At 45.7% G+C, this 130024-nt stretch overlaps 2 protein-coding genes across 3 annotated transcripts; one reads left to right on the plus strand and one right to left on the minus strand.

Annotated features, from left to right (window-relative positions):
- The first annotated feature begins 750 nt into the window (after window positions 1–750).
- On the plus strand, window positions 751–69811 carry LOC132831462 (transportin-3-like). The gene is made up of 24 exons (XM_060849622.1): window positions 751–809; window positions 8113–8237; window positions 9642–9842; window positions 19811–19884; window positions 20943–21099; window positions 23174–23317; window positions 25959–26134; window positions 30011–30149; window positions 31800–31946; window positions 32802–32909; window positions 33193–33284; window positions 34865–35001; window positions 37498–37689; window positions 40150–40241; window positions 41717–41793; window positions 42804–42864; window positions 43787–43927; window positions 44747–44863; window positions 46038–46132; window positions 52084–52240; window positions 53401–53568; window positions 56216–56328; window positions 58164–58252; window positions 66727–69811. Exons 2-23 carry the CDS (start codon window positions 8121–8123, stop codon window positions 58222–58224), a joined length of 2766 nt encoding a protein of 921 aa, XP_060705605.1. The 5' UTR covers window positions 751–809; window positions 8113–8120; the 3' UTR covers window positions 58225–58252; window positions 66727–69811.
- On the minus strand, window positions 69557–84019 carry LOC132831463 (ras-related and estrogen-regulated growth inhibitor-like). 2 transcript variants are annotated; one of them, XM_060849623.1, is made up of 4 exons: window positions 83592–84019; window positions 77924–77980; window positions 73362–73435; window positions 69557–72488 (listed from the first exon to the last, which is right to left on the minus strand). In XM_060849623.1, the coding sequence occupies exons 1-4, from the start codon at window positions 83698–83700 to the stop codon at window positions 72009–72011; spliced, it is 720 nt and encodes a 239-aa protein (XP_060705606.1). In that variant the 5' UTR covers window positions 83701–84019; the 3' UTR covers window positions 69557–72008. The 2 variants fall into 2 exon arrangements, with proteins under 2 accessions (XP_060705606.1, XP_060705607.1); XM_060849624.1 differs by lacking the exon at window positions 83592–84019 and adding an exon at window positions 79629–79932.
- Between the last annotated feature and the right edge of the window lie 46005 nt (window positions 84020–130024).

Below are 130024 nucleotides of genomic sequence, written 5' to 3' on the forward strand. Positions count from 1 at the left end.
AACGTCGAATTTCCTGTTCCTTGGATGCTGCCTAACCTGCTGTGCTTTAACCAGCAACACATTTTCAGCTCTGATCTCCAGTATCTGCAGACCTCATTTTTTACCTTTCATATAGATGAACAAATTTGGAATGCATGCTGTTTAAAAATTGATGGGAAGCCTTGAATTCTCTTGTCAGCTCATCCCTCGTTGCAAGAGGACAGTTAAGAGTCCCCTACATTGTTACCCCCGATAAAGGATAGATGCCTTTCTTTCGTTTCAAATGTCTTCATCTTCCTTGACGGGTTTCACACCCACACCATTATATTCCCTTGAATGGGTTGGAACCCCGGGCCACTGCTGTAGGTTGCAACAATGGAAGCATTTTCCGGACGTACCGTCTGGGGGCGATCGTGAGCCCTGGTATGATTGACAGCGGATGCCACGCGTGCGCAGTGAGAGCCCACTGCTCCTTGGACAATGCACACGGTCAGCATTTACACTGCACCGGAGATACGTTCCTTTTGAGGTAAACTCCCATTTTGTTCAGTGCCAAGCAGAAACAAACGTTCACAACGCAGGAAGTCGACCTGAGCGAATCCTAGCGCGTTACCCAATCAGGAAGGAGGACGGCTCGCCAATCATGACTGTAGGGTGGGGCCTTCCCGTGATGGGCATCGCCGGGACCAATAAGGATGGAGAGCGCTGTGGGTCCAGCCAATGGTCGAGGAGGGGGCGGGCTCTGAGGGGACGGCAGCGCAGGCGGGGGCGCCCGCCCTCGTGAGGTCATCAGGCTGCGACACTCGGTATCGGCGGTGCCGTGGGAGGCGGTAAGGACCGGGAGCGGGGGTGGGGGTAGGGGGTAGGGGGAGGGTCGAGGCCTTCTGACAGATTGATGTTTATTTACACAACGCCCGCTCGCGCTTTCCGGTACCGGGTGGAGAGGGTGACCTCCCCCCGCCATTGCTCTCCGGAGCTCAGTGAGGGGCCCCATCCCCCCGTCAGACCCATGTGTCAGGCACGGGCTGCATCAGGTTCACCCCCACCCCCCACCCCACACACACACCCCCACCCCACCACACACACCCCCACCCCACACACACACCCCCACCCCACCACACACACCCCCACCCCACCACACACACCCCCACCCCACACACACACCCCCACCCCACCACACACACCCCCACCCCACACACACACCCCCACCCCACACACACACCCCCACCCCACCCCACACACACACCCCCCCCCACCCCACCACACACACCCACACCCCACCCCACCCCACCCCACACACACACCCCCACCCCACCCCACCACACACACCCCCACCCCACACACACACACCCACCCCACCACACACACCCCCACCCCACACACACACCCCCACCCCACACACACACCCCCACCCCACCCCACACACACACCCCTCACCACCCCACCACACACACCCACACCCCACCCCACCCCCCCCCACACCTACCCCCCCACCCCACCCACCCCCACCCACCCCCACCCACCCACTCACACACACACACCCACCCCACACACACACCCCCACCCCACCCCACACACACACCCCCACCCAACCCCACACACACCCCCACCCCACCCCACACACACCCCCACCCCACCCCACCCCACCCCACACACACACCCCCACCCCACCCCACCACACACACACACCCACACCCCACCCCACACACACACACCCCCCCACCCCACACACACACCCCCACCCCACCCCACCCCACACACCCACACCCCACCCCACCCCACCCCACACACACACCCACACCCCACCCCACACACACACACCCCCCACCCCACACACACACCCCCACCCCACCCCACCCCACACACACACCCACACCCCACCCCACACACACACCCCCCCACCCCACCCCACCCCACACACACACCCACACCCCCACCCCACACACACACCCCCACCCCACCACACACACCCCCACCCCACCACACACACCCACACCCCACCCCACCCCACCCCACACACACACCCACACCCTACACACACCCCCCCACCCCACACACACACCCCACCCCCCCCACCCCACACACACGCCCACACCACACACCTCCACACACACACCCCCCCACCCCACCACACACACCCCCCACCCCACCACACACACCTCCCCACCCCACCACACACACACCCCCACCCCACACACACACCCCCACCCCACCCCACCCCACACACACACCCACACCCCACCCCACACACACACCCCCCCACCCCACCACACACACCCCCACCCCACCACACACACCCACCCACCCCACCACACACACCCACACCCCACCCCACCCCACCCCACACACACACCCCCCCACCCCACCACACACACCCCCCACCCCACCACACACACCCACACCCCACCCCACACACACACACACACCCCCACCCCACACACACACCCCCACCCCACACACACACCCCCACCCCACCCCACCCACACACACACCCACACCCCACCCCACCCCACACACACACCCACACCCCACCCCACACACACACCCCCCCACCCCACCACACACACCCCCCACCCCACCACACACACCTCCCCACCCCACACACAGCCCCCCACCCCACCACACACACCCCCCCACCCCACACACACCCCCACCCCACCACACACACCCCCACCCCACCACACACCCCCACCACACACACCCCCACCCCACCACACACACCCCCACCCCCCACACACACACACACCCACCCCACACACACACCCTCCTCCACATCCCCCCCTTCTTCCACATTATCCTCTCACCCTCAACCCCTCCTGCCCATCACTGCACAGATCCCCTCACACTCACCCCCTCCCCCACCCACACGCCCCCTCCACATCCCCTCACCCCCCCATCCCCTCCTCCAAATCCCCCAATCCCTTACTCCTTCCACCCCCCCATTCCCATCCCCCTCCTCCCTCAACCCCTCCTGCACATCACTGCACAGATCCTCTGACACACCCCCTCCTGCTCCACCGTGACATCCCCACCCCCACTGACCCCCCCCACCGCAACATCCCCAGATTCCCGCCCCAAATCCACTCACGCGAACCCTATCCATTCATGTGCTTCCTCCCCATATCCACTTGGGGTCCCATCCCCTCATATCCACTCAGCCTCCACATCCGCATCCGCACCCGCACCCGCACCCCCCCCCAACATTCCACATCGACACCTCCCCCCCCCCCTATATTTCACATCCACACACCACCACCCTTTCTCTCCCCCCCCCCCCCCCCCCCCCCCAATTAATTCCCACCTCCGTTCCCACATCATTTGGGGGCAGATGATGCTGTGGTGGAAAAAAAGATGTACATCGTTAAGAGCACAAAGAGAGCAATGTTTTGGTTGCACAGAATCTTAACCGGGTGTTCTGCATCTTGTTTAGACAGTCACTTCAGGAATAGTCTGTTCACCTTATACTGATATCAGAGCCTAAAGGGTTTGAGTTTAAGGGCAGGAGTAGAAGAACTTGGAACAGCATAATCTAGCAATGGCAGATTGGATACCACCAAGATCCCAAATTCAGATAGTTCAGGGTAGCTGTTTGTCTGGGGTGACGTTGGAGAGTTGTACCGGTTTCATTCAGCTGATTCCTGCAATGAAAGAATTTGACATTTGAGGAATGTTTGAGTAGGTTGGGCCCATACTGATTTGTGCTTAGAAGAGTGAGGGATGTCTTATAGAAGGCCCATGACTTTCAGCTGCATGATCGACTAAGTGACTGATGCTCTCGGACTCTGGCATGATTGCAGTCCAGCACTGGTTCTCTGTATACAGTACTATCCCTGAGTTATCCCCCTCCTACAGTGGGATTCCTTTGCAAGTTGCAGGCTTCGATTCCACTTTCTTACAGAAGGGTCATTGCCCGGCTAAAGGTGAGAAACCACATGGAAGTGTTTTGTGGGGAGGAGACAGCTGAAGTCACAGCCTCTCTGTGTATATTTAACAAAATGACACTTGGCCGTTCGTTATAAGCTAACTTAGGTCATGAGGTCCATCGTTTATCAGAATGAGAAGTTTTAGTTCTGTAGATTGCAGTGTCAAGGCATGAATCACTATATCACGAATTTCGAATTCCTTAATGGTAGTCTTTAATATTGACACTGCTAATAATAGTGCTGAGTTATGAGAGTGTAATTCAGCAGAGATCTTGATAGTATCATAAACCACTGTGACTTGTTGATTGCACTTCAATGTTGATTTGCAGTCAGGCGCCTCATTGTATGTACATGTCAGTAATTGGTCAGTGGGGGCAGTCACTGATACAGGTGACCCTGAAAAAAAGCACTGCTCACAGAAACTGAGATGTGGACATGCCAGTGTTGGACGAGGGTGGACAAGGTCAGAAGTCATACAACACCAGATTATAGTGTTTCTCCATCTGATGAAGGAGCAGCACTCCAAAGCTTGCGATTTCAAATAAATCTGTTGGACATAAACCTGATATTAAGTGATTAGGCAAAAGTGAGGACTGCAGAGTTTAGATCAGAGTGGTGCTGGAAAAGCACAGTAGGTCAGGCAGCATCCGAGGAGCAGGAGAATCGACGTTTCAGGCAAGAGCCCTTCATCAGGAATAGAGGCAGTAAGCCTCCAGGGTGGAGAGATAAGTGGGAGGGGAGTGTGGGGGGGTGGTGGTGGGGTGCGTGCTGGGGAGAAGGTAGCAAAGAGTACAATAGGTGAATGGGGGTGGAGATGGGGGTGATAGGTCGGAGGGGAGGGTGGAGTGGATAGGTGGGAAGGGAGATTGGCAGGTAGGACAGGTCATGGGAATGGTGCTGAGCTGGAAGGTTGGAACTTAGGTAAGGTGGGGGGAGGGGAAATGAGGAAACTGGTGAAATCCACGTTGATGCCCTGGGGTTGAAGTGTTCTGAGGCGGAAGATGAGGTGTTCTTCCTCCAGGCGTCGGGTAGTAAGGGAGCGTAGGTGGACGTGGCCCAGGACCTGCATGTCCTTGGCAGAGTGGGAGGGGAAGTTGAAATGTTGGGCCACTGGGCGGTGTGGTTGATTGGTGCGGGTGTCCCAGAGATGTTCCCTAAAGCGCTCTGCTAGGAGGCGTCCAGTCTCCCCAATGTAGAGGAGACTGCATCGGGAGCAACGGATACAATAAATGACATTGTTAGATGTGCAGGTGAAACTTTGATGGATGTGGAAGGACTGGTTGGGGCCTTGGATGGAGGTGAGGGAGGAGGTGTGGGCGCAGGTTTTGCAATTCCTGCGGTGGCAGGGGAAGGTGCCAGGATGGGAGGGTGGGTTGTAGGGGTGTGGACCTGACCAGGTAGTCACGGAGGGAATGGTCTTTGCAGAAAGCGGAAAGGGGTGGGGAGGGAAATATATCCCTGGTGGTGGGGTCCATTTAGAAGTCGTGGAAATGTCAGCAGATGATTTGGTTAATGTGAAGGTTGGCAGGGTGGAAAGTGAGGACCAGGGCTGTTCTATCCTTGTTACGGTTGAAGGGGTGGGGTTTGAGGGCAGGGGTGCGGGATGTGGACGAGATGCGTTGGAGGGCATCTTCAACCACGTGGGAAGGGAAATTGCGGCCTCTAAAGAAGGAGGCCATCTGGTGTGTTCTGTGGTGGAACTGGTCCTCCTGGGAGCAGATACGGCGGAGGCGGAGGAATTGGGAATACGGGATGGCATTTTTGCAAGAGGTAGGGTGGGAAGAGGTGTAATCCAGGTAGCTGTGGGAGTCGGTGGGTTTGTAAAAAAATGTCAGTGTCAAGTCGGTCGTCATTAATGGAGATGGAGAGGTCCAGGAAGGGGAGGGAGGTGTCAGAGATGGTCCAGGTGAATTTGAGATTGGGGTGGAATGTGTTGGTGAAGTTGATGAACTGCTGAACCTCCTCGCGGGAGCACAAGGTGGCGCCAACGCAGTCATCAGTGTAGCGGAGGAAGAAGTGGGAAGTGGCGCTGGTGTAACTACGGAAGATGGGCTGTTCTATGTCGCCAACAAAGAGACAGGCATACCTGGGGCCCATACGGATGCCCATTGCTACCCCTTTGGTCTGGAGGAAGTGGGAGGATTCAAAGGAGAAATTGTTAAGGGTGAGGAACGGTTCAGCCAAACAAATGAGAGTGTCAATGGAAGAGTACTGTTGGGGATGTCAGGAGAGGAAAACACGGAGCGTTTGGAGGCCCAGGTCATGGCGGATGGGGGTGTAGAAGGATTTGATGTCCATTCCCCAGCCCCAACTCCCCCCATTTATCTCTCCACCATGGTGGGGGGGGGGGGGGTCCCTGCGTCTATTCCTGATGAAGGACTCTTGCCCGAAATGTCGATTTTCCTGCTCCTCAAATGCTGCCTGACCTGCTGTGCTTTTCCAGCACCACTCTGATCTAAACCCTGGTGTTAAGTGATGTCTGATGGTGAAACTAAAGACGCTTCTGCAGCATGTGTGCAGTTACTTTGCACACACTTGGTGTTTCATTGTACTTCTGCACATAAATGTGCAGGCACTTTAATTCTCACTGTTCCTCTATCTGTGCCGGGGTATTACTATAACCTTTGCACATTTCAGTGCTCACATCTGCATGTTACTATCCTCACAGCCAGGGTCTTATAACAATGCATGTTACTACGCACGTGACTGGCTTCTTGTAGAACCTGTCTAGATTTTCTTGCTCACATGAGTATATCCCTGCAGTCATATGTTCACCTGTCCCCTTGCTGTATCTATTTAAGCAGATATGTTCCACAACTTAAGTCCAGGTAAGTCAATACACATGAGGCTTTATGCTAACACATGCATTTGCTCATAACATTTGTTTTAAACCCAACAGATGTTTAGCCCACTAGTGTGTTTTCTATAGGAGTATTTCTTGAACCTGCAGCACTGATCTAAGTCCTGGAAATCCAGCTACATAGACAAGCAACTTGTTTCTATTCTGAAGCAGTCATACTGGACTCACAACATTAACTCTATTTCTGTCTCTGCAGATGCTGCCTGACTTGAGTTTCTGTTTTATTTAAATCCTGTTTGGATTGGATCACATTTTCTGATTTGTCCTGTTCGAACTTAATGTGCATGGAGGTGTGGCGAGTTTAGCTTTGAGAGTTAATTCCTGACACCAAGATCTGTTGAAATCACAAGCTTGACGTGTGGATTACTGGAAAAATAGGGTTGCATTTTATTTGCTGCCTGTCTGTTCCCTGTAATCCATAAATGCAACTACTTGAATACTCTCTAACTGCAGCTTTAGTCTGTCTATTTAAGGAAGGATGCATGTGCGTTGAAGGAAATAGAGCTAAAGTTGACCTGATTAGTCCCTGAGGTGAGAAATTTGCCCTACAATAAGTGTAATCTGAGACTATATTGTTGTGGTTCTGTTCGCCGAGCTGGGAGTTTTTGTTGCAAACGTTTCGTCCCCTTTCTAGGTGACATCTTCAGTGCTTGGGAGCCTCCTGTGAAGCGCTTCTGTGCTGATTCCTCCGGCATTTATACTGGTTTGAATCTGCCGCTTCCAGGGGACGAAACGTTTGCAACAAAAACTCCCAGCTTGGCGAACAGAACCACAACAACGAGCACCCGAGCTACAAATCTTCTCACAAGAGACTATATTCTGTAGAGTTTAGAAGAATGAGACACAATGTCATTGAAGAATAAAAGATTCTGAAGGGGCCTGATAGAGTGGATGCTGGGAAATCATTTCCTGGTTCGTGGAAATTAGCATGTGGAGTACAGACTTGGGATAAGGGAATGGTTATTTTGGACGAAGATGGGAGAAATTACTTCATGCAAAGATTAATGAACCTTTGAATTCCCTATCTCAGGCTGTGGAAGCTTTAAGACTGAGATATTGTGGATAGGAAGGTGGAGTTGAAGCCCAGAATCTGCTTTGACCTTATTGAATGGGGGGGAGAGCGCAGGCTCAACACACTGAAAAGCCTGCTCCTGCTCCTACCCCTAAGTTGCAATGAGCATGGATTGGTTTGCTTTGTTCCTGTGAGAAGGGTTAGTCACTTTAAGTCCTGCTAATGTAGGCTGGTTACTGATGAAGGATCAATTAAAAACCTGGAAGCAATGCCACCGAGTGTGCAAAGGTTTTGCATTGAGGGCTTGTGTAATAACCTGCCTGTTTGTTGGATTCTAGGTGGCAGGATGGAAGGGGAGGTCACTTTAGATTCGGTCTATCAAGCCGTCCAAGCTTTGTACCATCATCCAGAGCCACAGGGCAAAGAGAGGGCCTCAGCCTGGCTGGATGAATTCCAGAAATCGGTAAGTAAGTGCTTGGTTATTGATGTGTGGACCGGGCTTGTGTTTATTCATTTGCATATTGTCATTGGTCAGAATTGAGTTCCAATTCAGCACCAATCGCGATTGTCAACTAGCATCAATACAAGAAAGAGATCCTGAGAGGAACCTGGAACATATCTAACAAACGTCCAGGTTTTTGGATCATAGTGTCACTAGATTAACAGTGTACTCCCTACTTTCATGGTAGAGGGATGATACAACGATATTGGAGTTGCTAATTAATCACAGTCATCATAGAAATGTAGGATATAGGAGCAGGAGTAGGCCATTCAGCTCTTGGAGCTTGCTCTGTCATTCAGTATGATCATGGATAATTATCCACCTGAGTGCTCTGGTTCCACTTTCTCCCCATATTCCTTTAGTCCTAAGAACTATATCCACATTTTTGTTGAAAGGCTCAGTTTTAGCCTCAGTAGTTTCCTGTGGCAGGGAGTTCTGTAGGTTCACCACCCTCTGGGTGAAGAATTTTCTCCCCATCTTTGTCCTAAAAGGCCTACCCCTTATCTTATGATCCTTGTTTCTGTTCTCCCTGGTCATTGAGAACATCCTTCCTGCAGCTACCTGGTCTAAATCTAGAATTTCAAAAGTTTCTATGAAATTTCTCTGCGTCATTCTTCTAAATTCTAGTAATCTAGTCCTAACTGATCTAGTCCCTCTCTGTATGTCAGTCCCGCCATCTCAGGAATCAGTCTGGTCTACCTTCCCTCCATCCTTCTTCAGGTAAGGAGACCAAAACTGCAAACAATGCACCACTTCATACTGGAGCCCTGGACATTTGCAACAAAATGTCCCTACTTCTGTACTGGAATCCTCTCGCTATGAAGGCCGGTGAACCATTTGTTCTATCACTGCCTGCTGCACCTGCGTGCTTACTTTCAGCAACTGGTACTTGAGGGCACAAAGGTCTCATTGCATCTCCCCCTTTCCCAATTTATCCCTATTCAGATAATCTGTCTGTTTGTTTCTGCCACCAAACTGGTTAGCATCACATCCACCCCCATTGCACTGCATCGGTGCACTTACTGAACTGACCCAAGTCAAACTGAAGTTTCCCTGCATCCTCCTTACAGGATAGTGTCCCACACAGTTTTGCATCATCTGCAAGCTTGGAGATATGACATGTCGTTTCCTCATCAGTCTCCATCAATGAATATACAACAGACTCAGACAGGGTCAGGAGTATTTTGGAGCCAAATTCATCTTCTCCCTGTCACGTGTCACTATATGCACAGCAAGTAATCTTTCTGAAAGAAACCCATCTGAAATCAGTTTGAATAAATCAATACTAACAACTCCGTAGGGAGTCTGTACCTGCTGTCAAAATGTGTAAATATTAACCAACTTCTTGTTGTTCCTTTCGGCCAGATGTTTTCGTGGCAGATCTCTGACCAGCTGCTGCGGCTCCAGCGTGACATCGAGTCATGCTATTTTGCTGCCCAAACGATGAAGATGAAGATTCAGTACTCATTTTATGAGCTACCCCCGGAGATGCACTCCTCACTCCGCGACTCTCTGCTCACGCACCTGGAGTGCCTGAAGGACCTGTCCCAGGCCATCGTCACACAGGTACATCGGGGAGTTAGCTCAACACTTGCACTCACTCACCGAAGAATCTGATGGTGGCCTTTCAACCGCTGGGTCCCAGACTCCTGTCTAACGCATATACAGATGTACCCCCACCCCGGCCTCACCTTCGTCTCCTTCCACCATTTCCTGCTGAGTTGGCATTCCGTTAGCATCAGTAGGTATTGCTGCCATTCCTTGTGAAAGGGTCTTGATAGCATCTGTAAGTTGTGCACACTTGAGGCCCAATTCTGACCCCTACTGAGACCGATAGAATGTATGTAGGTTAGCTGCAGGAATGATCCCTTCCCCCCCCCCCACCCCCCAAGCCTACTGTGCCATTTATTAGGAATGTAGCCAATAATATTTGACCTCGTCAACTTTCCTACCTAACGCCCATAAACCACTGAGAAGGAACTGACATATTGTAATATAACTAGAAACCCAGGCTCATGTTCTGAGGACCACTAACCATGGTTGACTGTCATTTACATTAGATTCCCGACAGTGTGAAAACAGGTCATTTGGCCCAACAAGTCCACACCAACCCTCTGAAGAGTAACCCACCCAGACCTATTCCCCTACATTTACCCCTGAGTAATGGACCTAACACTATGGGCAACTTAGCATGACCAGTTCACCTGACTTGCACATCTTTGGACTAAGGGAGGAAACCGGAGCACCCAGAGGAAACCCACGCAGACACAGGGAGAGTGTGCAAACTCCACACAGACAGTGACCCGGGGTGGAAATCGAACCCATGTTCCTGGAGCTATGAGGCAGCAGTGCTAACCACTGAGTCACCGTACTGATTCACTAATGTTCTATAAGGAAAGAAATCTGCCATCCTTACTTTGTCTGGCCCATATGTGAATCCAAACCCACATCGTGGAAACAGACCCTTCGGTCCAACTCGTCCATGCCGACCAGATATCCCAACCTAATCTAACCCCACTTGCTAGCACCCGGCCCATATCCCCTAAACCCTTCATATTCATATGCCCTTCCAGATGCCATTTAAATGCTGTAATTGTAACAGCCTCCATCACTTCCTCTGGCAGCTCATTCCATACACACACCATCCTTAGGTTGTCCCTTAGGTCTCTTTTATATCTTTTCCTCTCACCCAAACCTATGCTCTGTAGTTTTGGACTCCCCTACCCCAGCGAAAAGACTTTGTCTATTTACCCTATCCATGCCCCTCATGATTTTATAAACCTCTGTATGATCACCCCTCAGCCTCCGACACTCCAGGGAAAACAGCCCCAGCCTGTTCAATCTCTCCCTATAGCTCAACTCCTCCAACCCTGGCAACATCCTTGTAAATCTTTTCTGAACCCTTTCGAGTTTCACAACATGCTTCCGATAGGAAGGAGACTAGAATTGCATGCAATATTCCAACAGTGGCCTAACCAATGTCCTGTCCAGCCACAACATGACCTCCCAACTCCTGTACTCAGTACTCTGACCAATAAAGGAAAGCATACCAAACGCCTTCTTCACTATCACTGCCCTCTGGGCAATAAGGGAAGCAGTAAATGCTAACCTAGCCAGCAATGCCTACAGTCCAATAATGAATTTTAAAAAAACCTTGCCTCCCCTTGCAATTATGATTTTCTATCTCACTGGGACAGAGAACTCCATAGACTAAGGACCCTCGGAGATATTAAAGTAAAACCTCCACACCATTCTTATGTTGCAGGAAGATCAAAGAAACTTATTCAGAAATGGATCTAATTGTACTGCAGCAGCTCCTTGATGGTGGACTGAGCTTGAAATTTTGCATTGTGTATTTGGTAGCCGAGCTATCATATCAGTGTCTGATATGTAGGTTTGTTCCACTAGCCAGGTTAACATCATACAGTGCTGAGTCGGTATATTGTGTAGTTGACAAAACGGCATTGAAATTGCAACGTGGAGACAGGTTGTGTCCACATTAGGAGCAGTCCCAATTCCATGGGTCCATTCTGTTCCCATATCTTTCTGTTTCAACTCCCCAATCTAATGTTAAATGGTGTAATTTCTCTGCTTCACTGCATTGTATAGCCTCACAAGTACTTTACCAGAAAGTTATCCCCTCGTGCTGTGACTTTAAAGTTGATGTATTGAATCTTGTTTCTGCCTTTTTATTTTGGACTCCTTACTGTAAAACTTTGAATTTCCAGCCACTGTGGCATCATCTTTGCAATAATTAATAATAGCCACAGTTTTCAAGTTGATGTTTGTGTTTCCTCATGTGAGGTGGGTTCCTGGTGAATTTGTGCAACACCCGATCTTTTGCCTCTTGAGGGACACTGGTAAAGTAGTAATGTCACTATGCTCAGTAATCCAGCAGTCTACTCTAATGCTCTGAGGACATGGGTTTAAATTCTACCCACCAGCCCCCATGACAGCTGATACAATTTAAATTCAGTTCATAATTCTGGAATATAAAATGGTTTTCAATAATGGTGATCATGAAACTATCATTGATTTTCAAAAGAACCCACCTGGTTCATTTGGAAACCCACTCAGTTCAAGGGCAGTTAGGAATAGGCAACAAATGCTGGCAATGTCAGCAGAATCTACGTCCTGTGAAAGAACAATACAGTAAAACAAGTTCTATACTTCAGAGCCCAAATCTGCTCGTACTCGAATTGATTTCTTGGAAAACTGTTTCTAAATTGGCTATTAAATCTCATTTTTTAATATTCTGTATCTCTTTTCATGAAACCAATTCAGTATTCTATTAGCACTTCTTAAAGATGGCAATTAATTGCTGATAAATCTGAACACGTGGCCATTCCTGCTGCCACCACCAGTCCTTCTACTCTTCCCAATTATCCAGCTATCTCTCCCTCCTGCCTCCCAAGCCCAAATTCAAAGTGTAATTAATTTTTGGAACACAAAAAGAGGCACAAGGCCTAAGATTTTATTTTGGACTTATCAGGAGGGACATGTGAGGAGCCAAACTTGGAGAAAGGGAAGAGTGAATTTATTTGTTTTTTTTCTCTTAAAGATGTTTTGTTTTTGCTTATTTTTCCCCAGCACCCATGATGTGTGTGTGCAGTTGTGAGACACAGTGAGAGATACAAAGTGCACAAATCTTTATTTAATTTCCACCACCAGGAAGAAAGGAAAACCCGGGTGGGCAATGACAAGCAATGCCCTTCACATCCAAGGGCAATGCTGTGTGATCAAACAGTGAAGGGGAGGGCAGGGACTAAATCAAAATAGAGTTGGAGGGGGAAATGATGCACTCCACTCCCTGCGGCGCCCACCTCTCCCTGAACAACTCCAGGGTGTTGGTGGACACCGCGTGCTCCTTCTCCAAGGACACCCGGGCTCTAACGTAACCGAAGAGTGAATTTATTTTTTTTTGTTTTTTTTTATACTCCTGTTTCTTTTTTATTATTACCCCCACACTACCGCCTAACTGCGGTAGTGCTTATTCTTCCCCAGCACCCATGGTGTGTGTGTGCAGGTGTGAGACACAGTGAGAGACACAAAGTTCATAAATCTTTATTTAATTTCCACCACCAGGAAGAAAGGAAATACCCGAGTGGCCAGTGACAAGAGTGCCCTTCACATCAAAGGGCAATGCTGTGTGATCAAAACAGTGAAGGGGAGGGCAGGGACTAAATCAAAATAGAGTTGGAGGGGGAAATGATGCACTCCACTCCCTGCGGCGCCCACCTCTCCCTGAACAACTCCAGGGTGTTGGTGGACACCGCGTGCTCCTTCTCCAAGGACACCTGGGCTCTAACGTAACCGAAGAGTGAATTTATACCAGGTGAGAATGGGATGCTGATTGGCTGGATCATGATTAGCATGGAGATGCAGTGTGAACTATTAACTGTTGATTTTAGTTAGCCAAAAAAAAACAGTTTGGTGAGGGAGGCCTACTCTGTTTGGTCAGACCGGTGCCATGGGGAATGCAGAAAGGATTGGCTGTCTCCATTATCTGTCCTTAATAAAAAAAAAAGGTGCAATGTATGGATATTCCTTACACCTACAAAGAGAAGCACCCTGTGTGTGAATATATATATCGATTCCAGTAAGTACAAATTAATCACATCAAAATTTAGTTTCCAGTGTAATTCTTTGCAAAATCAGGTTTATTCGGTAAATATTGTTCATTGTTGTGGTTCTGTTCGCCGAGCTGGGAATTTGTGTTGCAGACGTTTCGTCCCCTGTCTAGGTGACATCCTCAGTGCTTGGGAGCCTCCTATGAAGCACTTCTGTGTTGTTTCCTCCAGCATTTATAGTGGTTTGTCTCTGCCGCTTCCGGTTGTCAATTCCAGCTGTCCACTGCAGTGGTTGGTATATTGGGTCCAGGTCGATGTGTTTGCTGATAGAATCTGTGGATGAGTGCCATGCCTCTAGGAATTCCCTGGCTGTTCTCTGTTTGGCTTGTCCTATAATAGTAGTGTTGCCCCAGTCGAACTCATGTTGCTTGTCATCTGTGTGTGTGGCTACTAAGGATAACTGGTCATGTCGTTTCGTGGCTAGTTGGTGTTCATGGATACAGATCGTTAGCTGTCTTCCTGTTTGTCCTATGTAGTGTTTTGTGCAGTCCTTGCATGGGATTTTGTACACTACGTTGGTTTTGCTCATGCTGGGTATCGGGTCCTTTATCCTGGTGAGTTGTTATCTGAGAGTGGCTGTTGGTTTGTGTGCTGTTATGAGTCCTAGTGGTCGCAGCAGTCTGGCTGTCAGTTCAGAAATGCTCCTGATGTATGGGAGTGTGGCTAGTCCTTTGGGTTGCGGCATGTCCTCATTCCGTTGTCTTTCCCTTAGGCATCTGTTATTGAAATTGCGGGGGTATCCCGTTTTTGACGAATACATTGTAGAGGTGTTCTTCTTCCTCTTTTTGCAGTTCTGGTGTGCTGCAGGGTGTTATGGCCCTTTTGAACAGTGTCTTGATGCAACTTCTTTTGTGTGTGTTGGGGTGGTTGCTTTCATAGTTCAGGACTTGGTCTGTGTGTGTGGCTTTCCTGTATACCTTTATGGTGAATTCTCCGTTCGGTGTTCTCTGTACCATCACGTCTAGGAATGGGAGTTGGTTGACCTTTCCTTCCTGAAAATGTGTTGCTGGTTAAAGCACAGCAGGTTAGGCAGCATCCAAGGAACAGGAAATTCGACGTTTCGGGCATAAGCCCTTCATCAGGAATGAGGAGAGTGTGCCAGGCAGGCTAAGATAAAAGGTAGGGAGGAGGGACTTGGGGGAGGGGCGATGAAGATGTGATAGGTGGAAGGAGGTCAAGGTGAGGGTGATAGGCCTGAGTGGGGTGGGGGGCGGAGAGGTCAGGAAGAAGATTGCAGGTTAGGAGGGCGGTGCTGAGTTGAGGGAACTGACTGAGACAAGGTGGGGGGAGGGGAAATGAGGAAACTGGAGAAATCTGAGTTCATTCCTTGTGGTTGGACGGTTCCCAGGCGGAAGATGAGGCGCTCCTCCTCCAGCTGTCGTGTTGTTATGTTCTGCCGGTGGAGGAGTCCAAGGACCTGCATGTCCTCAGTGGAGTGGGAGGGAGAGTTAAAGTGTTGAGCCACGGGGTGGTTGGGTTGGTTGGTCCGGGCGTCCCAGAGGTGTTCTCTGAAGCGTTCTGCAAGTAAGCGGCCCGTCTCCCCAATATAGAGGAGGCCACATCGGGTGCAGCGGATGCAATAGATGATGTGTGTGGAGGTACAGGTGAACTTGTGGCGGATATGGAAGGATCCCTTGGGGCCTTGGAGGGAAGTGAGGGAGGAGGTGTGGGCGCAAGTTTTACATTTCCTGCGGTTGCAGGGGAAGGTGCCGGGAGTGGAGGTTGGGTTGGTGGGGGGTGTGGACCTGACGAGGGAGTCACGAAGGGAGTGGTCTTCTCACTCAGGCCTATCACCCTCAGGCCTATCACCCTCACCTTGACCTCCTTCCACCTATCACATCTTCATCGCCCCTCCCCCAAGTCCCTCCTCCCTACCTTTTATCTTAGCCTGCCTGGCACACTCTCCTCATTCCTGATGAAGGGCTTATGCCCGAAACGTCGAATTTCCTGTTCCTTGGATGCTGCCTTACCTGCTGTGCTTTAACCAGCAACACATTTTCAGCTGTGATCTCCAGCATCTGCAGACCTCATTTTTTGTCCTTTCCTTCCTCTCTAGTGAATCGGATTCCTGTGAGTGTGGCGTTGATGATCCGGTGTGTGTTCTCTACTTCTGTGTTTTCAATGATTACAAAGGTGTCATCCACATATCTGACCCAGAGTTTGGGTTGCATTTGTGGTAAGACTGTTTGTTCTAATCTTTGCATTACAGCTTCTGCTATGAGTCCAGAGATGGGTGAGCCCATGGGTGTGCCGTTGATTTGTTCATATATTTGGTTGTTGAATGTGAAGTGTGTTGTGAGGCACAGGTCCAGTAGTTTGAGTGTGCAGTCTTTGTTGATAGGTTCCCCGTCTTGTTGTCTGTTCTGTATGTCCAGCAGGTTGGCTATAGTTTCTCTGGCTAGGGTTTTGTCGATAGAGGTGAGCAGTGCGATTACATCGAATGAGACCATTAGAGGGGAAGGAAAGGACTTGAGTGGGATAAAAGAACACAAGGATTTACTAATGGGTTTAAATGAAGAGGTGTGGTGGAGATTTGTAGGGAGCATGTATTTACTAGTTGGACAGAATGACATGCTTCCTGGCTAATTTGATGTAATTCCTACTCTTGACTTCTTCCATTCCATTAGGTTTTAAACACAGTTTGCTACTCTTTCACCTATTTTTGTAATCAGCTTGTTCAAGATGTCATTACTCATCTCTGAAACAGGTGGGATTTAAATGCAGGCCCCTCAGTCCAGGGGCAGGGACCCTACCACTGAGCCCCAAGAGGAGCCTTTTGCTACTCTTTTGATCAATGCTTTTAATTTATTCGGTTTGACTTCTATTTGGCACCTGGTCAAAGGTTGCAGGATCTGAATTTTAAAGGAACTTGATCTGAATCCAAATTATTAAGGAACCTGGTTGAACATGAACATTGTTAAAGTGAAAGCAAGTTGTCAAAGTTTTTCATCTTGCAGTCACAAGGACGAAAGCAAGAATACCAAATTTCAAATGAACTCAGTGGTTTATATGTCAGAAGGAGAGTGCCGATTGGTTGGTAAGTCTCCTGATTGGCCGAGATGTTACTAAGGCAAAGGTGAGAAGGATTCCTAATCTCCCCAAGCTCCCAGTAATTCAAGAAAGATGCAGAGCTTGAACTTATTCTCTTCGTTTGCAGAGGGGCCTCTGCATATGAATGTATGCCACTTGTAGTGAGCATAGTTGACCCACATTGTTAGCTTAACTGATTCTCTTAAATTGTTAGCATCACCGTTAGCAAAGAAAGCTGTTAAGAATCTGATAAATAGCACTGAGCCTGACTGAGCCAGAAGCAGCTGAAAATGGAGGTAAGCATAGAGCGAGTTTGATAGAGGAAGATTGTGTTGATTGTTAATTGTAGAATGATTGAACATTGAATGATATTGAGGTGGTTAGCTTTAATTGAAGATTTGCTTTGGCTCCTATATTTGAAAGCTTTGGCTTTTTCTTGAAGTGCCCTTTAAAGTTTGATTTCTTAGTTATAGAGTCATAGAGATGTACAGCATGGAAGCAGACCTTTCGGTCCAACCCATCCATGCTGACCAGATATCCCAACCCAATCTAGTCCCACCTGCTAGCACCCAGCCCATATCCCTCCAAAGCCTTCCTATTCATATACCCATCCAGATGCCTCTTAAATGTTGCAATTGTACCAGACTCCACCACTTCCTCTGGCAGCTCATTCCATACACATACCACCCTCTGTGTGAAAAAGTTGCTCCTTAGATCTCTTGTATATCTTTCCTTTCTCACCTAAACCTATGCCCTCTAGATCTGGATTCCCCCACCCCAGGGAAAAGACTTTGTCTATTTATCCTCACGATTTTATAAATCTCTATAAGGTCACCCCACAGCCACTGACACTCCAGGGAATACAACCCCAGTTTTTTCGACCCCTCCCTATAGTTCAAATCCTGCAACCCTGGCAACATCCTTGTAAATCTTTTCTGAACCCTTTCAAATTTCACAACATCCCTCTGATAGGAAGGAGACGCAATATTCCAAAAGTGACCTAACCAATGTCCTGTACAGCCACAACATGACCTCCCAACTCCTTTACTCAATACTCTGACCAATAAAGGAAAGCACACCAAATGCCTTCTTAACTATCCTAGCTACCTGCAACTCCACTCTCAAGGAGTTATGAAAATACACTCCAAGGTCTGTTTGCTCAGCAGCACTCCCTGCGACCTTACCATTAAGTGTATACGTTCTGCTAAGATTTGCTTTCTCAAAATGTAGCACCTCGCATTAATCTAAATTAAACTCCATTTGCCACTCCTCAGCCCATTGATCCATCTGATAAAGATCCCATTGTAATCTGGGGTAACCTTCTTCGCTGTCTACTACACCTCCAATTTTGGTATCATCTGCGAACTTACTAACTATACCTCTTATATTCACATCCAAATCATTTATATAAATGACAAAAAAGTAGTGGACCCAGCACCGATCCTTGTGGCACTCCACCAGTCACAGGACTTTGGTCTGAAAAACAGCCCTCCACCATCACCCTCTGTCAGTGAGCCAGTTCTGTGTCCAAATGGCTAGTTCTCTCTGTATTCCATGAGATCTAACCTTGCTAATCAGCCTCCCAAGGGAAATCTTGTTGAACACCTTACTGAAGTCCATATAGATCACTCTACCGCTTTGCCCTCATCAATTCTCTTTGTTACTTCTTCAAAAAACTCAATCAAGTTTGTGAGACATTATTTCCCATGCACAAAGCCATGTGGACTACCCCTAATCAGTCCTTGCCTTTCCAAATACATGTACATCCTGTCCCTCAGGATTCCCTCCAACAACTTGCCCACCACTGAGGTCAGGTTCACTGGTCTATAGTTCCCTGGCTTGTCCTTACCACCCTTCTAAAACAGTGGCACCACGTTAGCCAACCTCCAGTCTTCTGGCACCTCGCCTGTGACTATCGATGATACAAATATCTCTGCAAGAGGCCCAGCAATCACTTCCCTAACTTCCCACAGAGTTCTTGGGTACACCTGATCAGGTCCTGGGGATTTATCCACTTTAATGCATTTCTAGGTATCCAGCACTTCCTCCTCTGTGATATGGACATTTTTCAAGATGTCGCCGTCTATTTCCCTACATTCTATATCTTCCATGCCTTCATTGCTTCAGTATATTTTTTGTTCACTGGATGCTCTATTAAATGTAGCAGTTTCAGTGTCAGTAGTGGTCATTCAGGTTTGGTGGGTGATGTTTATAAAGTTGACCCGTACCCCTGTAAATAAAAGGTCATTAAGTGTGTAATGATTGAGTTCCAGTTCTTGCATCACTGCCTGGGTTTCTGGATTAGAATAATTGGATTTTTGGGGGCTTTGCTGCTGTACTTTGATCGGTCAGTCGCTGTGATGTAAGGTGTTGGTCCCAGCGACAGTCAGAGATTCGTGGGCGGCACGGTGGTTGTGGGCGGCACGGTGGCACAGTGGTTAGCACTGCTGCCTCACAGAGCCTGAGACCCGGGTTCAATTCCCGACTCAGGCGAATGGCTGTGTGGAGTTTGCACGTTCTCCCCGTGTCTGCGTGGGTTTCCTCCGGGTGCTCCGGTTTCCTCCCACAGTCCAAAGAAGTGCAGGTGAGGTAAATTGACCATGCTAAATTGCCCGTAGTGTTAGGTAAGGGGTAAATGTAGGGGTTTGGGTGGGTTGCGCTTCGGCGGGTCGGTGTGGACTTGTTGGGCCGAAGGGCCTGTTTCCACACTGTAAGTCTAATCTAATCTAAAAAAACACCAAAATACAAAGTAAAATGCTAGTATCTCTGCCCTGTTTGTACAACAGAGTTTGCCGATGATTAAGCGCAAATATTCCATCCCTTGTGTTTTTTCCCTTCAGCAACAATAATGACTCACTGTTTTTTTGGACCCAGCTAGCTCTTGCTGTTGCAGACCTTGCCATACAGATGACATCATGGAAAAGCTGTGTCCAGACGCTAATTGAGAAGTGAGTTTTTTTTATACATTAAAGATGCGGGGCATTGGTGGACAAATGATTCATTTCTGGATCAGAGGCTTGGACTTGGAATCCACACTTCCATTCAATTAATTAAATAAATGTGGAATAAAATATATTATCAGTAATGATGATCGTGATTTGTATCTGGTTTACTAATATCCCTTAGGGAAGCAATCTGTCCTTTATTATTCAGTCTGGTCTCTGTGTGTTTCCAGACCTACAGCAATGCAGCTTGATAGCTTGATTGAATTCTGAAATCAGGAAGGTATTCCATTGTAACGAAGAATGTGACTCATTGCCATTTTCTCAACAGCATCCAGAATGGACGATAAATGCTGATCTTGCCAGCGATGCCCACGTTCAATAAATGAATAAATTAAAACGTTTTCCCTTGCCCGTCTTGGCCCATGTACCCCCACCACCCGGTATTTGTTCTCAACTGTGAAAAAGTGCTTGTCGAAAGTTGAAATCTTAGAATTTGCTGGGGTGGGCGACTGGGTTACTGCCTTGGGAATTCTCTCAGAAGCTAGTAAGCCTGTTGTGTATTCCCGGTGTTTTCTGTTTCTCCTCTTTATCCCGACATTATCGCAACATTAGTGAAGTGAAATTGTCCTCTGGAAAGCGTGTTGAGGTTTCCGCAGAATCTTTTTTTGACAAAGGAGGCTCGTGCCAGGCTGAGGGAACCATTTACTCCACTTGTTAACCAAATTTCCTCAGCCAGCTTTGGTAAGAATAAAAATGCCGGAAATACTCAGTAGGTGAGGCAGCGTCTGTGAAGCGAGAAACCATTTCAGGTTGAGATGACTTTTCGTCCACACATTCTGATCTGAACTTTTCAGATGAAAGATCAGTTGGAACAGAGTAACTCTGTTTCTCTTTTCACATACTGCCTGAGCTGCCGAGAATTTCTTTGACGTGTATTTGTTTATGTTTTAGTGCATCCACTATCCACCATATTTTGCTTTAGTAATTGAGTGCCCAAAACCGCTGTTTGCTTTGGGTGTTTAAAGAAGGTTTGATTAATCGCCACTCCGCATGACTCATAGATATGGCAATGACGAGTCTGCACTCCCGTTCCTGCTGGAGATTCTGACAGTGCTCCCAGAAGAAGTGCACAGCCGCTCACTACGAATTGGCACCAACCGAAGGACTGAGGTCATCGAGGACTTGGCCTACAATGCCAGCCTGGTGATTGGCTTATTGGTGAGCTGTTTTTGGTAACGAATTTCATCTGAATGTACTTGACCCTGTGCAAAATAAAATCATGGTATCTTCAGCACTGACTTGTTGCCCAACCTCCTTTGGTGTGCTGGCTTATGGACTGCAGTTCCACAGGCACTGCCATCTTGTCCAAGTAGCCACTCGAGCCAACGTTGTGAAATATCAACGGGCTCTTCAGACAGTCAATGTCACAATTCAGCTCTATCCTGTCCTTAGCAGATACCCACATGCCCGCATACCCTGGGGCGATCATTAGACAGTGATCGGGAACTGTGTTCTAGACCATTTCCCTGCAAGGCCAGCTCTAGTTGACCATTTTTAAGCATGTGGTGATGGTGGAATCTCTGTTCCTGTCATGTTGCTGCTAAATGATAGCTCTTAAACTGACCTTCAGTTATCTGAGGAGAATTGATTGAAGGCAGGCCAGCTTTTGGCAAAGTGTTGTATCCGGACTGACCTAAACCACAGAATTCATGACTGTGGTTCTGAAACAAAAACACACACATTGTCATTTATGAACAGGAAGTATTTTCTTCAGATTTAACTTCTCAATATTTGTATCTTGTACACTTTGTTTGGCATTTTGAAGATTAGTGGAGATCTCTCCATGATTTTCAGTGCCTGAGGAAGATTGGCAGACATTTCTCGGTGGTTTTTTTGGCAAATTGAATACACAATTGGCTTGATGGTAGGAAACAGAGGGTTAACAGTAGAAGGATGCTTGTCGGACTGAAAGCCTGTGACTAGTGGAGTGCCTCAGGGTTCAGTGCTGGGCCCATTGCTGTTATCTATATCAATGATTTGGATGAGAATGTACAAGGCATGATAAGTTGGTTTGCTGATGGCACTAAAATAGATGGTATCGTGGACAGTGAGGAAGGTTGTCAGAAATTGCAGCAGGACCTTGATCAGCTGGGGAAATGGACCACAAAATGGCAAATGGAGTTTAATATAGGTAAGTGTGAGGTCTTGCATTTTGGAAAGTCAAATCAAAGTAACTGTTTCATGGTGAATGGTAGGGCGTTAAGGAGCGTAGTGGAACAGAAGGGCCTTGGAGTTCAGGTGCATGGTTCTCTGAAAGTGAAATCACGGGTAGACAGGGCAGTGAAGAACGTTTTTGGCACACTGGCCTTCAGTCAGGGCAGTGAGTAAAGACGTTAGGAAGTTGTTGCAGTTGTACAGGGCATTGGTGAGGCCACACTTGGAGTATTGTGTTTTGGTCACCTTGTGAAAGGAAGTTTCTAAACGGGAAAGAGTGCAGAAGAAATTTACAAGGGTATTGCCAGGACTAAACGGTTTGAGTTATAAAGAGAGGTTGGACAAGCTAGGACTTTTTTCTTGAGAGCATAGGAGACTGAGGGAGGATTTTATAGAAGTGTGTAAGATCATGAGATGCATGGATAGGGTGAATTTTCCCCAGGGTTAGGGAATCAGGAACTAGAAGGCATCAATTTAAGGTTAGAGGGGAAAGAATAAAAGGGAACCTGGGGGACAACCTTTTTACACAGAGCGTGGTACACATATGGAATGAGCTGTCAGCAGAAATAAGGCAGGTATATTAATGTTTAAAAAGGCATTTGAACAAATATATGGAAAAGAAAGGATTAGAAGGGCCAAGTGCTGGGAAATAAGGTAAGCGTTGTTGAACATTTTGGTCAGCATGGACCAGTTTGAACCAAAGGATTTGTTTCCATGCTGTAGGACTTGATGACTCCATGTTTTTTGTTTCTGAGCTTTTCATCATCGTTGCAGCCCTCAAAACAATCACTTGGTTTACACTGTGTTGGGGACATTGTGATGCAGAGAGAATGCAGGTTTGTGGTAGAGGCTGTATGGACCAAAGGGTCTTTTCCTTTTCATGACTATGCATTTGTATACTGTTAGAGTTTGAGATTCAGACCAGACATTAATGGCCCCTTCTTAAGGGCCAAGGCTGCACCTATAGTCGCCCCCAAAATACCTATTGTCAGGACGTCCTTTAAGGCATTAAATATTGCGTGAGTTGTATTGAGGTTGTGTTTTATGAAGTTTCACTTCGTATCTGGGAATTTTTCAGACAGCCTACATGGAGCGCTGTAGTCACGATGAGAAGTTGGTGATTAAAGTCTTCCGATGCTTGATGAGCTGGATTAACCTGGGCATCCTGCACACTGATCACATCGCTAACAGCCAGTTATTGGTGGCACTCTTCCAAGTCCTTGTGAGTATGAACTCCGCAACTAATCAGCTTTTCAAAGTCAGTGCTTTAATTGAGATAATGTCAGTGTCTTTTGTTAAACATAGTTCTCTTCAGCCTTCTTTTGAAGTTTCTGTCTTAGGCTGAGTGGAGTGTCGTTCCACAGGCTGCGGCTGTGAGCAAGACTCTGACTAGTTTTCCTCTTGACTAAGTTTGGGGTGCCAGGATCAATGTTGCAGCTAATTTTCCCTTTATGGCCGTTTGATGGAGAATGCACAAAATGGAGGATTGAACCTAAGACCTTTCCATTCTATGAAGTATCTTTACCTACAAGGGCAGACCTGTTTCTTTGGTTTGTGCCATCTTTAGCAATTAGAAAGCACATTCCTTTGGCTTCATATCTTCCTCACCCTTGTTAGTGCTTGGTCTCTCTTGTAATTTTAATCCTACTTGATTGGAAGCTGAGGATTGTTTATGGCCGCATTGACAATATCTTTATTGATGTTACTGCGAGGGAGCTCAGCTGTCAGCAAGAATTATTAATTCCAGTGGCTCCTGTTTTAAGAATTGCCCTTTCTTCCACACCTGGAATCCTTTGTGCTGCATCTCATAATATGTGAACAAATTCTTCAAGTGTGAGGCTAAATTGATTATTGTCAGCAGGCTATTTGGCCAGGCAGTGAATGACAGTAGAGTCTGATGGTAATCTTACCCAGCACGTATTCATGTGACCAGAGGTGGAATAACTTGAGGCATTGATTTAAGTCTCACACCCAGTCCAAATTGGAACCAGTGTATTGTCTCCAGTCCAGGTGAGATCAGCCAAATGCACTCAAACTGAGAATTGAAGCTAGGACTTTCTGTTTTTAGTGGTACAATGTTGCAGCTGGCAGCTTAATCTGCTCACAATGCCAGCCTTTGTCTTTAGTATGATCTGTTTCTCTCTGTTGACGTTGTGCAGTAGTTTTGTTCTACCAACCCAGGAAACTTGTGCCTGCTGCTGTAATATCATCTTCACCCTTTGTCTGGCCTCTGCAGTGTTTAATCCCAATCCTGGTTAATTGCATTGATGTTCTGGTTTTGTTTACAATTCCTTGACTGTATTTGTATTGTCATTGCCTCCAATTGAGCTTTGCTTTGTCCTCTGTTATAGGAGTACTCCCAGGTGAGGATCCAAAAGGGAAGGTGTGGGATTAATTCTGCTTGGAGAGATGGTCTGTTGTAGAATGTTAAGTTTGCTGCTGAGATCTGGCAGAGGACAGGGGGTGGTGGTGAATGACGGTTGTGTGTTTTGCCATGTGGGTGAGGCATTGCCCTCTTATTGTTCTGATTTATGTCCCAGAGGCTAATAAAGCCTGGTGAGGGGGTGATGCAGTTACTGGATAAGCCAGCAAATCAAGGAAGTCCAAGTTGGTTCTCCATATCGTGACTGTTTGAAGATATAGCTGTGGATATACTCCAGTGGTTCAAAGTGATAAACAGTTCATCATAGCACTAACTTCAATTGGAATAAAAGACTTCAGCTCTGGTCACAGATTTGAGCTCAGGACTAACCACGCTTCAGAGTTACCCTGATCTCCAAGTTAGTGAGAAGAAAATCAGCCAGGATTCCTGCAATCGCACAATTCATTGAGAGGTGTGTGGATGTTGTAAATGCTAGGTCAGAGGTGTTCCCCCACGTGCTCACCTGAGCAGCATCTCTTGACTGAGTTGTAGGAGGCCTGTTGGCTGAAGGTACCTCAGCAAGAATCATTACCTTCATGAGGAGAGGTATGCACGGGGAGGAGAGGAGAAATAATTTAATTTTTGTTAGAATGGGTTATTTATGTCTTTGGAAGGGCTGAAAAGCTGCTGAGCTGACAGTGTCACAGGGTTATCAGTTGTAATTAACACTAGGTGCAGAGGTTTTTGATGATAGTTAACCTAGGCCAGAAAGCCTTCACACTCCTCCCAGCGAGTCTCTGCTATAGGTGATGTCATCCCATTGTCATGCACAGGCTTTGCTGAATTGTGATCAGGACCAGGAGCTTTGGCTGTCAAATCAGTTAACCGTGCAGGACAAGAGTTGAACCACAATCTCTCCTGCGTGATATGTCACCATCACGTCCTGTTAAAGTCTTTGCCCTCTAAACCATCGAGGATCTGTTGTATTGGGAACTTCCTTAATGCTGACCCAGTGACTCACTGGAACATAACCAGGAGCAAACCCTACACCCGATCCTGAGCACAAAATCCAGGCTGATGCACCAGTTCAGTATTGAGTGAATGCTGCTACTTTGTTGATGAGACATTGACTGCATGTTCTGCTGGCTCAGTGTGTTTTAAAGAAGCAGGAATGGCATTCAAAGCAAAATGGGCAATTCTGTCATTACCTTGATCAATATTCCTCTTAACCCATACCACCGATGTGTCATTCAACTCATTGATTTGTATGTGTGTTTGTGGAGGGGGGAGGTGGCGGGGGGGCGTTCTCATTCTCAGCAAATCAGTCGCCATGTTCATCAATTTAACAGTGAGTGCACGTCAGTGTAATTGTTTATGAAATGTTTTGGAATGCTTTTGCGATTGATCAGGCATGTGAGAAATGCAAATCTTTCTTGTGCATGTTTGAGTGGAATGTAACGATGTTCACGTTGTTGAAAGAGAAACTGTACCTGAATTTCAGAGGCACAACCAGACGTCCTCAAACCTGCACGAGGTGGCGAGTGACTGTGTGTGCGCAGCACTTTATGCAGTCGAGGGCTTGCAGGAGAGTCTACGGCTGGCACTACAGCTGCAGGAAGGGGTGACAGCACTGGAGGAAGCCTACCATACTGCAGTCGCCTGTGAGGACATGGACAAGTACGTTACAGTTAGGTTTCACACTTTGGAATAGGTTTGGAGTTATGCCAGAATGCTTTTGTGAGGATCACCTTGGGGATCTGTTGGTTAAGGCAGCAAATACAGTCTAGGTTGGTCCCCTGGCCCCTACAAGTGAGCTGGTCTCATCCAGGCCACATTTGAGCAGTGTATCATTCTGCCAAGGTGGAGGCAAGTGGCAACACTCTCAGCAGTCTATTTTAGAGAAAGCAAGATCTATTTAAACAGCACACTACAGCAAACAATCTGCAGAGTTTAAACAGGACAGTACAGCAAGCACAACTCATCATTGCAGCTACTGCAAGGCATCCTGATACAAGGAGGGTTATTTCTCTGGCAGAACAAGTGGTGAATAGTTACACAAGTCTATAATCAAAGGCAATCATTTACATCCTTGCAGTCTCCAGGTATAATTGATGGGAGAAATCACTCAATCGCTTCCACTCTGACCCAGAATAATGACATTGTATGCAGTCAGATTTAAGGTCTTAATGTCCCTGTGGCCGGAGAGTTTCTTTATGCTGCCTGCTTCTAATCTCCAGCTGGTCATTCCCACTAGAAAATCCAGTGGTCTGGATAGAGGGAGGGTGGGGCCTGGGTGTTACAGGAATGCCCAGTGGGAGAACAGCTGAATTTGCTTGTGAAGGTTCCCCAAATATCTGGGTAAGGTATTGAGCATTAAACGTGTTTATGAAATCGTAAATGGCCTCGTGGTATTATCACTAGATTATTAACCCAGAGGCCAAGGCAATGTCCTGGGGTCCTAGGTTCGAATCCCATCATGGCAAATGGTAGAATTTGAATTCAATGAAAGATTCTGGAATAAAGAGTCAAATGATGACCATGAATTGGCCATCGATTGTTGGAAAAACTCATCTGGTTCATTAATGTCCTTCAGGGAAGGAAACTGCTCTCCTTACCTGGTCTGGCCCTTGTGTGACTTCTCATTTATTTTTGGTTATCTCTTCTGCTGCTCTCTGGGCAGTTAGGAATGGATAATACCCTTAACACCCTCATCCCATGAATGAATTACAAAAAATCCAACATAAATACTGCCCTCCAGAACAAATTGTTTAAAAGGCTAGATGCATCATCACTCGTAACTGAGTTATTGATGCTTTAGAAATGAGAGAAGTTAATACAATCAAAGCTGTTCAATTTGAATGATTTAATTATATTTAAATGGTTGTAGATTGCTATGAGATTTTAATCAGTTCAATTAAACCTTTTGCACTAAAGGTGACTTCAAAGTTTCAGGCGTTTGTAGTTTGTCATCACAGTTTAAATGTTCCTATCAAGTGCAGAAACTCTAGTATAGTACTAAACAAGAAATGTCACCCTGTTATACATTCTGTCACCTAAAGAACCATGTGCCAGCCTCATCCACGGTCATAGCAAGGTGGCACTGACCGATAACATCATAGTGGCAGTTGCTGCACTTTACCCAGAATGTGATTTGAATGTGGAACGTGCTAGTGTGTTCAGTAGTTGACATAAATAACATTGATTACTTTTTGAATATGAAGCATATGAAGACTAACGGAGCAGAAGGATGAGTTGATCAGGTTGCCGTAGTTGTGGGTATGTTCACTGAGCTGGGAAGTTGACTTGCAGACGTTTTTGTCTCGGTGACATCTTCAGTGCTTTGGGGCCTGCTGCGGTACTGGGGCTTCTGGAGTTTACTTAGTTTCATTTCTGCTGAATCCAGTTGCTGGTTCCAGTTGTTCGTCGTAGTGGCGATATATTGGGTCTAGATCAATCTGCTTATTGATGGAGTCCGTGGATGAGTGCCATGCTTCTAGAAATTCCTTGGCTGTGCAATGTTTAGCTTGTCCTCTGATCATTGTGTTGTCCCAGTCAAATTTGTGGTCCTTGTCACCTGTGTGTATGGACAGCTAGTCGTGGTGTTTAGTGGCAAGTTGGTGTGTGTGGATGCAGATTGCAAGTTGTCATCCCGTTTCTCCTATATAGTGTTTCATGCAGTCTTTGCATTGAATCCTGTAAATTATGTTTGTCTTGCACATGATGGGTATTGGGTCACTATAGGAAATACTATACCCATGTACCCACAACTACGGCAACTGGCACCCAAGCTACAAACCTTTACGCAAACCTTGATCAGGTGATATGGAATGTGGTGGAAGGAGCATTAACACCTTCACAGACAGATGGAGCTGAATGGCCTTTCTCTACCTCGTCCGTGCTTTACCTTCAAGTTTGTTTAAATCACGTTCAATTATGCTCTAAATTGTCCTTTAATCAAGATATGTTAGCTTACACATGGTTGATAAGTTAATTGGAAAAATCACTGTGCAGTAAATAGAGTGAAGTTATACTCTAAATTAAGAAAATGGAGCTTTATTCTGAGTCTAACCATTGTAGCTGCATGTGACCGTACTTGATAAGATAATACAAGGAAAGTTTATTTATAAGTATGTAAGTTAGTTCATTGAGCTTGTAGGTTTGTTTTCAGACATTTCGTCACCATACTGGGTAACATCATCAGTGAGAGCCTCCGGTGAAGCGCTGATGGTATGTCCCACCTCTCTCTCGATTTCAATGAGCTACATCACACTGCAGCACCCAAGAACTGCAAAAAGCAGAAGAAGAAAATCTATACAATGTTGCAAGACAAATGGGTACCCAATAAATACAATCCACCAATTCCTCAGAAACAAACCCAAACAAGCAGACACAACGCAACCAAAAACTATAGCCACATTACCTTACATCAAAGACAAATCAGAAATGACTTCCAGACTACTCAAGATTAGAGTGGTGCTGGAAAAGCACAGCAGGTCAGGCAGCATCCGAGGAGCAGGAAAATCGCCGTTTCGGGTAAAAGCAGGGATGAGGCAGGGAGCCTCCGGGGTGGAGAGATAAATGGGAGGGGGGGTGGGGCTGGGGAGAAGGTAGCTAAGAGTACAATAGGTGGGTGGAGGTGGGAATGGAGGTGGTAGGTCAGAGAGGAGGGTGGAGCAGATAGGTGAGAAGGGAGATTGGCAGGTAGGCCAGGTCATGGGGACAGTGCTGAGCTAGAAGGTTGGAACTGGGGTAAGGTGGGGGAAGGGGAAATGAGGAAACTGGTGAAGTCCACATTGATGCTCTGGGGCTGAAGTCCTGAGGGTCGAAGGCTGAGTTGTTCTTCCTAACTACTCAGACCCTTTGGCATCATGGTAGCCCACAAACCTTAAACACCCTTAAACAGCGACTACTTAACCTAAAGGATCCATGAGGTATCACCAGCAGAACTAACATCATCTAAAGATGCCATGTAAGTACTGTTTAAAAAAAAACTACATTGGACAAACTAGCAGCAAATTTGCCACCCGGATACAAGAACACCGACTGGCCTCCAAACAATACGACCCACTAGTTTCTATACATACAGACATAGAAGGACACCACTTTGACAGGGACAACACACAGATCCTAGGACAGGTGAAACAAGGACACGCACGAGAATTCTTAGAGGCATGGCATTCTAACCAGAACTCCATCAATAAACACATCGATTTAGATCCTATCTACCTTCCCTTTTTTAAAAAAAAGGAAATGACATGAACCACCTTAAGAAACCAAAACCTATAAATAGGGAGGCAGGACATCCCACCAGCACTTCATCGGAAACTCTCACTGATGATGTTACCTAGTCAGGGTGATGAAACGTCTGAAAACAAACCATTAAGCTCAGCGAGCTAACTTACGTACTTATCAACCTGAGCTACAAATCTTCTCAAAAATCGCTGGTTTATTTATGTCTAACCTGGGCTGAGCTGACTAGAGTGTGCCAGGGACAGTAGAGGGAGCCTTTGTGCCATTTGTACCATTTTTGACCTGAGGCCTTGTGTTTTCCAGGGCACTGAACTATTGCCGAATTTTCACTGAACTGGCAGAAACACTGTTGGAGATGGTCATCCGTTCACCAGGACAGGGATTGGGTGATCTCAAAACGCTCAACCTCATCTTAAACTGTGTTGGACATGAGCAGTATGAGGTCAGTTAACGCTCACCTTCAATCCAGTCAGTTCAGGTAGCAATGCTCATGAGTTGAGGCCAACATGTCCTAAGCTGCTTAACAACAGGGCAACCCAAAAAGTCTTTGTGCAGGCAGACACAACTCAGCCACTTTAAGCTGCTTTAAGTGCATGACCCCACAGCAACATTGACAAGGGTCACGTATTTAAACAAATTGCTGCCCATAATCGAGAGAGTTCATTGGTTGAGACTCCCTGTTACTTGGACCTGCTGTTCTTGTGTGGGTTTTAGGCCCTTTGCATTTCACTAACCCCATGTCGAAGCACTGACTAAAAAACAAAGCTATGTGATCAGTCATAAAAGACGAGACAAATAACTGAGCTGTTTTGGTTCATTGCGTTTGAATTGTGCAGCTGTTGTATTGTTCTTGACTGAACCAATTCCACTGACCACGCAGGAGTTAGTCTCAAAATTAAACAGCAATCACTAAATTCTGAATAGGTCCCAGGCTAGCAACAGGGCACTCTGACCTCTGTAAGCCAGCTGGTTGTGGTTCAGGTCCTAGTCCAGAGACTTCCACACAAAATCCTGACTGCACTTTATTGTCAGAAGTACCATCTTTCAAGTGAGATGCTAAGTCAGAACTTTCCAACTTTTTCTCGAAATATAGTGACATTTTGAGTCTTAAAAGTTGCCACTACCTCAGTCAGGGCAAGGTAAGGAAGATAGACGAGAGAGCGGGTGTAGGTGCTGGGTTGGGGGAAATGCAGAGCTGAGTGAGTGGGATGGAGGAAGGGTGCTGAGGTGAGTGTATGGGCTGGATGAAGACTACAGAGCTGCGAATTCAGCTGTGGGGAGGCCGCAGGGGTGTGAGGACGGAGTTGGGGGGGGGGCAGTGTTTAATCTTGGAGCAAGAATCATGCCTCAAGGAGCAAAGAGTTGAGCCACATCCACTAATTTAAAGGAGTCGTAGGTTATTAGCAGTTGGTCCCCATAGATGCTCCATTGTAACCATCCCTGCTAAACATTGGGAAGCCCTCTGTAAAACCAGGGTCATCAGCTCTTTGGGCTGATGTAAAAGGTCCCATGACACTATATCAATGAGTTGTTCCTGGCATCCTCACTGGTTATTCTCTGGTCATATGGCAGTGCTATTTGTGAGAGCTTGCTGTGTGTAGCTTGCTTGCTTTGTGTCATTCATTGTGATGACTACTTTTCAAAGTGTCTTACACGTTAGGAAACATTTTGGTCCGGAGATCATGTATATATGAGATCAGAAAGTGCTGGAGAAACTCAGCAGGCCTGGCAGCATCTGTGGACAAACAATAGAATTTCTAAAGAATCGCCATATTGGACTCAATGTTTCTCTCTCCACAGATGTGCCGGAACCACGTTTCCCATGTACTTTGATTTTATTTCAGATCTCCATTATTTGCTTTTACTGTATATGTTTGAACTTTCTTTACTTTGGGTGGGCTTTACTTTTGTATCTGATCTTTATGTGCCTGATGTCAAAGTGCTGTATGTTCTCATTGACAGAGGTAAATGAGAAACATTCAGTTTTCTTGTGGTTTAAAAACCATAAATATTTCTGTGAAATAATGCTGGATTGAAAGGTGAGTTTGGTCTCGACTGTTAGTTTCTCTCTAACGTACTGTGCATTGTGCAGGTGGCGGAAATCACATTCAATTTCTGGTATCGGCTAGCCGAAACTCTGCACAGGATGAAGGACCCCTCGGTAAACCAGATCTTCCGGCCGTATTTCCAGAGACTTACTCAGTCGCTCACTTTCCACTCCCAGATGGACCCTGATCACGTATGTCACCTGTGATAAGAAAGCATGCAAATGAGTTGGTGTATAGTAAGCCCTAGGCTTAAACAGTAGGAAAATGTTGGAGACTATCCCAAATCAAAATTTTCATAATATTTGCTGCTTCCAAGACTGTCCAGTGCACTCCTACCTTTATCTTCTAATGATTTTAATGTTCTATTGTTGGCACAGTAGGAGTTCAGGGAAGGTACATGGAAACCTGGTAAGCAATAGATCAACACTGAAATCCCCTTGATGAGTAAATGAGCATCATAAAGTGAACATTAACCCTTACCTCCACAAGTGTCAGTTCAAATCCAGCCCTGTATTAATGGAATGAAAACCTACTGTACCGTGGCAGCTTGTATGAAGTGAGTTTAGTCTCACATTAAGCAACAATTGCATTTCAGTCCTGAATCAGCAAACATGCTCAGACCCCACAGGGTGGCTGATGTGGACTTGTAATATCTGCAGTGCTGCAGTGGTGGCTGCTTAGGTTCATTGTTGAGGCTTGAGTTGAGGAAGCTTTCCTTTGTGCCTGTAGGTACGATGCCTGTCTGGATGTGCAGTATACTGACACTGAATTTGCAGCAATGTAAATCGCACTATTCCCCAGTGTTAACACTTTGAGAAAATTCACCTGATTTTATTAAAATACTTTGTTGGTTTGATTCTTAATTTGATCTTTTGCTGAACAATTGGAGTCTGAAAGGTTAGTTTTCTCACATCTCCTAGTGCCATCTGCCATTGTTAAAGGTTGAGGTGGTTTCCCAGTGCGGATGTTTTGAGGTCAGTGTTACCAAGTGTATTGGCTCTGTGCAACCTCTGGTAGCAGTGCTGACTGAACTGTTTCCTTAACAGGAGGGAGTTCTGGATGAGACGGATGATTTTTACGAGTTCAGACTCCGGGTCTCTGATCTTCTGAAAGATATTATATTCCTCATTGGAGCTTCGGAGTTCTTCTCGCGGGTAAGTAAGGCGCAATCTTCCCAACCATTAGTCCATACAGCTAGAAGGAAAGCAAATGAATATGGGAAAACCCATTCAACTTATTCATTCAGGCACCCTTTCCAATATTCCACTGTTAAATACCTAAATTTAGCGTGCGGAAGACCATTCTCCACACGCACGCACGCGCACAGAGTCCAGAATGTGCCCTTTCATCCCACTGACTTCTTGTCCCATGCTGTGTTTAGTTTAAGATTGTTTTGTGAATACATTTTGGGTGCTCAATTATACTGTTCCTTTCCAGTTGTATTCAACACTGAAAGATGGCAGCCCAGCCTGGGAGGAGACGGAAGCTGTGCTTTTCATCATGACAGCATTGGTGAAAAACCTAAACCCGTGAGTGAAAGATCTGTTGGACCACGTGGAGTGATGCTGAGCATGTGGTGGTGCAGTGTGAGATTGGCCTGGCTTTTTGGGGAGGAGCAAGGTCCCTTAAGCATCCTCATTCCATCAAACCAGTCATCTTATTTTGAATGGTGGGGTGTTATAGAATTTATTTTTGTGGAATAAAGTTCTGTAGCTGCTGGTAATCACCAAACATGTGTGCCCAGATAGTAGCAACTAGGGAGGGTATTGAACCTGAATTTAGTTGCAAGGTTCACTGGATAGCAACAGGAAACTGGAGTAATAAGATAAGCCAACTTTATTTTTCCCACTCATTCTCCATTTTAACTTGCTTGAATATATCCCTGTGGTGATAACCCTGATGAATTATGGAATGAGTGGTGTGTACAGGCACTTGGTATCTGGAGGTTCTTGTGCTGCTTTGGGCACTTTGATTTGGCCTCTGCATGTTCACAACAAAGTCTTGCAGAGTGCTCAATGCTTCCCAAATGAGCCTTCTCCATTTTGGCCGGTCATAACCAGCATCTCCCGCGAATCGGTGGGGATGCACCAACTCTCCAGGGAAGCTCTGAGAATATCCTGACAGCTTCCGATCTCCTCCAGGGAATTTCCTGCTGTCACCAAGTTCAGAGTGAGGCAGTTGCTTTGGGAGTCAGGCATGCAATCGATTGGAATTTACTTTCAAGGTGCCTTGGGAGAGAGGGTGCTGCTGTTGAATGCCTTCCTTGCCAGTAGGCTGCAGTGCAGGGAAATTCACATACTGATTGTGCTCACTCTGGGAGTGCAGTTAACTTTCAGATGGAGCAAATGTGGACTGTTGTCTTGACGGAATCACAGACCACCAGGAAACATTTCCAATCTTCATCCTTTAACAATCTGTGGCTTAATGGACTAGTCAGAGTAGCTGTTTGTAGCTAGTCTCCTGTCTGAGGACTGTTGCATGATGTAGAGAAACAGTGTGTTGGGATATACATTTGTTGGGTGGATTCAGGGAGGTAGGGGGGAGTAGCAATGCTCTCCTGCTTGATTGTATGTATCCATTAATGACGGTAATAACTTGGCTTTCCTCTGTTCTCTCCTCTTAAAACTCAATGTTGTATGTCTTTGGGTTGACTCCTAATCCACCTAACTTTGGAAGGAACATATTTTATTCAGTGTCTCAATTCGAAACATTGGCCATGCTGATAGGAATATTGTTAGGTGAGAACAGCACTAGTCTAGATGCAGGACTACCTGTGATCCAGTGTCTTAGTGACACTATCCAACCTTCTGTATTAGTAATGGCTACCTGGGTGTAATACTGAAGTGTCTTAACTAAACTTTGAGAAGGGGAAGGGCATTGGAAGGTTACAAAGCATAAATAAAAACCTGCTTTAAGTTGTTCCAACATCTCTTGAAAGCTGTTTGAATGCAAGGTATTGGTGATGAGATAAACTGTCTCCTCATGTACTCTGTTAATCTGCAAATGCCTCTGGTGGTAGCATTAACAGTGGCACCTAGTGAGCCCAGGATCTTGATGGGGGGGAACAAACTTTGAAATTAAGAAAACTGATCTTTTTCTTTGCACTTAGGGAAAAGGAACAAAGGCTGGGAGATGTTGTTCAGGCAGTAATCAGCCTCCCTGACAATACTCATTTAGCAGTACAACATTCTGGAGTCCAGCTGTTGGGTGAAATGGGTGAATACATCAACAACGTGCGATGTCTAGGTCAGTGCGGGTTTTTTCTTCCCCTCATCGATTGTCCTTGATGTATAAGGTGCATTGCTCCTCATTCAGTACTAGGCTGGAGTTATTCACTGAAAAAGATATCATGCTGTGATGACATAGATCCTCCTCCTTGCCTCCCCGGTGTCACAAAATCGAGTTGCCAGTTACCATGCCAAGAACTGAAGGAGCTGAATCTGCTTGCTGCCCCTTGATTAAGTGCCATGTATACAGTAGCATAGAGTCCTAGAACTGTACAGCACAGAAACAAGCCCTTCGGTCCAACTCATCCATGCCAACTAGATATTCTGCATTAGTCTAGTCCCATTTGCCATCATTTGGCCCATATCCCTCTAAACCCTTCTTATTCATGTATCCATCTAGATGCCTTTTAAATGCTGTAATTGTCCCAGCCTCCTCCACCTCCTCTGGCAGCTCATTCCATACATGCACCACTCCCTGTCCTCTTGGTCCTTTTAAATCTTTCCCCTCTCACCTTAAACCTATGCCCTCTAGCTTTGGACTCCTCTACCTTGGGGAAAAGACCTTGACTACACACCCTATCCATGCCCTTCATGATTTTATAAACTTCTAAAAGGTCATCCCTCTCCATCCGACTCTCCAAGAAAAATAGCCCCAGCCTAATCAGACTCTCCCTCCAGCTCAAATCCTCCAATCTTTGGGCCAATGGTATTGTGTTCCTCAGGTCATTCCCAGGTGATCTGATAAAGGCAGCGAGTGAATAACTGAGCCATAAAACCAGGAAATCCCATTTTCAGTGACTGAATTGTGCTGAGTTAGCACAGATAATTGGTGAATGTTACAGTTGTTCTTGACATTCCTAGTTTGAGGGAAACTGGCCATAATTTTCTTTTCAGGTCACTGCCCAGGAAATTAGGTGCATTTGAGATTTGTGTTGAGTTTAACTTTGTTTCTTCCAAACTCTCTTCCCAATATCAATATGGTGAAATAGCTCACTGGCTACTTCATTCATGAAGAAAGATCAAGGCACTTTCGAGTGACTGATGCCCATTGAACAGTGTCCCGGTTAAGATTAATGCCTTTGGCTGAAACAACTTAGATTTCAAGATGAATTAAATGAGTATATTGGTCAGAATTTTGAACTTCACCAGTATTCATTTTAAGATGGTCTGTTACAGCGCTGGTTTTACTAATCTTGACAGAAGTCTCTAATTATTCTTGAATGCTTGAGGCAGTCATTTAGGTCAATCGATGTCCGTAGTTAGATTGTTCTGTTGTCAACAGTCAGACATAGTCCTCCCATCACGTAATATTTACATTTGATTCCCAGGGAGAATCAGGACTACAACGTACGAGTAGATGAGTTAGGTGCAGGAGTAAGCCAATTAGCCACTTGCCTCTTCTCCACCATTCAGTAGAACTGATTTGATTGTAACCTCACCTCCATACACTCACCTGCCCCCAATAATCTGTCACCCCTTACTCACCAAGAATGTGTCTATCTTAGTCTTAAAAAAACTCTTGTTTCCATCAGCACGGTGGCTCAGTGGTTAGCACTGCTGCCTCACAGTGCCAGGGTCCCAGGTTCAATTCCAGCCTTGGGCAACTGTCTGTGTGGGTTTCCTCCGGGTGCTCTGGTTTCCTCCTACATTCCAAAGATGTGCAGGTCAGGTGAATTGGCCATGGTAAATTGTCCATAGTTGTTAGTTGCATTAGTCAGAGGGGGTGGATTTCTGTTCGGAGGGTTGGTGTGGACTTGTTGGGCTGAAGGACCTGTTCCCACATTATAGGGAATCTAATCTAATAATTTTTAGCAAGAATTCCAAAGACTGAAAAAAAAATTGTCTTAAATGAGTGGCTACATAGTTTTAAACAGTGATCCTTGTTCAAAATTCTCCCACAAAGGGAAACATCCTTTCCTCTCCTGTCCTATCCTAGCAGATGCAAGGCTAGTCTGGTCATCCTAGCCAACCTTTCCTTGTAAGGAAACCCCCCAGTCCTTGAATTAGTTTAGTAAACCTTCTAAGTGAATCCTTGGCTGTGGGATTTTCTCAAAATGCTTTGTATCAATTTTCCTTCAATCCTAAAAGTAACAGAATAAACATGCCAGTCCTCTTGCTGCTTCTCTGCCTAACTGCTGCTAGATTTGCTTACAAAATAAGTCATAATTTCCAGCAATTAATTGTATGTGACGCACTTGAGGGTATCCCAAGAGAAGGGATAACGTGCCATATAAGTTGCACATTATCTCTTTCTGTATCCCCTATTGCTTCCCACAGTCCAGTGACATTTGAGACATTTTGCAAAACCTGACCTCTCTGATTCTGATCATTTACCACAGCGCATAGCATAAGCTGAACATAGGACTTTACTGATTCTGTCTCATTGTTTTGCTGTGAGGTGCATCTCATATTTTTAAATCTAAAAACCCCCCCCCGTTTAAAGTTGTTGAAGTTTGTAGTTGCAGATTCAAGAGTAGCGTATCTCTGGAAAGACATTTTATTGTTTCCTTCTCAGAACTGGTGCTTAATTTCCTAACCCAACGCTTGAAACAAAAGGAGTTAGCGAATGCAGCTGCCAATTCAATCCAGAATATCTGCGCCATGTGCAGCGACGCGATGACTCGACACATGGAAGGCCTGCTGCAGGTCGCCTCATCCCTGGATGCCCTCCCCATCTCTTACGAATCCTCCATCGGGCTTCTGCGAGGTACAGTCATAAATCTCTTACCGCGGTGAGCAGCAATAATCATGTTTTATTCGTGATGCATCCTAATTTATATGCGCATAGCTGTGAATGATGTCAGCTGGCTGCATTTGTCTCCGAAAGAGCTGTTTATTTTAAGACGACTATCAGATAAAAGCAAAATACAGCTACTGCTGGAATTTTGTTTTATCGTGGGTTTATGGGCTTTGGGCATCGCAGGTTGGGAATATTTGTTGCGCATGCTGAGTTGATCTTGAGAAGGTGATTTGGAGTTGCCGCCTTGAACCATTGCAGTTATTGGGGTATAGGGGCACTTGCAGTCGTATTAGAAAGGGAGTTCCAGGATTTTGGACCAACGATATGAAGGAACAGTGACATTAAACCAAGTCAGGAAGGTGTGGGGCTTGGAGGAGCTCCTGCTGGTTATGAACTTGCCATGCGTCAACTGACCTTGTTGTTCTAGGTAGTTGAGATTGCCTGTTTGAATGTCAAAGAAGTTTTTTTTTAGATTACTTACAGTGTGGAAACAGGCCCTACGGCCCAACAAGTCCACACCGACCCGCTGAAGCGCAACCCACCCATACCCCTACCCCTACATTTACCCCTTACCTAACACTACGGGCATTTTAGCATGGCCAATTCACCTGACCCGCACATCTTTGGATTGTGGGAGGAAACCGGAGCACCCGGAGGAAACCCACGCAGACACGGGGAGAACGTGCAAACTCCACACAGTCAGTCGCCTGAGGCGGGAATTGAACCCGGGTTTCTGGTGCTGTGAGGCAGCAGTGCTAACCACTGTGCCACCGTGCCGCCGTGCCGTTTTGGCGAGTTATAGCAGTGCATTTTGTCAGTGATATGCACTGCTGCCACTATGCATCAGTGCTGGAAGGAGTCATTCTTTTTGAAGTTAGTTGATGGGGTGCCAGTCAAGCAGACTCCTTTGTTCTACAATCAGAAATAAAATTAGAATGTGGTGCAAATGCTTAACCTATAAGACAGCATTAATGGAGTGAGAAGTGTTCTAGTTTGATGGCTTTTCATCATCCTGAAACATTAAGGCGGTCTCCCTTTCCAGTTGCTTTCCACCTTGCTGAGTGTCTGCAGCACTTTCTGCGTCATCAATCCCTCAGTTTATTTGCTAAATATTTTCTGTTCTATTTCAGTTTCTGTAGCATTGTTGACCCCTGACTCGATTGCCCTGCTGATGTTACACATTATAGAGCAAAACTGCCACGTAAGGTAGCACAGCGTGATGACTCTCACAGTTGAATATCTCGGGTTGCTTGTAACGTTGCCTGTGACAGAAACTTCACCTGGCTTCACTGTAACAGTACAACTGAATGTGCATTCTCTGGGTTGATCAGCTGTAGAAAGACAAACTCTAGTTGCAACTGCTGTGTTTCTGCTTGTGAAAATTTCACCTGCTTGATTCATTAAAGTCCTAGTTACTACTGCTGTCCTCCTGCCATCTGCTGTGACTCAGTCTCTGAGGCCCTGCTAATGTGCTAACAACCCAAGGTTCTCCTCTTCTGCACAAGTGTTCACAAGTAGAGGAAAAGGCTGTTTCTTTGAAAAATCTTGATGCTGGTAGTGACTGGGATTTGGATTTGTCATTGTTTTTAATTCCCTGCCCCCGTAAGTAAAACTCCTCAGCATCTTGTTGAGTAAGTTGGAAATTAATTGCTTGAGTTCAATGTGTTTCTAAATTAACAATATCCCCAACCTAGTGAAACATTGATAAAAATTAACAACAGGATCATTAATGCCAAATTGATCACATCCCTTTGGATCTGATAAACCACAGCCTGGACTTAAAGCTGCAATCCCACTTTTATTTTGCCCTCCCGCCCTCTCATTTTCCCTTCACAGCTCCATTTTCTGACTTCCGATTGCTAAGTATTAGAGTCGTCTTGTTCTAACATACAAACTTTATATTAATTGAAATTTATCGCTGAGGTTAAAACAATTAGTTACCTGTTTGTCTTGATATCTGTGTATTATTACTAAACCACGTGATTGCAAATTTGACTTTGGATTGCAGTGATTAATTCTTGGCCTAGCACTGCCCCAATTAGCCTCCGGATCCATGGAAGAGAAAGCCAGGTGGGGGAACTATCAGGTCAGATTCCAACTCCTGATTAGCCAATAAGGCAGCATTAATGGTTCATTGGTAATTCCTGATCCACGGAGCCCTGTTGGTACGGCCTGTGCTGCACTGTGTTTGCGGCCTACACACATGAGGAGTGGCCGACGGCCTGGAGCCCCAGTGAGGGCTGAGCATGACTCTTGAAGCAAGGCATAGAATAAATCAAGCCTTTTATTGGTGAAAGTACCAACCCAAGGTTGACTTGAGAAGAATTACGTCATGATTTTTTTTTTGATTTGTGTAAAATACTGTTCTCGGAGAAGATTATGTCGGCTGCCCTGTTGTGAAGTGATGAACAATCTTGTTCTCACCAGGTGCCTCCTTGGTGTTATCTCGGATGCCATCAGACAAAATCGAAGAGACCTTCCAGCGCCTTTGTTCCATGCAAGTCACTGCTCTAAAGAAAGTAAGGAAAGTTGTGGTTTCTTTTTAAAATGTTCTTTTATGGGATGTGGGTGGATTTGTTGCCCATTCCAAATAGCCCTTAAACTGAGTGGCTTGCCTGGCCATTTCAGGAGTTCACTTAAGAGTCAGTCTTGTTGTTAAGAGTCTGGAGTCGCACATAGGCCAGACCCAGTGGGGATGGCAGGTTTCCTTCCCTAAAGAAATGTAGTGAATCAGATGGGATTTTACAACAATTGATAATTTCGTGGTCTGATACTAGCTTTTAATTCCAGATGTTAATTGAATTTAACCTCACCAAAAGTCTTGTTGGGATTTGCATTATGTCCCTGTTGCATTGACGTGTGCATCCAAATTACTAATGCAGCTGTGTCCCAGCGATCTGTTAAATGTTATGAGCGTTAATTCCATCTCCTTTATGGAGCAGAATAACTCTGAGAAATTGTGATTAACTGTTTGGCCCTAACTGACTTAACTCACTTGCATTACCCTGGGCAATTGTCACAAGTTCTTGGATTTTTGGGGCTTTTTTTTTCTCTCTGGTAGGAATGTATTTCTCTCCTTTCCTCCATCCTTTCTCTTTCCTCTCAGGCTCACCTAGGGAATACAAGGAAGTAGAACAGAAACACTGGGATTTGCCACATTTTTGGCCATAGATGATGGTATAGTGATGGAGTTCTCTTGGTGACATCATTACTCTCCCTTTAATAATAGACAATAGATGCAGGAGTAGGCCATTTAGCCCTTTGAGCCAGCACCACTGCTCATTGACTGATCATCCACAATCCTGCCTTATCCCCATAACTCTTGATTCCACTATCTTTAAGAACTGTATCCATCTCTTTCTTGAAAGTATCCAGAGACTTGGTCTTCACTGTCGTCTGGGGCAGAGCATTCCGTATATCCACCACTCTCTGGGTGAAGAAGTTCCTCCTCAACTCTGTTCTAAGTGGCCTACCCCTTATTTTTAAACTGTGTCCTCTGGTTCTGGACTCACCCATCAGTGGAAATATGCTTCCTGCCTCCAGAGTGTCCAATTCTTTAATAATCTTATACGTCTCAATTGGATCTCCTGTCAACCTTCTAAATTCAAGTGTATTCAAGCCCAGTCACTCCAATCTTTCAACAAATGATAGTTCTGCCATTCCTTTGGGTTAGCTCAGTTGGCTGGACAGTTGATTTGTGATACAAAGTGATGCTAACAGCATGGGTCAATTCCCACATTGGCTGAAATTGCCATGAAGGATTCATCTTCTCAATTTCTCCCATCACCTAAAGACATGGTGACTTTCAGGTTAAAGCACCACCAGTTATCTCTGTCTAATGAGAGAACAACCCTATGGTCTTGTAAGACTACGGTGACTATATCTTCCCTTTAACCCTCCCTTTTCTGAATATTTGGGATCAAGTTGTGTTATTGTGCCTGTGGGGTGTCTTACATTGTTACTGCAGTGAATGTTAACCTTTGTCCCTTTAAAGCTGCTGACATCTGAGCAGATCAATGGCTTCTCAGCAGACCCAGCTGTATGGTTGGACAGACTGGCAGCAATATTCAGGTACAGCTACTGCTTTTTGAAATCCATGTACTTTTTTGTTCTTCAGGATGTGGGCACAGCTGGGCAAGCCAAGCATTGTTGCCCATCACTAGTTGCCCTTGAAGGGAGAGGATGTTTGCACCATTCCAGGGGTCAGTTAAGACTGAACCACATCGCTGTGGCTCTGGAGCCGATTGTAGGCCAGACTAAGTAGGGATAGCAGATTTCCCTCTCTAAAGTGCTGCACTGTCTTAAACATTTCCATGACCCTACCCAGCATGGTGGCACAGTGGTTAGCACTGCTGCCTCACAGCACCAGAGACCCGGGTTCAATTCCCGCCTCAGGCGACTGTCTATGTGGAGTTTGCACGTTCTCCCCGTGTCTGCGTGGGTTTCCTCCGGGTGCTCCGGTTTCCTCCCAAAATCCAAAGATGTGCGGATCAGGTGAATTGGCCATGCTAAATATGTAGGGGTATGGGTGGGTTGCGCTTCGGCGGGTCGGTGTGGACTTGTTGGGCCGAAGGGCCTGTTTCCACACTGTAAGTAATCTAATCTAATCTAAAGTTAGACCTGAGGGCTGCAGGAGTGGGAGGCCATCCTCTCTCAGGGGAAACAGCCACTTTGAATTGCTCTGTTCCTGCCTCTGTTCGGGCATCTCTCAATTGCATTCCCACAAACATATCAAGATAGTGCCCAAGTTCCTCTGTAAGTAATCTAATCTACCCCCGGCCTGACAAGCATTCTCTCTCCCAGTTGACACCATTGAAATAAAATGACCTGATCATTATCAAGTTGCTCTTTGTGTGCAGTTGCTGTGCACAGAATTGATTATAATACTTCAGAGTGCTTCTTCACTTGCAGAAGACTTTGCAACATTCTGTGGTCATTCAAGGTGTGATATAGATGTAAGGTTCTTCTTTTTAACTGTAATGCTTACCTATTTCTAGTGTTTTGATTTTATTTCTGAAATTATGTACTCTGCACCTACCTCCCGCTGCCATCTCACTTCCCATCTTCTCTTGCACTGCCAGGCATACCAACGCAACAGTGGGTGAAGGGAGGCCACACCCCTGCCAGAAAGTCATTCAGGAGGTAAGGTCACAAAAACGAATGCTTGTTGTTTGTAAAGAAGGACGTTCTGCTGTCAAGACTGAAACAGAAAGGGAAATGCGCACAAGGTCAGTCAGCATCTGAAAGAGGGTCATATTCTGGGTGGGGGTCATCATCAGAACACAAGACCCACCTAGCGTGCTAATCCATTAAGCTACGTCTTTACAACATTTTCTCATGTCAGGTTCACCCTGTTTGCACCCATCTCCGCTTTAAGTCACTGGTTATAATGGAAGAGGGCTAGTTTCCTATCAAATTCTGTTCAGTCGTAATGAATTAATTCACTCTCAGGACCAGACTTCCCTGCAACTGGAGCAATTACTCCAATAAAGCCAGGTTTAAAAGCTTGAAGGAGTCTGGAATAAAGAGATAAAGGCCATACAATGTATTTTAATCTCTTAGATTTTGTTTTTAATTTGATCACATTGATCGAATAAAAGTCACCTCTTTCTGCTGAATCCCAGATGTTGTGGGATCAACCTATAGAATGGCCCCTTTGCTCAGCACCGAACGTAGAGATGGACAAATAAGGGTGGAAATACAATGAACGTTCTGGGCTCTTCTGAGCTTGGGGCAGACTCGAGGGACATTTAAGGGATCCTGATGTCACAAATCTGAAGGTATATAACATAAATTGAGCTGCATCTGATTTTGAACACTTCATTCGAGCAATATACATAGTTCAACTCTTCCACATGCTGTATCACATGGCTGTAGTTGGTACTGACTGGAGCAAGGCTAAATTTCATTGGGTCTAAAATCTCTCACTTTGCCCAATACCTGTAATTCAAAGTTCTTTTAAGATGAGTTGAATTTTTGATTGCAGGCTGAGAATTGGTGAAAGTGGTTCCCGATGAAAGCTTTTTTCCTTAAACTGAATTTCATCAAATCTTTTCAATTGCAGATATGGCCAGTGATTTCTGAAACGCTGTACAGGCACCAGGCAGATAATAGGATGGCGGAGCGGTGTTGTCGGTGCCTGCGTTTTGCAATCAGATGTGTGGGTAAAGGATCTGCTATGTTAATTCAGCCCCTGGTGTCTCAGGTGTGTGCCCGCAGCCATATCGGTCGACATTATGGTTCTGCACTGCATGGGGCAAATAACTGGGGAGATGTGATGTGATAACTACTGAACCACTGGGGAAAACAAACTTCCTTTGAAGCATGCTATAAATCCCAGACTATTTTGGGCACTTGGTAATGTAATTCCAGGGTGAAGCTATAGGCAGTTGGGCAAAATAAATGTGCTTTAAATTGCAGGTATCTGTAAAGGAAAGAAGTAAGGGCTGGCTGATTTGCAAACGCAGGAGACACAAGACAGAGAGGATTGGGAAAAGAAAGTGAAAAGAACAAATAGTTTAAAACCAAGGGTCTAAAGTGAGATTGAAAAATATTGTTTTGTTTGTGATGCTATATCGGATTTCAGTTGACTGAGTGGTTTCTAAAGAGGTTGACAGGGTCGTTGCTGAAAGGATGTTTCCCCTTCTTGGTTACAGTTTAAGAATAAAGATTCTCATTTAAGATGGAATTGAGAATTTCTTTTTTTCTGATAGTTATGAATCTTTGGAACGCTCTTCCTCAGAGGGTGCTGAAGGCAGAGCCATTGAATTTTCTTTTAAAGCAGAGTTGGATTTTTGGTTTAAAAAGGGAGTCTCAGGGTACAGAAGGTAGGCAGGAATGTGGATTTGAGGTCTCAAACAAATCGTTTTGAATGGCGGTGTAGGCTGGAGGGGCTGAATGGCTGCTTGCTCATAATTCAGATATGGTATGGGAGGTTGAATTTTTGTGTTGCTGTCACCGAATAAACTGTAATTACCTTGTGCATTTCTTGCTCTGTCTTCTCCCTTCCCTCTACCCTCCCAAGATGGTGAGTGTGTACCAGTCCCATCAACACTCCTGTTTCCTGTATCTTGGCAGTATTCTGGTGGATGAGTATGGCAGTGAGGAGAGCTGCACGCAGGGCCTGCTCGAAATGATGCAGGTTAGTTTGCTGGCTTTTGTGCACAGACCCTTAATGGAAGTAACGTCCGTATATTCTTGGATCCTAATTCAATTTGAGCTAACTTTTGGTTGTCAGTCACTTTGTAATTAAATCCTCAGTGATCCAGAGATGGAATTCCAATTAAGAGGTGTCTGTTAGTTTGGACGTGTAAAAATAAAGCAGAGGAAGAGAGGACCCAAGGTCACCTCACAAAAGATATATGACAGTTTAGTGTTGCTAATACATTTGGGAAGTAGCCATAATATGCTGATTCTCTACAGGTTATTATTAAGTCATCTATTAGCTGCACTGTTCCTCAAATCTTGAAGTTGTTTAACTAGATTCCCAAGTTTCAAAATCCAAAAATTATTATCATCCTTCCCAGTGAATACAACTATTTCCCATTCACCACCCACTGATTTCTATTTTTCAATGTCAGTAGTTCTCTATGACTGTATGATCACTGACTGATTCCTGGTATATAAAGCTTTTACACCCATTCACAGCACAAGTTGTCATTGGCAATCCCAAACATCGTCTGTCAACCAGCTAGGCTCCTGAAGGGAGCATTACAGCTGAACAACACCTAACCTGATGTCCTCCAGGAATTACTGGAAGTAGTCAGGGTCCTTGGCTGACTTTTCTCACCCCGCCCTATTTCAAGGGCATTGAAGTTAACCATCGCATCTGGGTTTCATCGAATCCCTCAGTGTGGAAGCAGGCCATTCGACCCATCGGGTCCACACTGACCCTTTGAAGAGCATTTCACCTAGACCCACCTACCCCCATCCTCTCCTCGTAACCATGCATTTCCCATAGCAAATCGACCTAGCCTGCACATCCCTGGACACTATGGGCTAATTAGCATGGCCTAATCCATCTACCTGCACATCTTTGGACAATGGGAGGAAACCAGACCACCCGGACAAAATCCACGCAGACACAGGGAGAATGTGCGAACTCCACACAGACAGTCGCCCGAGGCTGGAATCTAACCTGGGTCCCTAGCGCTGTGAAGCAGCAGTGCTAATCACTGAGCCACCACATTCAGCACTGGCTAGGATTCACTGGTCTGTCTACTCTGTATATATTTATCCATGGATGGTGCTGTGTGTTGTTAATATGGTCATTATTTAAATGAATATCAAATATTCTGTGCAATTCTTTCTTTCAGGCATTTTGTGGACCAACATTTCGGCTGCTCGAACAACCTCGAGGTTTCCAGAATCATCCTGACACTGTGGATGACCTTTTTCGCTTGGCAACGAGGTAAAGCGTTAGCTTCACTCACAGAGATAAAGCAATGTTCTACTTTCATGTATTTGTCAATTGCTAGTTACCTCATAATGATTGGTTAGATTAGATTCCCTACAGTGTGGAAACAGGCCCTTCAGCCCAACAAGTCCACACTGACCTTCCGGAGAGTAACCCACCCAGAGCCATTTCACTCTGACTAATGCACCTAACACTAACACTATTTAGCATGGCTAATTCACCTAGCCTGCACATCTTTGGACTGTGGGAGGAAACCAGAGCACCCAGAGGAAACCCACGCAGACACAGGGAGAATGTGCAAACTCGACACAGACAGTTGCCCAAGGCTGGAATCTAACCCGGGACTCTGGTGCTGAGAGGCAGCAGAGCTAACCACTGAGCCACCGTGCCGTGCATAGTAACACATAAATGATCTTATGTTTATGAATTTGGGAAAATTTATACATGTATGTTTGAATGTAAGCTGTTGGAATGAGGGTGACGCTAAGACCAAAGGTGGACTTGATGCCTGGGGTTAGTCATGATCTGCATGTTTGGAGGGGCCAAGGGACCTACTCTGATTTATGTTCTTGTACTCCTGGCAAGACTTTGCTCATAGAGTCTTTTTAACATGGGGTGTCTATTGCAACTACCACATGATTCTGGCTGACTAGGAAACCCTCTGCTGTCCGTGCCTGACATAGGCATATTGAAAGGATTTCCCAATTGATAATGATTTGGAGATGCCGGTGTTGGACTGGGGTGTACAAAGTTAAAAATCACACAACACCAGGTTATAGTCCAACAGGTTTAATTGGAAGCACACTAGCTTTCGGAGCGATGCTCCTTCATCAGGTGATTGTGGAGGGCTCGATCGTAACACAGAATTTATAGCAAAAATTTGCAGTGTGATGTAATTAAAATTATACATTGAAAAATTGATTGTCTGTTAAGCCTTTCATCTGTTAGAATACAGTGATAGTTTCACTTCTTTCATGTGTGATAATGATCAACCAATTGATAATGACTGATAATGTGACTGTAATGAGTGCACCGCCTTTAGCGATCAAATCCTAAGGTGGAACTCAATCCCAGAGCATCTGGCACAGATAGGACACTACTAGTGCTCCACAAGATCTTTAGGCTTATGAGTATTTGCTAGCATCAGATGATAAATGTCTGAATAGATTCCTGTCATGGTCCCTAACTGTGTCAGATGTATTCAGTAAAGTGTAGTGGAACATTGCAGCACAGGAACAAGCCATTTGGCCCACCATGTCTCTGTTGAGCATGATGCTATTCCAATTAATCCCATCTGCCAACACGTCATCCGTTTCCCTCTGTTCCCTGCCTGTTCATGTGTTTGTCTAAATGCCTGTTAAATGTTGCTGTCGTATCTGCTTCCACCATCTCCTCTGGCAGCACATTCCAGGCACCTGCTACCCTCTGTGTAAAACAAAAACAAAACAACTTCCCTTGCATATCGTGTTTAAACTTTCCCCCTCTCACCTTAAAGCTATGGCCTCCTAAGTATTTGACATTTCCACCCCAGGAAAAAGACTCTAACTATTCACCCTATCCATGCTTCTCATAAACATTGCGGAAAGAGACTTGACCCCACTGAAACAGTCACTGACAGGCCGTTCAGAAGGAACCACTGCTTCTTCCCCGAACAGAGAATACAGTGGAGTTTTATACCCTTACAACAATGAAGGGTGAGGTATGAGACAATGGTGTGAGTTGTACAAAAAAAGAAATAAACTTCATTCATTGAAAAAATTCAAGTGTCCAGTGTCTGGCAATGAGTTTCTTAATTGACTCAGGTGATTCTGATCCTTGGCTGGAGTAGGTGTCAGTGGGTTTCATCTTTGTATCAATTCGTATTGTTGAGGGGGCAAGTGAAGTACCTTTGGTGCCTCCTTGTCTGGGTACTCTTTGTGGGGGCTTGATTCCTAGTGGGGTAGGAGCAGCTGTGCCCTAAGGACATCAGAGGTGCTGAGCTATAGTGGAGTAGGAGGCTCATTATCAGTTAATCTGGTCTTGGGCTGGATGACTCATGTCCTGAGGTATATGTGGTGTCTCGGGTGGCTGGTTTAGTCAATTTGAGGCATTGTGGGTAGGCTCAGTGGCTAAGTGCAGACATTTTGTGTTGTCTGTTTTGTGGCCATGTCTAAGGAGGCCGGGACCAGTATTTTCTCCCAGTTATCCTAAAAATCCTTGAGGATTTTAGTGATGAAGAAGCAGAGATACCTTTCCAAGTTGGAGTGTTTTATGCATTTTGGAGGAATCTGAATGTGCAGATATTACCGTATAGAGCTCTGCAGATGCTGGAGATCGGAACTGGAAAAGCACAGCAGGTCAGGCAGCATCCGAGAAGCAGGATAATCGACGTTTCGGGCCAGAGCTCTTCATCAGGAATGATATTCCTATATGCTTGCTGTCCTTGACTTTCTGGGCGATGGAATTCAGAAATTTGTAGAGTACTTTTGAAGAGAGCATGCTTTGATCTACCTGACAGATTTTGCAGATAAGCCACAGTCATATTGAGTATCAGAACAGGCTCAGGGGTCCCAGCAACTTCTTCCCGCTTCCAATTCATATCTTTGTGTTTAGCCTTTCGAGCCCCTTCAGCCACTAACTGAGATCATAGCTGATCTTATGCTTCAACACCATTTTCTCACACTATCCCCATGTACCTTGATGTTTTGGGAGAAAATATTTATTGAAAACAATACTTTAACATTGCTGAAAAGAAATCTGTTCCTGAAGATTTTCATTTTCACTCATTTCAGGAAAAAAAAATTATGAAATTTGGTATTATAATATTTGTCCTGATAAATGCAAGATGAAAAGGCTTCAGCAACATGTCTGTCTCCAGACTGCTGCCTCACAGCGCCAACGACCCAAGTTTGATTCCATCTTCAGGCGAATGTCTGTGTGGAGTTTGCACATTCTTCCTGTGTCTGGGTCGGTTCCCTCTGGGTGCTCCGGTTTCCTCCCACAGCCCAAAGATGTGCATGTTAGGTGAATTGGCCATGCTAAAGTTACCCATGGTGTTCAGGGCTGTGTACGTCAGGTGCATTAGTCAGGGGAAATGTAGAGTAGTAAGGTAGAGGAATGGGTCTGGGTGGGATACACTTCCGAAGGTCATTGTAGACTTGTTGGGCCGATTGGCCTGTTTCTGCACTGTAGGGATTCTACAATTCGGCACTTCTCTGTGGGCTGTTTAGTTTGTGTATTTTTTTGAATCTTGCACTTTAACGTATTCCTTGAATCTGATAATGTCGGTCATTTATACAAGTAGCTTCCTTCCCGTGCTCTGATCTCCTGCATCTCAAAGTGGTTAACCCGAATGGACCAGGGGGTCAGGGGGCAAGGATGAGAATAACTTTCCATCCAAATAATGACAAATAAGTTCCCACATTGACATCTGTTGCCTCCCAAGTATTTACCTTCTAAAAATAATAATTGAGAGAGTTCATCCATCACAGTAACAAAGTTCTTGCTTTCCCAGGAGGTGTATGTTGCTGGGAAAGTCTCAAGTGTTGGCCTCTGTGGGATCATGGGTCACTGAAGAAGCTAAATTTATTTGATGTTAATTTACTGATGCATATGGAACGATTACAGGATGCCTGTAATTTCATTGGGTGCTCTTAACTCTTGGCTATGACTGAACTATCTAGTTGTACACATCGCAATATATTTGGGAAGTTGCTAATACTTGCATGTAGAATTAGTAAATTGATTGAATCTGGCACTTTCAAATTATTTTTGCCCATTGACTTGGTACTTAATATTCTGTCTTTTGGCTTTGTTGCTTTGAAGCAGTGAGCAACTCCAAAATTCTCCACTTGTACTCAAAATGTTGAGCCCAGACATCTGTACTTCAAGTGACAACACCCTACTATACCTCATGTGAACACTGTTTGAATCCAGATCATTTGGCCACTATGCCACCACCTCAGTGAAGCCACAACCCTTGCTTGCGTGAATGCCCACGGCATGGACTTTTCAAGTGGAGAGGGTGTTATCTTGATATGATTGTAAATCTCTGTTGGATTTGTCCTCTCCTCTGCACTGCACCGCTGTGATGTAATGTGATCCTCGCAAGCAAAAAATCAAACCTAGTCCACCCCAGGCCCAACACAGTGACCTCTTGAAGAGCTGCTAATAAGATGTTCAACAAATTCAGTAAGGACTTGTATTGATCTACAGCCTTTGACATAATGAACTGTCCCAAGGTGCTTCACAAGAGCCTGAGAAAGCAAAGTGTGACACCAAACCCAATGAGATTGTAGTTTCACTGACCGAGGGATTGATCAGACATGTAAATTTTAAAGAATACCTTTAAGGTGGATAGCAAGGTGGAGAAAGACAGAGGTGTGGGTTGGAATCTTATTGATTTAGATTTTATTGTCACATGTATTCAAGTACTGAAGGAGTACAGTGGAAAGCGTGTAATGTTGCCGCACACAGCACTATCTTAAGTACAAGGACTTGGGTACAAAATAGTCAAAGAAACAAAGTTGAAGAAGTTAAGCATTACCTTCAGAGAATAACTAGAAAATAAAGTCAACATTAAAGTCCTTCTGAATATAAACTAGAATTCCAGAGGGTATTCTGGACTTTGGGACTGAGACAACTGAAGGCTCACTGCTAGTCTTGAAGTTATTTGGTTGAGCATGTGGTAGAGGTGAGAATTAGAGAGCATGAGGTGTTGGAGGGGTTTGAAACCAAAGTTTATAAAGTAAGGTGTTACTTGAGCAAGAGCCCCTCTCGGTCAGTGAGTACAGAGGCAATGGAGGACTGAGGCTTTCTGCAGGTCAAGATGTGGGCAACTAAGCTTTGCATCACCTTGAGCTTATGGACTTCGGCCTGTTAAAGTTCGTTAATTTTGCCACAATCCCAGTGAAAATTTACTTTACTCTCAGATTTAAGTTAATGGCTAATGAAATTAATGGTGTATAGCTTCATTTATGGTTTATATATTAAATCTGCTACCCAGAATGGTACTGTACTGTGTAGGCCATTAGATCCTGCACTCAACCCCTGGTCTATACTAATTTATTTGGTCACCATGAAAATAGCCACTTCATTTGCTCATGGTTTTGTTGGGCTAAGGCGATGAAAGATCAGCCAAGGCTTCTTCTTTATTGTATGAGAAGGATTTGAATAAAAAAAAGGGCAGTTTTGACAAAACGATAAAAGGCATTAGTCAGACCACAGTTGGAAAACTATTGACAATCTTGGCCCCATATTCTGAGGAAAGGTATATTGGAGGCAGTCCAGAGAAAGTTTACTAGGTTGATCCTGGGTATGGAGGGACCGTCTTATGAGGCGAGGTTGGGTACATCAGGCCTGTACTCATGGGAGTTTAGTAGAATTTGAGGTGACCTTATTGAAACGTACAAGATTTTTAGGGAAGGGTTTTTCTCCCTTATAGGAGAGTCTGAGACCAAAGGGCCTAACTTCAGAATAAGGGATCACCCATTTAAGGCAGAGTTAAGGAGGAGCTACTTCTCTGAGAGTAGCGAATCTTTGGAAGTCTTCATCGCAGGGAACTGTTTTGGTTGGGTTGTTAAATATATTCAAGACTGAAATAGAATTTTAATCAATAAGAAATTGAGGCATATGGGGAAAAAGGTAGGAAAGTGGAGTTGGCAATTTATCAAATCAGCCATGATCTCATTGAATGATGGAACAGACTTGATGGGATGAATGGCCTACTTCTGATCCAGCATCTTATGTCTCATGGAGAAGACATTGAGCAGGAGCATGCCACCCTATGATGACCTCTACAATTCAACCACCTGCTGATGTGCTCTGTAGAAATGCATGACATAATTTAAACGCCATCCTTAAAGCTAGGCTGCAAGATAATTTCCACCTCCAGTACAGAAATGAAGACTATGCAGAGAACTAATAACATGTAAAATAGTTGCCAAAATTGATGTTTTTCTCTGCAGATTCATTCAGCGAAGTCCAGTTGTTTTGATCCAAAGCCCAGTGATGTCCTTAATCATTCGATGTGCATTGACAGCAACAACGCTGAACCACCGAGATGCCAACTCCAGTGTGATGAAATTCCTGCAGGATCTGGTTCACGTGGCAACAATCAATAAGGTGGGTCTGAATGTGCACCCGAAGGCACAGACGAACGCAGTTTCAAAGGACAGTCTGTGGTAGCTGAAACAAAAAGCAGAAATAATTGGAGAATCTCAGGAAGTCTGGCAGCAGCTGTGGAGAGAAAGCGGAGTCCACGTTTCAAGTCCAGTGGAAATTCAGAAGAACAGTCACCCGACCTAAAATGTTGACGCAGCTTTCTCGTTCCAGCCGCTGCCAGATTTGCTGAGATTCTCTAGCTATCTCCGTTTTTGTTTCAGATTTCCAGCATCCACAGTTATTTGTTTTTTGTTTGACTACCAAAAACCGATTTAGCTGATCATTTATTTTGTTGATTGTGGGAATTTGCAGTGTGCGAGGAACTGATTCTTAGCTTTAGATTGGATTAGATTAGATTCCCTACAGTGGGGAAACAGGCCCTTCGGCCCAACAAGTCCACACTGACCCGAAGAGAAACCCAACCCCCCTATATTTACCCCTGACTAATCCACCTAAAACTATGGGCAATTTAGCATGGCCAATTCACCTGACCTGCACATCTTTGGATTGTGGGAGGAAACCGGAGCACCCGGAGGAAACCCACACAGACACAGGGAGAATGTGCAAACTCCAAACAGACAGTTGCCTGAGGTGGGAATTGAACCCGGGTCCCTGGCGCTGTGAGGCAGCAGTGCTAACCACTGTGCTGCTGGCAATGATTTATTAGCTGCGAATGACTTTGCAAAGCTGGGAGCTATAAAACGGCAAGTTTGCTTTTAATAACAGGGAGGAAAAACATTGTAATTTTCTGCTTTCTTTTTGATATTGCTAATCACTAAACTTCATCTCTCTTCCCAACTCTCTTTAACATCGCTCCTTGTGTCACAAGATCTGCTTGTGTGGCTTAGTGTCAAATATAGTTTGACCATTGCATTGTTTTTCTGTTACCTGTGCTATCTCAATGCAAATTGTTGATGGCATTGGTGTTACTATTTATAATAATTAAAGCCTGTGGCCTTCAAGGTATCTCTCAGGTTACACCTTGGTGCATGTCAGCAGAACAATGCACTGCATCGAAAGTGTTGTATTGCTGCCCTCTGGCTTTACCTAAGTACAGCCAAATGTCTACAAAAGCTCCATTTAGATCATGTGGTAACTTTGTCCCTGTTGTCACATTGTAGCACAAAGAAGATTTTGAGCTCCGGAAGAACCTGGTCCATAGATTTCTCGGGGAGAGCGGAGCACTGCTTGTTGCGCAACTTGTACAGGCGTGCTGCTTCTACCTTGTCCCGAGCATGCTGGGTAACGTGGCTGACGTCATGTGGGAACTCCGCATTTTTGATCGGAAGGTGTGTAGCGGGAGCCAGTTAGTGTAATTCATGTAATGCCTGCTTATTTTTTCCTGGCTGCTCCTGAAGGCTTAGTGGGCAACACGCTGTTTTTGCTCAATAATACGGTACACAGTCTGCACTCACCATTCTCGGTGTTGTTTTAGCTGCAGGACAAGGGAAAGATTGGGCCAAAGTCTCCCCATTGATGGCTATCTGATGTGACTTGTTCAAAGTTTGGGAGAAGATTCGTAGCTCGGGTACTCATTGTTGTGGTTCTATTCGCCGAGCTGGGAATTTGTGTTGCAGACGTTTTGTACCCTGTCTAGGTGACATCCTCAGTGCTTGGGAGCCTCCTGTGAAGTGCTTCTGTGATCTTTCCTCTGGCATTTGTAGTGGTTTGAATTTGTCGCTTCCGGTTGTCAGTTCCAGCTGTCCGCTGCAGTGGTCGGTATATTGGGTCCAGGTCGATGTGTTTGTTGATTGAATCTGTGGATGAGTGCCATGCCTCTAGGAATTCCCTGGCTGTTCTCTGTAAAACCAACATGGTGTACAAAATCCCATGCATGGACTGCACGAAACACTACATAGGACAAACAGGAAGACAGCTAACGATTCGCATCCATGAACACCAACTAGCCACGAAACGACGCGACCAGCTATCCCACGCAGATGACAAGCAACATGAATTCGACTGGGACAACACTACTATTATAGGACAAGCCAAACAGAGAACAGCCAGGGAATTCCTAGAGGCATGGCACTCATCCACAGATTCAATCAATAAGTACATTGACTCGGACCCAATATACCGACCACTGCAGCGGACAGCTGGAACTGACAACCGGAAGCAGCAGATTCAAACACTACAAATGCTGGAGGAAAGATCACAGAAGCACTTCACAGGAGGCTCCCAAGCACTGAGGATGTCACCTAGACAGGGGACAGAACGTCTGCAATACAAATTCCCAGCTTGGCGAACAGAACCACAACAATGATGTGACTTGTTGCAAATACATACATATGGATGACAGGAAAAGACAGGCCAAGGTGTGAGGCTCTGTGCATTTAAATGTCCTACAAATGGTGTCATATGAACTCAGCTCACTTGGGTGTGGTGCCAGAGGCAGCAGGTTGCCAGTTTCAAGTAATCCAACAAACATTGATGTGTTTGAGAGATGGGTCTGAAAAATTTGTGAAAGGCCCAGGCTGGGTAAAGGGGAAGAATTGAAATTATAACCACAAAAACTGAAGTGGGTGCTTTACAGAGAAAGGAAAAGAATCCTAAATATTGGAAATGTACAGTGGGTCTCAACATCTGAAGGAGAACTATAACATCTGTGGAGACAGAAATGCAGATGCTGTCTGGCCATAAGTGTTATCAGCATTTTCTGCTGGCACTTGAAATATTGTAGATGCTGTAAGGTTAACCAGTGTCCATGATGGGGAACGTTTCCAGCATTTGCTTATTTTCATTCTTTTTGTACAAGAAGCTGATTCAACCCATAAATTAGAGATTGAATTCACCCCTGGGCCTGGGATTGAAAATTGTGATAATGACGTCTCTCCCCACATCTATCTTTCTCTTGCAAACATTTCCTTTGGGCCCAAACATAACTTGCTCAAAGCATATTCAGCTAAACAAAGTTGAAATCAGGCTCTTTCTCACATCTTCTCTCTTAGTGCATTGATTATTCACATTAAAAGCTGGTCCAACGACAACAATGCTATTCGTTTTTGTAGCCAAGCAATTTCTAACAAGTTGTTTCATGAAATGTGGGTGACATTGTCCGTATGAGCATTTATTGCCCATTTCTAATTGCCTTAGAGTAGGTAGTGGTGAACTGCCTCCACTTATACTTCTGTAGTCCACGTAGTGCTGTTATGGAGAGAGTTTTAGGATTTGGACCCAGCCACGGTGAACCTCTGTTCCAAGTCTGGATTGTGGGGAACTTGGAGCTGGTGGTGGTCCCATGCATCTCGTGCCCTTGTCTTCCAAAGGGCTTCTCCTGTTTTCCATCACATGCTGCATCACTTGTGGGAGTGAAGGAGAGTCAAAAAGCCTGCTGGATTAGGTATGGCAAGGTGAAGGGTACAGCATCAAGGTGGTAGGTGAGTTTGAGATGTACGTTGGGCCATGATCTAATTGAACAGAGAAACATGCTTGGTTTGAGTGCCTGCCAATGTTACTACACACGTTATGAATGTTGCAGAACTGTTGGACAGTTGACTAACATTGTGTGTGGCCTGCAATAAGTAAAAGAAATGGTTCAGATGGTTGACCTCACAAAATGGAAGGCTCAGAAGGGTTTTACTGTGAACTGCACGATTTACGTTTCTGTCAACCACTAGCAGGTTGCTGTTGGACACCATGCTGGTGTGGGCACAGCGTCTAGTGAGCAGGCAGGTAACTCTCTCACTCCCATTTTCTAGCCAGTTTGGGTTGGGATGGCCAGTATTGATGTTCAGCTGTTTGCCAAGGGGTTGCTGCAGCAGTTTGAGTTTATATCATGAGCCTAGTGACTATAGACTTGGAACTGCTACATACATTCAGCCAAAACATTGCAAGTTCCTGTGTTGCCTATCAGCAATACTATTTACGCATATCCCTCTGAGTGCCCGTCAGGGTATCAATAGCCTGTTTTGTTTTCTGTATTTATGAAATTAGACATTCTGTGGGTGGCTGGAAGACGCTCTCAAAGCCCTACCAAAGGAGCTTTCGGCTGGGGCTATTACAGCTACAGAGAAACAGATGACAGAATTCCATAAACAGGTCATGTGGTAAGTGCAGGTGCTCCTAACCCGTCACAAATTAGATAAGAGCCGTGATGTTATTGAAACTCAGATCCCACAGTTGATAGGGAAAAAAACAACATGCAGATTTGTAAGTTCCGCACCATCCATGCATGCCAAAGATTATTAAATGCTGCTTTTGTTGTAATGTAGGAAAATGCAGCAACCAATTTGTATCCACTGATGTCCCATAAGCAGTATGACAAATAAATTTGTTATAGTGATGACTGCTGGATAACTGTTGGTCAGGGCACCAGGAATAGTCACCGATCTTTAAAAAAAGCAATGAGGTAATTTATAACCTGTCTGAAAATCTGATTTAGAAGCTTATTCAAAGGTACACCAATATAGCAAGCTGATCATGAAGTGGGCTTAGCAGTGCTTTTGCATGTATCACCATGGCTCCCAGTGGACTAACTTGAGTTTATTTAGCACGTAGCTGCATTATAACTGCGGGGTGCTGGGTTCAATACATCACCAGTGGTGAAATATCGACTATAGCGACGTGGAAGATCTTATAATGGGATAACATATCACTACAGTATTAAGAAGGTACTGCAATGTCAGCGATGCTGTCTTTTGAATGACACAGTAAAATGAGGCCCTATTTCTCCCTCACAAGGAAGGAAAAGAACTGCTGGAAAGACAAACAGGGTGTTATCTCTGGTGTCTGACCAATATTTCTCACCAAACTATCATTACAGATAGATTATCTGGTCATTTTCAAACTACTGAGAGTTTACAGTGCAAAATTGGCCACCAAATTTCCTATATTGCGACAATAATGATGCTTGGCATTTGAAGCCATACAGGAGAGCAAAGATTCACTGAAATAGTTCCAGAGATGAAACTTAGATCAATTGGAGAAGTTGAGACTGCTTGCCTTGGAGAAGCAAGGGTTGACAGACCTGACAGTTATTCAAAGTCAAGGTCTGGACAGAGTAGATAGGGGAAAATCTCTGCCCAATAGTGTAAGGTTCAAAGTTGACACAGACCTAAAGGAATTGGTAAAAGAAGCAAAGTGGCATGGGAAAAAATCATCTTCTCACACCCAGGGTTAACGTCAGGAATGCACTGCCTGAGTGTCTCCATTTTGAGTGATTCCACTAAACCAGCCTTCACCACACCGTTATTTGAAACTGAGGAATGTCCAGAGTTACAGAGAGAAACAAGAGAAAGGCACCAAATGAATTGCATCTCCAGAACCAATGGAAATTCAACAGGCCAAAAGGCCTCCCACTGAACCATAACAATTTTATGATGTTTTGACTTCAAAGTACTTAACAGCCATAATAGACTTTGATAAGCAAAGGCAGTAAATAAATGCAAGTCTTCCTTTTAAAAAAGAAAACCAAATGTCCAGCTTAAGCATGCCACTCGGTTCACCTGATCTGCACCTGGTTTAATGTTTTATACCAGCACGCAGTCTTTGTTCCAGATTAAGCTGGATGATCAGCCCTGCTCATAATACATGGTGGAATAGGCTCAAAGGACCAAATAGCAAACTCCAACTGCTAATTTCTATGTTTTCACAACATGCAGCCTTTTTCTTAATCGGTCTGTTAGGACACCATGTAGCATGTCTCTGTGGTTGGAGGGCGATGACTTAAAACCAAATCTTCTGACCTAGAGATAGGGACACTACCACTGCACCATCAGTACTGTAGAACATCCAGTTGTCTTTGACATAATGCATGGCTATATTTTGTAACATTTAAAGGTATTGTATAAATGCAATGTAAAAGTTTTTCAGCAATTGAGTTTCAGAGAAGGAATTTTTTTCATTATCAAATAAAGCTCTCTACCCATCTTTCTCCCTGCAGTGCTGAAGATGCTACAATGATAGGTTGGTCCCTGATGGAATTCTCTGGGTTCTACAGGTAACACCATCAAGTCACCAAGGAAGTATGATGTAAGTATCTTTCCCAAGGCCTGCAATTGTGTTTCGCTGGTCTGGCCTGTAGAAACTACCCATGGGCGCACACATTATCTCACATCATGGGTGATGAAATGACGTGGGCTTGCAGTGTCTAATACTTGGGAGTCAGCTGAGCAAGGACAGGCTAACGGCCTGAGTTTGAAGCCTTGAAGCTTCACTGGCGCCAGGGTTGATCCCGAGCTCTCTCGTAATGTATTTCGCCAGCTGGGTCTGGTCTCCAAACCAGCAGGAATTATTTTTTTCCAAGTATAGTCATGTTGAACAAAATTGAGGGGCTCTAAATAATGAGGAAAGGAAGGATCTGTTCCTGATCAGTTACATCCACCAAGAGCGTGGATGTAAAGTATTTTTCAGAAAGATTAGGATTCAAGATGGAGGACAGGAACAATTTCTGGCTGTAAGAGCTGCTCCTTTTTTATTTGAGGTATTTTAGGTGTTGGAGGTGATTTCCTTGAATTCCAGGAGCAGCAATGACTGTTTTATATGCTGTCGTATTGTTTTGGAACTTTGGAAAAAAAAAGTCTAAACAAACAGCAATTTTAAAGGGAGACGGGCAGACAAAGGAAGCACATGGTGAGGACAGTGCAGGAGAGAGAGAGAGAGAGAGAACCTGCACAGTTACCGCCTTTGCTGTTTGAATTCGTGTATCGCTGGATATCGGAGTGCATCTGGGAAAATTAACAAACAGCGAAATTCACAACTAATCTTGGGGGAACTGTTGGTTGAAGTTCACAGCACAGAATCAGATAAGTTAATTGTTGTTTTAAGTCTGTCCAATAGAAAGGCTGCAGTAGTGGGTACAGTGGATTCTTTCTTGATTATATGTTTTTGGAGATAAGTCTCTTGATTAAACTTAAAATATAAGCCATAGCTATTAATTTAACCTGGGGCAGTGTTTGTACAGGAATATGACAGTGTTATTTTCTGGGTCTGTAGATTGTGAAGGAGCAAAAATGGCCTTTGCAGTGATATGTACTTCTTGTCAGATGTGGGAGTTTAAGGGTTACTGCGGATTATATCTGCCATAGATACTATTGGATGCAAATCTTATCAGATTGAGTGGATCGGTTGGAGAGGCAAATAGAAGCGATGAGGAATTTGCAACAACTATAGTATGTGATGGATGGCAGTTATAAAAAAGGGGGAAAGTCTCAGATACAGTCACACAGATGGGTTAACTCCAGGAAGGGTAAGAGAGGTAGGCAGTTAGAGCAGGAGTCTTTTGTGGATATACCCATTTCAAACAGATATGCTGTTTTGGAAAACGTAGGGGGTGATGGATTCTCAGGGGAACGTAGCACAAACAGCCAAGTTTCTGGTATTGAGACTGGCTCTAATGCAATGAGGGGTACGTCGGCTTCCAAGAGATCAATTGTGTTGGGGATTCTGTAGTCCGAGGTACAGACAAACGTTTCTGTGGCCAGCAGTGAAAAAGCAGAATGGTGTGTTGTTTCCCTGGTGCCAGGATCAAGTATGTCTCAGAGAGGGTGCAGAATGTTCTCATGGGGGAGAGGGGCCAGCAGGAGGTCATTGTCCACATTGGAACCAACGACATTGGAAGAGAAAAGGTTGAGACTCTGATTACGGAGAGTTAGGTAGAATTTTAAAAAGGAGATCCTCAAGGGTAGTAATATCTGGATTACTCCCAGTGCTCCGAGCTAATGAGGGCAGGATTAGGAGGATAGAGCAGATGAATGCATGGCTGAGGAGCTGGTGTAAGGGAGAAGGATTCGCACTTTTGGATCATTGGAATCTCTTTTGGGGTAGAAGTGACTTGTACAAGAAGGACGGATTGCACCTAAACTGGAAGGGGACTAATATACTGGCAGGGAAATTTGCTAGAACTGCTTGGGAGGATTTAAACTAGTAAGGTGGGGAGGGGGGGGGAGGAGGTGGGGTGGGGGGGGGTGGGACCCAGGGAGATAGTGAGGAAAGAGATCGATCTGAGATGGGTACAGCTGAGAACAGAAGTGAGTCGAACAGTCAGGGCAGGCAGGGGCGAGGTAGGACGAATAAATTAAACTGCATTTATTTCAATGCAAGGGGCCTAACAGGGAAAGCAGATGAACTCAGGGCATGGTTAGGAACATGGGACTGGGATATCATAGCAATTACGGAAACATGGCTCAGGGATGGGCAGGACTGGCAGCTGAATGTTCCAGGATACAAATGTTACAGGAAGGATAAAAAGGGAGGCAAAAGAGGAGAGGGGGTGGCATTTTTGATAAGGGATAGCATTACAGCTGTGCTAAGGGAGGATATTCCTGGAAATACATCCAGAGAAGTTATTTGGGTGGAACTGAGAAATAAGAAAGGGATGATCACCTTATTGGGATTGTATTATAGAGCCCCCAATAGTCAGAGGGAAATTGAGAAACAAACTTGTAAGGAGATCTCAGCTATCTGTAAGAATAATAGGGTGGTTATGGTAGGGGATTTTAATTTTCCAAACATCAACTGGGCCTGCCATAGTGTTAAAGGTTTAGATGGAGAGCAATTTCTTAAGTGTGTACAAGACAATTTTCTAATTCAGTATGTGGATGTACCTACTAGAGAAGGTGCAAAACTTGACCTATTCTTGGGAAATAAGGCAGAGCAGGTGACTGAGGTGTCAGTGGGGGAGTACTTTGGGGCCAGTGACCATAATTCTATTCGTTTTAAAATAGTGATGGAAAAGAATAGACCAGATCTAAAAGTTGAAGTTCTAAATTGGAGAAAGGCCAATTTTGATGGTATTAGGCAAGAACTTTCAAAAGCTGATTAGAGGCAGATGTTCGCAAGCAAAGGGACGACTGGAAAATGGAAAGCCTTCAGAAATTAGATAACAAGAATCTAGAGAAAGTATATTCCTGTCAGGGTGAAAGGGAAGGCCGGTAGTTATAGGGAATGCTGGATGACTACAGAAATTGAGGGTTTGGTTAAGAAAAATAAGGAAGCATATGTCAAGTACAGAAGGGATAAATCGAGTGAATCCTTAGAAGAGTATAAAGAAAATAGTATACTTAAGAGGGAAATCCGAAGGGCAAAACGGGGACATGAGATAGCTTTGGCAAATAGAATTAAGGAGAATCCAAAGGGGTTTTACAAATACATTAAGGACAAAGGGGTAACTAGGGACAGAATAGGGCCCCTTAAAGATCAGCAAGATGGCCTTTGTGTGGAGCCACAGAAAATGGGGGAGATACTAAACGAATATTTGCATCAGTATTTACTATGGAAAAGGATATGGAAGATATAGACGGTAGGGAAAGAGATGGTGACATCTTGCAAAATGTCCAGATTGCAGAGGAGGAAGTACTGGATGTCTTGAAACGGTTAAAGGTGGATAAATCCCAGGACCTGATCAGGTGTACCCGAGAACTCTGTGGGAAGCTAGAGAAGTGATTGCTGGGCCTCTTGCTGAGATATTTGTATCATCGATAGTCACAGGTGACGTGCCAGAAGACTGGAGGTTGGCAAACGTGGTGCCACTGTTTAAGAAGGGCGGTAAAGACAAACCAGGGAACTATAGACCAGTGAGCCTGACCTCGGTGATGGGCAAGTTGTTGGAGGGAATCCTGAGGGACAGGATGTACATGTATTTGGAAAGACAAGGACTGATTCGGGATAGTCAACATGGCTTTGTGTGTGGGAAATCATGTCTCACTAACTTGATTGAGTTTTTTGATGAAGTAACAAAGAAGATTGATGAGGGCAGAGCAGTAGATGTGATCTATATGGACTTCAGTAAGGCGTTTGACAAGGTTCCCCATGGAGACTGATTAGCAAGTTAGATCTCATGGAATACAGGGAGAACTAGCCATTTGGATACAGAGCTGGCTCAAATGTAGAAGGCAGAGGGTGGTGGTGGAGGGTTGTTTTTCAGACTGGAGGCCTGTAACCAGTGGAGTGCCACAAGGATCAGTGCTGGACCCTCTACTTTTTGTCATTTACATAAATGACAAAATGCGAGCATAAGAGGTACAGTTAGTAAGTTTGCAGATGACACCAAAATTGGAGGTGTAGTGGACAGCAAAGAGGGTTACCTCAGATTACAACAGGATCTTGACCAGATGGGCCAATGGGCTGAGGAGTGGCAGGTGGAGTTTAATTCAGATAAATGCTGCATTTTGGGAAAGCAAATCTTAGCAGGACTTATACACTTAATGGTAAGGTCCTAGGGAGTGTTGCTGAACAAAGAGACCTTGGAGTGCAGGTTCATAGCTCCTTGAAAGTGGAGTCGCAGGTAGATAGGATAGTGAAGAAGGCGTTTGGTATGCTTTCCTTTATTGGTCAGAGTATTGAGTACAGGAGTTGTGAGGTCATGTTGCAGCTGTACAGGACATTGGTTAGGCCACTGTTGGGATATTGCGTGCAATTCTGGTCTCCTTCCTATCGGAAAGATGTGAAACTTGAAAGGGTTCAGAAAAGATTTACAAGGATGTTGCCAGGGTTGGAGGATCTGAGCTACAGGGAGAGGCTGAACATGCTGGGGCTGTTTTCCCTGGAGCATCGGAGGCTGAGGGGTGACCTTATAGAGGTTTACAAAATTATGAGGGACATGAATAGGGTAAATAGGCAAAGTCTTTTCCCTGGGGTTGGGGAATCCAGAACTAGAGGGCATAGGTTTAGGGTGAGAGGGGAGAGATATAAAAGAGACCTAAGGTGCAACTTTTTCACGCAGAGGGTGGTACGTGTATGGAATGAGTTGCCAGAGGATGTGGTGGAGGTTGGTACAATTGCAACATTTAAGAGGCATTTGGATAGATATATGAATAGGAAGGGTTTGGAGGAATATGGGCCGGGTGCTGGCAGGTGGGACTAGATTGGGTTGGGATATCTGGTTGGCATGGACGGGTAGGACCAAAGGGTCTGTTTCCATGCTGTACATCTCAATGACTCTATTAGAAGAAAATTGTGTCTGTGTGTTTTTTAAAAAAAAGAATAGTACTCTGGCTGTAGGGTCTAGAATTCATTGCTGGAAATGATGCAGTAGGCTGAAACCCTCATTGCAATTTAAAATAAAAGCTTGCTTGCGTATTGTAACCAATGGGATTGTGGGCCAACAGTGGGAGGTGAGATTAGAAGGTGGGCTGGCTCTTTTGACCAACATAAGCATGGTGAACCAAATGACCTCCTGACCTGTAAATCTCGGTTTCTGGAATGATTTAAATCCCACATTTTGCATTTACTTCTGTGTAAGATGGGAATTGCTTTAAATGAATGTCCCTTGAACTACCCCTGTCCCTTTTATTGTGTCAGAACATAATCAGGCTGCAATGCTTTTGATCAGTCCTGTTAGCTCTAACTCGGTGTGACAGCCTTCCTACTGAGCAGCCAACAGACTTGGTCTGTTTGCATTGCTATGGCTGTCGCTTCCCTCGGCTGAGCACTCTCTGCCAAATAACTCAGTCTCTTTGCTGTTTGAAGATGACCCAGAGAAGGCAACTAGCTGGTGGAGAGTTTGTGGTCAGTCTCTTGTGGTCACCCTGGATAGAGAGTAACACAGTTCCGAACTGTTGTTTCAACCATTTAAATTCTCAAGCAAATGAGCTGCCTTCCTGTCTCCAAATGCACTCAGCAGTTAATGATGCCTGGGTATAAACACAGGCGGCATCCAGGAAGCTTAAAAAATATTAATTTCAGAAATGCCCAGCTTGTTTTCCTGTACGAGTTTAAATCTCATCCAAAAGTTGAGGTTTACGAAAGATTTAAAGCCAGCTTTTAAATTGCAGGCTGTCTTGTTTTAGCGTGCGTCAGCGAACAGGGGTACCACAAGTTGATTCGCGCACACGTTCAAATATGGTTAAATCGACTGTGTGCTGTGGCTCAAGGCCACCCAGAGTAGGAAAGACCCTAAACCAGTGCCAACTTAGCTGATTCGCAATAGGAGAGGTGAGGTTGGTGGAGCGGGTACTGTAATAACAGTCAATGCCTTTAGCCTCGGGAAAGCAAAATAATTAGCATGGTTTCCTGATCACTATCCTCTTGAATAAAGTGTGCGATTGTGCACGTCTCACTGGGTCCATGAGTGAGAGTACCGTAAGTTCCAATTCCCAAGTGTCTCTTTACCAGTTATCTGTTTGGCTAATAGAGAATTGAAGTGAAATTGTTCACTTGAAGAGCAGTAGAGTATATAATTTAAGATTTGAGCTGCGTATTTGGATCTTGCTCTTTAAATGTGACCCATTAGATGTCATATTTAATGTGTGTTTCTACTTTGGATTCTTCTTGCACGGTCTCATAAGATGTAGGCTTACCCCAGGTTGTGATGGATCTGGTAAAGTGGGTCAGCCTTCCCTGCTCATCTCCTTTGCTTGATGGGTGACTCATACTTTGCCCAAGTGGCCATTTTTTCTTTGAACCAAATTAGGTTTTGGCAAAGACTGTACTGTGAAAATATTTAGCCTATTTTTGATCAATATCTTAGCTGACGCCAATGAGCGTGCATTCTGCCTTGATATCAAAGGTACTGATTTTATGTTTTTTTCCCCGATATCCCTGACACAAGATAGGTCACTTGCAGCTCTCACTGATTGACATAGAACCTTGGGTGAGATAAACTAACTGAGCTCAGGAGCAAGTCTGCTTAATCAAGCTGAATTTGCCAAGGTTTTGGGGACCATTTGGGGAACATGTGGGTAACACTTGAGCTTTTGTCTCTCCTCCCCTCCTGTAATGATACTCCTCTGTGCACGTGTGTTTTGTTTTTTATTGAGGCTGAATGACGGACAGCAGCTATTCCCACTGTGCTGGGTGAAAATATACATTGGACTCAAGAAGGCTATCGTTAAGCTGCTACCTGAGCCCATTGCATCCTTCCTACCTTCAGAATCTCTAATGCTGCCTTTGCACATCCCATTGGCATCTCAGCCTTGTGCACTGAGAAGTAATTAGACAATGCCTGTCCCTTGACTGTCTCCAGCGAACCATACTAAAATGCCCCGAGTTTGGAATATGCATTTTATCTGTCCAAACTCCAATCAATAAAGTTGCTTTGTATTCTTTGACTCAGTTATGTGAAATAACTGATTTAGATCTGTGACAAACTATATTACAGTGCTGTTTGACTATGACTGACATTGCATCCAAAAGTCCCCCACATTTTGTGCGGTAGAAGGAGCAGCCTGGTCCATCATCAATCCGGCCTTTCTACTATTGACTCTATCTGTACTTCCCACTGGCTTAGGAAAGCAACCAACATAATCAAAGACCGCTCCCTCCTCGGCTATACTGTCTTCCGCTTTCTTCCATCAGACAGAAGATACAAACATTTGAAAACATGTACCAAATGATTCATGAACAGGTTCTTCCCCGCTGTTATCAGACTTATGCACCTCATACATTAGAGTTGATCTTTCTCTGCACCTCCTCTCTAACTGTAACACTATATTCTCCATTCTGTTCTAATACCCTGATGTACTTGTGTAAGGTATGATTTGTCTGGATAGCACACAGTACAATACCTTTCGCTGTGTCTCAGTATTTGTGACAATAATAAATTACTTGGCTTGTCATGCCAGCGTTAACTCTCCAAATAAGCATTATGACTGGGTGCCATTCCCCTGCCTTCTACCCACAATTTTCACATTGTTTTAATTTAAATGATTACCTAATGCTTTCCTGAATGCCCCCATTGAACCTGCCTCTATCACAGGAGAAAGTGAGGCTGCAAATGCTGGAGAGGCAGAGTCGAAAATGTGGAAAGGCACAGCAGGTCGGGCAGCATCCGAGGAGCAGAAGAGTCGACGTTTCGGGCATAAGCTCTTCCTGATGAAGGGCTAATGTCCAAAATGTCGACCCTCCTGCTCCTCAGATGCTGCCTTACCTGCTGTGCTTTTCCAGCGCCACACTTTTCAACTCTGCCTCTGCCCACACTCGGGCTGTGTTTCCAGACCCGAACCATTTATTGTGTGAGAAGTTTTTATCTCGCCTCAGATTTGCTGCTTTGTAAATCACTTTCAACCCGTGCCCTCTTGATTGTTGTATGATTGGGAGCAGCTTTTCACTTTCAGTCAGGACTTCCCATGATTTTCAAAACTTCTGACAGACGTCTGCTTAGCTGTCTCCTTTTCAAGGAGAAGACTCCAAACCCCTCCGATCTATCATCTTAACTGAAGTTTCTCATTTCATGGAACCATTCTTGCCAAATCTCTTCTGCCCTTCCAATGTGTTCGCATCCTTTTATATATTGCAGCATCTAAACTGCACACAGTACTTTAGCTTAAGTCTGACAAGTAACTTATACAAGTTAAGCATCATCTCCTTGCTGTCGTATGTTATGCCTTTATTAATAAAACCTCAGGTCATGTGTTTTATTTACTGTTCTCCACTTGCCCTGCCACCTTCAATGATTGCTTGTCTTTCTGACTCTCTCTGTTTTTTCTGCTTTATAGGTTAATACGAGAAGAAAGATTGACAGAAAAACATGCCAATTGTTAATTTTATGTCTCTTTTTTCCTTTATAGTTGTACAAAGTCCTTCCTCTGGAGTCAGCGACACCATTAAAAGTGAGGAATAAATTAGTCAGAACTCATTAAACTGGAAAGAAAGCAACAGCAACTGAATTCCACAAGGGATTATCCAACTGGTTGCGGGTGGGTGGGGAAACGGGACAAATCTTATCCAGTTATTTAAAGGGGTATTTTGTTAAGATTATACTCATGTAATTGGGGCGGTACGGTGGTTCAGTGGTTAGCACTGCTGCCTCACAGCACCAGGGTCCCAGGTTCGATTCCAGCTTTGGGCGACTGTGTGTGAGGAGTTTGCACATTCTCCCCGTGTCTGCGTGGGTTTCCTCCAGTTTCCTCCCACAGTCCAAAGATGTGCAGGTCAGATGAATTGGCCATGCTAAATTGCCCGTAGTATTAGGTGCATTAGTCAGAGGCAAATGGGTCTGGGTGGGTTACTCTTAAGAGCGTCGGTGTGGACTGGTTGAGCCGAAGGGCCTGTTTCCACACTGTAGGAAATCTGATCAAAAAACTATCATGACTTCAGAAACAAAGGATGGTGTTCTAGTTGTCTCAATCAAGATGAATTCATCAAATAGAATTGTGTGTTACAGTTGCACCTTGTTTCAATTCTGGCTTCAGAAATGGGCACCATCCAAAATGGAGGTGGCTCAATGCTGTGTTGGCTTTCACTGCATATGACAAGGTCAGACGGGGGTTATTCTGTATAACTTGCACAATAGTCATTCAAGGAAGTACCAGAGTATATTGAGTTAATATAAGGTGATTGCATTGTAATATTGACCGATAAGGATGGTAGTGTTCATTGTGGACTGTGTATTTGAAAGGTGAATACTGTCAACTTGCATTGCCATTGTCAGAAAGTGAAAAAACAGTTGCTCTGACTTGAAAATGCACCATTTTGAATCTCTTGTGCTGATATCAAATGAGTTATCTAGGGGGACGCAAAGATCTGATGATTAATCTGGGCCTTAGAGCTTATCCAAAAATGTCTGGGCTGATTAAAGGAGGACTGACCCAAAGCATGCACACAACTTAACTTTTCCCAGTTTAGGTAACTTCATTAGCAGTGTGCCTCAGCTAGTAGCACTCACCTTAAATCAGAAAGTGGTTGGTTCAAGGTCTTGAAAATGCGCAATCCAGTCTGAATGCTGAGGAAGTGTTGCCTTGTTAGTGGATTGTATTTTCGGACTAGGAATATCTTCAGTGGTGTCATTATTCCCCTCTAAAGCTTCAACCCCTAAAATATTAACTGGCAATTTATCATATTTGATATTTGTTGGACATCTGTAATCCTGGCAGCTACTCTGACTCCTTTGAGAACTGGGCAAGTGCATATTTGTTACTTTAGTCCGAGCCTACTGTCAAAGCAGCGTTCTGAAACAAATCTCTGAATCTGGTGGGGTTTCCTCGAAAAAGATTAGAGATTGTCCTTACTGACCCTTCTCTTCTCCCCCGTTCCTCAACATGATTCTCCTGAATTAAGAGGGCACGTAATGATTTAAGAACCGTATCTTTTAAGATTCTGTTGCTGCCTGTCACAAACATGCAGTGGTCACTGTTTGCATTGTAAACAAGCACCTTTTAAGCATATTTCTTAAATGGAGCTCAAAGCCACCTGCTTACTTGAGTGACAGTTTCTGGCAGAGCTAACTCAGGCAAATTTGTGTGGGATGCAGCAGCTGAAATGTTAGCCATGGTGACAGTCAGCAGTATTTATGTGAACAGTGAGTAAGATAAAAGCAAATGAGCATTGCCTTCAGATGATTGTTAGGAAAGGATCTTCTTATAGGTCTGTGGTGCAGGTTTATTGCTGTATTTCTTAGGAGCAACATTTAGGCCATTTGGCCCCTTGAACCTGCTCTACCATTCAATAAGATGGTAACTGATCTGGTTGTACTCCCACTTACATTTTCCTGTCTACACTCCATACTTTGTGTTGCAAAGATTTGAATAAATTTTAAATCCCAGCCTCCCCTATTTTGTGGGGAAGAGAATTCCACGCACTACACCACGTTCCCCCTCCTTTTTGCAGTCACTTCACAGATCTCCGTGCACAGCAGTGACTTCCGGAACTGGAAGTCAGTTTGTCAACACGCCTGTCGGCGTGCACCGATCCTCCAAACGGCTCAGAGGGAACACTGCCCCTCAGAGAAAATGATCCTCTCTGTTTTAAAAGAGAGTCCTCTTATTCTTTCTGAGATCTGCATTTTGTCCTGTCTCTGTACAGCTGATTGTCCGTGTCAGTCCCACCTTGGTGAATCCTGCTCAGTACTCCTGGTGCTGGCACTCACTGGGGCAAAGAATGCAGCAGGTCCTGGACCTGAATTTAGTTTAGACACTGTCAATAAATCCAGGAGCAGAATGTGCCCTTCTGAACGTCGTTGGACGACCAGAAGGTCCACACTGGGCTCACAGCAGGAAGAGCAGTGGCCAACTGTGTCCACATGAGCACCAGCAGCACTGAATTCACTAGAGGAGGGGGAGTGTTCTGCTCATATGCAGCAGGGAATGCGAGAAGCTGATTGAGATCTTCTCTTAAGTGAGGTTGAGCAGTGTGCCAGGTTGTTTGGTAAACCTCATGGAAACTACACTGGCTCTGGGGTGAGGTGAAGAGATACATAGATCGGGAGGTCACTGTTGATGTGCCCAGTCACAGTGCGATGACATTTCCTTATTCCGTTACTGATTCCTGACGCCTCTGGGCAGACGGCTGCCAATGGGCAGTGGTCAGCTGAATTCCTTGGGTGCCATTTGCTGAACCGAGTAGACTTTTGGGGAGGGAGGGTGTTGGGGGTGGAGAGACAAAAGCAACGCAAACTAGTGATGGGTTTTTTAAAGTTTTTTTTTAATAACAGGCTTAAACAATTCAGAACAAGTTCTATTTTTTCAGTTTTGCAGCAGTTTAAAAGCAGATGTTAAATGCAAATATCTTGTCCTCTGTGTACTGTGCAGTCCTTTCAAATGTGAGTTAATTTAACACTCGTGTTGTGCTGTCTGATTCATGTGAAATATTTTGTCTGTGTTTAGTGGTGGTATTAATGTGTGCCAGTGTAAAGAATTTTGTTTTATATTAAACTTTGGAACAAAATGTTACTACTTGTGTTTTAATCCCAAATATTTTGTCCACATTGCCTTTAGGGGAGCTCCCCATTTTCTTTTGATTTAAGTAATGCATAAGGTCTTAATCAGGTCTGTTCTCCCAGTTGCAATGGATGAGTTGTACCCATTCATTTTTTTCCCTTTCCTACATTCCCCATGTTGGTTGTTTGTCTGTCTTTTCTCCCGTTCTCATTTCCCAGAGTTGGACCACGGATTTTCATTGGATTAGTCCACACTTCTGGTTAAAGTGCTGCTGCTAGGGTTTACCATTTGCAGGATGGGGGACTCTTTCCCCCAACCATTAGGTGTATTGGAAGGATTTACAGGCTGACAGTCAACTGGCTTGGCCTGGTTATGTGTGCACCTTCCACAGCCAACAGGTCCCAGTATGAGACTTGCAGACCCAGAACCTGTGGTCCAGGAGGAGGAGGAGGAATGTCGCCCACTGTACCAAAAGACCTTGTTGCTAGTAATGAATTATAATTTCTTAATTGGATTATGCCCCCTTCTGTCTCAACCCAGCTTCATGAGTAACTCTGCAGTCACTGAATATATTCAAAGTAGGTAGATTTTAAAGGCATGAGTGGGTATGGGGGTTGTGGGGAGGTGGGAATATGACCTCGAGAGAGAAAGTTAGCCATGAACACACTAAACAGCAGAGTAAGCTTGATTGGCCAAATGGCCTACAGCTATTCCTAATTCCTATGTTTTTGGGAATGGCAACACTCAGTCTGACAGTGAGAGAAATTCATACATGGTATATTGGTGTGTAATATATACCCATTTCTATCCACAAGCTGCTTTTTTCCCTCTTAATATTGGAAGGTAGTGGCCTAATTGTATTATCACTAGACTACTAATCCAGAGACGAGAGTAATGATCTTGAGATGCCATTCAAATCCACCATTGCAGATGGTTGAATTTGAATTCAATTAAAAATTTGCAATTCAGCGTCTAATGATGGCCATGAAATTAATGTCAATTGTTGTTGTGGAGAGTGGGGGAGACCCATCTGGTTATGGAAGGAAACTACCCTCCTTACCTGGTCTGGCCTACATGTGACTCCAGACCCACTGCAATCTGGCTGACTCTCAGTTGCTGTCTAGGTAATTACAGATGGGCAATAAATGCTGACCTAGCCAGAGATGCCCACATCCTATGAATACATTTTTTTTAAAAATCCCCCTTCTGTCCATGTATATAAATTACATTTGGTAATTAAAACATAACCTGCACTCCCGATGGATGCATGATGCAGTGCACTATGTAAGCCCTCCCTTAGTAAAAACCATCTCATGTCAGTATTTGTCCTCCACAAAAGCATATCATGCTTTCATCCGCTTCTCTTTCTAAACTGTCCATTACAGAGAAAGTAGAGGTTAGTTATTCCTCCTCATTGGTTCTACTGAAACTAAAGTATGTTAATTTTGTGGAATCTCCTAGCGTGAATATAACATAACTTCAGGATTGGTATCAAAATTCAACTGGTTGACTCCTACCATGGTGGCTGATTCTAGTCTGTGCCTCTGTCCTCTTGACATAAATCGTTCACATCCAGTGAATGGCATTACTTAAATTGTATCAACCACCCGTGGAACTTTGCTGTATATAAATAGCTGAGATCATTGATAGTGAAAAAGAAAATGTTTTAACCACTTCAAGAATGTTAAGGCAGTTTGACAGACTTGTGAAGATGCCTGTTATCCTGTTGGTTTTATTTTCAATTTTTAAAAACAAATAAATGGCCCTCAGTCCGAGTCATTGTAACACAGGAGGCTATTCACCTCATTGGGTCTCTCCTTGTGTTCAGCAAGCCTCAAATGTATCTATAGTTCCTGTGTGGAGGGTAACCAGGAAAAGCTGCGTTGATTTAGTCTGACCACAAAACAATCCGACTTCAAGATGACCGTTCAAACTGAAGCCCCATAAATGATCCCTTGCAATGTGAAGAAGAGTAGATTTTCTGCTGTTCTATTCCATATTTAGCCCTTCACCAACATCTGTTTCATGTCGCAGTTTGAGAGAACATGCTGTGCCAAAGATGCCTGCCACTGTTTCCTATATTATACAAACAGTGTCTACACTTCAAAAAAGTACTTAATTTGCTGCAGATAGCTTTGGGATGTTACCAATCAGCCAAACAGAGATGACTTTTGGATAGGCTTTCCACAAGAAGCTTAATCGGTCAAGAAGTCCTTCACTGAACTCAAGCTGAAACTCCGTGTAGACAAGCTCATGGTAGCGTTTGAGGGGATCCTGGGTATCTTGTCCATCAGCTTCGAGGAGACCTTCCGCCGAAAGGTTGACAGCACTCCACTGGTTGCCATCTCCCGGTAAAGTAAATTGAAGACACCCACCGTCTCCTCGTAGCTGTCTCGGGCTGAGATCTCAAAGAAAGGGCACTTGAGTGCCTGGGCGATGCCATCGCCCTCCTCCGTGGTCACCATCCGGTCGTACTCGAGGTCCTTCTTGTTGGCGACGATGACCACAGGGGGCGGGGCATCGCTGTGACCCCGCTTCAAGCTGGAGTGGACGTGGCTGATCAAGAACCTCAGTCGGAGAACCTCATCAAAGCTACACCGGTCTGTCACTGAGTAGGCGATGATGAAACCCTCTGCCCACTTGATCTTTTCCTCGATTAACATCGCATCCTCTTCCTTAGGTGGAGGGAAGAAAAGTTATTTATTCCCTTTCTTGTGCAATATGTGACAGATTCAGTAGCAGGTTATCATTATCAGGTCACTATTTTAATACTGTTTCTGGGAGCTTGCTATGATATGTTTCCAACATTACAAGTGACTATGCTACAAAACACACTGACTGTAAAACACTTTGGAAAGTCCTGAATTGCTTCATAAATTGGCTGCAACCTCTCCATATGCTCACCAGTTGATGCTCCAATTAAATGTCAGTGAACCCCTTGTTTTTCCTGCATCCCCAGCCCAAGCTGTATTTTTTTTTGTCTGCTAGACTTTGCTCTCAGCAGAATGGGCCCATTTTCTCCCTTTTACATCTGTCTTTTAGTCCCATTTTACATCTGTATTGCCATTAACACCACAGTAATAATGAGGTCAGCCAGGTGGAGCTCAGGTTGTTAAATGGTCCAATCAGGGAGTCCTGGCTGACATAAGAACAGGAGTGTCAGAGGTTCTGCTCACTCTGAGAGAGTTGGATCAATGTCAAGGACTCTCCACATGGAAATAAAGGCCGACAGGATACTGGCCTCTCTGGAGTTATTGCAAACACTCCCTTTGACTTTTTGTTCTGGGCATTCTCCCCATCTGTTCTACTCGCTCCTCCTTCACTTCTGGCAATAGCATAAAAACTCTTGTTTTATCAGCCCTTTCAGTTCTGAAGAAGTCACATTGCATTTGAAGCATCAACTCTGTTTCCCTTCCCCAGACCTGCTGAGCTTCTCCCACACTTTCTGCTTTTGTTTTAGATTTCCAGCAGCTGCAGTATTTTGCTTTTATTTGAATACTCTTTGAAACCTCCTGTTTGTGGAGGTAATGACCCCGTGATTACGTTACCTGGCCTGCAGTATCGAGAACTTCAAACTGCACACATTCCCCATCCACCGAGGACACATGTCTGTATATTGTTTCTGTGAATGAGTGCAAATGTTGGTTATCGTTTGGACATTACTGGACATCTTCAATTGCATTTCTATACTATTGGCAATCATACCTGTGGCTGCCTGGACCCCGTGCGCCAATATTTCCTCTTTAAACCTGTTCACTTCTAAATCTCTGTCTTACAAGTCAGAGTCATAGAGATGTACAGCATGGAAACAGACCCTTCGGTCCAACCCGTCCATGCTGACCAGATATCCCAACCCAACCTAGTCCCACCTGCCAGCACCCAGCCCATATCCCTCCAAACCTTTCCTATTCATATACCCATCATTTGGGATACTTGGCTTTATTAGTCAAGAGTCGAAGAGTGTGGTGTTGGAAAAGCACAGGCAGCATCCGAGGAGCAGGAGAACCAACATTTTGAGCATAAGCCCTTCATCATGAATGAGGCCTGTGGCCCAAGGGGGCTGAGAGATAAATGGGAGGGGGGATGGAGCTGGGGGTAAGGTAGCTGGGAATGCGATAGGTTATTGAATGTGAGGGGAGAAGTTGATAGTTCAGAGAGGAGGGTGAAGTGGATAGGTGGGAAGGAGGATGGACAGGTAGGATAGTTCAAGAGGACAGTGCCGAGTTGGAAGGTTGGATCTTGAATAAGGTTCCTCTAGGTGTTGGGTGCTTAGGGTTTGGCGGCGGAGGAGGCCCAGAACTTGCATGTCTCTGAGGGGCGAAGTTAAAGTGTTCGGCCACAGGGCGGTGGGGTCGATGGGTGTGGGTGTCCCAGAGACGTTCTGTGAAACGTTCCACAAGATGGCCTCCTGACTCCCTGATGTAGAGGAAACCACATCGGGAGCAAAAGACACAGTAGATGATGTGTGGGAACTGCAGGTAAATCTATGTTGGACGTTGAAGAATCCTTTGGAACCTTGGACGGAGGTGAGGGGGGAGGTGTGGCTGTTGGTTTTACAATTCCTGTGGTGGCAGAGGAAGGTGCCAGGAGTGAAGGATGGGTTAATGGAGGGCATGAACCTAACAAGGGAGTCACAGAGAGAATGGTCTCTCCAGAATGCAGATGGAGTGGAGAGGGAAATATATCCCTGGTGGTGGGGTCTGTTTGTAGGTGGCGGAAATGGCGGAGGAGGATGCAATGTATCTGGAGGTCGGTGTGGTGGAAGGTGAGGACCGGGGGTGTACTGTCCTTGTTACAATTGGAGGGGTGGGGTTCAAGGGTGGAGGTGCAGGAATTGGAGGAGATGTGCTGGAGGGCATTGGCGACCATGTGGGAGGGGAAGTTGCAGTGTTTGAAGAAGGAGGCCAGCTGGGGTGTGTGGGAAGTGGAGTAGATGCGCTGGAGGGCATCATCTGCAGGTCTACAGATAGTGGTGGTAGAGGCTCTGTAAGTCTCTTCATTGTGCGGCTGACCAGGAATCTCCCACTCTTCCTGCCTGTCAGTGGTGTGTACCTTACTAGTCAAGGCATTGAATACAAGATCAAGGTGATTATGATGGAGCTGTATATAATGTGTGCACTTCTAATTGCCACATTTTGGGATGGAGAGGGTGCAAGAGAGATTTACTAGAATGTTACTTGGGTTGGAGTGATTCAGCTGTGAAAAGAAACTAGATAGTTCTGAGGAAGGGTCACCAGACCCAAAACATTAACTCTGATTTGTCTTGATAGACGTTGCTGAGCTTTTCCAGCAGGTTCTGTTTTTGGTTGTAGATGAGCTGGGGCTGTTTCCCTTCTAACAGAGCAGGTTGGGAATCTGAATGAGTGTGTAAAGTTCTGAGGGGCACACAGTAAACAGGACAAGACCCTTCTTTCCTTAGTAGTAGGGCCAATAACTGGGGGGGAGGGGGAGCAGCAACGTTTTAAGGAAAGGAATTAGGATTGTGAGGGAAAATAAGTGAATTCACAGGGTTACAGGTATATAGAAATATTGCTTTCAGGGTGGTAACCCTCAAGACATTTAATAACTATTTAAATGACCACTTGAAGCACCACAACATGGAAGGCAATGAGCCACATGCTGGAAAATGGGTTTAGAACAGATGGACATTTGATGAGTGGTGTGGACATGACAGCCTAAAAGGCCTTTCCCCAATCTGTAAAAACTGAGTCACTCCTTAAAACCTACTTGTAATGAGATATTAAGCTGTTTCATTACATGCTGGTGGTGTGTTACAGTTCACTGAGGGACTCTGGGTTTCATGGGTGGAACCATGCATGTTTTACAGGCATAATGTAGGCTCCAGCTACAGATATTGACAGTAGAGGCTCTGTCAATCTCTGCATTGTGTGGCTGACCAGGAATCTCTCCCAGTCTTTCTACCTGTCAGTGGTGTTTACAAGGTTGAGGGGTGACTTAATAGAAGTTTATAAAATCATAGGGGTAAATAGACAACGTCTTTTCCCTGGGGTGGGGGAGTCCAGAACTAGAAGGCATAGGTTTAGGGTGAGAGGGAAAAAGTATAAAAGAGACTTAAGGGGCAACATTTTCATGCAGAGGGTGGTGCGCGTGTGGAATGGGTTGCTCAAGGCAGTGGTGGAGGCTGGTACAATTGCAACATTTAAAAGGCATCTGGAAGGGTGTATGAATAGAAAGGGTTTGGAGGGATATGGACCAAGTGCTGGCGGGTGGGACATCTGGTCAGCATGGACGGGTTGGACCAAAGGGTCTTTTTCCGGGCTGTCCATCTCTGTGACACTGACTCTCTGAAAAGGATTAGCACTCAATCGTATTATGATCACATGCTCTTCAGGCATCAATACCTGGAGTGGGATTTGAGCTGGAACATCTGCCTCAGGGACACTATCCTCTGCACTAAATGATCCCATCATGTTTAATTAAAGGTGTTTTCTTATTTCAAACATATACTTTATTCATAAAAACTATAAATGCATACATGGTCACTAAAGCACTTCAGGTCTGTGCAGTAGTATATGGGATGACATGGCGGCTCAGTGGTTAGCATTGCTATCTCACAGTGCCAGGGATCCCAGTTCATTCCAGCTTCGGGCAAATGCCTGTGTGGAGTTTGTATGTTTTCCTCCGGGTGCTCCAGTTTCCTCCCACAACCCAAAGAAGTGCAGTTTTGGTGGATTGGCCATGCTAAATTGTCCATAGTGTTTAGGGATGTATAGGTTAGGTGGATTAGTCAGGGGTAAATGTAGAGTAATAAGGTAGGGGAGTGGGTCTAGGTGGGATACTGTTCAGAGGGTCGGTGTGGACTTGCTGGGCTGAAGGGCCTGTTTCCACACTGTAGGGATTCTATGAAGAAACAAAGAAAGAATCTGACTCCAACAAACTAAAGGCATTTCTTACTTGTATATATACATGCATTGGGGACACTGGGTAGGGGTTGGGGTCCAATAACTGAATGGACCCCATTTAAGTTTGGCAGAAGACCGCAGACAGTGCTCTTTCCCCACTGCACCTTGGCAGCAGCTGCCCCAAGATTTAGTACATCCCTCAGCACATACTCCTGGACCTTAGAGTGTACAGGTGTTCGATAACTGCAAGTTGTTGTGATGCAGAAAGCTTACTCAAGTGGTGAGTACTGAGGTAGAAATACAGCATGTGCTGTACCATTTTAGAGTCCCTGCAGTGAACTTACTGAGTGCTCTATTGTTTGGAGGCACCTCCTGACTGCAGTGCTGAATTTCACTCCTGCCTGTGAAGCTTCAGATTTCAGCATGTGGGTGAGACATTGACAACTCCAATCTCTTGTTTCTCACATGCTGGAACAAGCTGTGTATGGGTGTGAGACATTCCGGCTGTTATCAGTTTGTTCTGCAGTGATGGACACACACACACATGCCGCATATCAGCGAGATCATTTGGGCTGTTGGCAGTCTGACAGTATGTGATAGAATGTCCAATTGGGCTAGATGTTTATATTAACTACAAATCCCAACAAATACACAGAGCAGCATAGAGTCATAGAGATGTACAGCATGGAAACAGACCCTTCGGTCCAACCCGTCCATGCTGACCAGATATCCCAACCCAATCTAGTTCCATCTACCAGCACCCGGCCCATATCCCTCCAAACCCTTCCTATTCATATACCTATCCAAATGCCTCTTAAATGTTGCAATTGTACCAGCCTTCCTCTGCCAGCTTATTCCATACATGTACCACCCTCTGTGTGAAAAAGTTGCCCCTTAGGTTTCTTTTATATCTTTCCCCTCTCACCCTAAACCTATGCCCTCTAGTTCTGGACTCCCCTACCCCAGGAAAAAGACTTTGCCTATTTACCCTATCCATGCCCCTCGTGATTTTGTAAACCTCTGAAAGGTCATCCCTCAGCCTCCGATGCTCCAGGGAAAACAGCCCTAGCCTGTTCAGCTCAAATCCTCCAACCCTGGCAACATCCTTGTAAATCTTTTTTGAACCCTTTCAAATTTTACAACGTTTTAAACTGCAATGGTGTAAATACCCTTTCAGCAAACATACAGTGCACACACCCCACTCACTTGGAGGGATCCCTTTCAGGAGCCACTCTGCGCATACTCACCCAAAGTGGGATCATACTCTCCGATGAATCTTTTAGTTATGAACCGTACGGTGATTGCTGGAAAAGCAAAGGTGTGAGAGTTAGATGTGAAGTGGAAAACTCTGCCAACTGACCTGGTCCTGATCTGTACTTCAACATTGTTTAAACATCAGTAGTCAGTGGATGCTCTGTCAGCTTCCAGCACTGAGACAGGCCACTCACCCCACAAGTTCCATGCTAGTCTCCTCCCATCCCTCTTCATCCAATCTGATCAACAATTTACATCGTGTGATCATAAGAAATAGGAATTGGAGTCAACCATTCAGCCCCTCCAGCTTACTACACTGTCGTGGCTTATTTGATCGTGGTCTTAGCCCCACTTTCCTAGCTGTGGCCCTAACCCTCAACTCCCTTGTCTATCACAAATCTATCCAAGTCAACCCTGAATGTATTCAATGATCAGTCTCCAGTGCTTTCTAAGAGAGAGAATTCCCCAATGTCTGAAAGAAAAGCAGTTCTTTTATCTCTGTCTTAAACGTGAGACTCTTAGTTTTGTACTGTGGCCCCAAGTTCGAGATTCTTACTCGAGAGGAAACAACTACCAGCATTTACTCCTGTCAGAGTCGTATGTTGCAATTCTTCGAAACTCTGAGTGCAGGCCCATGTAGCTCAATCTTTTCTCATAATCGCATCCATTCCAGGCAGTGAGCCTTCTCTGAGCTGTTTCCAATGCCCTCCTATGCCTTTCTGTCTTCATCAAGCTTCTCCTTCAACATTCATCTCAGCTTTTCCCTGCAGCAGCAAGTCTCAGACAGGGAAAGATTTTTTTTCTGAATTCTTATTTGGGTTTATGAGCGTCTCTGTTAAATGTATAGTCCCATTACACACCTATTCTTCCCACTCGTTTATGTGAAAACATTTCTTACAGTCATAGAGATGTACAGCACGGAAACAGACCCTTCGGTCCGACTCATCCATGCCGACCAGATATCCTAAATTAATCTAGTCCCATTTGCCAGCACTTGGCCCATATCCCTCTAAACTCTTCCTATTCATATACCCATCCAGATGCCTTTTAAATGTTGTAATTGTACCAGCCTCCACCACTTCCTCTGGCAGATCAGTCCATACACGTACCACCCTCTGCATGAAAAAGTTGCCCCTTAGGTCCCTTTTATATCTTTCCCATCTCACTCTAAACCTATGCCCTCTAGTTCTGGATTATTCCACCTCAGGGAAAAGACTTTGTCTATTTATCCTATCCATGCCCCTCACGATTTTATAAACCTCTATAAGGCCAACCCTCAGCCTCCGATGCTCCAGGGAAAACAGCCCCAGCCTATTCAGCCTCTCCCTACAGCTCAAATCCTCCAACCCTGGCAACTTCTGCTAGGCTCTGTTATGGTTTAGATTCTTATGAGGCCACACTCATCTTTCTTTTGAGAACAAGAATCCTGAACTTGAATGTTAGAAAAACTGCAAGATGGACATACAACAAATACTTCGGAATCCCCAGCATCCCCACCCAATCAGTATTAATGGTTAAGTCAATGCATTTTAGCTGTGATTTTAAGATGGATTTGCACTGTTTGGTCTTGTGTTTTGATACTAGTTGGTCAGGGTTATTTTTTACAGCAAGCCGAAAAATCACAAAATGGTCACAGCGCAGGAAGAGACTATTCAATCCATCCTGTCTGCACCAGTTCTCCAATGACAATTCCCCTACCTTCACCTCGAAGCCCTGAACATTCTGCCATTTCACACAACAATCCAACACCCTCTTGAGTGCCTTGATTGAATCTGTGTCCACCACGTTCATGTGTAGCGAGTTACAGATCCTAACCATTCACTGCATGAAAAGGGTTTCTCCCTTGGGCTCCATTGCTTCTTTTGCTAATCCACTTCAATGTGTCCCCCGTCTTTCTCAATCCTTCCCCAGTGGTAACAGTTTATTGCCGAACAAGACTGTCTATGAGACCGTAAGAAATAGCTGCAGGAACAGGCCATTAGTCCCTGGAGCCTGTTTCACCAATCAGTAAGATCTTAGCTGATCCAACATTCCTCACGCTCACTTTCCTGTGTTTTTTCCTGTAACCCTTTATGATTTTGAATTATTATTTTTAAAAATTTTCTTTAGCGTTCACAGGCTCAGTGTTCACTGGGTTTTTCTTGATTATGTTTCTTTAAGCTTGGCTTGCTGGCCTTTCTCTTTTACAAGTCATGATGTGGAGGAGCCGGTGTTGGACTGGGGGGGGACAAAGTTAAAATTCACACAACGCCACGCAATCTAGGTTTGTTCAAAAGTCATTTCAGTTGCACGACACTAATCTTTTTCTATAATTCTGTGTCTTGTGATCCTGCACAACAGCTACCTGGTGAAGGAGCAGCGCTCCGAAAGCTAGTGCTTCCAAATAAACCTGTTGGACTATAACCTGGTGTGGTGTAATCCTTTACAAGCGACACAGAGTCCTTAAAGGACTTTCTTTTACTGTTTCTCTTACTTTGCCATTGGAAAAATGCAAATGGAATGACTTGATAATTTTTTAAAAATATATTAAATTGTTAGGATAGGGGCGTCGCTGTCAAAACCCAACATTTATTGCCCATTCCCGATTGCTCTGAATAATTCACTTGTCTACTTTAAAAACCAGTTGGGGTCAGTCATGTTGGTGTGTGGGTCTGAGGTCATATAAAATGCTAGACTGGGTAAGGAATTCCTTCCCTGAAGGGCATTAGTGAACTGTTTGGAATTTTACAACAATGTTAGAATTACATTTTACTGCTACCAGATTTTTAATTTGAATTCATATCTTTAAATTGTTATGGTGAGATTTGTATACTCAGTCTTCAGAGTTAATAGTCCAGAAGCTCAGTAATATGTAGTGTGATGTGAAGTTTGATCTGATTTTTGCGATGTTTTTGCTGTGCTAAAGACACTATATAAATGCAAATATTTTCACGAACTGTTTGAACCAGGTGGTATTTGAGGTGCCAGTTAGTGTGAATGCACCACCTACCTCCCATCGTAAATAATAAAAGGTTATTATTTATCCGCTATGTTGAATAAAAAGTGTAATCAGAAACTTTGAAGCCAATCGGCATCCTCGATTTTCCTGCATTTGTACTTCAAGCTGAGAACAAGGACATTGAACATAGAACAATACAGCGTAGAACAGGCCCTTCGGCCCTCGATATTGCACCGACCTGTGAACTATTCTCAGCTCGTCCCCCTACACTATCCCATCATCATCCATGTGCTTATCTAAGGATTGTTTAAATCTCCCTAATGTGGCTGAGAAATTAATCACTTTTTTAAAAATCTGAGATGGGGCGGCACGGTGGCTCAGTGGTTAGCGCCGCTGCCTCACAGCGCCAGGGACCCAGGTTCAATTCCTGCCTCGGGCAACTGCCGTTGTGGAGTTTGCACATTCTCCCCGTGTCTGCGTGGGTTTCCTCCGGGTGCTCCGGTTTCCTCCCACAGTCCAAAGATGTGCAGGTTAGATGAATTGGCCATGCTAAATTGCCTGTAGTGTAAGGTGCATTAGTTAAGGGAATAGGTCTGGGTGGGTTGCTCTTCGAAGGGCCTGTTTCCACACTGTCGGTAATCTAAAAAAAAACCTCAGAATAGGATTACCACCATTCCCACAGTCAGAGCCACTGGATGAACGAGGGTTAGACAGGCTCAGGAGCTTGGAAGGAGTTTCGGTGTTTGGCTACCTGCAACGGGAAGCTAACTGCAGACTTTAATAACGAACCACTCCACAATGTTTCGTGAAGGACAGAAAGATGAACTGGGCAAGCGATAACAAAAGGGTTTAAAATGTCAGGAAGCAAATGAGCTCTGAGTAGAAGTGATTCCAATCAATTGTTTTTTAATCAATTTGTTTGACCATGTTATGACACATCTTGGCAGAGTCACGTAACATGGAAACAGACCCTTCGACCCAACTCGTCCATGCTGACCAGGTTTCCCAAACTAAACCAGTTCCATTTGCCTGTGTTTAGCCCATATTCCTCTAAACTCTTCCTATTCACGTACCTGTCCAAATGCGGACTTGGGTTCAATTCCAGCCTTGGGTGACTGTCTGTGTGGAGTTTGCACATTCTCCCTGTGTCTGCGTGGGTTTCCTCCGTGTGCTCCGGTTTCCTCCCACGATCCAAAGATGTGCAGGTTAGGCGAATTGGCCATGCTAGATTGCCCATAGTGTTAGGTGCATTAGTCAGGGGTAAATATGGGGTAGGGTAATGGGTCTGGGTGGGTTACTCTTCGGAGTTGGGCCAAAGAGCATGTTTCCATACTGTAGGAAATCTAATCTAATCTCTCCCAATGTTGTATCTGTGCTTGCATCTACCATTTCCTCTGACAATTCATTCCACATGCAATCCACCCTCTGTGTGAAAAAGTTGCCCCTCAGGTCCCTTTTAATCTTTCCTCTCTCGCCTAAAGATTATGACCCCTAGTTTTGAAGTCGCCTACCCTGGGGAAAGGAGCTTTGCTACTTGCCTTATCTATGCCCTTCATGATTATATAAACCTCTTTAAGGTCACCCCTCGACACTCCAATGAAAAAAGTCCCAGCCTCTCTTATAACGCAAACCCTCCAGCTTTGGTAACATTCTTGGAAATCTTTTGTGCTTCCTTTCCAATTTAATAATATCCTTCCTATAGCAGGGTGACCAGAACTGTACACAGTACTCCAAGCGTGGCCTCACCAACACCCCATACAACTGCAACATGACATCCCAACTCCTATACTCAGTGGTCTGAGCAAATGAAGGCAAATGTGTCAAATGTTGTCTTCACCACCCTGTCTACCTGCAAATACACTTTCAAAGAACTATGCACCTCACCGCTAAATCTCTCTGTTCGACAACATTCTCCAGGACCTATCATTAACTGTGTAAGCCCTGCCTTTGTTTGTCTGACCAACATTTATCTAAATTAAACTCCATCTGCCACTCTGCAGCCCGCTGGCCCTGTTGATCAAGTCTTGCTGGGGGTCTGGAATACACTGCCTGGGAGAGTCGTTAAGGTGGGGAACCTCACAAGCTTTAAAAAGCATTTGGATCAGCATTTGAGGAGTAGGCCACAGTGTATTTTTGGCAGTGAAGACTGGATGGGTTGAAGAGTCTCTTCTGTACCATATGATTCAATGGAACATGAATCTATCTCTGGACCTTCTAGTCCAGAGATAGGGACACTGTCCCACCTGATGAAGGAGCAGCGGTCCGAAAGCTAGTGCTTCCAATTAAACCTTTTGGACTATAACCTGGTGTTGTGTGATTTTTTAATCCAGTGTTATAAGGTTGAGTATGAATTATTTGACACTGAATAAACATGAACATAACAGTTATACAGGGAATCCCTTTCAACCCTGATTAATCACTGTGCAGCGTTACAGGATAGAGCAGGGCCACTGGGACCCGATTGGATTCTGCAGAGGTCCAGCATGGATGGGCAGAAAGGCCTCCTCCTTTGTAGTAATGACCCTAATGTGCTGTGACAGCCGGAACTCGGTGTAACTCTAACCGTCCTGAACAACCAATATTTCCAAACACTGCCTGGTCCTTGCCCTGCTAAATCACTAGGATTCCTGTTAAGTTTCTCTGCTGTGCAAGATGGAGTAACAGATCTGGATAGCCTCAGGGGGAAAAAAAAGAGAAATGAGTTTTGATTTTGTGCTCCTTACCAGTTTTCCCCACAGCCCCTTGACCCAGGATGGCCACTCTCGCAGTCCTGCAGCCGGCCAAGTGCTGAGCTCTCTTCAAAGGACGGGGCAGCTGGAAGTTGGAGTTCATGTTGGGAGGCTCAGCTCCGGCTTCCAGCTGGGCTTTGGAGCGGACGGGACTCTGGAGTTCCCAGTCTCACAGAAGCTTGGATCCAGTCCTTGCCTAACTGCATTCCGCCCTCTGTGCTCCTGGTTAAAGCGCAGAGAAGACTTCTTCCCACAGTCCGAGAGTTGGAGATTTTCTGAAGTTCCTCTGTTTGGAGCTGAGAATCCAGCAACTTCTGTCTGACACAGATCCTTCAGTCCTGATTGTTTTCTGCTGGCTTCCCCTTCTCTCTCTCTCTCTGAGATGTGATGCTAAATAGTTTGGACCAAGCACCTAACAATCAGTTCCACTCTAGTTCCAGACTTGACGTATGTTGTTTGCAGTTTCTACAGAGCTCCCGTGGGTCCTACTGCCCTCATGCAGCTCGATGAGAATTGAAAAAAACTTGCATTTATGTAGCGCCTCTCCCAACTGCCGTTCATCTCCAAAGACTTTACAGTCATTCTTAAAATCTGACCCTTACTTCCAGATTCTCCCACAAGTGGAAACATCCTTTCAGCACCCAACCAGTCAGGTCGCCTCTGGATCCCCAAATGGACAGAGAAAATGTTTTAAGGCAGGACACCGGTTAGGCCACTGTTGAAATATTGCGTGCAATTCTGGTCTCCTTCCTATCAGAAAGATGTTGTGAAACTTGAAAGGGTTCAGAAAAGATTTACAAGGATATTGCCAGGCTTGGAGGATCTGAGCTACAGGGAGAGGCTGAACAGCCTGGGGCTGTTTTCCCTGGAGCGTCGGAGGCTGAGGGGTGACCTTACAGAGGTTTACAAAATTATGAGGGGCATGGATAGGGTAAATAGGCAAACTCTTTTCCCTGGGGTTGGGGAATCCAGAATTAGAGGGCATAGGTTTAGGGTGAGAGGGGAAAGATATAAATGTGACCTGTGGGGCAATGTTTTCACACAGAGGGTGGTACATGTATGGAATGAGCTGCCAGAGGAAGTGGTGGAGGCTGATTCAATTACAACATTTAAGAGGCATCTGGATGGGTATATGAATAGGAAGGGTTTGGAGGGATATGAGCCGGGTGCTGGCAGGTGGGACTAGTTTGGGTTGGGATATCTGGTCAGCATGGACGGGTAGGACCGAAGGATCTGTTTCCGTGCTGTACATCTCTATGACTAGACCTCATTGCAAAAAGGGCACAAATTTGCAAAGGGAAGGAGCCTGCCACACACTGCACCATGTGCAGCAACCCATCCAACATGTAGACTCGAAACATTAGCTCACTCTCTCCCCATGGATGCTGCCCGACCTGCTGCGATTTCCAGCATTTTTGTTTTCAAAACATCCAACAGGTTGGGGTACAGTCAGGGTAAACTTGCTGCAGAGAAGGATATCTGGTCAGCATGGATGAGTTGGACCAAAGGGTCTATTTCCATGCTGTACATCTTTCTGACTCTAAGTTGTTATGTTCTAGTATGCACTGCCTGTAATCGAAAGGAAGAAAATTTAATTAAAGCTTATAAAATAAGTGTCCCTCCACACCTCCCAACTTCCCCTGCTCTGTTCCAGAACCAGTTAGCTCCTCAAACATCAAGCAGCAATGTATCAGAGAGGATGGAAAACAGCCATTCCGTTCATCAGGTTATAGTCCAGCAGGTTTATTTGGAAGCACTGAAGGGGAACTGAAAATATACTGTGTATGGAAAATTTTGGAAGGAAATTCAGAAAGAACTGGTTTCAAAGCGATTGCACAGACATCTGTGAACTGAATGACTTGGAGGTGCTGGTGTTAGACTGGGGTGGACAAAGTTAAAAATCACACAACACCAGGTTATAGTTCAACAAGTTCATTTGGAAGCGCTAGCTTTCAGAACATCGCTCCAAAAGCTAGTGCTTCCAAATAAACCTGTTGGACTATAACCTGATGAACAGAATGGTTGTTTTCCATCCTCTCTGATACATTGCTGCTTGATGTTTGAGGAGCTAACTGGCTGTGGAACAGAGCAGGGGAAGTTGGGAGGCATGGAGGGACAGAGGGCAGGTTTGTGACCTTTCTTTTTAACAGTTCATTCCATTCCTCATCAGCAAGTGAGGCCATGCCAGAAAATATATTTTTAAAGACCCACTCATGTGCAAAACATCAGCACTGCAGGCAAGCACAGAATTCGGCAGACTGCGAGGGATCACCAGAGTATAAAAGCAGCTAACTCAGCAATGCCAACTCCAAATTAATAACAACAGCCTTGCAGCTCCTTTTCTTTGCTTGCTGGTATTTCATCTGGTGAATGTGTTCTTTAAGGTAGAACTGAATGTAGAAACTGCTCTGTGCTGATTGATGTGACTTCAAGCAAGTCAGGAGAGCTGTCGCAATGGCGCTCAGTCTGGGAAGAAAGCGGTATAGTTGTTGATTAGTAATCCAGAAGCACAGGGTGATTTTCTGATTCTAATTCCCACCACGGGAGCTGCTGGAATTTATATTTGATTAATAAATCTAGAATTGCAATCTATTCTCAGTGAGAGTGACTGTGAAACTATCATTGAATGCTGTGCAAACCCATCTGGCTCACTGATGCCCTTTAGGGAAGGAAATCTGCTGTCCTTGTGTGGACTGTGACCCTGGGCCCATGGCAATTTGTTTGATTTCTTCAAAATTCACTGCTGGCATGTAGGTGTCACCGGCTGGACCTTGAGAAAGGGGTGTTTAGATCGGAGTGGTGCTGGAAAAGCACAGCAGGTCAGGCAGCATCCGAGGGCAGCACTCAAGAAGGGCTTTTGCCCGAAACGTCGATTTTCCTGCTCCTCGGATGCTGCCTGACCTGCTGTGCTTTTCCAGTACCCCCCTGATCTAAACTCTGGTTCCCAGCGTCTGCAGTCCTCACTTTTGCCTTGAGGAAGTGGTGGTGAGCTGCCTTCTTGAACCACTGCAGTCCACGTAGTGAGGGATGACCTGGAATATGACCCAGGGGCATTAAAGGAACGGTGATATGTTTTCAAGTCAGGATGGTGTGTGGCTTGGAGGCCACTTACTGCTGGTGATGTTCCCATGTGTCTGCTGACCTTCGAGGTGGTCGTAGGTTTGGAAGGTGCTGTGGAAGGAGATCTAGTGAACTTCTGCCATGCACCTTGTTGGTGGTACACACTGCTGTTGTTGGGTGTCAGTGGTGGAGGGAGTGAACGTCACCTGTGAATGTCATACTAGTCAAGTGGGCTGCTTTGTCCTGGATGGTGTCGAGTTTCTTGAGTGTTGTTGGAGCTGCACCCATCCAGGCAAGTGAGGAGTATTCCATCACACTCCTGATGTGTGCCTTGTAGATGGTGGACAGGCTTTGGGAACCCCTTTGAAATTGGCTCAGCAAGTCACGCAGGTCAACGGCAATTAGGGATGGGAGCAAAGATTGGTGATACCAGGGACACCCATATCCCACAAAAGAAAGAAGTGCCCCTCGGTACGATGCTAGAACTGGTGTGATGCTCCAAATGAGCCTCCTACATCCAACCTCATCAACATGCTCTTTTATTCCATTTTCCCACTTGCATTTCTCCAGACTCCTGTTAACTGTGTCTGCCATATTCACCACACCGCTCTCCCGGGGAGTGGGGTCCACATTCTCCCCACTCTCTAGGTGAGGAGGTTTCTCCTGAATTCCCAGCTCTGTTAATGATTAGTGCTATCATTTATATTTATGGTCCCTGTTTCTGGCCATTCCTGCAAGTGGAAATGTGTTCATTCTCAAGAGTGGTTAGTTGCAGTCAGGAACATGCCTGGCTTGTCACACCCAGAGTCTCAGGAATTAAGGGATTTTCAGAGTGGGGTGAGGGTGGTGGTTGGGCAGGGGTTGTGAGGGAGGGCAGTTGTTGCTATCAGCGGGGTTTCTGAAATGCTTCCCCCCTCAACCCCCATCTCTGGTTACAAACAACCCCATGGCTCCTTGTGCACTTCCAATCCAGCCGTGGCTCTGCCATTTACCCACCGCACTCTATATAGAACATGGAACAGTACAATAACAGACCCATCGGCTCACCATGTCTGTACTGACCATGATGTCACTCTAAACTAATCCCATCTGCCGGCACATGGTCCATATCCCTCTATTTTCTGCCTGTTCATGTGTCTGGCTAAATCCTCTAAAATGTAACTGCTTCCAACACTTCCCCTGGCAGTGTGTTCCAGGCACTGACCACCCTCTGTGTGTAAAAAGTGTTCCTCACACACATCTCTTTTAAACTTTCCCTCTCTCATCGTAAACCCACGCCCCCTAGCATTGAACATTCCCACCCGTTCCCCTCTCCAGGCCTCTCATAATTTTATATACAGTACTTCTATCAGGTCGTCCCTCAGCCTCTCACGCTCGAGGGCAAACAATTGAAGTTTGTCCAACCTCTCTTTAGAGCTAACACACTACAAACCAGGCAACATCCTGGTAAACCTCTTATGCTCCCTCTCCAAAGCTTCCACATCCTTCCTATAGTCAGCAAATTGAACTGTATCCAAATGTAGCCAAACTAAAGTTTTATGCAGCTGCAACAAGACTTGCCAATTTTTATACTCACTGCCCCAACTAATGAAGGCAAGTATGCCATATGCCTTCTTTCCCACCATGTCCACTTATGTTACTTTCAGGGAGCTAACAACTCGCACCCCAAGATCCCTCTGTACGATTAGATTCGATTCCCAACAGTGTGGAAACAGGCCCTTTGGCCCAACCAGTCCACACCGACCCTCCGAAGAGCAACCCACCCAGACACATTCCCCTCTGACTAATGCACCTAACACCATGGACAATTTAGCATGGCCAATCCACCTAACCTGCACATCTTTGGATTGTGGGAGGAAACCAGAGCACCCGGAGGAAACCCACACAGACACAGAGAGAATGTGCAAACTCCACACAGTCAGTCACCCAAGGCTGGAATTGAACCTGGGACCCTGGTGCTGTGAGGCAGCAGTGCTAACCACTGAGCCACCGGGCCACCCCAAAATCTATGTTGCAAAGGGCCCTGCTATTTACCATATACTTCCCTTTTGCATTTGATCTCCCAAGATGCATCACCTGACGCTGGTCCAGATTAAACTTCATCTGCCATTTCTCCTCCCCCTCCAACCTTCCAACTGGGCTACATCCTGCTGTGTCCTTTCACAAGCTTCCTCACTATCCACAATGTGCCGCCTACAAACCTACCAATCAGACCGCCTACATTTTCATCCAAATCATTTGCATAAATTGTACACATGCAGCCAGAGGTAGTGGGAGAAATGAACACTATAGTAATGGCAGACTGGGGATATAATACTGTAAAGCATTTTAAAATCATTGAAAGCTTGCTCTTCTGTTTTTCAAAAAGAAGACTCCTTCCTGCCGTTGGGTATTAAAGAGTCAATTGTTGAGATCTTTAAAGATTTCAAACGGTGAAATTGCAGGAATTTGAAAACCTTTGATCTTGTGTAACTAAACATTACAGCATAGAACATTACAGCACAGTACAGGCCCATCGACCCTCATCGGGACATTAATAGCAGAGATCAGACAGTCAGAGCTGTCAATCAAGCAGGGGATTAGCTGTTTCATGCGACTAATGGATGCCCTAGCTGTGAGCCAAGTGTCTTTATGAATTCTGTGCTCACAGTGCTGACATCCATTACTCTGTTGAAACCCCTAAGCCCTTCCTTGATTGACATCCCTGCTATAATTGCAAGGTGTGACTGGGGAGAGGCACATCAGCAGGATGTTAGATTAGATTAGATTACTTACAGTGTGGAAACAGGCTCTTCGGCCCAACAAGTCCACACCGACCCGCCACCCACCCATACCTCTACATTTACCCCTTACCTAACACTACGGGCAATTTAGCATGGCCAATTCACCTGACTCGCACATCTTTGTGACTGTGGGAGGAAACAGGAGCACCCGGAGGAAACCCACGCAGACACGGGGAGAACGTGCAAACTCCGCACAGTCAGTCGCCTGAGGTGGGAACTGAACCTGAGTCTCTGGCACTGTGAGGCAGCAGTGCTAACCACTGTGCCACCGTGCCGCCCACAATCTGGGCATGCAAGGAAGAGATCATAACAAAGGACCTCATGTGTCCTCTCTCGCTGAATATATAACTGTTGCTATCCCGAGAACCTCACTCTCCTGTTAACACTGAGCTCATTTGGCCCTAGGTGAAACACTGGCCACTTGTCTAAGGGTACCACACTGAACTCTAACGCAATTCCACCTGGAGAGCCGGGCATCTTCCATCAGGGAATAGTATAATCGTCTGTGACCTGTCCTGGCTCAGTCGGACACTAAACCAAAGTTGTTTGAGCTGTTTCCGACAAAGTATGCTACAATAAGGGTTTGTTTGGAAGACAGTGGCCAAGGAACCAGACTCAGGGACAGAATCGGTGGCTCTGGTTGGATGTGTTCCTTGACACTTCATCACATGATTCTCTGTCATTAACCACGCCCACTTGTCCAGCCCGTCAATCATTGTCACTCATTGTCATGCCTTACTCCCCTCCAAGTGGGCGGCACGGTGGCACAAGTGGGCGGCACGGTGGCACAGTGGTTAGCACTGCTGCCTCACAGCGCCTGTAGACCCGGGTTCAATTCCCGACTCAGGCGACTGACTGTGTGGAGTTTGCACGTTCTCCCCGTGTCTGCGTGGGTTTCCTCCGGGTGCTCCGGTTTCCTCCCACAGTCACAAAGATGTGCGGGTCAGGTGAATTGGCCAAGCTAAATTGCCCATAGTGTTAGGTAAGGGGTAAATGTATGGGTATGGGTGGGTTGCGCTTCGGCGGGTCGGTGTGGACTTGTTGGGCCGAAGGGCCTGTTTCCACACTGTAAGTCTAAAAAAAAAACCTGCTCCTTTGTAAGCCAACAACAACTTGCAATTATATGGCCCTGTAGAGGAGCAAAACAATGGGCTGCATTCCTAATGCTGAGGGTTCACTCACATGATATTTAGTCACATGGCACTCACTACAGTCTGTGAATGTGCGTCAGTATAAACAAACTTCCTGACAAATACTCTGGAGTTTATTTACTAGGTGAGAATACCGCTGATAGAATTGTGGTCCTATTTGACTCCAAAGTCCAGATGCCACCCCCCATTCCGACTTCCTCAGCAAAGTCGCTCGCCCATATTTAAATCTCAACGTTTCTGCACTCAGCACACCCGGCACTGCCACGTGAAATAGATGACAAATCCTGGAAGGTTAGCTCAACGGGAACAACAGGAAAAGCTGTGGTCCAATGCTTTCAGAAAAAAAACTACAAACATGTGAAAGGAGGAGACCAGTCAGCCCCACTTTGAGCCTGTCCCAACTCTTGAGTCAGCTCATGGCCCGATCTATAATCTGTCTCCATTTACTTGTCTTGGGTCCAGTCAGGTGACAGAGGGACTTAGATAAGCTGCAGAGCTAGGCTGAGAAGTGGCAAATTGACTTTAATGAGAAAAAATGTGAGGTGATTCACTTTGAAAGGAGTAACAGGAATAAAGGGTATTGGGCTAATGGTAAGATTCTAAGATTTGGAGATGCCGGTGTTGGACTGGGGTGTACAAAGTTAAAAATATCATGGTATTCGAACAGATGAAAGACTCAACAGACAATCAAGGTATTTTTCAATGTATAATTTCAGTTACATCACACTGTAAACTTTTGCTATAAATTCTATGCCTTACAATGTGCCCTCCACAATCACCTGATGAAGGAGCGTCGCTCCGAAAGCTATTGCTTCCAATTAAACCTGTTGGACTATAATCTGGTGTTGTGTGATTTTTAACTTGGTAAGATTCTAGCTAGTGTAGATGAGCAGAGAGATCTCGGTGTCCATGTACATAGATCCCTAAAAGTTGCCACCTAGGTTGATAGGGTTGCGAAGAAGACATACGGTGTGTTAGCTTTTATTGGTAGAGGGATTGAGTTTCAGAGCCATGAGGTCAGGCTGCAGCTGTACAAAACTCTGGTGTGGCCGCACTAGGAATATTGCTTACACTTCTGGTCATTGGATTATAGGAAGGATGTGGAAGCTTTGGAAAGGGTTCAGAGGAGATTTACCAGGATGTTGCCTAGTATGGAGGGAAGGTCTTATGAGGAAACGCTGAAGGACTTGAGGCTGTTTCCATTAGAGAGAAGAAGGTTGAGAGGTGACTTAATAGAGACATACAAGATAAACAGAGGGTTAGATAGGGTGGACAGTGAAAACTTTGTCCCTCATATGATGATGGCTAGCCCGAGGGGACATGGCTTTAAATTGAGAGGTGATAGGTATAGGACAGATGTCAGAAGTAGTTTCTTTATTCAGAGAGTAGTAAGGGCGTGGAATGGCCTGCCTGCAGCAGTAGTAGACTCGCCCACTTTAAGTCTAGATTAGAGTGGTGCTGGAAAAGCACAGCAGGTCAGGCAGCATCCAAGGAGCAAAAGCCCTTCATCAGAAATGGAGGCAGGGTGCCTGCAGAGTGGAGAGATAAATGGGGGTGGGGGTGGGGAGAAAGTAGCATAGAGTACAATAGGTGAATGGGAGTGGGGATGGAGGTGATAAGTCAGAGAGGAGGGTGGGGGGAAGGTAGCAAAGAGTACAATGGGTGAATGGGGATGGGGATGGAGGAGATAGGTCATTGATACGTGTTAGGTGATACACAACCTTAAGAGCAATTAAATGTTCATTGGATAGACATATGGATGAAAATGGAATAGTGTAGGTTAGATGGGCTTCAGATTGGATCCACAGGTCGGCACAACATTGAGGGCCGAAGGGCCTGTACTGCGCTGTAACATTCTCTGTTTTATGTTCTATGCCGTATCCTTCTCTCCCAGAGTCTGACAATCTTGTTTTTGACATTTTCACTTGGCCTTATGTCTCAACGGCTTACCCACCTTTAATGAGAGGCAATGATGCTATCACTGGATTAGCAATGCAGAACTCCAGGTTCTGGGAACATGGGTTCAATTCTCACCATGGTCACTGGTAGAATTTGGATTCAATAAAAACCTGGAATTTAAAGCTCTCCTCATGGTGACATATAACCGCTGTTGTTAAAAACCCATCTGGTTCACTAATGCCCTTAGGGAAGGAAATCTGCCATCTTTACCCAATGTGGTTGGCATGACTTGAGACCCACAGCAATGGGGTGGTTGACCCTTAGCTTACCCTCTGAGTAACTAGGGATGGGCAGTTGATGCTGGCCCAGTCAGCAATACATATTCCAGAATACGTTTAAGCAAAATACTTTCTAAATCACTTCTGAATGGCCACGTTCATCTTTTAAGATTATGCCCGTGTTCTGATCACTCAACACCTGAGGAAATACTCTCTATCCTACCATTAAGCAAAGAAATAGCAGCAGGAGGAGGCCATTTGGTCCCTTGAGCTTCTTCTGCTATTCAATATGATCATGGCTGAACTTCCAACTCAACTCTTTCAATTCTCCCCAAACCCTTTGATCCCTTCTCCCTAAGAACTATATCTACCTCCTTGAAAACATTCAAGGTTTTGGCTATAACTGCTTTCTATGGCAGAGAATTCCACAGTCTCCCCACTCTCTAGGTGAAGACATTCCTTCTCATCTCAATCCACAATAGCCCAACCCAAATCCTGAAACTGTGAGCCCCTTGTTCTGGATTCCCTAGTTAATGGGAGCATCCTTCCTGCATCAACTAGGAGTAATTTTCTTTAATTCACATGTGGATGGTTTGTCGAGACTTTATTTGCTCAAATGCCTTTTGATTTGTTTTTGTTGCACAGTATCCATAGAATCCCTGCAGCATGGAAACAGGCCAATTGGTCCAACAAGTCCACACTGACCCTCCAAAAAGAATCCCACCCAGACCCATTCCCCAACCTAATTACTTTACATTTCCCCTGACTAATGCACCTAACCTATACCTCCCTGAACACCTTGGGCAACTTAGCATGGCCAATCCACCTATCCTGCACATCTTTGGGCTGTGGGAGGAAACTGGAGTACCCATAAGAAACCCATGCAGATATGGGGAGAATGTGCAAACTCCACACAGACAGTCGCCCAAGGCTGGAATCGAACCCGGATCGCTGGTACTGTGAAACAGCAGTGCTAACCACTGAGCCACCATGCTGCCCTGGACTGGATAAAACACAGAAGGATGAAAAGTGCTTCTCAAGATTCTAGAAGATTCCATGCCTAAGACAACTGGTCACCGCTCTTTCCTAGAAGGACCTGCCTCAGTGACCATCAGGAAAAGAGTCTGGGAGGTCCGTGGTCAGCTGTGGGAGATTCCTGGGTGTTCTCAAAGGCTGTCACTCCTTAGCGGTCAGCAGGAATCGGGGATGAGGATCAGGAGGAGGTGATTGAGCTCAGGTCGATGAAAGAGGTGCAATGCCATCTGTTTCACAAAGTGGCCTGAGGTCACATGTTCTGCTTCTCTCACCGGCTGTGGCATCGCTGGCTGCGTCAACCTTTGTTGCCTGTCCCTAACTGTCCTTGGGTAAGGTGTCCCCGTGATCCGCTGCGGTTCCTGGGATGTAGAGAGACTCACAGTGTTGTGAAGGAGGGAGCTCCAGGATCTTGGCACTGAAGGAACAGCGATGTATTTCCAAGATTCGACAGCGATGTACAAGATTATGTGAGATCTAGATAAGGTAGACAAAGAGGAGTTGTTCTCACTAGCTAATATGACAGGGACTAAGGAACACAGGATTTTCAACATGAGGTGCAGAGGCTTTGAGAACAAAACATCTTTTTTTAACACATTGAGTGGGAGTTGGAACTCGCTACCCACGACGGGGAGATTTCAATCAAGATTTTGGACAGGCAATTGAAGGAAATCAACCTTGAGTGGGAGGCAAAGGTCTTGTGGTGTTATCACAATCCAGAGATCCAGGTAATGTCCTGGGGCCCCAGGTTCGAATCCTACCACGGCAGATGGTGCAATTTGAATGTGATAAAAATCTGGAATTGAGAGTCTAATGATAACCGTGAATCTATCGCCAGTTGTGAGAAAACTGCAGCTAGTTCAATACTCTTTAGGGAAGGAAACTGTCATCCTTACCTGGCCTATGTGTGACTCCAGACCCATATATCATTGACTGCGTAATTAGGGATGGGGAATAAATCCCGGGAATGAATAAGAAAACAACCTTCAGGGCCATGTGGACAGAGAGGGGGAAAGGAATTGACTGGAATGCTATGCAAAGGGCCAGAATGGACTCCATCATAATAACTCTATGATCCTACGAGTGGAGCCTTAATGAGGTGGCAGGAGGAGGAGGGATACATTGGATAGTAGACCTGAGACTCAATATAGTATGGACCAGCGCTGTGTTGGTACCAACAGGATCCAGCATCAAATCTCACCCACTCTGCTCATACAGTGTACAGCATGTAAAGGAGATGTGACTGAGCTATACACCATGAGACTTACAATAACTACAGCGCCAGATAGGAGTCAATTGTTCCCTCTTAGCAAGTGTGTACCCTCTGACACAGATGCACAGCAGCTCTGCAATGCCAGATGGGAGTCATCTCCTTTATTATGTGGTATGTCACACACAAGTACAAGATTTCTGGCTTAATGTGTACCACACACCGTGCCAAACCAGGAAGATTGAGTTCAAGTTCCACTCCAAAGACTTGAGCTCATCATTTCCCAAAGGAGATAGTGGGGGAGGAAATTGGAAATAAACATACTGCAGCTACGTTTTGAAAGTTACAAGTTGAGTCAGGTCTGTATGCATCCTTTTGCAAGTTTGTTCTGGTTTATCCTTCCGGGCTGGCCCTCCCAGGGTGCACCATCACAGATACTAGCTTTTGGATGAGATGTTAAACCAAGTCTGACATGGTACCCGTGAGGCTGGGGCCCTGGTCAATACTTATCCCTTTACCTACATCCTGGTAAACTGATAGCCGTGTCATTAACGCATTGCTGCTGGACTCAGCTTACTGCACACGAGCTAACTGCCAAATCCCAAACAGCGACCACACTTCACAACTAGATTAGATTACTTACAGTGTGGAAACAGGCCCTTCAGCCCAACAAGTCCACACCGACCCGCCGAAGCACAACCCACCCATACCCCTACATTTACCCCTTGCCTAACACTACGGGCAATTTAGCATGGCCAATTCACCTGACCCGCACATCTTTGTGACTGTGGGAGGAAACCGGAGCACCCGGAGGAAACCCACGCAGACACGGGGAGAATGTGCAAACTCCACACAGACAGTTGCCTGAAGCGGGAAATGAACCCGGGTCTCTGGCGCTGTGAGGCAGCAGTGCTAACCACTGTGCCACCGTGCCGCCCACAACTGCCCTACCCTGAGCACGGAAGGTGCTATATGAATGCAATACTCCTCATTTTGTGACGTTTGGCAAAAATGACCTGGACAGCATGGTGGAGCATGGAACAAGTAAGAACAATGAGAAATAGGAGCAGGAGTCGGCCATTTAGCTCCTCATGACTGCTAACATTTAGCCAGTGAGTATAAAGACAGTTAGGTTCAAAACATCTACAGATACTGGAATCCAAGGTAGACAAGCAGAAGGCAGGGAGAACACAGCAAGGCAGGCAGCATCAGGAGGGACAGACAGGAGGCTGGAGGAACACAGCAAGGCAGGCAGCATCAGGAGGGACAGGCAGGAGGCTGGAGGAACACAGAGAGCCACGCAGCATCAGGAGGGACAGGCAGGAGGCTGGAGGAACAGGGCAAGCCAGGCAGCATCAGGAGGGACAGGCAGGAGGCTGGAGGAACACAGAGAGCCAGGCAGCATCAGGAGGGACAGGCAGGAGGCTGGAGGAACACAGAGAGCCAGGCAGCATCAGGAGGGACAGGCAGGAGGCTGGAGGAACACAGAGAGCCAGGCAGCATCAGGAGGTGGAGAAGTCAATGTTTCAGTACTGAGTATAAAGAGTCAAACGCAGCCTCTTCCAGGAGCTGACTGATCCACATTATCTAAAATGCACTGAGTTCCCATTTCCCATTTCTTCAGGAATATTCCTCAGCACTGGCAATTACATTTCCCCGGGCAGTGTTTTGTTGAAGACTAGAGGGACTGCAGCATGCACTGTTTGGCAAGAGTTCACACTGGAACCGCCTGAAACAAGTACTGGAATGTGGAGAATTTCTTGGAAAGTTCTGGAAAAACCATTAACGCAGGGGAAGTGACAGGAGGTGGGGGGTGGGCAGGGAGATGGAGGAGATTACTGAGCAAGTGGGGACTCACATTCCCATTCCTTCAGACAGTATTCGAACACAATCCCACCTCCCCTCCACCTCGGACCAACTCTGACCTTACCGAAATCTGAAGTGGTTAAATAAATGAATCTTCCAGCGGCTGAATCTACTGGCTTCAGTTGTTTAAACAGCATTGGGCTGAATCCCAGCAGGAATCAGAGACGAGTCAGTTTTGCCAGGTTTCTCTGCTTGAGGTTAATGAGTTTTCTCACAGTTACAAATCACACAACACCAACAGGTTTATTTAGAAGCACCAACCTTTGGAGCTCTACTCCTTCATCAGGTGGTTGTGGTCAGGAGTTTTCTCAAACTCCTTTTCCAAGCACACCTCACGATCTGTGCACCCTATATAGTCAACGGGCAGGTTCAATTGACATTGAGGAAGGCAAGTGTTAGCATTCATTTCGGGAGAACGAGTGTTCAAGAGCAGAGATGTACTGATGAAAACGGTATAATTTGGTCAGACCGCATTTGGAACTCTGTGAGCAGCCCTGTATCTGAGGAAGGATGTGCTGGAGTTGTGGGGATAGGGTGAGGAGGGGGAGGGGGGGATGTAGCCAGAGAAGGTTCGCGGGAATGGTCCTGAGGATGAAGGGCTTGTCAAATGAGGAACAGTTGAGGACTCTGGGTCGGTGCTCAAGGGATTTTAGCAAAGTAAGGGGGGAATCTGATGAAAACTTACAGAATACTGAGAGGCCTAGATAGAGTGGATGTGGAGAAGATGTTTCCACTCGTAGGAGAGACTAGGACCCAAGCTCAGCTAGAGGGTGGTGAATCTGTGGAACTCATTGCTGTGGAGACCAAGTCACTGAGTGTATTGAAGACAGAGACAGGATTATTAAGGAGATCAAAGGTTACAGGGAGAAGGTAGGAGAATGGGGGTTGAGGAACATAGCAGCCATGATCAAATGGTGAAGCAGATTCGATGGGACGAATGGCCTAATTCTGCTTCTATATCATTTTGTCTTAAACCATTCTCCTGCTGCAAAGGGAAGGGGAGAGTTGGGTGGGGAGGGTCAGAGTGGAAGGGGATGGGTTGGGTGGGGAGGATCAGAGTGGGAGGGGATGGATTGAGTGGGGATGGTCAGAGTGGGAGGGGAGAGGTTGGGTGGGCAGGATCAGAGTGGGAGGGGATGGGTTGGGTGGGGAGGGTTGGAGAGGGGAGGGTTGGAGAGGGGAGGGGATGGGTTGGGTGGGGAGGATTGGAGAGGGGAGGGGATGGGTTGGGTGGGAAGGGTTGGAGAGGGGGAAGGGAGGCATTGGATGGGGAGACTTGGAGGAGGGAGGCGAATGTCGGGGAGGATCAAGGACGCGTAGGGGATGGAGAGGGTCAGGACAGTGGGAGGATTGGGGAGGGGTTGAGGAGAGTGGGTGAGATGGGTATGGGAGGATGAGGGAGCAGAGGGGGGAGGGGGGCTGTGGAAGGATCAGGGAGCAGGTTGGGGGGAGGAGGGTATGGGAGGATGAGGGAGGGATTGGGGAGGGGAAGAGTGTGTGGGAGGGTGTGGGAGGGTGTGGGAGAGGGGGAGGGGTGTGGAAGGGTGTGGGAGGGGTTGGAGAGGGGGACGGTTGTGGGATGGTGTGGGAGGGGTTGGAGAGGGGGAGGGGTGTGGGAGGGGTTGGAGAGGGGGACGGTTGTGGGATGGTGTGGGAGGGGTTGGAGAGGGGGAGGGGTATGGGAGGGGTTGGAGTGGGGGAGGGGTTGGAGAGGGGGCAGGGGTTGGAAGGGTAGGGGAGGGGTTGAGGAGGGTGAGGAAGGGGCTGGTGAGGGTGTGGGGGTGTGGGTGGGTGTGGGAGGGGTTGGAGTGGGGGAGGGTTTGGAGAGGGGGCAGGGGTTGGAAGGGTAGGGGAGGGGTTGAGGAGGGTGAGGAAGGGGCTGGTGAGGGGGTGGGGGTGTGGGTGGGTGTGGGAGGGGCTGGAGAGGGGGAGGGGTGTGGGAAGAGTTGAGGGGGCAGGGTGTGGGAAGGTGAGGGAGGGGTTGGGGGGAGGGTAAGGAAGGGGCTGGTGAGGGGGAGGGGATGTGGGAGGGTTTGGGAGGGGTTGGGGGGATGTGGGAGGGGTTGGGAGGGTGAGGGAGGGGAGGGGGAGGGGGTGTGGGAGGTTGAGGGGGGTGGGGGAGGGTGTGTGGGTGGGTGAAGGAGGCATTGGGGAGGGGGGAGAAAGCCAGAAGTAAATAGAAAGAGCTGGCCTATTTCCTGCATATTTATTTTGTTTCCATGTTATTTTGTTTACGAATACAGCCACTTAGCATTTACAGTTAAAGATGATAATGTTTTCCTGTTTTCCTTTTCTCTGTCGGGAGACTTCCTGAAGGACTTCAGTGAAGCTTTTACCATGTTTCCCGAGGGATGATCTAATTTGCTGTTTCAAAGTTGTTTCAAGTTGTGTTTCGTGTTACTGGGGGTCGGTTAGCTCATTGGCCGATGATCAGTTTGTCAGATACAGAGTGACGTTGGTAGTGTCAGTTCACATCCTGTCCCCCATGAAGTTAGCATGAAGGACACTCCTCCTCCACCTCTCCCCTCTCATACAATAGAACTGCCCCATGGTCTGGTAATATTAGTGTCTTTTATCCCAAGTATAAATTTCATGAACGAGGTGCATAGATACTCAAAGAGAAATAACTTGGAGGAGCTAGGACAAAGAGCAAAGGGAAAACGGCAAATGGGCTAGCTCTCTGAAAGAGATAGAAAGGATGGGATGAATGGCCTTCTTGTTTGCTCTATCATTCCGCGATTCCGGCTCTGATATGGAATTTAGAAGGATGAGGGGTGATCTCATCGAAACGTACAAAATCCTGATGGCACTGGACAGGCCAGATACGGGAAGAACATTCCCGATGTTGGGGACGTTCAGAACTAGGGGTCACAGTCTCAGGATGAGGGGTATGTCATTCAGGACGGAGATGAGGAAGAATTTCGGAGAGCTGTGAACCTGTGGAATTCTCTCCCACAGGAAGCTGTTGGGGCCGATTCATTAGAAATATTCAAGACGGAGCTGGACCCTAAGAGAGAGTGGAATATTGAGATTGCGTGATCAGCCATGATCCTATTGAATGGCGGTGCAGGCTCCAATGGGTGAAGGGCCTAGTCCTGAACCTATTTTCTATGTTTCGGTGTGCTGCAGCAACTCACCAAGCCTTCTTCCACAACCCACAACCTCAATGAATGTGACAGCATGGGCGGAGGCCATTCAGCCCTTCATGTCTGAGGCGACCGTCTACCGCTTCAGAAGGGCAAGGATAATAGATACATGGATTACGACCCCTCCAAGTTCCTTCCCAAGCCCCGCCCCATTCCAACTCAGAATTATATGGCTGCTCCCGGGTCCCTGTACTCTATTTTTTTCTCTTTTTTTCTTTTTTTTTCTTTTCTTTTTTTTCTCTCTTTTTTTCTGTGTGTGTGCAGCTGTGAGACACAGTGAGAGACAAGGTGTACAAATCTTTATTCAATTTCCACCACCAGGAAAAGTAGAAAAACACCCGAGTGGCATGATGTGCCCCTTATTCTTAGACTGTGACCCCTAGTTCTGGACTTCCCTAACACTAAGGGCAATTTAACATGGCCAATTCACCTAAGCTGCTCACCTTTGAACTGGTCACCTGATGAAGGAGCAGTACTCCGAAAGCTAGTGCTTCCAATTAAACCTGTTGGGGTATAACCTGGTGTTGTGTGATTTATAACTTCATCTTTGGACTGTGGGAGGAAACCCACGCAGACACGAGGAGAACGTGCAAACTCCACACAGACAGGTGCCCGAGGCTGGAATCGAACCCAGGCGCTGTGAGGTAGCGGTGCTAACCACTGAGCCACCGTATACCACACAGGGATTCGATGTTTCTAACTGCTTCACTACAGATCTCTGTACAAAATCTGTTTCTGAACTGCCTGTGAAGCTGCAATGGGTGAACAGGTACCACGTTTATGTTGGTTGAGGGATTGATCACAACCGGGAGTCCAGGCCGGATTCCTCCGTCTTTACAAATGTTGCCATGAGATATTTGACATCCATCGCCACATTTCAACCACCAGGTGACTCTGACAGTGCTCAGTGCTCAGAGGCTTTGAGCTCCACGGAGGGGAGTGTGGGGAGGAGGGGAGGGGTTTGAACAACTGTGGAGATTTTGTGATGTGGTGAGTAGTATTCCTGCCTCTGATCTAGGAGCTCTGTGTTCAATTCGCACTCCACGACATACAGTTGTACAGCACTATCCAACCTGCCCATGCCAACCAGATTTTGCCAGCACTTTTTGGCATTTCCTATTCAAGAACTTATCCAAATGTCTCTTAAATGCTGTAATTGTACCAGCCTCCACCACTTCCTCTGGCAGCTCGTTCCACACCCCCTCTGTGTGAAAAGGTTGCCCCTTCGGGCCATTTTAAACCTTTCCGTCTCACCTTAAACCTATGCCCCTCTAGTTTTGGACTCCCCTACCCTGGGGAAACGACCTTGACTATTCACCCTATCCATGTCCCTCATGATTTTGTAAACCTCTAAAAGGTCACTCCTCAGCCTCCAACGCTCCAGGGAATATAGCCTCAGTCTGTTCAGCCTCACCCTCCAGCTCAAACCCTCCAACCCTGGCAACATGCTTGTAAATCTTTTCTGCACCCTTTCAGGTTTCACAACAACTTTCCTATAGCAGGGCGACCAGAATTGCGCACAGTATTCCAAAAGTGACTTGACAGGCATGGAAGGTTGAAATCACCTAGGAGACAGTGAGGTCAGCAGATGCTAAAGATCAGAGTTGAGAGTGTGTTGCTGGAAAAGAGCAGCTGATGAAGGGCTCCGGCCCGAACCGTCGATTTTCCTGTTCATTAGATGCTGCAAGACCTGCTGTACTTTCCCAGCAACACATTCTCAGCCATGGAAGGTTCCCCAAAGCAGCCAAATAGGTTGGGTAAATCCTTCCGACACATCTCTATAGTGGGTGGGAAGAGCGGTTGAGATTCCTGGTCAGTTGTGAGGAATAGGAGATTCCTTAAACCCTACCACATGCTGTTAAAAGTGTATGTTGTACAGCAACTCAGACTCAGGGCCTGGACGGGGTTTGACAAGGCTGGCGGGAGTGTACAGTAGATCGGTGCCAACAGTCAATGGGTCTGACCCCTGACCTCATTGGGGTGAATTCTGGACCTTGCCTCACCCACAGTGCAGGGGTTGCACTGGGATCAGGCCTGCCGTTGGGTAGAGATTTGAAACAGGAAAGGAGATTTGAACCCTCTAACACAAACAAATGAGAGAAAGTGAGGACTGCAGGTGCTGGAGAGCCAGATTCGAAAAGGGAGGGGGGGGGGGGAGTTGCTGGAAAAGCACAGCAGGTCAGGCAGCATCCGAGGAGCATGAGAGTCAACGTTTCGGGCTCACGTTCCCTGATGATGGGCTTATGCCCAAAACGTCGACTCTCCTGCTCCTCAGATGCTGGCAGCCCCGCTGTGCTTTTCCAGCGCCACACTTTTCCACTGATCAGCCATCAGCTGATAACACTGAAGCCTGCCTGATTCGAGGACTGTTTCTGTATATCTGTACATTTCAAGAGAATCAAAGTAGAGTCATCACAGGGAAGCAAACTGTTTTTAATTTTATATTTAAATGCAGAAGGCCCTCTTCAGGGCGTTATCATTTTATGTTTGCAGTTCCCGCTGCACTCATTACAGGTAAACGGATAATGACACGTGCGAATCCTCTCCACCAGGGGCAGCACTGCCTGGTCCACCATACGCTGCAGCACCTCACCCTGCATTGATCTCTGATTAATGGAACTGCAATTAAAGAGATGGATTGTGTTAACAGAACTTTCCCAGACTTTAGTAAAGCAAGATTCTACTGATCACTGGAGTAGGCATCACACATGCTGCAGTGCCCGCTGCTTTATACTGGTCAGGGTTATCCCCTTGTGATCCTTTACAATTGTCGATGACATCAATAAACTGATATTCTTCCAGGAAGGAAATCTGCCACCTTTCCCTGGTCTGGCCTACACGTGACTCCCAGCCCGTTGCAATGAGACAGGCTCCTTACTGAGCAATTAGGATGGACCACAGATGCTCGCCCTCTCACGCTGACTGTGGATTTTTCCCGGATGATCACAACCAGTACCTGGGGCAGCACGGTGGCTCAGTGGCTAGCACTGTTGCCTTTCAGTGCCAGGGACCTAGGTTCAATTCCAGCCTCGGGTGACTGTGTGGAGTTTCCTCCCATAATCTAAAGATATGCAGGTTGGGGTGAATTGGCCATTCTAAATTGCTCATAGGGTTCAGGGATGTGTAGGTTGGGTGCATTAGTCAGGGTAATGGGTCTGCATGGGTTACTCTTTGGAGGATTGATTTGGACTTGTTAGGCCAAATGGCCTGTTTCCACACTATAGGGATTCTATGTCAGTGTAGTACCTTGTGAGATTTGCCCCCTCCACCAGCCTGTGGTACTGGGTGAGGGATGTTTGAGGTGGTTTACGGCCACCGATTCTTCATTCCCTTTGCTTTGCCTTGAGCAGACAATATGCCACCCTTGAGTCTCTGCAGAAAGGGCACCATACCTGGATAACAAGATGGTTATTGCATGATAGCAGTAAGTACAACTGCAGTCGGTTGGGTGACACTGACTGGAGACCTTAGGGAGCTGGTATAGACACATCTGCTCCTGCCAAAAGCTTGAGTCAAACTCTTTGTCTTCACCCACAGACTGTATGAGAGATCAGGGGAATGGGTGGAGCCAATTTAACATGAACATTAACCCCTTCAGAACCATTACCCTTCACAACAACATCCACATCACATGAAGGAATAATAATACGTCTCTCCCTTGGGTGTACAGAGACTGGAGCCCCTCTTAGAGAGATTGTCGTACGTGAATTATTGTTGAAAAAGATATTGCTGTGAAAACCCCATTTGGTTCACTAATGCCCTTTTGGGAAGGAAACTATGGTCCTTACCCAGTTTGGCCTGTATGTGACTGCAAACCCATTGCAAATATGGTGGGCTCTTAACTACCCCCTGAGAATGGCCTAGCGAGCCACTTGGTTTGAGGGCAATTAGGGAGGGGCATCAAATCCTGGCCTTGCTGGTGACACTCACATCTCATGAAGAAATAAAATACTGACTGTAATCTCTTCGCTAGTTACTCAGAGGTGGTTTGCTTCTGAACTGGTGTCCCTCAAGCCGCTGCTGTGCTGGACTAAAAAGCTGCATTGTGGAGAGAGTTGTAGACAAAATCTACTCTTTACCTTCCCATCTGCCTTTGCTGAGTGCCAGCTGTGTCGAACACTCCCTGACGCCTGGCACATCCATTGGCATTCTGTGTGGCAGCAAAAGCTGACGAAAATGGGAACGCTCAGGCGTTTGCTCATCGTATCTCAGCCCCGGAGGGTGAGGGGTGACCGTATTGAAGTTTTATAAAATCACGAGGGGCATGGAGAGGGTGAATGGAAGTTGCCTTTCCCTTGGGTGGAGAATTTCAAGACCGGGGAAGTGGGGCATATTTTTAAGGTGAAAGGAGAAAGGTTTAAAAAAAAGGCATGAGGGGCAAATTTTTTTATGCAGTGTGGTTTGTGTGTGGAGTGAATTACCAGAGGAAGCAATGGATGTGAGTACAGATACTATGTTTAAAAGACATTTGGATAAGGACATGATTATGAAAGGTTTGGTGAGATATGGGCCAAAAACAGGCAGGTGGGACTGGTCTAGTCTGTGATTATGCTTGGTTAGACTGGTTCGACCAAAGGATCTGTTTCCATGCTGGATGACTTTATAAGCTGTATGATCTTAGAGTTGGGTAAAAGGCTGGCACAACATTGAGGGCCGAAGGGCCTGTGCTGCACTGTTCTATGTTCTATGGTTATACTGATCAATTTAATCTTTCCCATCATTTGAAACCAAACACAGTTAGCTCAGTCTGAACAGTGGATTAAAATAGGGTCATTGTGGCTCAGATAATCCTCACACAAAACTTCAGGAAAGGAGAGAGAGAGAGAGAGAGCTGGGTGGGAGGGGGAGGATGTGAGAAAAAGGAGAAGAAAGAAAAGTGCTTGCATAAATAAGAGTGGAGGGTGAGATAGAGAAAAAGAGGGAACGAGTGATATAGAGGAGCAGGGAAACAGAATGTACCAGGGAGGGTGAGAAAATGAGTCTGAGATTGCAACGGATGAGTGAGGAAGCAAGAGACAAAATGAGACAGAGAAAGATAAAGGACAGAGTGTGGGAGGGAGAGTGGGAAATGATGGAAAAGGATAGACCAGACCTAACAGTTGAAGTTCTAAATTGGAGGAAGGCTAATTTTGACGGTACTAGGCAAAAACGTTCAAAAGCTGATTGGGGGCAGATGTTCACAGGTAAAGGGACGGCTGGAAAATGGGAAGCCTTCAGAAATGAGATAACGAGAGTCCTTGTCTTTCCAAATATGTGTAAATCCTGTCCCTCAGGATTCCCTCCAACAACTTACTCACCAGTGTAGGGAATGCTGGATGACTAAAGAAATTGAGGGTTTGGTTAAGAAAACGAAGGAAGTATATGTCAGGTATAGACTGGATAGATCGAATGAATCCTTAGAAGAGTATAAAGGCAGTAGGAGTGTACCTAAGAGGGAAATCAGGAGAGCAAAAAGGGGACATGAGACAACTTTGGTAAATGGGGTAAAGGAGAATCCAAAGGGGTTTATTAATACATTAAGGACAAAAGGGTAACGAGGGAGTGAATAGGGCCCCTCAAAGGTCAGCAAGGCAACCTTTGTGTGGAGCTGTAGGGGATGGGGGAGATAAATGAGTATTTTGCATCAATGCTTACTGTGGAGAAGGACATGGAAGATTTAGAATGTGGAGAAATAAATGGTGACATCTTGAAAAATGTCGATGTTACAGAGGAGGAAGTGCTGGATGTCTTGAAACGCATAAAGGTGGTCAAATCCCCAGCACCTGATCAGGTGTACCCTCGAACTCTGTGGGAAGCTAGGGAAGTGATTGCTGGGCCCCTTGCAGAGCTATTTGTATCATTGATAGTTACAAGTGAGGTGCCAGAAGATTGGAGGTTGGCTAACGTGATACCGTTATTTAAGTAAGGTTGCAAAGACAAGCCAGGGAACTACAGACCGGTGAGCCCCACGTCGGAGGTTGGTAAGTTGTTGGAGGGAATCCTGAGGGACAGGATTTACACATATTTGGAAAGGCAAGGCCTGATTAGGGATAGCCAACGTGGCTTTGTATGTGGGAAATCATGTCTCACAAACTTGATTGAGTTTTTTGAAAAAGTAACAAAGAGGATTGATGAGGGCAGAGCAGTGGACATGATCTATATGGACTTCAGTAAGGTGTTCGACAAGGTTAGCAAGATTAGATCTCATGGAATACAATGAGAACCAGCCATTTGGATACAGAATTGGCTCAAAGGAAGAAGACAGAGGGTGGTGGTGGAGAGTTGTTTTTCAGACTGGAGGCTTGTAACCAGTGGAGTGCCACAAGGATCGGTGCTGGGTCCACTACTTTTTGTCATTTATATCAATGATTTGGATGTGAGCATAAGAGGTATAGTTAGTAAGTTTGCAGATGACACCAAAATTGGAGGTTTAGTGGACAGCGAAGAAGGTTACCTCAGATTACAATGAGATCTTGATCAGATGGGCCAATGGGCTGAGGAGTGGCAGATGGAGTTTAATTTAGATAAAGGTAAGGTGCTACATCTTGGGAAAGCAAATCAGAGCAGGATTTATACACTTAATGGTAAGGTCCTAGGGAGTGTTGCTGAACAAAAAGACCTTGGAGTGCAGGTTCACAGCTCCTTGAAAGTAGAGTTGCATGTAGATAGGATAGTGAAGAAGGTTTTCGGTATGCTTGTCTTTATTGGTCAGAGTTGGGAGGTCATGTTGCAGCTGTACAGGATATTGGTTAGGCCACTTTTGGAATATTGCGTGCAATTCTGGTCTCCCTGCTGTAGGAAGGGTGTTGTGAAACTTGAAAAGATTCAGAAAAGATTTACAAGGATGTTGCCAGGGTTGGAGGATTTGAGCTGCAGGGAGAGGCTGAATAGGCTGGGGCTGTTTTCCCTGGAGCGTCAGAGGCTGAGGAATGACCTTATAGAAGTTTATAAAATCATGAGGGGCATGGATAGGGTAAATAAACAAAGTCTTTTCCCTGGGGTGAGGGAGTCCAGAACTAGAGGGCATAGGTTTCGGATGAGAGGGGAAAGATATAAAAGAGTTTTAAGGGGCAACATTTTTGTGCAGAGAGTGATACTTGTATGGAATGAGCTGCCAGAGGAAGTGGTGGAGGCTGGTACAATTGCAGCATTTAAAAGGCATCTGGATGGGAATATGAATAGGAAGGCTTAGAGGGATTTGGGCACAGTGGTGGCAGGTGGGACTAGATTGGGTTGGCATGGACCACTTGGACCAAAGGGTCTGATTCTGTGCTCTACATCTGCCTGACTCTAAGGTCCTGGGGACCTGGATTCAAATCCCACCACAACAGATGTTGGAATTTGAATTCGATAAAAAGAAACTGGAATTAAGGGTCTAATGATGACCATGAGACCATTGTCAGGAAAAACCAATCTGGATCACTCGTGTCCTTGAGGGAAGGAAACTGCCAACATGTGACTCCAGACCAAAAACAACATGGTTGACTCTTAACTGCCCTCTGGGTAATAAATGCTGGACTAGCCAGAAATGCCCATAATCCTTTGAGTGAATAATGTTTTAAAAAGTCAGAGACTTGAGGGAAGTGTTGTGTAATGAAGTGGTTAACAGAAGTAGAACATGGAGGAAGCTTCTAGAAAGATGATTCAGTGCCATGTATGTTTGTAAATTATTCTGGTTGACTGACCTCATATATCTTTCCTCAATACGCTGTTGTTTCTTTCTCCTTTCTAGAAGTTTCTGGATGTTCTCAATCAGTGGCTTGATGTGACCCAGGTTGTGGATGTTCTCTTGGATTTGATCGAAAGCTGAGACCATCCTCTTTGAGCTAATGTCAGGAAGAGATGGGACAGGAAATAATTCTCAGCTTTGTTGATGAGTTACTTTATGAAAGGCAGTCCCTCTCTTCACTGGAGGACAAGGTCAGGAGTCACATGACACCAGGTTATTGTCCAACAGGTTTATTTGAAATCACAAGCTTTTGGGGCACCACTCCTTGGTCACCTGACCTGTTGGTGGATAAAGGAGCAGCGCTCTGAAAGCTTGTGATTTCAAATAAACCTGTTGGACTATAACCTGGCGTTGTGTGACTTCTGACCTTGTCCAACCCAATCCAACACCAGCACTTCCACATCATGGCTCCCCTCGAGGAAGCCCGGGAAGGTATTTCAGGATTTGTTGGATATTGGCACTGACATTCTGCCAGGTGGCCATTCACCACAGACTATCCAACCACAAAGAGAGCTGGAACTGCTGGTCCAACGTTCAGTGAACATCCCGCTGAGCCATGGGAGCGAAAATCCTGGATAATTGTGAGCGGGCTCCCTGTTCCATGCCACCTGGGTTGCCATCTTGCACCACTCCAGCTGAGACCCCTGGAGGGCACAGGTCAGGGGTCAAAGTTGGAAGCTTCACAACCTTTATCGGGTCAAGGTCAGGAGTTTAGGAACTGATGTTGGCTGCAAATGTCAGGGTAAGGCGAATGTGATGTGTCAAGTACAATCACATTAACTTTTACAGGGCTGTCCATTAGCTTGCAAGTTTTGAGTATTCACAGCATATAAACAAAAAGTAACTACCACATCAGTGACCTGCATTTATATAGTGCCTTTCTCAACTCGTAAAAAAGACAAGACATTTCCCACAAACCAAGAGCTAGAGGTAATACATTTTTTTGGGGGGGGCAGGTAGGAAAGGATGTGGTGCAAATGTAGGTAAATGGATTTGATGTCTAGATTAGCCACAATCTAACTGAATATATGGGCAGCAGGTTGAATGATCCCTTGCAGTTCCCAATGTCTGTTTGAATGAGGGGACAATATGGTGTCCAATACATCCCAGTATACAGTACAACCACGATTATCCGAACGGATGGCTGATCGTTCGGATAACTGATCTGATCATAAACAAGCAGTAATTTATGAGTGCCGATTGTCGAACATGCCTCGGTTATCTGGCAAGGCCTGCCATAATGCCGTTAAACTGAATGCTGAGTTGCGAAATGCCGTTTTTACAGGAGCTTGAGATCTTGTTCGGATAATCTGAAATTCAGATAATTGATGTTCGGATAATTGAGGTTGTTCTGTATTGATAATGTTAATGTCTTTAAGTACATTATCCATGGTGGTTGCGCACTTGGCTAGATTAGGGCAAGTTATTGTCTGTAGCCCAGGGAGGCTGGGTTTGATGACTCTGGGTATAAACCAATAACAGAGCAGTTCCAGACAAGCGGAGGACAGAGACAGGCAGAAAAAGAACTCACGTGTTCGCAATGCTGTCAATCTCGGTTCTCAGTTCTTGGATCATCTGTGTGGTGCGTTGATGTTCCCTCTGGGTACGCTCCCATTGCTGGTTAAAAGCTTCAAAGTTACCGTCAAACTGGTTCAACATCTTCAGTTTGTCTCGCTGGTGAGTAGTTTTGCTTTGAAACTTGTCAACCACATTATCGAGACTTTCCCTGTGTATAAATACCAGCTCATAGATTATTACCATCAAGGATGGTTTAGCAGCTCCTTAGACAGCACCTTCCGAACCCATGACCACTTCCATCCTGAAGGACAAGGACATGGGAACACCAACACCTTCATGTTCCCCTCCAAGCCACTCACCATCCTGATGTGGAAATGTAACACCATTCCTTCACTGCCACTGGGTCAGAATCCTGGAATTCCCTCCCTAACGGCACTGTATGTATCCTACACCAAATGCACCGCTGTGATTTCAGAAGGCAGCTCACCACTACCTTCTGAAGGGCAATTAGGGTCAGGCTATACATGCTGGCTCAGCCAGAGATGTCTGTGAATGAACAAAACAGAACCCAACAACAATAAAACCAAAAGGTGCTGGAAATCAGTAACAGGAACAGAAACTGCTGGAAAAACACAGTAGGTCTGGCAGTATCAGTGGAGAAAAACACACTCTCAGCACAGGCTTCCCTGATAATTACCAAACACGGGGCTTACTCAGTCAACAACTCGACGTTCAGGAAGGTAGAGATGACACTAGTTTCTAAGTGTGCCACAGAGAATTCTGACAACATCTTAGCAATGACAGAATGTCTGACCATCCTTAACATAGTTCGACTCCTAATTCTGTGGTGTTCGTTTACTTTAGATCAATTCCACAGCCAGGCTTCATCAATCACGCATAATCAATGTTGATCATTTACCAGGTTCGCATAATCCAACACAGGAGTTAAAGCAGAGACCTACCTCACACTCTCCAGCATAACTGGGGAGATGTTTGGCTCTTTGTCTATGAGATTCGATGAGGTGCTGGGCAAGTTACTTTTTTCCTTGATTTCATTTAACTGCGATGTAAGCACGTGTCTCAAGTCGCTCATTGAGCGTGCTATCTGTTCCAGAATCTGTAACTGGGGGTTGCCCGCACTGGATGCTTTCTTCTCTAAAGTGGCAGCCAGCCCATCCTCCGATTCCTTCCTCACGTTGTCACGCCACTGAGTGTCATCCTTCATCATCTTCTGTCGCAGGTTCTTCTGCAGTGGGAGAGTGGCTGTGTTACTGTCACCAATACTGCGAGCAATCCGCGACCTGGAAGAACATTGAACACGCCTCGAGACAAAACGTGTAGTGATGGAAAAGCACAGCTGGTCAGGCAGCATCTGAGGAGCAGGAGAATTGACATTTCAAACATAAGCCCTTCATCAGGGCTGTGAACGTACCTCTTATGATGTTATACAAGATAGGAGCAGGAGCTGGCAGGTGGGACTAGATTGGGTTGGGATATCTGGTCAGCATGGACAGGTTGGACCAAAGGGTCTGTTTCCATGCTGTACATCTCTATGACTCTACCTGGCCCCCTTTGAGTTTGGTCCACCCTTCCATTTGTTCATGGCTGATCTGATTGTTCCCTTAACTTCCCTTCCTTGTCTGCCCTATACTCCCCGCAATAACCTTTGACTCCAGGGTGGATCAGAAATCTGTCAAAGCAAGCCTTGAATCTATTTGATAATTGAGCCTTTGCTGGTCTCTGGGGAAGAGAATTCCAAAATAGTGCAGCCTCTTGACAGAAGGAGTTCCACCTCAACTCCATCTTAACTATGAGAGCCCCTGGTTTTGAACCCTCCAATCCCCAGGCCCCACCCCGGGATTGGAAAGTCATGTTGAAGGGTATCTTAGCTGAGCTCGATTTAGTTCCAGACTCCAGGCTTTAGAAATCATACAATCCCGACATTGCAGAGAGAGGCCATTCAGCCCATTGATTCTGCACCAGCCTTCCAAATACTATCCCACCCAGACCCAGCTCCCCCACCTCATTCCCGTAACTCTACATTTTCCATGGCTAATCCACATAGCCAGCACATCCCTAGGCACGACAGACAATTTACCGTGGTCAATCCACCAAACCTGTACTTCCCTGGACACTGTAGACAATTTGCCATGAGCAATCTGCCTCACCTGCACATCTCTGGATACTATTGACAATTCACCGTGGCCAATCTGCCTAACCTGCACATCCCTGGATACTGTAGACAATTTACAGTGGCCAATCCAGCTAACCTGTACCTCCCTGGACACTGTAGACAATTCACCATGGCCAATCTGCCTAACCTGCGCATCCCTGGATACTGTAGACAATTTACAGTGGCCAATCCACCTAACCTGCACACCCCTGGACACTGTAGACAATTTACCATGGTCAATCCACCTAACCTGCACATCCCTGGACACTATTGACAATTTACCATGGCCAATCCACCAAACCTACAGATAGTTCGACAGTTGGATGGCCATCAGGGGAAACCCTGCTGATTCTTCCTTCTCGCGCAGAAACTCCTCACAACCATGTCAGTGTTCCAATGGTCACACTGGGCAACACTGACTAGTTTGGGATGAATTTATTGAGGCCTTAGAGAGGCTGGCCAAGTGATAAAGGGCCCAGTGCACCCAGTAGAAGTAATGCTACTGTGTTAGCAATCCAATCCTATGTACTGAGGGACATAGGTTCAGTTCCCACCACAACGTCAAATGGCAATTAAATTAGGTGGATTTGCTCTAAAATCTGGAATTGAAAGTCAGGTTCAGTAATGGTGACCATAAAACTACCAGAGAACCATCAGATTACTATTGACCTTTAGCAAAGGAGATCCTTGTTGGGTAAAGGCCACCAGGATGACTTCTGTTTGTGGTGTGGAAAACAGGGCACACATGTAGCCATAGGGTGAGATACACAGGCCAGCATTCACAAACCTTCCTGTTTCACTCGAGTTTTCATTCTCAGCCATGGCTCAGCGGGGCCTAGCCACTGAGGCTGTCGGTCAGATATTCAGCCCCCACTGTAGAGACTTCACCACAAAACGTCAGCAATACCAGCAATGAGGGAGTGGTTCAGATGATACCTTTATCAAAGGCATAGCTTGTCTCCTTGTGTAGACACAGGAGTTTCTTTAATCCTATTGACGGGATATGGATATCACCAGTATTTGATGCAGCGCCAGGGACCCAGGTTCAATTCCAGCCTCTGTATGGAGTTTGCACATTCTCCCCGTGTCTGTGTGGGTTTCCTCCAGGTGCTCCGTTTCCTCCCACAGTCCAAAGATGTGCAGGTAGCAGAGGTTGGCCATGCTAAATTGCTCACAGGGCTCAGGGATGTGTAGGTTAGGCGCGTTAGTCAGGGGTAAATGCCAGATGATAGGGGAGGGGAATGGGTCTGGGTGGGATACTCTTTAGAGGGTTGGTGTGGACATGTTGGGCCTGATTCTGCACCATAGGGATTCGATGATTCTGTGCAATGTCTCATGATCTTTGAGCTGAGTGGATTGATAGGCCACTGCAGAGGGCAGTTATGGATCATCCACATTGCTGTTGGTGTGGAGTCAGATGTCGAATAAGGAGAGTCCTTAACAGATAATTAGAGAATGAGCTGTATTTGTCAAACAAAAACTGATAGTCACATGGTCACCATTACTGAGACTGATAAGTTCCACCAGCTGCCATGGTGGGATTTAAACCCATGGCCCTAGAGATTTGGTCCATGGCTCTGGACTCCTGCTCCACTGACATTAATTAACACGAAACTATCTCCAATCACTATCTGAAAATGATTGGAAAAATGCCTTACCTCAACAGCCGATGATCTCTGCTGTAAGGCATTATTCTCCATTTCGAAGGTGTGCTTGTGTTTATTGCTTTTCTGGTGATGACATCAGGAATAGGTCAGGCAGCAACTTCACAAACCAGTCAGTATTCCAATAAAAACAAACTACCACAGATGCTGGAAATCCGAAATAAGAATCAGAAAATGCTGGAGAATCTCTGTTGGTCTGGAGGAGACAGAAGCAGTTAACATTTCAAGTCCAATAGGACTTCCCTTTGGAACTCGGAACATCCATGACACTGTTCTGAAGAGGAATCACATTACACATGAAATGTTAACACTGTTTCTCTCTCCACGGAGGCTGCCAGACCTGCTGAGTTTCTCCAACACTTTCTGTTGTAATTTCAGTCGTTATTCTAATAGCTAAGCTATGCAATCAACTAATTGGCTCGGCAAATTGTCTCTACCATCTTGTAATTTAAATGTACCCTTGAAAAAGACATTTGTTTGTAGCAGTGCACACATTGTGCCTGTTGTAGCTCAACAGATCAGGTACAGCCAATCCCTGGTTCATTTTTCAGGCTTGACCAATCAGAGTCAAACTTCCTGGTTCAAATTTAAACAAGGTTTGACAGTTAACTGTCATTAGTTTTCTCACCAGTGTGTTCTTCACGTAATGCCTCTCTCTCTCCTTGTATGATATAAATTGTTGTTCCCCTTTCCACTGATGTTGATGCAAATATCCTGATGAATGCAAGACCAAAGGCCTCAACAAAACCTTTTATTTTCAGCGGTATTCAAGTGCTGTACTGACCATTAGAATTGATTGTTGACTAATCATAACCAGCAATCTCTATCAGTCGCTTAGTGGTAGAGAACACGAATATATATGAAAAGAGCAGTGTTGTTGAGGCTTTTCACCTTGCTGTCATCAGGACATATGCAAGAATGCCAAGTTTCAAATAATCACAACAATTTTTACTGGAGGAGACAAGGGTGCATGAACAAACTGGCCTGTTTTACAGTAATTTTCATGGTCAGTCATGGCTCAATGGCTCATGTGACTGAGGCAGTTCCATGGAACAGAATCTTTACAGTGTGGAAGCAGACCATTTGGCCCACTAAGTCCCCACCAACCCTCTGAAGAGCAGCCCACCCAGACCCACCCTCTTACCCTATCCCTGCACTTCCCATGGTTAACCCACCTGACCTGCACACCCCTAGATACTACGGACAATTTCCCATGGCCAATCCATCCTAACCTGCACATCTTTGGACTGTGGGAGGAAACCGGAGCACCCGGAGGAAACACGGGGAGAACATGCAACCTCCACACGGACAGTGGATGGAATTGAACCTGGGTCCCTGGTGCTGTGAGACAGCAGTGTTAACTACTGAGTTGGTCAGGAGGTTCAAGACTCAGTCCAGAGACATGAGCCCAAAGCCTTGGCTGATTGTCTAAGTGCCAGCACTGAGGGAGTGCAGCACTGTCTGAGGTGACATCGTTTAGAGGAAACCTCAAACAAAGGCATGGTTTGGCCCCTTGGGTGGGCATTGGAGTTTCTTTTACCCTTCGATGGTATGTGGGCATCACCAACATTTGTTGTCCATCTCTAATGGCCCTTGAGTTAGGGCACTTCAGAGGGTCGTTAAGGTCATCCACATTGATGTGGGTCTGGAGTCACATGTGAGAAAAGGAGACTCAGATTTCCCACCCTAGCAGGCCATTAGTGAATGAGATAAGGTATACAATAAAGAAATGAGTTTGATTCTCACCATTGCTGAGTCTAGCTTTATAGATTTCAGATTTATTCACTGAATTTAAATTCCACCAACTGCCATTTGAACCCATGGTCCCAGAGCAATACTCTAGACCTCTGGAGTCCTGCTCCACTGACATTAGTTAACACTAAACCATGTCCGATCTCTATCTGTAAAAGATTGGAAAAATGCCTTACCTCAACAGCCGATGATCTCTGCTGTAAGGCATTATTCTCCATTTGGAATGTATGCTTCTGTTTATTGCTTTTCTGATGATAACATCAGGAGTAGGTTAGGTAGTCATTCAAACAGTTAACAAACCATTCGGTATTCTAATGAAAACAAAATACTGCGGATGCTGGAAATTTGAAATAAAAACAGAAAATGCTGGAGAAACTCAGTTGGTCTGGCAGTTTCTGTGGAGAGAAAACACATAATTAACATTTCAAGTCTGATATGATTCTCCTTTGGAACTCAAACACTCACGATACAGTTCTGAAGAAGAGGTGTACTTCACTTGTAACATTAACTCTGCTTCTCTCTTCACGGAAGCTGCCAGACCTGCTGAGTTTCTCCAGCATTTTCTGTTTCCACTTCAGTTGTTATTCTAACCAGCTAAACCATGCAATCAATTAATTAATTAGGCAAATTTGTCCATAACATCCTGCAAGTTAAATGAATCAACAATAGAGTTAGAAAAGGACAGGTTATTTTGTAGCTATATGCACATTGTGCCTGTTTCAACCCAACAGGTCAGGCTGCAGCCATTGCTTGGTTCATTCCTCAGGACAGTGGCTTGACCAATCAGAATCAATCTACTGGTTCAAATGTAAACATGCTTGGCATTTAACTGTCAGTCATCCAACCCAGTGTATTTTTCATGGCAATTCTTCTACCAATCAGGTTCCACTTGTCAACCAGTCAACACTCTCTTCTCAATTACGATAAAATGTTGTTTCTCTTTGCCATTGGTAAACCTGTGAATGTGCTGGTGAATGCAAAAACACAAACTTAGATGAAACTTTTCCAGCTGTTTTTATGTTCTGTGCTATACTCGACCATTAGAATTGAGTCGTTGGCTAATCATAAGCAGCAATCTCTATGATTCGCTCCATGGTAGTGAACAGGAATATGGCTGAAAAGAGAGAGATGTCGGTGAAGCTTTTCATTTTGCAGTCATCAGGACACATGCAAGAATGCCACATTTCAAACAGTCACAACAATTTAGACTGGAGGAGAAAAGGGTGCATTGGCAAATCGTCCTGTTTGACTTGCTTTTTCACTCTCAGTCATGGCTGAGTGAGTCTATCACTGAAGGTTGTTGGTCAGACATTCAAATCCCAAACCAGAGACATAGAATCCCTACAGTATGGAGACAGGCCCTTTGGCTAAACAAGTCCACAGTGACCCTCCAAACAGTAACCCACCCAGCCCCATTCGCCTATATTTATCCCTAACCCACACATCCCTGAACACTATGCATGGCTAATTCATTTAACCTACACATCTTTGTGACTGTGAAAGAAAGCCCACACAGACACAGGGAGAACATGCAAACGCCACACAGACAGTCACCCAAGGGTGGAATCGAACCTGGGTCCCTGGTACTGTGAGGCAGCAGTGCTAACCACCGAGCCACCATGCCACACTGAGCCTACCGGAACTCTCCCAAAGCCAGCAGTGAGGGAGTGCTGCACATTCAGGGTGCCATCTTGAAGATAAGACCTTTAATAAAGGTGTTGCTTGCCTCCTTGTGTGGGCATGGGAGATTGTTTTATCCTTTGATGTGATGAGGGCATCACCAGTGCTTGTTGGCCATTTCTAATTGCCTTTGAACTGAGAGTAGTTTATTGGTCCTCTCCAGAAGGTAATTCAGAGTTAACCATATTGCTGTACCCCTGAAGACATGTGCAGGCCAGGCCAAGTTAAGGAAGACAGATTTCCATTCCTAACAGGGTATTGGCAAATTAGATGCATTTTTACAAAGAAATAAAAAAAAGCAATAGTTTCAGGTCATTCTCACTGAGAATAGCTTTATATATTCCAGACGTATTTGTTGAATTTAAATTCCACCAGTTTCCATGTTGGGATTTGAACCCATGGCCTAAGAAGTATAGTCCAGGCCTCTATGCTCCTACTTCACTGACACAATCTCTACACCATCCACAGGAAAATAGCTTACCTCAAACGCTAATGATCTCTGCTGTAAGGCGCTATTTTCCATTTCAAACGTTTGCTTCTGTTTCTTGTTTTTCTGTTGACAACATGAGGAATAGGTCGGGTGAGCCACTCAAATATTTAATATTTAAAAAAGATTATCTGTATGGAGTTTGCACGTGCTCTGGCTTCCTTCCACTGTCCAAAGACGTGCTGGGTAGGTAGACTGGCCATGCTAAGTTGCCCCATAGTGTGAACCAATATGCAGGGAAGGTTAGTCATGGGAAAGATAGGGGGGTGGGTTTGAGTGGGATGGTGTTTAGAGGGGTCTGTGTGGACTTGATGGGCCAAATGAGCTGCTTCCACATTGCAGGGAGTCTATAATATTTTATTAAACAAATTACAAAACAGTTTACAAAAAACAGTTAACATTTACAGCTGTATACAACAGCAATTTTACAAGGGAGAGGATCAACGAAGCCAGACCCCAAACCCTACCATTCAACCAGTTTACAGAGAGGAGGACAAACCTCAAATCCCAGTTCCACATATAAAAGACAGTGACAATGACATTTGTACATAAAAAGCTAATCCAGTTACATAAACAGTGCATACAATACAGACCCAGCAAGCCCCTGTCCCTCCCACCTTCCGGCCACTCTAAGGTAACCTGCCCCTATGTACCTTCTGGCTCTCGGTCCACCCCATGCCCCTTCCAGTTCTCGGTCTGTCCTGACACACCTTTTGACCACCTCTAGGGCAGCCTGCTCCGATATCCGCCCGGGGTGACAGCGGTCAGGACTTGTAGGGAGTCTAGGTTGTTGAAGCTTGTCATCAGGTCATATGCAAGAATCCAAATCTCAAACAGTCACAACAATTTATTCTGGAAGGGAAGAGAGTGCTTGGCCAATGGCCTGGTTCACACTCATTTACACTGCCAGCCATGGCTTAATGGGTCTTACCACGCAGGCTGATGGTCAGATGTTCAAGTCCCACACCGGAGATATCAGCACAAGCCCTAGTCTGGCACTCCCAAAGCCAGCAGTGAGCGGGGTTCTGCACTGTCAGAGGTGCCATCATTCTGATAAGACCTTAACCAATGGCTTTGCTTGCCACTATGTGTAGGCACTGCTGTTTTTTAATTCTTTAGTGGGATGTGGACATCACTTGCATCAATGGCCCTTGAGCTGAAAGTTGCTTGTTAGGGCCCTTCAGAGGGTAGTTAAAGAGTCTCCACATTGATGTGGATCTGGAATTACATGTGGGGTAAGGACAGTCAGATTTCCCCACCCTAACAGGCCATTAGTGAATGAGATAGGGGTTTACAACAAAAATAGTTACCATCACTTGAGTCCAGCTTTATAGTTTTCATATTTAATCATTGAATTTAAATTGCACCAGCTGCCATTTTAACCCATGTCCCTAGTGCAGTACTCCAAGCCTCTGGATACTTACTCCATTGACATTAGTTACCATTAAATATAGAATTATAGAGACATACAGCACAGAAACAGACCCTTCAGTCCAACTCGTCCATGCCAACCAGATATCCTATTCTAATCCAGTCCCACTTGCCAGCACTTGGCCCATATCCCTCTAAACCCTTCCTATTCATGTACCCATCCAGATGCCTTTTAAATATTAAAAATCACACAACACCAGGTTATATTCCAACAGGTTTATTTGGAAGCACTAGATTTTGGAGTGCTGCTCCTTCATCAGGACTCCGAAAGCTACGGCTTCCAAATAAACCTGTTGGACTATAACCTAGTGTTGTGTGATTTTTGACTTTGTACACCCCAGTCCAACACCAGCATCTCCAAATTATGACTTTTAAATGTTGCAGCCTCTATCACTTCCTCTGGCAGCTCATTCCACACACGCACCACCCTCTGCATGAAAAGGTTGTCCCTTAAGTCCCTTTTAAGATTTTCCCCCCTCACCCTAAACCTATGCCCTCTAGTTTTGGACTCCCCCACCGCAGAGAAAAGACCGTGGCTATTCTCCAAACATTAGCTATAAAAGATTGGAAAAGTGTCTTACCTCAACAGCCGATGATCTCTGCTGTAAGACATTATTCTCCATTTCGAACATGTGCTTCTGTTTATTGTTTTTCTGGGGACAACATCAGGAATAGGTCAGGCAGCCATTGAACAAACCGGTTAGTATTCCAATAAAAACAAAATACCACAGATGCTGGAAATCTGAAATGAAAACAGAAAATGCTGAAGAAGCTCAGCAGGCCTGGCTGGATCTGTGGAGAATGAAAGAGTTAACATTTCTAGACTAATAGGACTGTTCCTTGGAACTCAAACACTCACGTTACAATTCCAAAGAAGAGACACATTGCACTCGAAACATTAATTCTGTTTCTCTCTCCATGGAGGGTGCCAGACCTGCTGAGTTTCTCCAGCATTTTCCATTTTTAATCCAGTCATTATTCTAACCAGTAAAAAGTGAGGTCTGCAGATGCTGGAGATCAGAGCTGAAAATGTGTTGCTGGTTAAAGCGCAGCAGGTCAGGCAGCATCCAAGGAACAGGAAATTCGACGATGAAGGGCTTTAGCTGCCTGACCTGCTGCGCATTAACCAGCAACACATTTTCAGCATTATTCTAACCAGCTCAATTGTGAAACCAATTAATCAGTGAGGCAAAATAAATGAGGCAACAATAGAGCTGGAAAAGGATTCATTATGTCATAGCTGTACACACATTGTGTTGGGTTGAAACAATAGCCTCCAACCATTCTCTGAACCAGAACTGTGGCTTGACCAATCAGAATCAACCTGCCGGTTCAAGTTTAAACCGTGGCAGTTAACTGTCAATCTTCACCTAACTGGTATATGTTTTATCGCATTGTCTCTGCCAGTCAGGATCCACTTGGCAACCAACCAGCACTCTTGTCTCATACAGTTACAATGTCCGTCCCCTTTCCATTGGTTGTGATGTGAATGCTCGGATACGTCAAAGACCGAAAGCCTCGATAAAGCCTGATTTTCATTCAGCAGTACTCACTGTCTGTGGTAGCTACAATAATAGGGCGGCACAGTGGTTAGCACTGCTGCCTCACAGCGCCAGAGACCCAGGTTCAATTCCCACCTTGGGCAGCTGTCTGTGTGGAGTTTGCACATTGCCTGCGTGGGTTTACTCCCACAGTCCAAAGATGTTTAAGGTTAGGTGAATAGGCTGTGCTAAATTGCCCATAGCATTAGGTGAAGGGTTAAATATAGGGGAATGGGTCTGGGTGTGTTGTTCTTCAGAGGGTCGGTGTGGACTTGCTGGGCTGAAGGGCCTGTTTCCACACTTTAAGTAATCTAATCAAACTCCACAGAGGCCAGTATCCCTTCACCAAGTCACTCGTTATTTCCATCTGGAGAGTTCTTGACACTGATCCAGCTCCCTCAGAGTCAGCTCTCAGAGTGAACAGAACCTCTGACATTCCTGTTTACATCTGTCAGTCAGGGCTCTCTGATTGGACTAGATTTACTGCCCCAATCAGGGAACTCATATTCTATGAGCTCCACCTGGCTGACCTTGTTACAATCACTACAGCAGCAACTGACTATTTGAATACAATCCTTGTCTAATCATTGCCAGCAATCACTATTAGTCACTGTGTAGTACAGGACAGGAATATTGCTGAGAAAAGAGGCACATTATAGAGTCATAGAGATGTACAGCATGGAAACAGACCCTTCAGTCCAACCTGTCCATGCCGACCCGATATCCCAACCCAATCTAGTCCCACCTGCCAGCACCCGGCCCATATCCTTCCAAACCCTTCCTATTCATAAACCCATCCAAATGCTTTTTAAATGTTGCAATTGTACCAGCCTCCACCACTTCCTCTGGCAGCTCATTCCATACACGCACCACCCTCTGTGTGAAAAAGTTGCCCCTTCGGTCTCTTTTATATCTTTCCCCTCTCACCTTAAACCTATGCCCTCTAGTTCTGGATGCCCCCACTCCAGGGAAAAGACTTTGTCTATTTACCCTATCCATGCCCCTCATAATTTTGAAAACCTCTATAAGATTACCCCTTAGCCTCCGACGCTCCAGGGAAAACAGCCCCAGCTGTTCAGCCTCTCCCTATAGCTCAAATCCTTCAACCCTGGCAACATCCTTGTAGTTGTCAGGACATATGCAAGAATGCTAAATTTCAAACAATCACAACAATTTATACTGCAGGAGCAAAGGTGGTCAATGCTTGGCAATTTGGTTCTGATTGCGTGAGGCATTGACTGGGAGCCATCTAAATAAAGGCTGTTAGTGTTAGTTGTCAGTTATTCCAGATGATGGGGTTCCTTGAATCCTGTAACATAGCTATCAAGAGATAGCGGTGCCAAGGTAGTACTAATGGATGAGTAATCCAGACCGTCAGGCTAATGACTGGGGACAAGTTCAACTCTGGTGTCTGGGGGAGTTTACAATGAATTAATTAATCTAGAATTGAAATTTTGTCTCAGTAAGTTCTATGAACCTACCATTGATTTTTTGTTTTTCTAAAAAAAACTATCCGATGCCCTTTAGGGACAGAAATCAGCTGCCCTTATCCAGTCTGGCCTACATGTGACTCCAGACCCCCCCCTCCCTCAGGAAGGTTGCTGACTCCTCACTGCCTTCAGAAATGGCCCACCTGTTGTCCATTCTGTTCAAGAGGAATTAAGCAACAAAATGCCAGTATTGCCCACATCTCTTAAAAGATGAAAGAAAAAGTAATAGCTGGCCTAGACTGATGACAGCACCGCAGTTTGAAAGTACTCCATTGGCAGGTGTGAGCTCTTTAAGATCCAGAGGTTGATAGTGCTCCCTAAGTGTATTTTCCTGTCATTACATACCTCGAGGAATAATGAATTATCCAGCATGCCTCTTCTGTCATTCTCCAGTTTGTTCAGTAAGTTCTCAAGCTTCTTGTGTTTGCCCTAACAATGACAGTGAATCAGATACCAGGTTAATCATCTGTTAGTCATCTCTTTGTTTCACATTTGTTTCTTTACCCCTAATATTTCTCTCCCATTTTCTCCAGTGTTAGTGTCTGTCTAAGGCCACGGTTTTCACTCGGGTGGATCAAGTGTTAGTCAAGTGTCTTGGATGGCCAAGTGTTGGGTGTTAACGTAGAGCCATTTCCCAACCCAGTCTCATCTGAGCAGGCGCCATTCCTCGGACTCAGCTGTCAGCAAAGCATCTCCTGGTTGAGCTTCCCCATCCGCTATTCTGAGGAGGTAGGGGCCATCTTTAGATTACTTACAGTGTGGAAACAGGCCCTTCGGCCCAACAAGTCCACACCGACCCGCCGAAGTGCAACCCACCCATTCCCCTATGTTTACCCCTTTACCTAACACTGGGGGCAATTTAGCATGGCCAATTCACCTAACCTGCACATCTTTGGACTGTGGGAGGAAACCGGAGCACCCGGAGGAAACCCACGCAGACACGGGGATCCACACAGTTGGTCGCCTGAGTCAGGAATTGAACCCGGGTCTCTGGCGCTGTGAGGCAGCAGTGCTAACCACTGTACCACTGTGCTGCCTACTTTACGTCTGAATAAACCAGGAGCTGTACAGCCTGTTGCTGCACAATGGAGCTCATTCACTGACTGAAACGCCATGGTTACTGTAGCCTAGAGTGTATATCCAACTCCTTAACATTATGGCAAAGCTCTCTGCTATGTCTTTCAGTGTTTATTATCCCTTTACCATTTGGGAGGGGGATGGCCTAGCGATATTGTCACTGGAATATTAATCCAGAGACTCAGGTAATGTGCTGGGGCCCTTGGTTTGAATCCTACCACTGGCGGAATTTGAATTCAATAAAATTCTGGGATTAAGATTGCAATGATGGCCATGAATCAGGAAGAAAACAGAAGTTGCCGGAAAAGCTCAGCATTGGTGCAGAGAAATCAGAGTTAATGTTCCCGGTGACCCTTCCGGGGGAAAAAAAACATCTGATTCACTAAAGTCCTTTATAAAAGGAAACTGCCATTCTTAACTGGTCCAGCCTCCATGTGACTCCTGACCCATAGCAATGTGGTTGACTTTGTTTTATTTTGAGTAATGCAGAGTCACTAGGAGTTTCTAAATGTGCAGGAACATTGATAACAGTTCTGTTCAGTGCTTTAGAAGGTCTGCTCCATGCTTCAACCAAGATTCCAGAAGCTTCTGTGCAGCTGAATCTATATTTAATCAAGCACTGTGAGCAAGATCAGTTACCAGATTCTTTTAATCAAACACAGAGCAATTCAACAACTGAATACAATTGCTCTATTGCCTCATATCACTGATCAAGCAATCCAGGGCCCCAGGCTAATGTTCTGGGGCCATTGGCTCAAATCCCAGCAAGGCAGTCATTAATTGAAAGGGGAATAAAAGTTTGGAATTTAAAAGCGAGCCTAATGGCAATCATGTAACCATTGTTGTGAAAGCCCAACTAGTTCATTGATGTCCCTTTAGGGAAGGAAATCTGGCCTAGGTGTGACTCCAGACCCATAGTGCTGTGGTTGACTCATAGGGACGGGCAATAACTAATGACCTGGCCAGCAACACCCTCATCCCATGAGTGAATTTAAAAATAAAATTCACCTACTTGACTGATTTATACAATCATTGTTTACTGCCTCTGAATAAAGGAGATTTTGCAAAGAAAAAACTGATCCAAAAACACTCTGCCTAATTTGATCAATTGACTGTCATTTCCCATCTCCTCCCATAATCCTTTGCTCCTTTTCTTCACACTCTCCTCACCGCCATTTCCATGGCCTTGCCTACGGAAGAGATAGCAGGACCACCACTCCTTATGAATAGGCAGCTTCCCCCAAGCTTCCAGCTTCTGTAAAACTCAGCTTACTCCAAGCTCTACTCTCCCCCCGTGCTCACTGACCTACTCCTACTCTGAATTCTTGATTTTAAAATTCTGACCCTCGTTTTCACGTCCCACCTTAGCGGTGAACTTCCCTTTATCTGTAATGCTGCACCCACCCACTAAAACCCAATCCTCCTCAAATGAGTTGCATTCTTTTCAATATTCCCTGATATTTCTAACCTCTCAGCTCTGGTATTGTACTTGCGAGCATTTTTGGACCTTTTTCAATGCCTTTTTTTGTACATTTTTCTGCAATAGCAAGACAATAATCTTTGCACAATCCTCCCAAGAGTGGTCTAACCAAGATTTGATGGTAAGATTAAAGTAACCTTTTCTGTTTGCAAATTGCAGTCACTGCCTTCATAGAACTAATTAGTCGGTCAGATTTGGGCGGCACGGTGGCACAGTGGTTAGCACTGCTGCCTCACAGCGCCTGTAGACCCGGGTTCAATTCCCGACTCAGGCGACTGACTGTGTGGAGTTTGCACGTTCTCCCCGTGTCTGCGTGGGTTTCCTCCGGGTGCTCCGGTTTCCTCCCACAGTCACCAAGATGTGCGGGTCAGGTGAATTGGCCATGCTAAATTGCCCGTAGTGTTAGGTAAGGGGTATGGGTGGGTTGCGCTTCGGCGGGTCGGTGTGGACTTGTTGGGCCGAAGGGCCTGTTTCCACACTGTAAGTCTAATCTAATCTAAAAAATTACACCCACCCACACACCCACCCATACCCACACACTCACACACCCACCCACACACTCACCCACACCCATACACCCACCTACACACACCCACCCACACATTCACCCACACACACACGCGCACACGCACCCACACACCCACCCACTCACACACACATGTACACCCACACACACATACCCACCCACACCCACACACTCACACCCACATACCCACCCACCCTCACACATACAGGCACACACACCCACACACGCAAACACACACACTCACACCCACACACACACACACATGCACACGCACCCACACATCCAACCACTCACATACACGCACACACACTCAACACACACACGCACAGCCACACACTCACACACACACCACCCACACACCCACACTCACACACACCCACTCATACACACGCACACACACACATACACACACACCTACACACAGACACGCACACATGCACACACCCACACGCACACCCACAAACACATGCACACACCCACACACACACGCATGCACACACACGCACACACACACACGCACCCCCACACACACATGCCTACACACACGCATGCACACTCACACCCAGACACTCACCCACCCTAATACACACACACCCACACACACACCCACACGCATACACGCACAAATACACACACAACCACAGGCACACACTCATACACTCACACACACAAACACACACACACGCGCGCACTCACACTCACACACACACCCACACACACAGAGACACACACAAGCACACACATTCAACACACACACGCACACCAACACAGACTCACACCCGCACACCCACACTCACACATACCCCCTCATACGCATGCACACACACACCCACACATACACACACACAGACATGCACACATGCACACACACGCACACACCCACACACACGCACACCCACAAACTCACGCTCACACACCCGCACACTCATACACCCAAACACACATGCACACCCACCCACACACAGACAAGCACACACCCCCCCACGCATACACCCACACACGCACACACATACATAGACACGCACGCACACACCCACACACAGCACACACATGCACACCCACACACACATGCACCCACACACATACATCCCCACACACACTCACACACCTAAGCACACACACGCACACGCATGTGCACACACACACCTACACATATGCACGCATGCGCACACACACAAATACATCCACACACACACGCACACCCACACACACACACACACACCCACAAGTGGCTGATATGGATAAATTGCAGCTCTTACCTCCAGTTTCCGAGTGTATTCCCTCAAGGAGTTAGTAGCGTTTTTATTTTTCTCAACCCTGTCCAGAAAGATCGCACACTGCAACTCACAAAAGCAAGAACATAAGGACAGCAGGATGGGATGTCTGACTGATCCAACCACTGAGCCTGCACTGTCATTCTGTCCAATCATCGCTGCCCTATGACTGTAACTTCACTTCCTCATCCCAGGAGACCAAAAGTCTGTCTATCTCCAACTTAAGCATGTTCAGCTCCCCTCTAAGGTGCAGAATTCCGACGATTCATAACCTTTTGAGTGAATAAGTTCCTCCTCATCTCAATTGTAAGTGAGACAGTTTTATCTTCCCCAGCTTGGCAGAAACATCACCTCAGGATCTAACCCATCAATCCACCTCTGCCTCCAGAAATCCATGTCATAGAGTCATGGAGATGGACAGCACGGAAACAGACCTTTCGGTCCAACCCGTCCATGCCAACCTGATATCCCAAATTAATCTAGTTCCATTTAGCAGCATCTGGCCCATATCTGTCTAAACCCTTTCTATTCATATACCCATCCAGATGTCATTTAAATATTGTCACTGTACCAACCTCCACCATCTCCTCTGGCACTTTGTTCCATATGCGCACCACCCTTTGTGTGAAGATGTTGCCCTTTAGGTCCCTTTTAAATCCGTATCTCAATGAGATTGCTGCTCATTCTTCTGAACTCCAGAGAGTATAGACCTAGTTAACTCAGCATCTTGTCATAAAATGACTCCTCATCCCAGGGACTGGTCAAGTGGTTAATCTTTGCTGTGATTGTCCTCAAAGCAAGTTGTATCCATCCCAAAACTGTACATCGTATTCCAGTTGTAGACTCCCCAAAGTCCTGTACGGATATACCAAGATAGCTTTATTCTTATAGTCCAACCCCCTTTGCAATAAAGCCCAACATGCCATTTGCCTTCCAGCCTGCTCGCTGGACTTTCACACTGACTCATGGGAAGTTTTTGGCTGGCTTTGATTGGTCACAGCCAATCAGATTGATTGAAGACATTGGACGTTGGAGTAAGCCTGACAAGTTTGGCTCAATGTATGTGTGGACACGTCATCAGGTGACACCCTCCCCCAATCACCCCCCCCCCCACCAACAAATTGTCCCACACTCACTCCAAACGTAACCAATCTCGCAGCATTTCCTGTCCCCCCCCCCACCAATCAGTAAACAAATAAGCTAATCCTCTGCTTAGTGGGTGATTTTAATTTTGTCCGTCAGTCAAACAATCTTTCGTTTTTCGTCTTGGATAATTATATTACAGATTTACTCCAAATCTGTCCAAATGTATTCATAACCAGACATTGTCATGCCCCTCAAGTAAGTGTTTACTTGCAGATGGTTCCTGAATATTAATCTTTGATCCCAATTGGCAGCAGGTCAAGCCTCTTAGTTTGGCCTGAGAGAGTGAGCCAAATCTCAGAACTACCAGCAGCTGAAATCTTTACTTGTGGCTCCTGTGTCTTTTCTATAATCCCCAGGCAGCCAGTGGAAATTCCACCTCAGAGCTCACCAGATGGAGATCCTCAGCTTTTCTGCAGAGCACCAAAAAAAAATTCTGAATATTTCATATTCCTGAGGGCCTTCAGAATCTTGGCCTTCCTCAAATCGAGGCCTTCAGAGTCTCAGTCTCCCTGTGATTGAGGCTTTTACAGGGACTGACCTGTGAGTACTTTCTACAGATCTTGTTGGGCCGAAGGGCCTGTTTCTACACTGTAGGTAATCTAATCTAATCTCACTTTAATTGATACCTTCACCAGGCCCCGACCTGAGACCTTCAAAATTATAGACCTCACTCTGAGGCCTAGCATCATTGGTACCGCTCGGAGGAAAAAAGGTCAAAAACCAGACTCAGTAATACTTGGAAATGAAGGTGCTGGGCAGACTGGTGCCCCATTCTGAAGTATACGAGACAAATTGGACCAAGTATACATCATTCTCAAGTACTACTGGTTTCCCCTTCAAGAAATGAGGCCCCCAAGGTCCGAATCTGGAGCTCATACCTCGCACTATACTTTCCAGTTTCCATTACTTTGCTGGCACCAGTCCTGGCCCTTCCTCGTTTCTGTTGCGTTTTACACGTACCGGACTGACACTGAGCTGCCTGCTGGACCATGGCACCCTCACATCGTCTGTGCCCGTGACCGGAGACTGGCATTTCCTGGAGTCCAGACTCTCAGCGCTGTCGGTGGATTCCTTGTCGCAGGATAGGTTGAGGGTGGAGACATTGGTGGATGCAACCGATCGCCTCAGCTCTGGACAGGAGAGTTGTGCATCGTCGATGGTCTTATTACGCTCTGTCCTAGAGAAAGAAAGAGGAAAAGGGCAGGAAGCTCATCACTTGGGTAAGTTCGCTGCCTTCCATTTTGACCCTACCCCTTATCCGGTTGACCGTCTGGAGAGTTTGGGTAAGAGATCAGATACTCAGACTCCAAGATAACTGCCAACCATGGCTCAATCTGTGTTCCAGTCCTCCATCAGGAGGCAGGCTCATAAGATCAAGGCAAACCCTCCAGTCCAGGCCTAAGAGCTGCCCTTTAGATAAGACATGAGAGATTTTGCCTCTCTCCTTGATTCGATGCAAAAGATCCAATTGCTGCTCTTTCAATGGAGAGCCAGGAAGTTCTCCTTGGTGTCCCGGCAAATATTAATCCCACAACTAATGTTGCTAAAGCAACTGATTTGATTGTAGTTGGCTTATTGTCTCTGGGAGCTGGCTGTATGCATATTACCTATCTACCTTCCGCCAATACAAACAGTGATTCTACATTGGCTGGGAAAGACTTGGGATCAACGTGATGCTCTGAAAGCTGGAGGAGCTGTGAGTACAGTATTTCTTCCTCCTGGTCCTGTTGGGAGCTGCTGTGAAGCATTAAGTGGTACGACTTGGTATTGAGTGGTGAGACTCATTCAAAAGACATAGATCTTGATTTGGAAAGGTCTTAGTTGTGATTTCTGGTTCTGAGGTCAGAACCATTCAGAAGACAGTTTATTCCCAGCTACAGACACCCCCCGGATTGTGAGCAGGTTCCTGAGCATGTTGGTAAGTCAACGCACATCAGAACACAGTGCAGGACAAAGTAAAGGATCACAGACTCATAAAAGCCCTGCAGTGCAGGGGATTGTTTAGATTAGATTACCTACAGTGTGGAAACAGGCCGCCTGGCCCAACCAGTCCACATTGACCCTCTGTAGAGTAACCCACCCAGACCTATGCCCCTGCCTAATGCACCTAACACTATAGACAATTTAGCATGGCCAATTCATCTAACCTGCACATCCTATGGATTGTGGGAGGAAACCAGAGCACCCAGAGGAATCCCACACAGACACTGGGAGAACGTGCAAACTGCACACAGTTACCCAAGGCTGGAATCGAACCTGGGACCCTGGTGCTGTGAGGCAACAGTGCTAACCACTGAGCCACCGTGCTGCCCATCAATCTACACCAAGCATACCACCCAGACTCATACCCTCTACCTTATCCCTGTGACCCTGTATTTCCCATGGCGAATCCACCCAGCCTACACCATGCCTCGACATTATGCACAATTTCCCATGGCCAATCCACCCTGACCTGCACATCTTTGGACTGTAGGAGGAAACCGGAGCACCCGGAGGAAACCCACACAGGCACGGGGAGAATGTGCAAACTCCACACAGACAGTTACCTGAGGCAGGAATTGAACCCAGATCCCTGGCGCTGTGAGGCAGCAGTGCTAACCAGGGGCCACTCATTATTACAAGGAAATGTCCATATGTCAGATACTCAAAATGACACTTCTATATGGGATTGCTTTCATAAGTACAAGCATTTGGAAGTCAAACGCTCCTAAAGCGGGGACTCTCTATGGTTGGATATTTGATTTGCAGAAAGAAGATGGTTTAAGATGGGTATGAATATGCTTGGTCAAAGAGTGATAGGCTTTAAGGAGGGTCTTTGATGAATTGGTGAACCAAATAACCTCCAGTCCTCTGCCCTTTAAATGAAGAGGATTAGGAAGGGATTCATAGAGATGACAGTTTCAACGATTGACATAATGCACTCAACAGTTCTGCAAACGGAATGGAGGGTGAACAAAGTTGCTGGAAATAGTCACTGAAATGGGGAATAGGAACAGAAAGAGGGAAAGAGAGAGAGAGAGAGAGACAGAGAGACAGAGAGAGAGAGGCAAAGAGA

Source organism: Hemiscyllium ocellatum, chromosome 33 (assembly GCF_020745735.1).
Source record: "Hemiscyllium ocellatum isolate sHemOce1 chromosome 33, sHemOce1.pat.X.cur, whole genome shotgun sequence".
Taxonomy (NCBI): domain Eukaryota; kingdom Metazoa; phylum Chordata; class Chondrichthyes; order Orectolobiformes; family Hemiscylliidae; genus Hemiscyllium; species Hemiscyllium ocellatum.

Bases quoted from the DNA above. Each gene is read 5' to 3' on its own strand.
- LOC132831463 (XM_060849623.1), bottom strand. From the start codon at position 83,700: ATGAACTCCAACTTCCAGCTGCCCCGTCCTTTGAAGAGAGCTCAGCAC. The intron at 73,436-77,923 runs GTGAGTATGCGC...ACTCATTCACAG, and splicing joins AGAGTATGATCCCACTTTGG to AAACAATATACAGACATGTG. The intron at 72,489-73,361 runs GTAACGTAATCA...CCTCCACCTAAG, and splicing joins TTCTCGATACTGCAGGCCAG to GAAGAGGATGCGATGTTAAT.
- LOC132831462 (XM_060849622.1), top strand. From the start codon at position 8,121: ATGGAAGGGGAGGTCACTTTAGATTCGGTCTATCAAGCCGTCCAAGCT. The intron at 19,885-20,942 runs GTGAGTTTTTTT...CATGACTCATAG, and splicing joins GTCCAGACGCTAATTGAGAA to ATATGGCAATGACGAGTCTG. The intron at 30,150-31,799 runs GTCAGTTAACGC...TGCATTGTGCAG, and splicing joins TTGGACATGAGCAGTATGAG to GTGGCGGAAATCACATTCAA.